General features: G+C 34.6%; 12 protein-coding genes and 1 long non-coding RNA gene across 27 annotated transcripts; 8 read left to right on the top strand and 5 right to left on the bottom strand.

Moving 5' to 3' along the window:
* The first annotated feature begins 8,142 nt into the window (after nt 1-8,142).
* LOC110824648 (DUF1677 family protein (DUF1677)) lies at nt 8,143-9,545 on the top strand. Its single transcript, XM_022055183.2, has 2 exons — nt 8,143-8,410; nt 8,849-9,545. The coding sequence occupies exon 2, from the start codon at nt 8,860-8,862 to the stop codon at nt 9,337-9,339; it is 480 nt and encodes a 159-aa protein (XP_021910875.2). The 5' UTR covers nt 8,143-8,410; nt 8,849-8,859; the 3' UTR covers nt 9,340-9,545.
* Nucleotides 9,546-10,862: 1,317 nt separating this feature from the next.
* LOC148266473 (uncharacterized) lies at nt 10,863-20,423 on the bottom strand. Its single transcript, XR_015818573.1, has 2 exons — nt 16,783-20,423; nt 10,863-11,082 (listed from the first exon to the last, which is right to left on the bottom strand). It is a non-coding gene; the product is annotated as an uncharacterized LOC148266473 (long non-coding RNA).
* Nucleotides 20,424-21,179: 756 nt separating this feature from the next.
* ALDH7B4 (aldehyde dehydrogenase 7B4) lies at nt 21,180-33,659 on the bottom strand. Its single transcript, XM_088218289.1, has 15 exons — nt 33,448-33,659; nt 33,099-33,235; nt 32,569-32,655; nt 32,331-32,462; nt 31,728-31,800; nt 31,496-31,518; nt 31,343-31,406; nt 30,640-30,685; nt 29,009-29,189; nt 28,746-28,922; nt 28,491-28,655; nt 22,556-22,696; nt 22,319-22,416; nt 21,548-21,697; nt 21,180-21,459 (listed from the first exon to the last, which is right to left on the bottom strand). Exons 2-15 carry the CDS (start codon nt 33,231-33,233, stop codon nt 21,405-21,407), a joined length of 1,527 nt encoding a protein of 508 aa, XP_088074415.1. The 5' UTR covers nt 33,234-33,235; nt 33,448-33,659; the 3' UTR covers nt 21,180-21,404.
* LOC148266472 (uncharacterized) lies at nt 23,515-24,738 on the top strand. The gene is made up of 3 exons (XM_088218010.1): nt 23,515-23,971; nt 24,071-24,568; nt 24,623-24,738. The coding sequence occupies exons 1-3, from the start codon at nt 23,515-23,517 to the stop codon at nt 24,736-24,738; spliced, it is 1,071 nt and encodes a 356-aa protein (XP_088074136.1).
* Nucleotides 33,660-37,140: 3,481 nt separating the features above from the next.
* On the top strand, nt 37,141-43,107 carry LOC110818408 (cation/calcium exchanger 4-like). Of its 2 annotated transcripts, XM_088218288.1 has the most exons (6): nt 37,142-37,341; nt 38,122-41,359; nt 41,790-41,842; nt 41,925-41,969; nt 42,065-42,109; nt 42,758-43,107. In XM_088218288.1, exons 1-2 carry the CDS (start codon nt 37,326-37,328, stop codon nt 39,525-39,527), a joined length of 1,422 nt encoding a protein of 473 aa, XP_088074414.1. In that variant the 5' UTR covers nt 37,142-37,325; the 3' UTR covers nt 39,528-41,359; nt 41,790-41,842; nt 41,925-41,969; nt 42,065-42,109; nt 42,758-43,107. The 2 variants fall into 2 exon arrangements, with proteins under 2 accessions (XP_021902984.2, XP_088074414.1); XM_022047292.2 differs by having other exon boundaries at nt 37,141-41,359.
* Nucleotides 43,108-43,778: 671 nt separating this feature from the next.
* Nucleotides 43,779-46,567, top strand: LOC110818368 (Subtilase family protein). The gene has a single exon (XM_022047231.2). It carries the CDS (start codon nt 43,832-43,834, stop codon nt 46,139-46,141), a length of 2,310 nt encoding a protein of 769 aa, XP_021902923.1. The 5' UTR covers nt 43,779-43,831; the 3' UTR covers nt 46,142-46,567.
* Nucleotides 46,568-49,166: 2,599 nt separating this feature from the next.
* On the bottom strand, nt 49,167-62,618 carry EMB1579 (ATP/GTP-binding protein family). The gene is made up of 22 exons (XM_088218287.1): nt 62,320-62,618; nt 61,588-61,688; nt 60,859-61,062; nt 60,437-60,724; nt 60,193-60,266; nt 59,251-59,976; nt 59,101-59,146; nt 58,307-58,399; nt 58,160-58,215; nt 57,708-57,825; nt 56,496-56,707; nt 56,355-56,418; nt 55,353-55,526; nt 53,096-53,123; nt 51,784-53,006; nt 51,612-51,686; nt 50,620-50,694; nt 50,199-50,522; nt 49,803-50,009; nt 49,674-49,715; nt 49,540-49,602; nt 49,167-49,435 (listed from the first exon to the last, which is right to left on the bottom strand). Exons 2-22 carry the CDS (start codon nt 61,651-61,653, stop codon nt 49,340-49,342), a joined length of 4,254 nt encoding a protein of 1,417 aa, XP_088074413.1. The 5' UTR covers nt 61,654-61,688; nt 62,320-62,618; the 3' UTR covers nt 49,167-49,339.
* Nucleotides 62,619-78,283: 15,665 nt separating this feature from the next.
* On the top strand, nt 78,284-78,936 carry LOC110824775 (uncharacterized). The gene has a single exon (XM_022055291.2). It carries the CDS (start codon nt 78,426-78,428, stop codon nt 78,780-78,782), a length of 357 nt encoding a protein of 118 aa, XP_021910983.1. The 5' UTR covers nt 78,284-78,425; the 3' UTR covers nt 78,783-78,936.
* Nucleotides 78,937-95,493: 16,557 nt separating this feature from the next.
* Nucleotides 95,494-100,690, top strand: LOC110818329 (linoleate 13S-lipoxygenase 3-1, chloroplastic). Its single transcript, XM_022047159.2, has 8 exons — nt 95,494-96,045; nt 96,239-96,519; nt 97,046-97,280; nt 97,360-97,692; nt 98,075-98,268; nt 98,593-98,894; nt 98,983-99,249; nt 99,727-100,690. The coding sequence occupies exons 1-8, from the start codon at nt 95,637-95,639 to the stop codon at nt 100,481-100,483; spliced, it is 2,778 nt and encodes a 925-aa protein (XP_021902851.1). The 5' UTR covers nt 95,494-95,636; the 3' UTR covers nt 100,484-100,690.
* Nucleotides 100,691-103,582: 2,892 nt separating this feature from the next.
* LOC110818331 (trimethyltridecatetraene synthase-like) lies at nt 103,583-106,278 on the top strand. The gene is made up of 2 exons (XM_022047162.2): nt 103,583-104,592; nt 105,467-106,278. Exons 1-2 carry the CDS (start codon nt 103,693-103,695, stop codon nt 106,094-106,096), a joined length of 1,530 nt encoding a protein of 509 aa, XP_021902854.1. The 5' UTR covers nt 103,583-103,692; the 3' UTR covers nt 106,097-106,278.
* A 146-nt stretch (nt 106,279-106,424) lies between these two features.
* On the top strand, nt 106,425-110,237 carry LOC110818332 (plastid developmental protein DAG). Of its 13 annotated transcripts, none has more exons than XM_088218283.1 (8): nt 106,425-106,910; nt 108,101-108,619; nt 108,854-108,951; nt 109,066-109,131; nt 109,405-109,527; nt 109,730-109,782; nt 109,813-109,823; nt 110,003-110,237. In XM_088218283.1, exons 2-8 carry the CDS (start codon nt 108,288-108,290, stop codon nt 110,028-110,030), a joined length of 711 nt encoding a protein of 236 aa, XP_088074409.1. In that variant the 5' UTR covers nt 106,425-106,910; nt 108,101-108,287; the 3' UTR covers nt 110,031-110,237. The 13 variants fall into 13 exon arrangements, 11 of the variants coding, with proteins under 11 accessions (XP_088074409.1, XP_088074407.1, XP_021902858.1 ...); XM_088218281.1 differs by having other exon boundaries at nt 109,813-109,903; XR_015818572.1 differs by lacking the exons at nt 109,730-109,782; nt 109,813-109,823 and adding an exon at nt 109,835-109,903 and having other exon boundaries at nt 109,405-109,543.
* Nucleotides 110,238-111,490: 1,253 nt separating this feature from the next.
* LOC110809425 (Protein kinase superfamily protein) lies at nt 111,491-113,535 on the bottom strand. The gene is made up of 5 exons (XM_022035256.2): nt 113,136-113,535; nt 112,885-113,020; nt 112,653-112,789; nt 112,456-112,579; nt 111,491-112,200 (listed from the first exon to the last, which is right to left on the bottom strand). The coding sequence occupies exons 1-5, from the start codon at nt 113,505-113,507 to the stop codon at nt 111,647-111,649; spliced, it is 1,323 nt and encodes a 440-aa protein (XP_021890948.2). The 5' UTR covers nt 113,508-113,535; the 3' UTR covers nt 111,491-111,646.
* Nucleotides 113,536-116,286: 2,751 nt separating this feature from the next.
* PSD (ARM repeat superfamily protein) lies at nt 116,287-127,163 on the bottom strand. Of its 2 annotated transcripts, XM_088218279.1 has the most exons (15): nt 125,055-127,162; nt 124,772-124,861; nt 124,575-124,664; nt 124,375-124,479; nt 124,158-124,217; nt 123,750-123,812; nt 123,566-123,661; nt 120,953-121,117; nt 120,462-120,635; nt 120,299-120,364; nt 120,119-120,217; nt 118,023-118,169; nt 116,848-116,973; nt 116,719-116,769; nt 116,287-116,597 (listed from the first exon to the last, which is right to left on the bottom strand). In XM_088218279.1, the coding sequence occupies exons 1-13, from the start codon at nt 126,777-126,779 to the stop codon at nt 116,884-116,886; spliced, it is 2,970 nt and encodes a 989-aa protein (XP_088074405.1). In that variant the 5' UTR covers nt 126,780-127,162; the 3' UTR covers nt 116,287-116,597; nt 116,719-116,769; nt 116,848-116,883. The 2 variants fall into 2 exon arrangements, with proteins under 2 accessions (XP_088074405.1, XP_088074406.1); XM_088218280.1 differs by lacking the exons at nt 116,287-116,597; nt 116,719-116,769; nt 116,848-116,973; nt 118,023-118,169 and having other exon boundaries at nt 120,452-120,635; nt 125,055-127,163.
* Nucleotides 127,164-144,179: the final 17,016 nt, after the last annotated feature.

Genomic DNA, 144,179 nt, shown 5'->3' with positions numbered 1-144,179 from the left:
CTCAGGATGAAGACCCCACCCTAACCTTCTAGCCTTCATGCCTTCATCTGTCATGCTCTTTGAGGAATACTAGTCCAACTCTAGAAACTTGCGAGTATATTCTGATACAGTCATGTCCCCCTGGACCAAGTGTACAAACTTCATCTTCTTCAAATGTCGGAGATATTCTAGAAGGTACTCTGCATGAAATGTCGTCAGGAACTGTTCCCAAGTGACTGGAAAATGTAGGGTGGCCTACTTGAGTTGCCACCAACGGCCAGTTTCTCCCACCAGCATGTAGGTAGGAAGGATGACTTTCTGTTTGGGAGTCACCCGAACCATCATGAAGGCCTTCTTTGTCTCAACTAACTAGTACTCGACCTCTTTAAAGGAGGATCCCTCTGCAAAAGTAGATGGATTTAATCTTTTATACCTTTCGATGTAGCTTGGGTCCATCATGGGAGGAGTTGGATCCTGTGGAAAAGGCACTAGACTGCGCTGAAGATGGACTGGGTGGCCCTGCGGTGGTACTGAATGATACAGTGGAGGCACCGGATTGTAATGTGGCGGTGCCAGGTGATGCAGTTGGGGCACCAGGACATACTGTGGTGGTGTCGGGTGGTACTATGGCTGAGGCACCGGATCATACTATGGTGATGCAGGGTGGTACTGTGGAGGAGCAGGGTCATACCGGAATGGCTTGGGATCCTCTCGCTATAGCGATGACTCAACCTGTGGCAGTGGGGGAGGGTCAGGTAGCTCACTCTTTTCCTTCCGGGCCTGTTGTGTAGCAATGAGTCTCTTCAGCATCTCAAATAATCGGTCGACATCCTCTCTAAGCGAACTCTCCCGGGCTGCTCGGTTTAGTGGGGGTTTTCTTCTTCTTATCTATCTGTATTTGCATTTCACAAGGAATGATTGAGTGATAATTCATTATTTTTGGTGTTTCCTAAGGATTTTGTGTAAGGAATGAGTCCGAGGAATGCAGCTCTGATACCAACTGTAAAGACCCCGAAATTCCAAAGGAAATAAATCATAAATTAAGTGCGGAAGCGAATTGATTAGTTAGGGTTTACATTCCTTACATAATAACTTAAAGTACCAAATAGTAATACGGAAATTACCATTTCTAAAGGAAATACAAAAATTAAGGAAATAAACGAAAAATAAATAAACGGATATCCTACTCGCAACCCTCTTGTGGATCAGACTCTGGATCATGGTCCTCTTGATCTGAAATGATTAAATAAGGAATGAGATACACTAGCCCAATAAGAATATCACGCTACTCACTGACACAAAAGTGAAGGTTAGTAGAAAAATAAAAAACAACTAATAGAGCTCTTAATTAAACAAATTCATTTATCATTTTTTACCATCTATTTACCGTAGTAAAATTTACAAAACAACTTATAGAGACAATAACATAACACATCATAATTTCATATGTAATCGATTTGAACAACAGTTTTTCATTTTCATCAGCCTGCTAGTATCCATAGGGGTTCATAGGGATGTCCCTACAACGCGTAAACCCTTTCCTTTAACATTTTAAATTAACGGGTTGTCCCCATACCCCGTCTAGTATGAGTGTCAAACTACCAAACCTCGATATCCCATTCGGTATGAGGCAATGTTCACGGTAGGGTTGCCTATGTACTCGATCCGTCCACCATCTCCCAGAATATCTAGTAAGTCTATCGTTTCATCCATTCACTTAATCATGCAATTTTCTATTTTCCTTTAATCTCCATTTTTTCTCAATTCAACTGTAAATACATAAAACAACCAATACATGCATTCAAAGCTATGAAATCGACCAATTAGATACTATCATGCATTCAAACCGTAAAAATAATCAACAGAAATAACAGTAGATAATTTTCGGTTCTTGCTCCATTAGCAACTCGTAATTAATTATGGATATTTTTTAAATTATACAAAATACCGTATTATTGTTAATTTGACTTCAATTCTATAACAGAGAATAGGGTGAGGGATTCTTACTCAATTCGATGCCCAAAAAATGCAACTTGTTGACTGCGACTACCGGCGGTCTTCGGATTTCCTAAATTTTTTTCGGGGATTAAAACACGCTATAAGTACCTACAAATATTTCAAAAAATTCAAAAACAATGTCAGAACCCCTTTTTAGCCAATTCCAGAATTCGAGCCGTCGTGCTCCGGCGGCGGTTCACCTCGGGTTGGTTATTTTCGACCGTTTTCAGCCGAATTTGGCCACTTTTACATCAACCCTTGTGAAAAAACACATTAAGGGGCCTCGGTTGGCCAAAAAAGATAAAAAAATTGAAACTCACCGACAGCGGGGCTCTCCGGTGCGACGGCTCTGCCGGCTCACTTTTGCGGTTGGGTGTTTTGCTTCACTCAACCTGTAGAGAAGGAAACGGTGATTACAAGGGTGGAAAATTTTCATAGAACAGGAATCGGGAAGGGCCTCATCGGAGGTAGTTTTTAAATTTTCTACGGCGGCGGCGCCGGGCTTTGCCCGCGGTTTTCGGCCAATCCGCTAGTCTTTTGGCTCCGATTTGACTATGAGAGTGTTTAAAATTGAATTCCGCATAAAGGGAAAATTTTTTAACTCTTTTGGCGGTTGGAAGTGGCTTTGGCACGGCAGCGGGTGGCAGCGGCTCTCCTTCCCGGCGGCTGGGTCGTCTTCTCCAGCGAGGGTGTCTGATAGCTAGGGTTAGGGTTTGGTGTGAAAAGAGTTATTTATACTCGTCTCTTTTTAAAATGGACCGTCCGATCGTGATTAAATAGGAAGTAGATCTGGACCGTTGATCGCATTTAAATCTGATCGTCCGATCGCGTCTGGGAAGTGCACGCATCTGGGCCGTCCATATGGGAGCGGATCTGGGTCGTCCAATCGCGGGCACGCGGATCGCTCGTATGGCCTCCCGTGTGGCACTGCATCAGTGTTCGTTGCCACACGACACGTTTTGATTTTTCAGAGCTGCTGACCGGATATCCTACGTAGTATAACTTTCTTAAATTATATTTTGACCATCAGTTTCTAATTTTTCTTTCAAAAATACCTCCATAACCCAAATTTTTACCCTTTTTTTCTAAAATTATTTTTAATTTCATCCTCCTTCAAATTTTCTTCATTTTTACATTAAATTAAAATTAAAAAATTTAAAAAATTATATTTACAAATTAATTTAAATTACATAAAAATTAATTTGGGTATTACAATGTGGACCATGACATCAATAGCGCAACTGATCATTGTGCGTCGCGTGGCAGACACGTGGACACATGTCCATGCGGGAAGCCACGTGGGTGATCCGTGTACCAACGGATCCAACGGCCCAGATCTCCTCACGCACACATGGACGGTCAAGATCGATTCCTGAATAGGCTAGATTGAACGGCCCACGTGCCACGGAACAGACAGTCTAGATTCATTTTTTCTTTAGGCACGATCGAACAATCTTCGACACTCCACGTGTCTCTGCACGGACGACCCAGATCGACACTAAGGAGGTATTTAAACCTTGCTTCCCAGAAACCTTAACCCTAGCTGCATTTGACCCTACCGAAGAAGAAAAAAAGGCGGTCGGAAGGAAAGCCGACCACCAGAGCCACTGTCAACACTGGAGAGGTGAGTTTTTTCCCCTTGTTGTCTCGAAATTCGATTCTAAGCCTCCCTACACCCATATTGGCACCGAAAAGCTAAGAGGGAAGCCGAAAATCAAGAGTGGAGCTTTGCTAAGCCGCCACACTCGCGACCCAAAAATTTTCTGGAAGACTGAAAACATCCCTGACCGCGAGAGAGGAACGGTAGAGCTACCGCACCGAAAAACCACCTCACCGATTAGCTACAATTTTTTTCCTTTTTTCGACCAACAGAGACCACTTAACCTCAAATCTTACAGGTTTTCGCACAGGACCAACTGAAAATGGCCAGATCGATAGGAGATGCCGCCATGGGCGGCGGAGTCGGCGCCGTGCCAGAACCCTAAACCAGCGAAAAAATTATAAAACTTTTATTTTTAGTCTTTTTTTAATATTTTAGGATATGTGACGCGTATTTTCGAATTTTACAAAAAAAAAACTCAAGAAATCTGGGAAGGGCAATGAAAAATGCAGTGTTTCAAATACGACCTGGTGGAAGAATCTCTCACCCTTTCTCTTGTTACGGTGAAGTAAAATTTAATAAATAATAAACAGTGTAATTTGTGAATATTGATAACCTCTAAATTAATTAAATACAGGTCACCAGTGGAGCCGATAACTGATCAATACGTAATTGCTTATTTTATCTATATTGTTCATTTATTACTAAGTTATTATTGTTTACTTACCGCATGCACTTTAATTCATAGATTTAATTGCATTCTTGTTTATTGATTTAATAACCGTTTTATTCTTATTTATTGATCAGTTTGGAATGAATGTCCTGATCACACTTTTCTTAGTTATTGGAGTATCAATTCATATTGCATGTTTAATTGTCGCTCTATTGTTCTGTAATTATGGAATGAGATAGTTGTGTGTAATTGGTTGCTGGTTGATAATGTGAATATGTATGTAAAAGGCTTACCAAGTATTATGGAAAGGAGTGTATGGACCCGGTACATAGGACAAACTCTACCGTGAACATTATCTCAGTCGAATGAGGCTAAGAAGTCCCATACCGGAAGAGATTGAAAAGTGTTTGTTCACCCTCATACCGAACATGATATTGAAGCGATAGTACGTTTGATGCTCATTACTGGAGGGGATATGGGGCCGATTGATTAATTAATAGATTGAATATTGGGTCCACGTGTAGGGGACTTTATAGACCCCTAGAAGTATCGGTAAGTAGATACAAAAGTAAAGTTAGAATGAATAATGAATTGCTATCTTAATTATTGATTTTACAAGTCGATTTTTGAGAATTAAAATAGTGAGTATGAAACTTACGTTTTTTAATTAAATGAATTTACCTATAAAGAAAAATGATTCCATTGTTTATTTTGTAATTTTTACCAACATTTGATTTTCTATATCAGTTGTTAAGTGTTGAGATTCTTACTGAGCTAGTATAACTCATTTTTTCTTATTTAACTATTTCATATCAGAAAAATCAAAATTCGAATATTGAATAATAAAAAAGTTAGTGATTAAATGTTGCTTCCCGCTTTCCATCAGAGTTGCCCTACGGAGTTCAACCATATAGGTTTCTAGTTACATTTCTATTTCTGTTATTTTAATTTCTTTTAAAGGACATTTTCGTAACCCTATTGCACATCCAAACTTACTGTGCAAAAAGTGTAAACTCTAAATTCTCAATTACTTCCGTTTATATTTCATTAATTCAATATTTTTATTTTATTAAATTTTGGACTTTTACACAACTTTATTCTTTTTACTAAAAATAAGTAAAATTTTGGTTGACTTAGTTCACTAATGTGCTATTAAGATTGTAACAATAAAGTTGGGTCAAAATTTCATAAATTTATTATATTTTAAAATAAAAAATTATTTTATAACGATTAAATTCTTCTAATTAAAATAATTACAATAAATTAAAATTTTTACAAAATATTTTTTTTTACTAAAAAGAAGTAAGGTTTTGGTTGACCGAAACAATAATGTACAACTTTTAATATATCAACTATTGATGTCTTTAAATATATCTATATCTATATATGTATGTGTATATATATATATAATTACCAGCCAATTAATGGTCAATATTACATGTCTATATAATTGGACCAAAAAAAAAATGGTACTTTATGAGCTACCACACCCACTCTCATTTAAAAGTAAGCTCCACATAGAAATTTTATGGGAACCATCCCAACTAATCATCATATTCGTTTATAATCACTATTAAAAAAATATGTTTTTCTTTATTTAATTACAAAAATATTAAGCTATTGATCAAGTGAATTATTTTTATTATATATAATCTTCAATACATATTTATATATTTTATTATTAAATTAATGCCTGTATTTTAATTAGATCAAAACAATTATAACAAAATTAATAATAGAATAAATCAATTATTAATACGAATTATAAAATGTATGATAAATAATATAAACATATTTTATTTTATTTTTTCTATGGATTAAGTCTTTGGATTCGACTCAATTATGGCATATTAAATAATTGTTATTGCTATTAATTTTTTAAAGTTTAGTTTAAAATTTAAAATTATAAAATAATTAATTATATTTTAATTTTTATCATTCATTCTTTTAATTTATAACACCTTGACTTTTGTTAAACTACTTAAGTTCATATTTATCTTATTATGTAAAGCTTGCAAAAGTGGTAACATGGGAAACATACTCTAGCTCTAAAACACTAATGACATTTTGTACTCGAATTTATTTAATTCAATCTATCCGAATTTGATCCAACATAATTCTATGACATATGCACAAGTTTGGGTCAGGTAAAAGATTAATGTTAGTAACAAAAGAGGATGATTCAATGTTGGTTTAAGTTTAGCTTTTCAAAATCTGTCCAAACCCAACTCCTACATATATATATATATATATACAAATATTTTTTAACGTTTTTTATAATTATAAAAAAAATTATATTTATATGATAAATAATATATTATATTCATAAATATATATTAATGAATATATTTTTAATTATGTATTTATATATCAAATAATCAGATAAAGTTCATGTTGAATATATTATCTGTATTCAATATTTGTTTTATAAAAAAAAAAAAAAAATCAAACCGGAATTTATTTTTTATTTTAAATTTCAATATCTAAAATAAGAGTTTTCTTTTATTAAAATTATTTTTTTAAAAAAATTGTGTGATAATAAAAAAATTGGTATTTGAAAGATAAATATGATGAATTTGAGTGGGTTATCATCTCCTTTTAGTTATTCTTCACAAGTGCAAGTCTCTTTCACAATTGATGCCAATTAATAATTTCGATATTTGTTTTGTTTATATATGTGAATTAAATAATATGTAATTAATAAACAAGACTCGTTGCTGTATGTGATTTGCATCCATGAGGAATCACCAACAAGATATTGCGTAAATTCCACTATTTCCAACCTCAATTATTACACTCATGATTGTGCCATCTCAATTCTCATATATTTTGTTTTATTTTATTTTATTTTTGTATATAATCAAAAAAAAATTAATCTACTTAGTTCTTTAATTTTTGTATAATTAATTATGATTTAATGAGTTAATAATGCTTCACGTGGATTGATTATATTTTATTTAATTCAATTCCTTTAAATTTAATTGGACCTGATTTTTTCTTCTTTTTTTTTTTTTTTTGAATTACATATTAAAGTTAAATTGAATCTAAATGCTTTGGGAGGGCTTCTAAAAAGTTTATCATAAACATTCTTAATATTGATATAATTTAAAACTTATTATAGTCCTGATTTAAGATTTCATAAATAATAATTTTTATCAAAATTACAATCCGAAATTATTTAACTCTCTAAAATTAAACAATTATAATCCATTGTTTTGCTCAAGATGCTTAATATTTTTAGTATAAATTCAAATTTTTCATTATATTTTGATATTATATATTTTTGCAAAAATTCAATCGTGTATGATAATTTACGTTTAATAATTATATCATTCCATTATTAGAACCCAAAAAATCTGTAAAAATCTTTTTTTTTTTAAAAAAAAAAATCAATTGACCAAGTTCAACTGCCTAAACTGAGAATTAAGTAGTGATTAATTCTGCTATTAATAATTAATTGCTTGCAAGAAACGACAAAAGTGAACATATATATATATATATTATACGGTCTTGAATAATTGAATTATATACTCAAAAAATCAAATTAAAAAATAAAAGGAAATTAATACTTGAAAAACACAAGAACCTTACACGTTTTGAGGTGGGCATGTGGTGGTCTCTGATTGGTTAAGAGAAGTCTACATTATAAAATTTCGCCGGACAATGGAGATGGAGTCGCCGAACACGATCATCATTAGCTGGCAATTAGAAAATCAACGGCCGTGATTTACTGCCAGCAAGGATTGCTTACGTGGACCATACTACGGTTTCACTCTCTCCTTTAAAGCCTCAATCATTGGCTTCTCTCTCCTTACTCTTCTCTCTCTCTCGCTCTCTCTCTCTCTCTCTCTCTCTCTCCATCCGCCGTTTCAGTACTGTTCTGCTTTTCAGTGGAGAATTTTGTCTGGTATTTTCAGTGGACAGTTGTTGGTTTCGTTCTGGGATTTTGGAGAAGAGGAAGAGGATTTTGTTTGTGTTTGAAATGGTTTTAATGTGTGAGATTTTCTTTGGTGAAGAAGGAAAACCAGAAGAAGGAGAGTGGGAGAAAGAAAGATAACATCTTCTATATACGTTGAAGAAGATTTTCTCTAAATCCAACATAGCAGAAGTAGTGAACGATACAGAGTTACAGAAGAAAGAATCATCATCTGCTTCTGCTGGTAATCTCTCTTCTTCGTCTTCTTCTTCTTCTTCTTCTTCTTCTTCTTTCTTTGTAGTTGTCGTTTTAAAGGGTGAATCTTTTTTGATTGAATTCAGCAAGTTTCATCTTTTTCTTCTTTTCCTTTACTTGAACCAAAAGTATCCTTTTCTCTCCCTCTCTTCTTCTCTGAGATTTGGGAGGGAGAGAGAAAGAGAGATTAATATGATTTTTTAGATGGGGGAAAGCAAAAATTAAACCATCTTTAGAAAATTTTTCCAACCACATGGGCTTTGGCTTTTTTTAGCAAAAGGAAAATGGAAAGAGAAAAGTCCATTTTGATCTAGAAAATAAAGTTGACAGCTTTATTTGCTGCTAAAACAAGAAAAACCAACTAACAACAAATATCAAGATTTGTGGTAAAACCATATTAATTTGGCCAGACGCGTATGATTTGCAGATTCACCGGCAATGTCTGCAACAATACTGAGTGACCCATTAATGGTGGTTTCAACAGCGGCGGCGGGAGAAAGTCAGGCGGCGGGGACAAAGCTGGTGGCGGCGCAGATAAACGAAGTGGAATTTGCCAAGTGCGAGAGCTGTGGATTGACAGAGGAATGTACACCAGGGTATATAGAAAGAGTTCGTGAAAGGTATCAGGGAAAATGGATATGTGGGTTATGTGCAGAAGCTGTTAAAGATGAAATTATAAGGGCGGAGAGGCTTATTAGCACAGAAGAAGCCATGGCTAGACACATGAGTTTCAGGAAGAAGTTCAAGTCATCGTCTCCTCCATCTGATCCAACTGTTCATTTGATATCCGCCATGAGACAGATTCTGAGACGAAGCTTGGATTCACCAAGATCAACACCAACTAGTCCGACTAATAATACTCAGAAGGGTTCTGTGCTTTCCAGGTCTGAAAGTTGCTTCCCATCTTTATCTGGTTGAGGAAGATGGGTGGGTGGATGGACGGATGGATGTCGGAGACGATTAAATTCTGGGAATAAGAAGAAGAGGCAAAAAAAACCAAAAGGGTTTTATGCTAGATTATTGTTAAGTTTTAATTTCTTAAATATTGATGGAAAAAAAAAAAAAAAAAAAACTCAATCTGTATTTTTCCGAAAAAATTTTGCTCTTTCTTTTCTTATTAGCTATACCCATTTCTCTTTTTGATTTTGTGTTTGCAGACAAGAGCATCACATTGGTTTAAAATGGGATAGAAATGAAAATACAATATAAGTATCGATAGAAATTAGAAAAAAAAATCCAGCAATCTAATTCTATTTTAATTGTACATTCAATTTAAATTGAATAATAAATTGGGTATCTATTATACTCATTTCTCTTTTCGATTTTGTGTTTGTAGACAAAAACATCAATGAAAATACAATACAAGTATTGATAGAAATCAGAGAAAATCCAGCAATCTAATTCTATTTTAATTGTACATTCAATTTAAATTGAATAATAAATTGGGTATCTATTATAAGTATTGATAGAAATTATAAATAAAATAAATAAATAAATAAAAACTCATCAATCTAATTCAATTTAAATTTTAGAAAAGTTATAAACTTTATAACTGTGAAATTAAAAAATAATAAATTGGGATCCACTGTCTGGAATCTGTATTTACAGTGAAATGATTTGTGTAGAACATGTCTTAGAGTGCAAATTTATTTTATCGCCAGATATGACAAAATTTATTGTGGTGTTGTTCCAGATGTATGTGATCTATGTCTTGCCAGTGAGTGCATAATTTTTTTAAAAGGTAAATTAAAATTTAACATTTATTATAATTAAGTTTTTAATATTTTTTTAATTATAATTTAATTCTTTCTATTTTATTTATTTATTTCAATTATTTAGTTTTTTTTAAAAGAATATATTAAAATAATATTTACATATTCTAAAAAATAATTTTACTAGTAAATTAATACAAATATTATATCTATTTTTTATTATTAATTTAATTAATTAGCGAAATGTATTTCCTTGAATTATTTTTTAAATTATCAAGAACTAAATAGTAATAAAAAATATTATTGACTAAGAATAATTTTTTAATTAACTAGCAATGCACCTTTTTTAATTATTAATTGAGCATGATAATTACATATTTTAACCGTTGCATAAATTGTTATTAGTCTGTTTATTATTTATTTTCTTCATTTTTAAATTCTAGAGATTTCATTTGTTATAATTTTCATTTTTCCTTTTGGGTTTTTTTAAAAAATAATTGGTGATTGGATTTATGATAAGTGATGTTAATGGTGGACATATAATTAATTATGTTTTAATTGCAGCAATCATATATACAAAAAGATAAAATCTTTTATAATTAAGAAATTAAAGTTTCTAATCAATGGCTTTTAGGTTGGCAGTTGTTTAATTTCTAGTTTAAAATCAAAAATCAAAAATTTCACTTTTAGTTAAGAGTAAAATTATTATATATGTAACGGCTCCAGAAATTTAAATGAAATGTATGTATTAAAAATCTCAAATGCAGAAACGTAATAAAAATTTGATTAACATTCATTACACAATAACCAAAATGTACTCAAAACATAAAAAAACAAACTAACTAAAAGAGATACTCGAAATAAGAACTATAAGTATAACTATGAAATCTTTAGGCGTCCCCTTCGCCGTCTTCTTGAGGAACAGGCTCAGGAACAACGTCTTCATGATCTGAAATGATTAAATAAGGAATAAACTACACCAGCCCAGTAAAGACATCACACTATCTCACTGCCACGGAAGTAAATGTGGGTAGAAAGCAAAAATGACTAATAGAGCATAATTTATAACAAACTCGTTTATCAACATAAAAACCTTTACTGTCCACTTACCTCGGTGAGATCCATGAAAACGACATATGAAAGCAATAACATTATCATCATCATGAAATCATATAAACTGTATAACATAACACTTACCACGCATTTGCATTTCAATCATTAAACAACATATTTTCCTCTTTTACCAGCCTACTAGTATCCATGGGGATTCATAGGGGGTCCCCGCTGCCCGTGAACCATTAACATTACAATCTGATTCCAGGGCCGTCCCCATATCCCGTCCGGTATGGGCACCAAAACCATGAACCTCAATACCCCATCCGGTATGAGGGTGAAACGGACCGTTTCCATACCCCGTCCGGTATGGGCGCAAAAACACATAAGGTCCCCATACCCCATCCGGTATGAGAGACCACGTTCCCGGTGGGGTTCCCTACGGACCCGGTCTGTCCACCATCTCCTAGGATATCTAGTCAAACTGTCCACATTTTCCACTTATCAATTCACATAACCTTTCTGCCTTTTTCCTTAATCTCAATCATTCAATCATACACAATATGTAAACCAGTAATTGACACCAAACAAGACAACACAGTATCGGGTTAATCATAATATCAACCATAATAAAGAAAACCATGATTCATGCATACCAGACCATAAAATAAATACATCAGACATCATGCTGCATTTAATACTGAAAAATAGATCAAACAATAACAGACCAACATTGTATCAGACTCGGGCTCCATTGGCAACCTCAATCAATTATACATCTATAAAGTCTCAAAATACTGTTTAATTATTTATTAAGCTTTAATACCGTGATAGGAAATAGGGTGAGGGGTCCTTACTTGTTTCGGGGTCTGAATTCTACTCTACAGTGCGCCTACAGGCTGTCCCTAATTTTCCTGAATTTTTTCTGAAAAACTGAAGCATACTACCGGTACCTGCACGTGTCCCAAAAAATCCCAAATCAGACCTAGGGCCCCTTTCGGCTAATATCAGAATTTCGGCACGGCGGCTCCGTCGTGCTCCGGCGACGGCACCGCCGTCTGCAGCGGCTCCGTCGTGCTCCGGCGACGGCACCGCCGTCTGCAGCGGCGATCCGCCTCGGGTTGGCCATTTTCGACCGAATTCGGCCAAACTTGCATCGGTCCTTGCGATAAAACAACCCTAGGACCCTCGGTGGGCCAAAAAATCACGAAAAATTGAAACTTACCGGCGGCGGTGCTCTCAGGTGTGGCGGCTCCTCCGACGTGAGTCGCGTTTTGATGTTTGGCTCCGATCAACCTGTAGAGAAAATAACGGTGATCACAGTGGTATAAAATTTGCATCGAACGTAGGCCGGGAAGGGCCTCATCGAAGGCAAAAACAGAGGGGGGTCGCGGTGGCGCTGCTTGACTTCGGCAGGCGTTTTCGACCGTTTGGCCGATGGTTTGGCTCTGGTTTGGCCATAAGCGGACTCAGCATCAAAAAACGAGCTAGTGGGAGAAAATTTACCTCGATCGGCGGTTGGAAACTTCCCCAGTGCGGCGGAAGGTGGCGGCGGCCGGCTCCTCCAGCGTCTGGTTCTTCTTCTCCGGCGAGGCACTGGCGGTTAGGGTTTTGTGGTCAGGTGTAGGTGGGGTTATTTATACCCTTTGCCTTTTAATCTCAACCGTCCATCAAGATTAAATCTGGACCGTCCGATCGCGATTTAATTGGGATTAAATCTGGGTCGTCCGTACCTGATTGAATTTGGGGCGTCCATACGCGTGAATCTGGGCCGTCCGTGCGCACGTTTGATCTGGGCCATCCGTGCGCGCGGGAACAGATCTGGGCCGTCCGATCGCGCGCACGCAGATCACCCACGTGGCCCGTCTCGTGTCAGCGTTTTCTTGCCACACGGCGTGTCCTGGTTGGCCGGGGCTGCTGATTGGGCCGCTGACGTGGCACAACTTTTTTAAATTGCGTTTTGACCTCCGGTTTCTGATTTTCTTTTCAAAAACACCCCCAGAATCCAAATTTTCACTCATTTTTCCCAAAATCAATTTTAATTAAATCCAAATAATATTTTTACCCAATTTTATCATTATTTTTATTTTTATTTTCATTAAATTAAATTAAATAAAAATCTAAAAAATTTAAATAAATAAAAATAAAAAATAATAAGATAAAATAAGAAAAAGAAACACTTGGTTGTTACAACACTCCCCCCCTTAAAGAAATTTGGTCCTCCAAATTTGCTTCTTACTCTTGGACGAACAAATGGGGATACTGGGCTCTAAATTCTGATTCTAGCTCCCAAGTAGCCTCCCTGAGCGTGTGGTTCTGCCACACGACCTTTACAAAGATATTTTCCGGTTGCGGAGTATTCTGCTCTTTCGGTCCGTGATACCGACTGGTACTTCTTCATAAGACAAGTTCTCTTGGAGTGGAAGCAGTTCATGAGCCAAGACATGAGAAGGGTCCGGGTTGTACTTACGTAGCATGGATACGTGGAACACGTTGTGGACTCTGGAGAGATCTAGAGGCAGTACTAGTCTGTAGGCAGCAGTATCAATCCTGTCTAAGATTTCAAAGGGTCCAATATATCGGGGGTTTAATTTTTTTCTCCTGCCGAACCTACTAATTCCCTTGAAAGGAGTGACCTTAAAAAACACCCGGTCGTCTTTCTCAAACGTTAGGTCTCTCCTCCGGGTATATGCATAACTCTTCTGCCTACTCTGAGCTGTCTGAATATTCTTCCTGATTTTAACTATTTTGGACGTGGTCTCCTCTACCAACTCTGGGCCGAACAATCTTCTATCGCCCACTTCCTCCCAACAAATCGGTGATCTGCACGGGCGCCCATATAACACCTCATATGGAGCCATGCCGATGCTAGCTTGGTAGGTTTTGTTGTAGGCAAACTCTATCAGGGGTAGATGGTCTTTCCAATGGCCCCCAGAGTCCAGGACACAAGCTCGGAGCATATCCTCAAGCGTACGAATTGTCCTCTCTGATTGTCCATCAGTCTGGGGATGGAAGGCAGTACTAAGAGACAGCTTTGTTCCCATAGCTTGCTAGAAACTACTTCAAAACTGAGAAGTGAACTTGGGATCCCTGTTGGATACTACTGTCACTGGAACCCCATGCAATCTGACTATCTCCCGGATATACATCCTTGCCAACTTGTCCAATGAATCGGTCATCCTAATAGCTAGGAAGTGGAAAGACTTGGTAAGTCGGTCAACGATTACCCATATGGCATCATGTCCTGAACGTGCCTTGGGTAACCCCGATACGAAGTCCATGGTGATATGTTCCCACTTCCACTCCGGGATCGGTAAAGGCTGAAGTAACCCACCTGGGCGCTGATGCTCTGCCTTAACCTGCTGAATACCAAGCATTTAGATACAAAGTCGGCTATGTCTCTCTTCATCCCATGCCACCAAAACTGGGGTCGCATGCTTTGGTACATTTTGGTGCTTCCTATATGCATGGCAAACTTCGAGCTATGGGACTCCGTCATGATGTCTCTTTTTAACTCACTGTCATCTGGGACACACATCCTGTCTTGAAAACGAAGTAATCCATCGGCAGAGATTCAGAATTCTGAGCTCCCTCCCTGTTCTGCATCCTTCTTGCGGGCTACCAAGGCGGGGTCAACTGTCTGGGCTTCCCTTATTCTCTGGATTAACTCGGGCTGGAGTGTCAGGCGACCCAAATATGTGACTCTCTTCAGATCATGAAGTTGAACCTGTTGTGTGGCCCCAATTGGTCTGCATTCTGAAACCATCAAATGGGCTAAGATACCTGCACTTTTCCTGCTGAGAGCATCTGCTACTACGTTGCCTTTATCCGAATGGTATAAGATATCACAATTATAGTCCTTAAGGAGTTCCATCCACCTTCTTTGATGTATGTTGAGATCCTTCTGAGTGAATATGTATTTCAAACTCTTATGATCGGTATAGATCTGAAAGGTCTCTCCGTACAAATAATGGCGCTAGGTTTTCAAGGCATGAATGATTGCGGCAAGCTCCAAGTCATGGGTGGGATAGTTCTTCTCATGATTCTTTAACTGTCTGGACCCGTATGCTATAGCCTTTCCATGCTGCATTAGGACACAACCCATGCCCAGATAGGAGACATCACTATAAACTGTATATCCTTCCGATCCACTCGGTAAAGCCAGCACGGGTGCAGTGGTCAGCCGCTTCTTTAATTCTGAAAAACTTCTTTCGCAGTCCTCATTCCAGTCAAACTTGTCATTCTTCTTTGTGAGTCGGGTTAGAGGAGCTGCTAGACTGGAGAATCCTTCAACAAACCTGCATTAATAACCTGCCATTCCCAGGAAGCTACGAATTTCCTTAACTGATGTCAGCTTTTCCCAACCAAGTACCGCTTCAATCTTTTCGGGATTCACTGATACCCCTTCCTTCGATATGATGTGTCCTTGGAAGGCGGTCTGCTCAAGCCAGAATCCACACTTACTCAACTTCGCATATAACCTCTTGTTTCTAAGGACCTGCAAAACTTGGGCAAGATATTGAGTATGTTCTTCTCTGCTTTTTGAGTAAACTAAGATATCATCGATGAACACGATGAAAAATTGATCCAAGAACTCTCTGAAGACCCTATTCATCATATCCATAAAGATTGTCAGGGCATTGGTTAACCCAAATAGTATGACCAAGAACTCATAGTGTCCGTACCTGGTTCGGAAGGCCGTCTTGGGGATGTCTTCTGTTCTTATCTTCACCTGATGGTAACTTGATTGTAGATCTATTTTAGAGAAGACCTGTGCACCCTGCAGTTGATCAAAAAAATCATCAATCCGGGGAAGGGGATACTTGTTTTTTATTGTAACCTTGTTCAATCCTTTGTAATCAATGCACAGTCTCAATGTTCCATCTCCCTTCCTTGCAAAAGTGACTCCGGCACCCCAAGGGGACACACTGTGTCTAATAAAACCATTGTCTTGTAATTCAGTGATCTGTTTCCTCAGCTCTTCTATCTCAATGTGGCTCATGCGGTAAGGAGCAATCGAAATGGGCTGGGTACCTGGCTATAGGTTTATAGTGAACTCGACTTCTCTGTCCACTGGCAGACCGGGTAGTTCGTTCGGAAACACATCTGGGAAGTCTCGGACTACCGGAATCTCTTGAATACAAATTTTCTTCTTAGGCTTACATAGTCAGAGAAAACAGCAAGATTAAGGCACTAGAAGTTAAGAAAACTTGCCATCAAGGAATAAGTACTGAATAATTTTATTAATGTGTAAATGGCTCCTTGTTAGGAGGATTAAATACAACTTTCTTGTTAAAGCAATTTATGGTGGCGTGATACGCTGCTAGCCAATCCATTCTTAAGATTACATCAAAATCCCCCGTGTCTAACCCTATCAGGTCTACACTCAGTTTCCTATTTGCTATCTCCACGGTACAAGCCCTATAGATAACTTTTCCTAGTAGTGTTTCACCCCCGACAGTAGACACAAACAACAATGAATCAAGTTTATCAGGTGATACATTAATTTTGGAAGCAAAAGTATGTGAAACAAAAGAGTGCGATGCCCCAATGTCAAATAAAACATGAGCTATATGGTCACAGATAGTATACATACCCTGTACTACATCCGAGTCGGCGTCAGCATCCTGCTGGGTAAGGTTGTAAGCTCTGCCCTAGATAGGAGGCCTTCCTTGATTCTGGTTCCTCAGGCATTTTCTTGCATAATGCTGGGCATTGCCACAAATGCGACAAGTGTTGTTGAGGCGGTAGCATGGTCGGTCCCCGTGATCTCTGTCGCAGTGCTGACAGATCTTCCCACGTGTTGCCCCTGGAGCCTGAGGAGGGGCCTGGATGGCTAGTCTGGGCCTCTTATTTGGTTGGGTAGGTGCTGGCCTGCAGAACGGAGCTGAGGGTCGGGAACTCCCTCCTGGCTGAGGACGGGTGCTGAAGCTTCTTTCCACGATCTGTGTCTTTACTAGGACTGTTGAATATGTCTTGAGCTCCAGTACTAACAAGTGTTGCCTGATCTCCAGGCGGAGACCCCACTGGAATCTCCTGGCCTTTCGACCCTCATCCATCAATGTCTCCGGGGAGTATCTGCCCAACTCTAGGAACTTACGAGCATATTCTGATACTGTCATGTTTCCCTGAACCAGTTGAACAAACTTCGTTTCTTTTAGGTGTCGGATGTGTTCAGGGAGATACTCCGCATGGAAGGCCGCTAAGAACTGCTCCCAAGTGACTGGTGTAGGCAAGGTGGTCTGCTTGAGCTCCCACCAACGTCCTGCTTCCCCTACTAGCATGTAGGAAGCAAGGGCAGCTCTCTGCTCAGGAACTACTCCCAAGGTCCTGAAAGCTCTCTCAGTCTCCGCCAGCCAGTACTGGGCCTCTTCAAAAGAGGATCCCCCTGCAAAGGTGGAGGGGTTCAGTCTCCTGTACCTCTCTATGTAGCCCGGGTCGATCAAGGAAGGAGCGGGGTCCCGTGGAGGAGGGACTGGACCCAGCTGGGGATAGACTGGGGGGTCCTGTGGTGGCACCTGCTGATATGATGGGGGCACTGGGTTGTGCTGTGGCGGTGCCGGGTAGTACCGTGGCTGGGGCACCGGGTTGTACTGCGGCAGTGGTACCGGGTGGTACTATGGAGGAGCATGCTCGTGCCAGGGTGGCTCGGGATCAGCCTGCTGTAGCGGAGGCTCAACCTGCGATAGTGGAGGAGGGTCGGGTAACTCCCTTCTCTCCTCTCGCCCTTGCTGGGCAGCTATGAACCCTTCCATCATCTCAAATAACCTGTCTACATCCTCCCGAAGTGAATTATCCCGGGCCGTTCGATTTAGTGGGGGTCTTCCTCTCCTCATCTCTCTACACCTGCATTTCATAAGGAATGGTTGAGTAACGATTTATCAGTGAATATTTCTCTAAGCATTATTGTGTAAGGGATGGGTTCGAGGAACGCGGCTCTGATACCAACTGTAACGGCCCCAGAAATTTAAATGAAATGTATGTATTAAAAATCTCAAATGCGGAAGTGTAATAAAAATTTGATTAATATCCCTTACACAATAACCAAAACGTACTCAAAACATAAAAGAACAAACTAACTAAAAGAGATACTCGAAATAAGAACTATAAGTATAACTATGAAGTCTTTAGGCGTCCCCTTCGCCGTCTTCCTGCGGAACGGGCTCGGGAACAACGTCTTCCTGATCTGAAATGATTAAATAAGGAATGAGCTACATCAGCCCAGTAAAGACATCACATTATCTCACCGCCACGGAAGTAAAGGTGGATAGAAAGCAAAAATGACCAATAGAGCATAATTTATAACAAACTCGTTTATCAACATAAAAACCTTTACTGTCCACTTACCTCGGTGAGATCCATGAAAACGACCTATGAAAGCAATAACATTATCATCATCATGAAATCATATAAACTGTATAACATAACACTTACCACGCATTTGCATTTCAATCATTAAACAACATATTTTCATCTTTTACCAGCCTACTAGTATCCATGGGGATCCATAGGGGGTCCCTGCTGCCCGTGAACCATTAACATTACAACATAATTCCAGGGCCGTCCCCATACCCCGTTCGGTATGAGGGTGAAGCGGGTCGTCCCCATACCCAGTCCGGTATGGGCGCCAAAATACATAAGGTCCCCATACCCCGTCCGGTATGAGAGACCACGTTTCCGGTAGGGTTTCCTACGGACCCGGTCCGTCCACCATCTCCCAGGATATCTAGTCAGGCTGTCCACATTTTCCACTTATCAATTCACATAACTTTTCTGCCTTTTTCCTTAATCTCAATCATCCAATCATACACAACATATAAACCAGTAATTGACATCAAACAAGACAACACAGTATCGGATTAATCATAATATCAACCATAATAAAGAAAACCATGATTCATGCATACCAGACCATAAAATAAATACATCAGACATCATGCTGCATTTAATACTGAAAAATAGATCAAACAATAACAGACCAACACTGTATCAGACTCGGGCTCTATTGGCAACCTCAATCAATTATACATCTATAAAGTCTCAAAATATCGTTTAATTATTTATTAAGCTTTAATACCGTGATAAGAAATAGGGTGAGGGGTCCTTACTTATTTCGGGGTCTGAATTCGACTCTACAGTGCGCCTACAGCCTGTCCCTAATTTCCTTGAATTTTTCCTGAAAAACTGAAACGTACTACCGGTACTTGCACATGTCCCAAAAAATCCCAAATCAGACCTAGGGTCCCTTTCGGCCAATGTCGACATTCCGGCACGGCGGCTCCGCCGTGCTCCGGCGACGACGCCGCCGTCTACGGCGGCGATCCGCCTCGGGTTGGCCGTTTTCGGCCATTTTCGGCAAAACTTGCATCGGTCCCTGCGATAAAACAACCCTAAGACCCTCGGTGGGCCAAAAAATCACAAAAAATCGAAACTTACCGGCAGCGGTGCTCTCGGGTGTGGCAGCTCCTCCGGCGTGAGTCGCGTTTTGATGTTTGGCTCCGATCAACCTGTAAAGAAAAGAACGGTGATCACAGTGGTATAAAATTTGCATCGAGCGAAGGCTGGGAAGGGCCTCATCGGAGGCAAAAACAGAGGGGGGTCCCGGCGGCCCTGCTGGACTTCGGCTGGGTTTTTCGGCCGTTTGGCCAGTGGTTTGGCTCCGGTTTGGCCATAGGCGGACTCAGCATCGAAAAACGAGCCAGTGGGAGAAAATTTACCTCAATTGGCGGTCGAAAACTTCCCCGGTGCAGCAGCGGGTGGCGGCGGCCGGCTCCTCCGACGTCTGGTTCTTTTTCTCCGACGAGGCACTGGCGGCTAGGGTTTTGTGGTCAGGTGTGGGTGGGGTTATTTATACCCTTTGCCTTTTAATCTCAACCGTCCATCAAGATTAAATTTGGACCGTCCATCGTGATGCAATCTGGGCCGTCCGTGCCTGATTGAATCTGGGCCGTCAGTACGCGTGAATCTGGGTCGTCCGTGCGCGCAGGAACTGATCTGGGCCGTCCGATCGCGCGCGCGCGTATCGCCCACGTGGCCCGTCCCGTGTCAGCGTTTCCTTGCCACGCGGCGTGTCCTGATTGGCCGGGGTTGCTGACCGGGCCGCTAACGTGGCACAACTTTTCTAAATTACGTTTTGACCCCCGGTTTCCGATTTTCTTTTCAAAAACATCCCCAGAATCCAAATTTTCACCCTTTTTTTCCAAAATCAATTTCAATTAAATCCAAATAATATTTTTATCCAATTTTATCATTATTATTATTTTTATTTTCATTAAATTAAATTAAATAAAAATCTAAAAAAAATCAAATAAATAAAAAAAATAATAAGATAAAATAAGAAAAAAAAAACACTTGGGTGTTACAATATTGATTTTGAAAAAGAAATTATTCGTTGTTTCAAATATATTTTATGTGTAAATTTTAATTATCTTAATATGTGTAACTAATCATTATATTTTATTTACTTGATGTATAATACATGAAAACCAATGGAATTGTATATTATTAAGAGATTAATTATATTGTTTACTTGTTAGGAACTTAATTATGTTATTATTAATATGCAAATATCATTTAATTATCCTAATAACTACATTATTTACTTATCAGAAAGTTATTTGTGTTAATACGCAAATGTCATTTAATTACAAAAAATATTTAAATTTCTATGCAATATATGTGTATGAGTGTGTGTATATATAACAAGCAGACAGTCCTATTTTCTAAGTCTTTGAACGGCTCGTGGTATACTTTTAAACATAACATGTTTCTCAGCCCTATCCATTATTGAACAATGGTATACACACACACACACACACACAGGTATGTGTATAAAGTCACAAGAGGAAAAATATAATATTTGTCGGAAACATTTTGTGTTAAATTAAAAGGAATCTTAAACCACTCCAACACCCACAACTCAAGCATCATTACTCTGTACACACATACATATATATATATATATATATGTAAAGTATGTATGTTAAAAAGACATGGAAGAAATGTATTATTATTCAAATTGTTCTGCTGTGGGGGGAACCATGGCTGAGCCAAGTCCAACAAAAAGCAATCTACTCAGCTTAAGCCAGAGGGCTGATACAGGTTGTAAAATAGCTCTGTATTGATACTCTCTATTCAACTCAATTAAAACCATTACTGGTTCTAAGTACAATATACTGATACAAAGGAAATTTATTTGCATACTAACTATACCCACTCTTACCCGAAATTAATTCCTTGTGCCAACGGTAGTTCGCTCCCATAATTGATTGTACTGTAAAAACATGATACCCGCTAGACTAAGAAGTACTGATAAAAAATATTACACAGTAAATAATAATAGAGTGAAGAATTAAGATTACCAAGTCGAGCGTCTCATGTATTGTTTCCAAGAGTCACTTCCTGCTTCACGGCCACCACCTGTAGCCTTCTCTCCGCCAAAAGCACCGCCAATTTCAGCACCATTGGTTGGTATATTCACATTCACAATGCCACAGTCGCTTCCTTGAGGCCTATTATATGACACGCAACTGGTTAATAGGTCCTCGGTGCTGACATTAAACTCGAAAGAAACTTTTCTATTATCACACAAAAAGAGGAAAAAAAAAAAACCCTCAAGTCCGCCTCAGTTAATTACATAAACAAGTTAAGTGTACTCTTCACTGAAACATATCAATTGCAATTGCATAGAACTTCCCCCACTTGCTAAAAAAATTTAGTATTTATTCTATATTAAAATTATCTAGAAAGTTAATACATGAGAAACCTCGTTTATATGGATTTTACCTATTATATAGGACGATAATAAGTGATAAACATCATTTATAGATATTGTTCATATCATTTAAGATAACAACAAGTGTTGAACCTCATTTATAAAGTATTGGTGCCCATTTTTTTACTCTAATTTGTCTATTTAAAAACTGACTAGTTGGCTGAAACATTCAAATGAAAAAATTCAGATCACTATCTAATTTTCTTCTCATCTCCTCTCTTATTTTACTCTTGATTGAGTCCCAACAGCAATCACATAAATATCCAAAGAAAATGAAAAAGACTTAAACAAAATTCATAAATAGTGCAAGAAGAAAATCATAAACTTCAATGTCAAGGCATTGGATTGAAACACTAACCCGATCCACTTGAAGATAACTTCAGGTCTCCGTGTGAAAATAGAACTGCTTAATCCCTGGGGTACTGAGTTGTTTATTTCAATTGCTTCTTGTAAAGTCTGTGTGAAAAGAATTTGGTTATTGAAGTTGAGGCGCATGCATTACAAAGCAATACAAAGATGGTAGAAATCTTTTTTGTAGCTCTGCTACTTGTGCAAAATGTTCAAACTAGAACATCTTCTAAATCAAAAAAATTACCTTAAATTTCATAACATAGAGAACAGGTGCAAACAACTCTTCTTTGACAACACCTGCATTCGGAGAAATCTCAACTATTGTAGGCTGGACAAAGTTCCCTTCAGACTCTATTACACTCCCACCTGCGAGGATTGTTCCGCCCTACAAAACATCAAAGTAAGTAATAATAAACTTTCCCAACTAAACCAAATCCAATCAAAATAACCTCTTTTGTGGTCTTTTGTGAAATGATCCTAATTAAAATACTTGACTACAAGTTTCACACACAAAACCAATAAATAAAGTTTTGAGATACAACCCAATGAACTTCTAGATTATCTAAACATAATATCAATAATTCCATCACATTTGATGCATCATTTTAGAGGGAACAGCAGAGAAAAATTCAGCCATAAGTGGGCCATAAAAATTCAGCCATAAAGCGGCCCCAACCTGGAACTTCTTATGAATCATCACAATATATTCTAAGAAATTTCAATCCAAAGAGGCTATGAAACTGCTTTAAATACGTTTTGCTTTAGTGTCCAGCAGTTTATAAGTTGTGGACTATGGTTCATGAGCTGTTTGACATTAGTTGGGTGATGGCAGGTTTGGTGAGAGACAATTTGGGCATAGAAGGGCATTAGCGGCCCAAGAAAACAAGTGGATCTGTAGAAAATAAATAATTAGAAGAATAAATTAGGATTAAATATATTTATTTACAGCTGTTATTTTTGTTTATGAACTGTACATTCTATGTAAATGGAAGATGTCACCAACAAATTTCCTCCTTAATCAGAATTTTATTAGAATTTCTCCAGAATTTATTAGGTTGTTAGAAACAGCAAATTTGTATATATATGTGTGAATCACTCATCAAGAAAATGAGAAATATAATATTTTTCCTCTCAATTTTCTTCATGGTATCAGAGCATACCTGATCCAAGAAGAAATCAAACCCTGTTGAGCCTTAATCAGAAATGGCCTCAGGTGACCTTCCACCCTCTCCACCAGAAGTTTTCTCTGGTTCTTATCACCACACAGCAACAACCAGAGTTGTGAGTGAGCTACCATCGTCCTGTATCACAGGACACAAACTCGACGGCAGTAACTTCCTTCAATGGTCGTCGTCTGTCCGTCTCTTCATCCGCGGAAAAGGGCGTTATGGGCACCTCACTGGCGAGCTCGTGCCTCCTCCAGCCTCCGATGCAAATGCACAAACATGGGAAATCGAAGACAGCATGGTCATGTCCTCGCTTATCACCTCAATAACTCCTGAAATCGGAGAGAATTTCCTTCTCTACGAAACTGCTCACGAAATCTGGAAGGTAGTACAGGAGCTCTACTCCAGCAAGCAAAATACCTCTGCAATATTTGAAATCGAGTCAACTCTCCATGACCTTCGGCAAGGAGAACTCAGTGTCACCCAGTATTACAGTATCCTTAATCGAAGTTGGCAGCAGATGGACGCCTTTGAGAAATGTCGCTGAAACTGTCCCGAGGACGCGAAAAACTTTAGAGCCTTCGTGGAAGAATAACTGGTCTTCAAATTCCTGTTAGGGCTGAACAAAAATCTCGACGCGATTCGGGGACATGTTCTGAGCACCAAGCCTTTGCCGAGTCTTCAGGAAGCATTTTCTAAGGTTCGACGCGAGGAGAGTCATCGGAAGATCATGATGGGAGAGATTGATCAACCTCACCCGACTGAAAATTCTTCAACTCTCACAACCCGAGTGATTGACAGTCGAACGGAGAAGACAAGGCCCTGGTGCGATCACTGTCGAAAGCTAGGGCACACTCTGGATCGTTGCTGTAAGCTTCACGGCAAGCCAAGTGACTGGAAACCACCTTCAGGTGAGTGGAAAACGTCGAAAGCAGAGACCTCCAGCAAACATCAAGGAAATCATGTGATGGCTGAGGAAGTAATTTCTGATGAGATAGGAAAAGACCCATTTACTCCTGAGCAGTTGGAAGCCCTCCAATGTATTTTGTTCAAGAAATCTCACCCGGTCAATGCCTCTGTGGCACATAAAGGTAATATTATTGGCTTATATGTTTTTTCAGAAAAATGACAGGTGTAAGTGGTAGACTCTGGAGCATCTGATCATATGAGTGTAAATTTTTCAATATTCCAAAATTACAGAAGATATGAAGAAAATTTTTCAATCAGAATTGCAGATGGTTCTCTCTCAACAGTGGCATGAATGGGTTCTGTAAATTTGTCTCCAAATTTGACTCTCTGTTCAGTTATCCATGTTCCAAATTTGGATTGTAATTTGTTGTCTGTCAGCAAGCTATGTGAAGATTTGAAATGTGCTACGAAATTTGTTTCTAATATGTGTAATTTTCAAGATTTGGACTCGAAGAGAACGATTGGCAGTGTTAGGATGAGCTCAGGATTATATTTGCTTCAAATCAACACTTCTAAAAGACAAGCTCACAATGTAATATGTGAAAACTCTGTTTCTATTTCCGAAAATAATGACCATGATATTACGTTGTGGCACTATAGATTAGGACATCCAAACTTCATGTACTTGAAAAAGATGTTCCCACTACTATTTAAAGGAAAAGATCCAGTTTCATTATAGTGTGAAGTTTTCCAATTTTCTAAACATACTCGAAGTTCATTCCCTAACCTACCATATAAACCATCTAAACCATTTGCATTAATGCACAGTGATGATTGGGGCCCTTCCAGGGTTTCCAACATTTCCGGAACTAGGTGGTTTGTATCTTTTATTGATGACCATACAAGAATCACTTTGGTATTTCTCATGAAAGAAAAATCTGAAGTGGGATCCCTGTTTAAAAAATTCCATACAATGATTCGAACCAAATTTCATACTACTATTCAAGTATTGAAATCCGACAATGCTTATGAATATTTTGAAAATACTCTTGAAAAATACTTTATTGAACATGCCATTATTCATCAAAACTCCTGTATTCATACTCCACAGCAAAACGGCATAACCAAAAGGAAAAACAGACATATACTTGAGGTTGTCAGATCACTCATGTTCACCACTCATGTACCAAAATATTTTTGGGGAGAGTCTGTTCTTTCAGCTACTTATTTGATTAATCGGATGCCCTCCCATATCCTACAGTTTCAATCACTGTACACTATCCTCTTAAAAATCTTTTCCGATTCACACATCTTAAATACTTTACCACCTAAAGTCTTTGGTTGTTTAGCATCTGTCCATGTTCATAAACATCTTCGTGGGAAATTAGACTCAAGAGCAATAAAGTATATTTTTGTTGGGTACTCAGCAAATAAAAAAAGATACAAATGTCTAATTCTGAAAACCCGTCGGTTTTATAATACAATGGACGTCACATTTTTTGAGAACCAACCGTTTTATCCCACTAATGATATTTAGGGGGAAACATTCACTCAGAAATATCAGTTGTGGGATGTGAATGTACCTCCTCTTTACCCACTAAATCCACCACCAGACAAACCTTCTCTGGAGACTGAACCCGAAACCTCACAAAAGAAATCAGAACTAAAATTAGTTACAGAAAGCACGTTACCTACAACGAGTGAGCTACGTATCTATACGAGAAGAAACAAAGGAAAAGCACCTGAATCATCCAAGCACTGCCATGAATCCACCGTTGATCCAGGTAATGTAATCTCTGTACCAACTCTTGATTCCGTTGATTCTAATCTTCTTATTGCTTTGAGGAAGGGTACTCGAACATGCACCAAATATCCTATACAGAACTATGTTTCATTGGACAAATTATTCTCGAAACATCATGCTTTTGTGTGCAAGATAGACAGTAGCTCACCTGAACCCAGAACAATATATAAGGCCTTGGAAATTCCAGAATGGAAGTTAGCTGTCCTAAATGAGATCAAGGCACTTGAAAAGAATAAAACATGGGAACTAACTGATCTTCCTCCAAGAAAGCGTTAAGTGGGATGCAAATGGGTCTTTACAACTAAATATAATCCAGATGAGAGTATGAATCGGTTTAAGGCTAGCCTGGTAGTCAAAAGCTATACACAATCATATGGTATAGACTATCAGGAGATGTTTGCACCAGTTGCCAAACACAATACTATTCGGGTACTCCTCTCACTTGCATTTAACCTTGACTGGCCATTGTGTCAACTAGATGTAAAGAACGTATTCCTTAAGGGTGATTTGGAAGAAGAGATGTATATGAATATACGACTAGGGTTCGAATTAACTGACAATCCTCAGAAAGTGTATAAATTGAAGAAATTACTTTATGACCTAAAACAATCTCTAAAGGCATGGTTTGACATATTCATAAGAGCTGTAAAACATAAAGGATATGAACAATGTCAATCAGATCATACATTGTTTGTCAAACACTGCATCTCAGGTAAGAAAACTATTTTAATTGTACATGTTGATGATATCATTCTTACAGGAGATCACCTTGAGGAGATTCAAAAACTTAAAGAATTCCTTGTCAAAGAATTTGAAATAAAAAATCTTAGAGTACTGAAGTACTTCCTCGGTATGGAAGTGGCTAGATCAAAAAGGGAGATTTCAGTTTCTCAACGAAAGTACATTCTGGATCTCCTAAAAGAGAGTGAGATACTAGGAAGCAAGCCCGCTGACACCCCGATAGATTCAGTCATCAAACTTGGATCCAGAATCAGTGATAAAATGGTTGACAAAAGGAGATACCAAAGACTTGTTAGGAAACTTATTTACTTAACTCATACAAAACCAGACATCAGTTTTGCAGTAAATACAGTAAGTCAGTTCATGCATCAACCAACTGAAGATCACATGAGAGCTGTGTATCGGATTCTGAGGTATCTCAAGAAGACTCCAAGACAAGATTTATTCTTTTAGAAGACAGATAAAAGAAGTGTTGAAATCTACACGGATGCGAATTGGGCAGGTTCTACAGATGATGGGAGATCTACATCAGGATATTGTACCTATATTTGGGGTAACCTGGTTCCATGGAGAAACAATAAACAATTAGTTGTGTCTCGCAGCAGTGCATAATCTGAATTTAGACTCATGGTATTTGTGAAGGTATATGGTTAAAGAGAATACTTGAAGAATTAAAGGTTCTCAATAATATGCTTATGAAAGTATGGTGCGACAACAAATCAACAATCAATATGGCCAAAAATCCAGTACATCATGATAGAACCAAACATGTGGAAATCGAATGTCATTTCATTAAAGAGAAATTGGAAGATAGGAGTATAACTCTGATGCACATTCCAACGAATCAACAGATCGTAGATATTCTAATGAAACCTCTTCTCAAGAGAACCTTTGATGACATAATATTCAATCTAAATTTACTCAACATATACGTAAACTAAATTGAGAGGGAGTGTAGAAAATAAATAATTAAAAAAATAAATTAAGATTAAATTACATTTATTTACAGCTGTTATTTTTGTTTATGAACTGTACATTCTGTGTAAATGGAGGGTGTCACCAATAAATTTCCTCCTCAACCAGAATTTTGTTAGGATTCTCCAGAATTTGTTAGGTTGTTAGAAGCAGCAGATTTGTATATATATGTGTGAATCATTCATCAAGAAAATGAGAATTAGAATATTTTTCCTCTCAATTTTCTTCAGGATCTAATTCCGCTCTCTATCTTTTGGGTAATGTAGAAGGAGATGAATAGAAGGGTTTTCGATGGGGTTGAGAATTTAAATGGTTTTGATATTCTTAAGAATAGATGATTTCAGACTCTTATTTTTTTGTTACAGGGTCATCCTTTTTGTTCTATAGAAGATTTGATGGACCTTATTGATACATGATTGACTTGTAAATTTTGTACATGGGTAAACACGCCTTTAGTGCCTATACTAATACAAAATTCACAGTTCATATTTCAAAAAAACAAAACGAAACTGCTTTAAATGGTGGAGGTGTTGATCAAATGAGATACATGAGTGAAAAAGGACAACATGCTGTAAGGAACCTACCTGAGATTTGATGACTTCAATTCCTTTCTTGAAATTGTTTCTTGATTCCGAAGTATGTAATGGCCCAAGCAAGACGCCTTTTTCTAATGGATTCCCTACTTTAACTTGCTTGTATACCTCAAGCAGTCGATCAAGTACTCTCTGATAGACACTTTCATGAAGAAGCTTTAAGACAAGCAAACAAAATATTTAGCAATTGAAAGTAACACTACTATCAACGTATAAAAGCCAACATAAAATGGCATATATAACTACCAGCCTACGACAAGTTGTGCAACGCTGACCAGCTGTACCAACAGCAGCAAAAAGAACAGATCGGACAGCTAGCTGGATGTCAGCATCATCCATGACAACGATAGCATTGTTTCCACTTAATTCAAGCAAACATTTGCCATATCTTGCATTCACCGTTTGTTGCACCATTAAGCCCACCTATACTTACCATATCAAAGATAAATAGAAGTCCATGTAGGATATATACATTAACCAAAATTTCCAAAATTTTAAATAAAGTCCACCTTTGAACTTCCAGTAAAGGAAACCAGAGGAATACGTGTATCTCTTGAAATTGCTTGACCAATTTCAGCACCACCACAGAAAGATGTAAAAATGGCACCCGGCAAGTTGTTCTTCTCTAAAACTCCAGCAACTAACTTTGTCATAGCAACAGTTATCAGTGGAGTGGTTGGAGCACCTTTCCTGTTGTTTATGAAGTAGATTTGTTTATCAATTTTCTAATCCAAGTAAATTTTTTAACCTTATTTGTGCCAATGGTTTCACAAAAGGCAGATTATACAATTGGAATGAAGTAGATTTAGTATGTAGAGACTTCAATTGTAAACTTTGAAACTGAGTACAGAGAAATAGCATAGAAATAAAGAACCAAAGCACCTTTAAATTGTTATTAAAGAAAGAACTTTTAACTTGATTATTCTTTTTCTTCTTTTCCTAGTCATGCCAATACTTTAAGAACTAGTTGTTTCACTTGATTGATGGCTTTCTAAAAAGAAACTTCGACTTTCATGTCAAGTGTAGTATTCCCTTTTAACATGCCGAGGGATCTGCTTCAAATTCACTAAAACATTAACTTGCAATTCTTCTTCCTGCTTCTATCTATTCACTATTCTTCATAGCATCAACTTACTGCATCATCAATTCACTTAAACAATTCAAAATGAACAACTCAAATCCAAAGTCACTATCCTAACCTTTTATCCAGGCACAAGAAAAGACCGATGAATTGCAAAGAATGAAATCAAAATGCATTTGCATATCAAACTATAGGATCAGTAATTCCAGAAAGGTCATATCCATCAAATCATTGCAGAAGGGCGTGGAATGTGCCCGTTAAGTGTAATTTGCAGAATTGGGAAGTGGAAGAGTATGTGGAGTTGCCGCTGTGTTTATCTAATATTAAAATATCCAAGAACAATGATAAAAGAGTATGGTAGTCAGACAAAAAGAGGGGCTTCTCTGTAAAATCATACTAAGAATTTGTTACTATGAGAGAGAACAACAACAACCAAACAGTCCCTTTCAAGCAAATATGAAAAATCTAAAGCACCACCTAGAACCATTTTTTTTTTTTCGCTTGGGAAGCGACTAAAGAGAGGATTTTAACAATTGACATGCTTAGAAGAAGAGGAAATGTGCTGATAAACAGGTTATTTCTGCAAATCTGATGAGGACACTTGTTACCATTTGCTGCTGGGTTGTGCTGTTACACACGGCATATGGTCTTCTGTTTTGAGGCTTATTGGGGTGGATTGAGTTACGGCAGGTAGTGTAAGTAATGAACTTTTGGCTTGGGAGGGTTTGTGTATAAAAAAGGGGGAGACATTTATTTCTTGCACCACTTACTATTTTTTAGATGATTTCGAAAGAAATAAATGGTAGACCTTTTGAGGGGGTAGAGATTAATCTTGGTAACATTAGAGATAAATGGATTCACACTTTTGGATTTATTTTACTGGGTCATGATATTAAAAACCTAGATGATATAGGTGTGATCATTGACCAATTGATAGATTTGTAACTATTTTGCATATGGGTCGTACCTTCTTCGTACCTTGTGCATAATAATAATTCACTTTTATTTAAAAAAAAATATATCAAAATGCTTTTTTCCCAGTGTAGTACTGTGACTTACCAAACAACACAGTTGCCACAAACCAGTGCAATACAAGCATTCCATCCTACAGAAACACGTGAAAATGCATGAATTTACTTATATTATGAAAGCTGAAAAAAAAGCCAAATGCCACAGCATATTTCATCTGAGCAACAGTTGAAAACTGCATGAGATTAACTAATATTGTAATATTGGTGCAGATCCTTTGAACGAAAAACACTTAGAAATTATCCTTTCTGATTGGCACAAGTTACTGATAGTTCCAATGCCAATGTGTTTTAACGGATAACCAAAACATTTAGAAAACCTTTACCAGATGTAATAAACTGATCCCTTGGTCCTACAGCAAATAATGTGCTAAATGAATTCTTCATTGCAATTGAAACTAACAAGCTTTAATCATCATATGTTGATGGCCTCCAATATGCTAAGCAGTAAAAATAAAGTCATCCTTTTGATCCCAACAGAGTGACCAAAAAGTGAAGTTTGAACCTCCTGCTCATATCCAAACATAGCGACCAAATGGATGCTCAAACTTCACTTTTACCTTCTTTTCGGGTTGGGAAGGAATATGAAGATATCTTACAGAAACTGGGTAGCAGAATCATTTTAAAAGATCCCAGAAACTATGAGCCACAGAAAGTCCATATCATTACTTACAATCTCAAGAACCAATAAGATTGCAATTTCTTAATTTAACAAATCATGGTATAGAGCTTACCAAGGACAGCACATGGGAAGTTAAAGGCTGTAATTACACCAACTATCCCCAGGGGATTCCACATCTGTCCACAGAATATGGAAGCAAAATGTTAGTTCCAAAGATAGAAGATAAGTTGTGATCTTAGTACAAAAGTATAAACATGTAACACACCTCTAACATCATATGATTTGGACCTGTAGACAAAGAATTACAAACATAATTACTTCATAATTAACCTTAATAGGAATTTGGAGGGGGTAAGGAAATATATTTAATCCCAAAGTTGACAGTTTGATTGAATTGGAAAGCCTTGACCAAAGAACAACACAAACAGATTCTTTTCCCTGAAAAGCCCTTTTTTCAAAACAGCGCATAGAAATAGACTACAAGAACTAAAACTTACGTTCCGAAGGTATTACTGATCCATTCAGTTGCCGACTTAATCCCACAGAAAAGTCACACATGTCGATAATTTCCTGCAAGAGTTAGTGTTCGTTTGAGTTAGAAAGCCTAAACAATTGCAGTACCAGAGTGATTACTAACTGTTGAGATAATTCAGACCAAATACAATCACGGAAACTTTCCAAAGAGATAAAATGGCAGACTGAGGATTTGGGCTTCTGTGTTGGCACGGCAAGCCATATTTACATATCAAGGGTGTGTAAGACAATGACGCAATAGGTTATTTTTGTCAAGTATGTTATTTAAATAGCATAGATTCTCAAACAAAAGACAGACAAGTGACCAAAGATTGCTATATAGATTGTTGATGTGATAGACAAGCTCCTGGAGAGTGGATGACAAAACCCTTTCAATTACATCAATCCCAGCTAAAACTTTCCAGTAAGTAACACATAAGTAATCAGCCGAACTAAATCTACAAGAAAAAGTTAATTCTTCTTACAGACAGGTTTTCAAGAAATTGTTACAAGTAAGAGCACAAAAACTTGTGGCAGAGACATATGTATGCTTTGACCGAACTGACCTATTCTGAGATGAACAATACCTGAACTTCGCCAAGGCCTTCAGGAAGAATTTTTCCCATTTCAAGTGAAACAAGGCGACCAAGTTGGTGGAGTTTTTCTCTCAACGCGTCACCTATTTGTCTTACAATATCACCTCTCTTTGGGGCAGGAACCTATATGGTATGTGAAAAATAAAACAGATATTAAGCTAGCAAGTTATGCTTCAAGTATTATAATACCCATGAAATTCATGAAGTCAAGAAGCATATAAAATCATACCTGTATCCATAACTTTGCGGCTTCACTGCAAGCTTTCATGCCTTCCTCATAATCTTCAATAGAAGCCTCCACAACTTCAGCAATTTTCTGAATCAGGATGATAGACAAGAATCAACTTAACATCACTTATAGCAGGGTGGAACGGATAACAATTTCATAAAGCATCCATCAAATGCTATTATATCATAGTCGTTCACCGGTATTTAGGATATATCATAAACTGAAAACCAAAACATAATTGAGGGAAAAGCTTCATAGATGAAATCTATAAGATATAACAGGGGACATATTTGGTTCATTGCTTGGACCAAGGATTTAAGCTTCAAGATGATAATCAGAATACAATACAAACCCACATCAAAACTTGGAAAAAGGATCTAAAAAAACCCACCTCAGAATTCATTGAACAAAAGAGGAATCTCAGATGAATCCCAATAATCAATCATAGCCATGATAGTCACATAAGAAATAAACCCTGAAGGAACAAAACAAACACACACATGTACTGATTATGTATTAAGAATCAGAACCTGGTTATTTGCAGGATTCAAAGAGGAGACAACAGGGCCATTTCCTTTCCAGGTACCATTAACGTAACTTCCCAGAGTCCGAGAACTCAACCCGATCTCACACAAAAACTCGTACTCTTTGTTTGCGAAACTCATCTCTGCATTAAAAAACACGGGACAAACCAAATTACAAATCTTGACGAGCTATATTCAGTAAAGCAAGATACTTCATTCTTATACAAGTAACCCGGGGCTCTAATCTTCTCGTTTTTCATTTAAAAAAAATCCATTTTCTCCGAAGAAAAACACATGATTGGGAAACGGGTGCCAAATTTGGCATCAAAAGTAAGGATCGAAAGAAAGTTTCTACCTTGGTTTCCTGAAAATTTGCTTTGCAACCAAACAGCGTCAGTGAAACAAAGCAGCTAACTTTAGCAATGAAGAGGAAATGACAGGTGGGTGGGTTTTTTATAAGGAGAAAAATGAAATTGAAACAGAGGAGACGTGAAGGTGAAGATCATAGCGGGGAAAGGGAAGAAGAGAGACGTGTAATTTAGGAGGACTGCTTTGGGATTAGACCGAGGATGATTTGTCCATTTTATCCATCTGGATCATATATATATATATATATATATATAATATTTAGTATGTACTAATGTATGATCATCTTATAATTAAAATTTAGATTTTGATCTTAAATTATCATTAAATTAAAATAATTGCGGAGCCAAAATCCGTTCACGGATCCTCCATTTTTATATTCAAAAACATGAATTAAATTATAAAACACTAGTTTTTTTTGTGGGTTGAAATCATATTCTACATTCTGTGTATTTTCATGCAAAAACATATATTAATTATACTATTTTCTCATTTGAAAATTAATGATGTTATTATTATTTATATTTATATTATGGGGTTGAGTCTGAATTGTACATTTTATATATTTTTTGATACAAAAATTTATTGTATTATTTTTTTATTTGAATCCTTTTATTGTTGGTCAATAATTATTTTATTTTTATAAAAAATACAACTATATAACAAATAATCATGTTATTTATTTATTTATTTATTGAATTCCTTTTAGTAATTAAAAATTCATTAAATAAATATGTTTATTATTATCTTTTTATAAATTATTATTGAAGTAATATCTACTTATAACATATATCGCAAATCACTAATAAAACAGTTTATCCAAAGAAAACTGGTAGTTTAAAGTTATCACAATACATAAGAAGATTATACTAATATTTTAATTAAAAAATAAATTTAACATATAAAATAATTGAAATCAAACTTTTATTTTGTAATAACTGCAAAAAAAAGAGAAAATTTGTATGTATGTATAGATGTATATGTAAGGTGAGATTTTCAGAGGTAAACGGCGTCGTTTGGTGGAGAGGGGGAGAAAACGACGTCGTTTGGAGTGAAAGAGGAGGAAAACGACGTCGTTTGAGGGAAACGACGTCCTTTGGTAAAGAGGAGGAGGAAACGACGTCGTTTGAAGAAGGGAGAAGTGGACAGTTGGGATGAGGTGAGATGGACGGGCAGGATGAGAGGCTGGTGGGGTATAAATAGGAGAAGGAAAAAAAGAAAAAAGAAAAACAGAGAGAGGAAGGGAAGAAAAAAAAAGAAAACAGAGAGAGGAAGGGAAGAAAAAAAAAGAAAACAGAGAAGAAAGAGATCAAGGGCGGGAAGAGAATGTGAGAAAGAGAGAGAGAGAGAGAGAGAGAGAGGAGTCGGATTGAAGAGAAACGAAAAGAGAGAGAGGGCAGGAAGGAGGACCGTGACGGTGCGAGCCACGTGAGGAAGGAAGATGGAGATGGGAGATACGGTAAATTTTGAGTTCTTGTATAGGTTTGGTGTGAGTTCGGATTAGTGATTTTAGGTTGAGAAATATAGATTTTATTTGGTGTATAGAGCAACAGAACTACAATGTAGGGACAGGTGAATGTGGGTGGCAGGTGGACTTGTGGAGGTGTTCACGGAGGAGACCGCGGGAAGAATGAGAATGAAAACGTTAAAGCGTGGGAGAGATCTGTGAAGGAGTGAGAATGTTTTATGTAAACGAATGTGTGTACATGGTGAAGGTCGCGGGAGGAGAGATTTAACGAAGGCATCAGTGAGTGAGGGAGATCCACGAGAGCGAAGAAATTTTATGTGCATGCGAGCGGTGTGTGAGGTCGGTGAGAGGGAGGAGAGTGATTGTGTGAGTATGAGAGTTATGATACTTGGAATAAGACATGAGAGGTAGAAGAAGAAGAAAAGCGGTGTGTGACGTCTGTGAGAGAGATGAGAGTTCAGGGTTGTGCATGGGGTCTTTAGTGTAGGTTGCGGAAGGAGGGTGAATGAAGAGTTCAGTGTGCGAAGAAGTCCGGGTAAGAGGAAAGATACGGTATGGCTATAGGGGGAGGTAGATATAGAAGGGGAGGAGAGTGTATATGCTGGAAATTGGGAGAAGAAAAGGGAGGCCGGTAAGGCGTGGTTCAAGGGATCGAGATGGAGGTATGGGTTGTATATAGGTTTGTATAACTGCTGTAAATTTAGTGGCTGGCGAGGGAACATTACCGGCGTGCATGTGAAATGTTAGAGTGTGTCCGAGGGGGAGAGGTATGTAGGTTCATTATACCAGTTAAAGGTTTAGGAGAGCTGTAGGACAATATGGTAAAGCGAGTATGGGATGGTCTAGTTCTTGAGTTAATAGCATTGGGGGACTCCGATATTGGTGGTCGCTACTTAGAAAGTGTAGGTTGATCGCCGATAGTCGTGATAGTCAGAAGACCCCGACAAGCAACGGGTTGGGTCACCGATATTGGTGACGGGAGAGAATGGTATCTGTGTGTGTGAGTGGCCTATTAGGAGTCGAGAGATAGAAGGTTGAGACTTGGTCGCCGATATTGGTGACAAGTAAAAACATTTATACTCATGATGTAACCTCGGAAGGCGGTCATATTTGATAGGTAATGTAATTAATTTACTGGGGCATGTTAGTTCTGTGTGGTCCCAAAGTGGCATTAGAGTAGGACTTAGGTGGTATAGATGGGATACACATAGGAGTATTGGGTTTTCTGTTGTTACATGTGCTGGTTGTAACCATAACTAGATTTTCGGGATAAGATGATGCTGTATAGTTCCAGGATGGTACTAAGGTATGGCTTAGTTGTGTGGGTATAGTGCATATAGAGATACTGAATATTCTGTTATTGTATGTAATATTTGTAACTTGATTTTTACCGTATTGAGTTATGTGGACTCATTCTTTAACATTAACATATGAGATAGGGATGGAGCTGGGAACGGAGTTGCTGGTTTTCGAGCCTAGTATATAGCGCAACAGGCAAGGATTCTTATTATGGGCGGAATAGAGTCTGTAAAAATTTATAGTAGTATGAACGATGTATGCTGGAAGTGTATGAGATTGTATTACTTTGTGATGTATAAATAGAATTGCATGTTTATCTTGATTTTGAATAATGAATTGGAGAATGGTTTCTAGGTGTGTGATTGATTTGAAATGAGAATTTCGTGGTTGGTTATGGAATTGTCTTAGACCGTACCGTTTAAAAAAAAATGAGGCGTTACATACTTGAACTAATATTTTGAAGTTATATAATTAAAACTAATTACTAAACTATTAATTTAACTAGAATTTTAATAATTATTAATTTTTATTATAATTTATCAGAATTAAAATTATGATCAAGTGAAATTAATTAACTTTAATCTTTATTTTTATTATTTATTTAGCTTAAAAATTATATTATTCATCTAATTTAAAATTTTAGTAAAATTAAAAGTTCATTTTAATTAAAAATTATTATTAAATTTAAAATTAATTGAAATTTGTAGTAACTGTCTAATAAATAATTATATCAAATAAAAATATTAAATTAAAACGAAAATTGCATAATTAATTAAAAAATTTATTTATTTCATACACTTTAAAAAAAAATAATAATTTATCTAATGTTCGGGTTAATCTGAAAGACGCAAACGGCTTGCCAGCTGGCAAGTAACTTCTCAAGCCGAACATTTGGCGACAACTTCGCAACTCGGACCCGCGCGTGAGCTACTGGGTCTTTCCTCTTCTCTTTCTCGCGTGCTTTCCCGGTTTGTCTTCAACCCGAATAAACTGTCAACGAAATTCTACCTTTCGCAAGGAGAAGGCAAATTCCAAAAGCCCTTCCTGGTTATCGCCTTTGTAAGCTGCAAGCTTCTATCAAACCCCAACCTTGCTTTTTTATGCCCTTAATTGCTGGTAAGGCCCTGAATTTTTGCTTAATTTGATTTCTTCTACTTCAATTTCTGATCAAACTTTCCTTACAATCTCCTCCCCGTTACCCTCGAATTCAGGAGGCCAGGGTTTCACTTTCGCATCACTGAAACCCTGGGTTGAGACTTTGTTTCTATCTTCTGTTTCTTTTCACGCCAATTTCTTTATTCTTCGAAGTATTTTGGGGAAAGTAAGATTTGGCAATGAATCTCAATTGTTCGTATAGTGCTAAAAATCCCAAATTTCGTGGGATTTTCAATGGATTATGTGCTGTTGTTCTTGTCTTTTTATTCTACCACCAGGAAGATGTAATTAGGAACCCTCTTTTAAGGCAATCGGCCGCATTTACTAGTGAGAGTTTTTATAGGAGATCTGCTTTCTCGCATGAGTCGAGTCACATTACTTCAATTCATCGACGGATGAGTGAATTTGATACTAATTCATCGATTTTAGTTAATGGGCCTCCTCAAAATAATGTAAGTGACGAGAGTGGTCCTGCTCTTTGCACTGGACTGCTTCATCATAAGGGTTACGCTAATCAATGTGAATACTTGAAAGCGCACCCACAATGTTCCTCTGGTGGATTCTTTGATTATCTCAGGTTCTTCTATTGTGCTTGTGGTGATTTCAGTCTGTTGGCCTATCTAGTGTTGGGTATTTGGCTTGTTGCTCTGTTCTATTTATTGGGCAATACTGCAGCAGATTACTTTTGTTGTTCACTGGAGAAGCTGTCAAGTCTTTTGAGGTTACCTCCTACTGTTGCAGGGGTTACCCTTCTCCCTCTAGGGAATGGAGCACCGGATGTGTTTGCAAGTATAGCTGCTTTTGTGGGAACAAACACGGGTGAAGTGGGTCTTAACAGCGTGTTGGGTGGTGCAGTGTTTGTTACTAGCGTTGTTGTTGGGATTGTTTCACTGTCTATTGCAGAGAAAAGGGTTCAAGTTGATAAGAAATGCTTCATAAGAGATGTGAGTTTCTTCCTCTTTACACTTCTTTCTCTGCTAATGATTTTGATCATTGGTAAGGTAACCGTGGGGATGGCAATTGCCTTTGTCTCGATATATGTGGTTTATGCGTTTTGCGTGGCTGCAAATGAAATTCTGAGGAAACAAATGCGGAGGTTGAAAATGGATGTGGTTACGCCATTGCTTCCTGTGCGAGGAAGTATATTTTCACAAACTAGTGAAGATGATATTCCTATGTACAGTTCTCTACTTGAAATTGACACTGAAGATGATCCACCACGTCTCCACAGTTCTCTGCCCCAGTGGATGTGGGCTTCAAATGTGGCAATATATTCAAACCATTTTCTGAAACCCAATCTAGATGATGAAAGGCCTCCATGGGGCTGGAGTGATGAGAATGCAGAAAGCAAGAGATCATCGCTCTTCTGTTCAAACATAATTTCATTGTTAGAAATTCCACTGACAGTGCCAAGAAGGTTGACAATACCATTAGTTGAGGAGGAAATATGGTCAAAGGCTTATGCTGTTTCCAGTGCTTCATTGGCTCCCATCCTCCTGGCATTTCTCTGGAATAGCCAAGAAAACATGGGTTCTCAAACTATAGCGGTTGCATATTTTATTGGTGTTGCTGCTGGTTGCACACTTGGTCTTCTTGCATATTGGCACACTGTATCTGAGCACCCACCTCGGAAATTTTTACTTCCCTGGGTCTTAGGTGGATTTTTTATGAGTATTATATGGTTTTACATGATTGCTAATGAGCTCGTTGCTTTGTTGGTGACATTTGGTGAGATATACGGAATCAACCCATCCATCCTTGGGTTGACTGTGTTAGCGTGGGGCAACTCAATGGGTGATTTGGTGTCAAATGTTGCCCTGGCAATGAATGGTGGTGATGGTGTGCAGATAGCCTTGTCTGGATGTTATGCAGGTCCCATGTTCAACACGCTTGTTGGGTTGGGAATTTCAATGTTGCTCGGCGCCTGGTCAAAGAGACCAGGTCCATACATAGTTCCAAATGACGGCAGCTTGTTTTACACTCTGGGATTTCTTGTTTCAGGACTAGGATGGGCACTTATTGTTTTGCCCCAAAATGACATGCGACCTAACAAGGTGTTGGGCATAGGCCTTGTAACACTCTACTTAATGTTTCTTTCGTCAAGGCTCATGAGTGCTATGGGATTTATCTCTTTGGGTACAGGTTGAAGTTTGTTGTGTTGTAATTAGTGGGCCAGGAACGCTGTAACCAGTGGGGGTAATGATCTCTGTATTCTGTATTATTGGTTAAATACTTTGCTGTAAGTATACGATAGTAACACGTATTGATGGAGAGCAACTGCTGTATTCGAACATCATTTCCTCGGTCATAATCTTGCCAGGTGTCTGTCTAGCTGGGTCTTACATCTTTTGGAGAAATATTTTGGATGACTGTTATTTTTAGAACATGACTCCTTTCTTTTATATTGATTAAGGAATTTGAAAACTTTATGTCTAGTTTTTGTAAATATGAAAAAAAGGAAATGATATTTCTCATATCTGGAAACAGTTAGGCTCTTAATTTTAGCAATAAGTTGGGTAGAATTTTATTGTTCATGTCTTTTAGACAGGTTGGATCTTTTTAGCCCTTGGGCCACGAGAATCAGTTCTTGGTATGCTCCGGTCTCCTTCACAAGCTTGTTCCTGTATAACCTGATAAGATTTAAAGTCAGAGGTGTATGGAGGCTCACAATGAAGCCACTTGATTATCATACATACTACCATTTGATGTTTCAACATACTTTCTTCACTTCAATCTCTTTTCTAGCTTGCATTTAGTTGATTTTAAACTTATTTGCCATGCTATGGGTATGGCATTCACATTTATTTCTGCTGTTTTCTGTGGCCTAGTTTTTCAAAGGGTCCCCCTCTTCTTCTTCTTCTTCTTCTTCTTTTTCGCTACCTTCACCAAATTCTTCTTTTGCCTCATTTTCAGGGAAATAATTTATTTGTCTATAACTTTATCTGTTACTGCAGCCTTCAAAGCGCAACTCTACTTTGTGTCTTGCTCGATTAAGAGTGGCATACCTCATTTCATGCATCATACTTGAGGTGAATAGTAAAAATTTTTAAATGTTATCGGATTTTATAAATGAGATTTATTTCGCCTTATTTATTTTAATTATCTATATAATTTATTTTTTTATTCGTTAACTCTGCATGCATCGGACATAACATTAAAATATATTTAATAATAAATATAAAAATAAAACATTATATGTTCAAACTAATTAAAAACTTACTGTAATAAATTATTCAATTTAAATCTAAATAATTTTAAGTATAAAAGGTTTGAATTATTTACCAACTTTCTTAAATAATAATTTACAACTGCGAGTTAACACGAATCGTATAAATAAAATTATAAATCTAGGGCAGGGGTTTTGATAGAGATGACTATATTACTAAAATGCCCCAGCGGATCTCGACACGTCCGCCTACTCCATGTGATGTCATTTTGTCTAGGCCAAATCCGAGAAACGAACGCGAGCGATACTGAATTACCATTTTTACCCCTACTTGAACACACTCCATACATTGGATTTCTTGTAGATAAAATGAAACTAGAGGGCAATTAGTAAATTGAATATTAGAACAGTCTTCCTTTCCTTATGTGACAGTCACGTGTGCTCTGCAACTCATCAGCTTCGTAGTCTTCGCCTCTCCCCCCGCAACTGGAAAAAAAAAAAAAAAAAAAAAAAAAAAAACCCCACCATCACCAAACCAGCAGCGTACTAGCTCTCATTTTTCTTTTATCATAGACCTAAAGTCAGCTACTCTGCATTCACCCATTCCTCTGCTTCAATGGAGGATGTTAAAATCAAAAGCAAAACGCTGCATATCTGAGTTTCCGAGTTTTGTTTGGTATGGCGTCAATGGAGGTTAGGGTGGTGGTGCAGCCAATGAGCCCAAAGTCCCCACCTGGGAGCTTGGATTTGTATGGGAAAAGACGACAATGGGTGAAGCTTCAGGTTCTCGAGAGAGAAATTGCGTTGCTTCAGGTCTCTCTTCTCTCTACTTGTTTGCTTTTTACGGATTCATCTTCTTCCTAATTTAGTTTAACCAATAGTAATTTATACATTTTTGAAATCAAAGAAATGTTTGTCAGAATAAATACCCTCTTCCTCTTCTTTTTACATGCATCGGCTTAAACTATGAATTGGGTATTGAAATATGAAGGGATTCATCAGACATTATATATATATATATATATATGTATGTATGTATCTGGATTGACCAATGTGGATGTTCATCGCTGTGTTTGTGCTAAATGTAAATACCCTTTTCACCCAAGTTCTATTTCAACTTTCAGGTAGGATTTTTTCATGTTGAATGCTCTTTAATTTCACTTTTAAAACCCATGTTCTGTACTTCAATTTTTAAGGTATCGGTATACATTATGAGCTCACATGAGATTTAATTTGCAAGCAGGAAGAGTTAAAGTCAATTGAAGGGCTTCAACCGGCTTCCAGATCCTGCAAAGAGTTTGTTTAACTCCCATATCTTGCTCATTTTTTAATTAGGCATTTTAATGAGCTTCTTACACCCTTGATTTTGTGTTAACAGACTTGACAACTTCATTGGAGCGAAACCAGATCCTTTTATTCTCATGTATGAATCTTCAATGGTTTTTTTTTTTTTTTTTTTTTCTCTTAATTTCAATTTTTATTTTATTAAAATTTTGTCAAATACTTGTTTTGAAGCAGAACACAAGAGATTCCGAAATCGAAACCTATCTGCAAAACTCTCTGGTAAATTTCTTGGGTACTTAAACGTAAATTAAATGTTATATCTCCTCTTTTGTTCTGCATATGTTGCTTAGTTTTCCATTTGGGTAAAGTCACAGCTGGCTTCAAATCTCAATTCTTTATGATACGAATCATAATGCAGCAGAAATTAGACCTAAGATTTGAATGATTTTGAGGTTTAACGTAAAAGACAAGTTTGATTTCAATAGTGAATCAAATATGTAAATCATGACTAAATTTTATCATGATGAGTAATTGAGATTTAGGAAGAGCGGAACACAATAGGGTCTCACCAAAGCGTGTCAAGGCTATTTCGAATATGATTCTTAGTCAATCTAGATGATCCTTTACGAAAATTGATGTGCCTTAGTGATAATCGTTTGGATTTCTACAGATTCTACATGTGAAATATTGTAGATAAGATGAATTTGTTGCAAACATCTGTCATGTTCCCAATTGAGAATAATCGTAAAATGTAAAACATTTCTCTTGCAAACCCGAGTTAGAAGCTACATTGTCATTAGTGTTGCAATTAGGACAAGATTAAAATGCTATTATCACATACCTGGGTTATTAGCACCTTCATCACCATCATAAATTGAGATTAAGGCAAGATTAAAGCATTAATCTTTTGGTATTACTGCTGAGCAGGGCGAGAATTTGTTTGAAATTCGGAAGGATCTGCTGCTTTAGCTGTTCCCAGTGTAAAGTAGAAATGTGCAACTGGTGTTTACCATTGAACTCGAAATGCTGGTGCTGCTGCAAATGGACAAGTGTGTCTTGCCCCCATTGTGGCTGCTGCTGTTTGAAATCAGTGTTTAGAAAATGTACAGAGGTGAATTGTGGGAAAAACTGTTGTAAACCATGTTGTCTATAATCTTAGCTTCATTAGTTACAGTATTTTCTTAATTATCGGCTTGGTTGTTACAGTTTAATGTTGTTTTGCAAAAATATTTTGATAAGTTCCATGAAAGGTTAAAGATATGCAAGTTTCTGATTGATACTGGTGTTTGTGATTTATTTTTATTTATTATAATTTTTTATTTGTTTTAAATGTTCATTTTAATTAAAAAAAAAATACTAGTATTTGAAACAAACTAAATTAATATTTTTTTTATATATCTAATTTGATAACTGAATTTTAGCTTTTATTTATTAATATTAACGTATACGTCTAACATAATACATAGCTTTGTAATTTTAAAAAAATTATTAATATCATTATAATAATTTAAATTTAATAACTACAATGAAATGTACAATTTTGTTTTGCTTGTTTTTTTTTAAAAAAGAAAAAAATTATTTATATGATACCTCGTTATAACCATTATAATTTAAAAAAAAAATTATGTAGAACAAAAAATATTTATTTTATGATAATAGTAATAATTTATTGAAATAAAATTTTATTTTCCATCAACAATAATTAAATTTTAAATTTTTATTTAGATTTAAACTCTGATTTATAAATTACGCAGACAACGTATGGAAATTTTCTGATGTATCACAACATTTTTTTGGTCTTACCAAATTGGGTTTTGTCGTTTTGTTCATAAAAGCGTGATGGCTCTTGGCGCACACTCATTGGTTCAATAATATTATATCAAATTAATTATAAGCAGCTGACGTGGACAACCCGCTCTTCTTCTGTTTTTATCTTCTAATTCTCATCTCATCCAACTGATTTTTTCCTCCAATTTCTGAGGAACCAAACACAGATCACCAATGGCTATTTCCTCTGTCTTCTTCCTCTTCTTCCTCTCCATTTTCCTCCTTCCTTCAACTCTCTTATCATCTGACCTTCCACACACTTTCGTCGTCCACGTCTCCGCATCACGCAAGCCCTCACTATTCTCCTCCCACCACCACTGGTACTCTTCCATCATCCAATCTCTTCCTCCCTCTTCTCCTCCCGCTTCCATCCTTTACACTTACCACCGGGCCACCAATGGCTTCTCAGCTCGTCTTACTCCTCTTCAAGCTGCCAAACTACGGGACATTCCTGGAATCCTCTCCGTCCTCCCCGACCAGGCGCGTCAGATTCACACCACACGTACTCCTCACTTTTTAGGCCTCGCCGATGGTGTCGGACTCTGGGAGAATTCTTATTATGGAGATGGCGTCATCGTTGGTGTCCTCGACACCGGAATATGGCCCGAACGTCCGAGTTTCTCCGATTCCGGACTGTCTCCTGTTCCGGCGAACTGGAAAGGGGAGTGCGAGACAGGGCCTGATTTTCCTGCTTCGGCTTGCAATCGGAAGATCATCGGTGCTAGGCCTTTTTACAAAGGCTACGAGGCGCATTTGGACGGATCCATTGACGAAACCAAAGAATCGAAGTCGCCGCGGGATACTGAAGGTCACGGGACACATACAGCGTCGACTGCGGCCGGATCTGTGGTGTCCAACGCAAGCTTCTTCCAGTATGCATATGGAGAAGCTCGCGGTATGGCGACGAAAGCTAGGATTGCTGCTTATAAAATCTGTTGGAGTTCGGGCTGTTACGATTCTGACATACTGGCTGCAATGGACCAAGCAATTGCAGACGGTGTTCATGTCATTTCTCTGTCAGTAGGTGCCACTGGTTATGCTCCTCAGTACTATCATGACTCTATTGCCATTGGAGCATTTGGTGCGGTCCAACATGGGATTCTCGTTTCCTGCTCCGCCGGCAACTCTGGTCCTGGTCCCTACACGGCCGTCAATATTGCTCCATGGATTATAACAGTCGGTGCTTCGACGATTGACAGAGAGTTTCCAGCTGATGCAGTTCTTGGTGATGGAAGAATCTTTAATGGCGTGTCGTTGTACTCTGGGGAGGGATTGGTTGATTATAAGCTCCCATTGGTGTATGCAGGTGATTGTGGAAATAGATATTGCTATATGGGGAGCTTAAGCCCATCAAAAGTTCAAGGGAAGATTGTTGTCTGTGATAGAGGAGGGAATGCTAGAGTGGAGAAAGGAAGTGCAGTGAAGCTTGCTGGTGGGTTAGGGTTGATACTTGCAAATACTGCAGAGAGTGGTGAAGAACTGATAGCTGATTCCCATCTTATACCAGCAACAATGGTGGGTGAGATTGCAGGGAATAAGATTAAAGAGTATATCAAGATAAATCAGTTTCCTACTGCAACAATTGTGTTCCATGGCACGGAGATTGGATCTTCACCACCGTCTCCCAAGGTTGCAGCCTTCTCCAGCCGTGGTCCGAACCATTTGACACCGGAGATTCTGAAACCCGATGTTATTGCTCCCGGAGTTAACATCTTGGCTGGGTGGACTGGATCCACTGGACCAACAGACTTGGACATTGATCCTAGGAGGGTTGAGTTCAACATAATCTCAGGTACTTCCATGTCTTGTCCCCATGTTAGTGGATTAGCTGCTCTTCTTATAAAAGCATATCCCAATTGGTCCCCTGCTGCTATCAAGTCTGCTTTGATGACTACAGCTTATACTTTAGATAACTCAGGAAAGAACATAAAAGATCTTGCTACTGGTAAAGAATCAACATCTTATATTCATGGTGCTGGTCATGTAGATCCCAATAGAGCTCTTAATCCAGGACTAGTTTATGATCTTGATGTGAATGACTATGTTGCTTTTCTCTGTTCCATTGGTTATAGCTCTTCCCAAATCTCCATATTTCTTAGAAAGCCTATAAATTCGAGTATATGCGAAACTAAAAGCTTAGATACTCCTGGAAACCTGAACTACCCCTCATTCTCTGTGGTTTTCAAATCAAGTGATAATGTTGTAACATACAAGAGGGTGGTGAAGAATGTGGGGAGTTCAGCTGATGCAGTTTATGAGGTTAAAGTGAATGCTCCTGTGAATGTTGAAATTGATGTGAAGCCGACTAAGCTTGTGTTCAGTACTGAGAAACAAAGTTTGTCATATGAGATTACGTTCAAGAGTATTCTGTTGGATGGTAGCTCAGACAATTCTTTTGGGTCGATCGAGTGGAGCGATGGGGTTAATTTAGTAAAGAGCCCCATTGCCATTAGATGGCATCAGGGTTCCAGGGATTCCATTTAGAATTGCGATAGAGATTTTCTGGGACACTCAAATCAAAATCAGTGGAAGATGGATAGACATTTAGTTGGACATGGCTGTGTGCAGATCAAGAAGAAAGGTTGGTGGGTTTTCATTCTACCAAATTATTGAATCAGGAAATGATTGTAGGTAAGCTGTCTTAGGATAATAAAGAAACCAATGGGTTTAATGTAAACTTATTTGATCAAATTTATCATAAATATAAAAGTTGTGGAATGGAAGGGTGAAGATAAGAAGCAAAGAAATTGCCATTTCGTATGGGTATGCTGCAAATTCAACTTGTGGGAATGGAACTATCTGAATACAAATACCGGCTTTGCTAGGCACTTTTAATTTTATTTTATTTTGCTTTTACAAAATCATTGTTGTATTTTACTCTAACAATTTAATATAAACTGTGTTTCTATATTATCAGGTGTTCGGTATGCAGAATAACATATATTTTATTATAAGTTTATCGTTACAATAAAATAAATTAATAAACATTATATGGAGTAATGAACAGATTATACATCTTAAATAATTAGCTTCATAATTTCATCTAGTTAGAATTTTACATTTCACTATTGGAATCTTATAGTTTCATTTGATTCAGCGATACTCATATTTTATATAAGTAAATTACATATATTATGAGTCATGACTAAATCTTAAAACCTGTTAATAAATTGTAATTCACTTGGATATAATTAAAATAAATCTAGTCAAATACTCAAGCAACTTATTTTTATTTAATTACAAAATACATTTAATTTTTGTAGTTATATTAGTGATTATAAACTATCTCATGATATGTATTAAGTAGGTTATATTAGGGTTAGTGAAGATGAGATATAGAAGACTATATAATCAGTAACAATGTATGGTTTGATTCTTGATTAATTTAAGGCTAAGACAAATGCTCGTAAGCATAAAATATATTATGACGAAAACTGTATAGAAAAAATTGTGATTTGAAATTCTGTATATCTCTATAAATATGATATATTTTATACCTACAGATTGACATAAATACAAAACAAAAAAAATTGGAACACTTTTTAGAAAAATATTTTTGTTTATTATCACAAAACTGAGTAGCAGGTTGAACCGCAACCTGAGAAGTCGACTACTCAGGCGTTTAGATTTCATCAGTCTCTTGAGTTTTTTTATGGTTGAAAAATTATTTCAAAATTTCAACACTAAAAAAATCTAAAAGTGAGATTAAAAATATAATTTTACACAATAACTTATATTTTAACTAATATAAGTAAATAAGGAATAAACAAAAATCAGGGCAATATTGAGCAATTTTTAATTATATAATATATAATTATATGTTTAACTGTAACTTATATGTCTATTACATCACTAAAATAATCTTACTAATTTTATAATCCATGCATTTTTATTTTTATTCGTTACATGATGAATTAGAAAAACTCTTATTTCAAATCAAACATGGAATTAACTATTTTTACTTACATTTCTATCCTATTAAATTAAATGAAACTAAATTAAAAGCAAAGTTAATTATCTGTCATAATAAAGTTTCGATTATTTGAAAAAAAAAAAAAAAAAAGGAATCTAAATTAAGCAAATAGTACTATTTTATTTGACTGAAGACCAATGCATTAAACAATTAAACGAAAAACAATAACGATGATATACTAAAAACCTAAATTTGTGTGATTGTGTTGTCCTCCATCGACCATAAGACATGAGAAAATGTGTTTCTCTTATTAAGTAGAAAGACAAACACACCCACAATAAGACCCACAACAACAACAAGGACAAGAACCAAGCCAAGTCTTTTCGGTTCCACGGAAGAGGGTGCTGGAACCAGGAGCAGGGGCAGAGGCAGGGGCTATAGCAGAGACAGAGGCAGGGGCAACAAGGACAGCGTCAAGGATACGAGCAGGGGCAGAGACAGGGGTGGAGGAGGTTGCTGCAGCAGACGCAGGGGCAGCAGCAGCAGCAGCAGAGACAGGTACAGAGGAAGTTCCGGCAGCAGAGGCAGGAGCAGCAACAGCAGAGACAGGCACGGAGGAGGTTGCGGCAGCAGGGGCAGGGGCAGCAGCAGCAGAAACAGGCACGGAGGAAGTTGTGGCAGCATCAGGGGCAGCAAAGGCAATGTGAGATTCGTGTTCTGTAGGTTGAGTGGGTTGTGGGATGTAATAATAGTGCATGGGAATTGTAGGGGTGTCGTACGCAAACAACATGTAGGGTAATTGCTCAAGTTGATCAAAGAAACTCCCTTCACCTCCTCTCTCCCAATCGTACTCCATTGATTGATACAACAAAATTTGCACACTCAAAAAAACAAATTTGGTTTGGCCCTCGGAAGCTTGTCAACAACCACACCAATATATTCAAGTATACTATTCGGGTTCTTTTTCTAAATAAAATCCCATTCCTTTTTTACTAGCCAAAGAGACTTGATTCACTATAATTTTCTCCATGATCAGTTTCCCAAGTAGTGACATTTCTTAAATATTTTCCTATAAAATCTCACTGATTTACCTTCTTCCTAAATAGACATAAGTCTTTTTGTTTTTTTTTTACTTCATTTATTTAAAAAAGTAAATAACCTACAAATAGAAAATAAAGTACTTACGAAATGTTAACTCTCAAAAGAGAAAACTGTAACAGAGAAACAGCTCCAAACAAAACATAAATCGGGTTCTTGTCCTTTATTCCCAACTTCTTGATCTTAACATTGCATCTTCTTAATTTTCAAAATAAGATATTAAAGATAATTATAGTTTAAAAGTGAAAAATAGCTGTTCATCAATCAGTAAAATCAGTTACTAATCGATATTAACAATAGCATTTGACCGGAGATAGAATAGAATAGCAAAAGATAACTATAGTTTGAGTCCGCAGTTTTTACTTTTGTTTTGTTTTTTTTTTTTGGGTGGATAGTACAGTGCCCTGTTCTATAAGATCTAAAAATCAGAATACTAGCATAATTGCATATTTACCATTGCATGCAAACTCAATATTTTCCATTTAATAGATCAACCAATAAGAAAGAGAAATTTTTATTTATCGAAATGAACAAATCCAGTGAGATTTTCTATTAAAGATACCAAATTCCAATCCACTACTAGAAACCTTATTTATCCCGTTAAAATTCCATAATTATAAATCTTAAAACCACACTTCCAACTACAAGCTTTCGTCCAAGACCTTTAACCTTTAACCTTCAACCTCAGGCATCCTCACCAACTTGTTGTAAAGAATGCGATCATCCCTTCCAGTATTGCTCTCTAACAGCGCACTTTGCACAAGTTCCTGGTGCAACAAAAATATAAGTAACCACAGCTGGAGTTCTAATAGAAGGGCGGAGGTTACAAAAAGAAAATATTAATGAGAAATGGTTTTACTAAAAGTCTCACCTTGACTTCCCGGTGAGAGAGAAACTTCCCCAAGTTGTGGATAATTAATCTCATATCTTCAACCTAAAAACCCAGTACACTTGTAGTTACTCAATACAAGATAAAATTAAGCAAACTGAGGATATTCATCTTACCCTAATGTAACCAACATGGTTCCGGTCGAAAAATCTAAAAGCCTGTATAGTAAAGAAACGTTTGCATCAGTAAGCAAGGGAAATAATGCCGTATTGAGGAGAGAATGCATGAAGTTTCTGGAAACATACTTGTAATAGTTCCTTATCTACAGAAGCCTCTTTTTTCTCTATGTCAGAACTTCCTTTCATTTTCTCACTGGTGCTTACATCAGGTGTGAGGTTTTCTTTCGCAACTTCAGTGTTAGTTGTCTCCTTGACAGATTCCCCTGCTTCATCCTTTTCTTCCACGGCCTTTGCAGGCTCAACACTGACATCCATCTTTTCCCCTTCATTGCTCTACAATAAGAGATTAGCAATATGCATAAATTGTCATACCATAGAACTGCAATGAATAAATAAACTTAATCATAAACAACCAAATTAAGGTGCAAATAAGTAAAGAAAATTATGTGTTGATATGGCTGGCAAATGCCCATGAAAAATAACATACATTTGACAAGTACATACTGAACCAGTACATCCTACCTCCTTAGAAGAGTCATGCCGCATACTGGCATCCTCCATTTCTTCATATTCTTCAGGATCTTCCTCTGGATCTTCTTCATCCTCTGTATCATTTTTTGACTTCACCTCATCAACATGATCAACAGGAGCATTATCTTCTGGCATGTTTTCTTCATCAGCCGGTTGAGCTGCAGCCGGAGTTTCAGATTTTACAGCATTATCCTTGGAAGGAAGTTCATCAGTCTTTAGACGCTTTGGTGTTGATTTCTCGGTATTGTCCTTATGAATTTCTTCATGATGCCTCTTATTTTTGTTTCTTTTTCTCCTGAATCTTATTCGCAGTTTCTACATCCCCCGGATAAAAAAGAAGTATCAACAAAATTCCTCAGAAAATTTATACATATAGTTTCTACATCACCCGGATCAAAAATTGCAAACTAACCTGGAGCAAATCCAAAAGGCGACAACCCATTTGATATTGAAGCATCTCATATAGTGTCTCTGCAAACAACGAAAGCTGCAAAGTAGTAGGTTTATAGTCACTAAAAGAGTCAAAGCTAATTTGCTTCAAAATGTGATGAGGAATTTGAGAATGTATTTATAAAAGAGAATCAGTTTATAAAAAAAAAGGATTTTAGATAATCAAAAAGATATCTTTTACAAGCCATGGCATTAAACCATTTGAGATGGTATTTCAAAGGAGGGAGAAGAATTAAATTCTAGGGTTTTGAACATACTGATCAGAAGGATATAAACCAGTTTAGGTTTAATGCTATATTCAGACTGTTGTCTGATTAGTAGGATCCATATTCTGACAAGTATCCATTAGTTACGGACAGGTTTAGAATGCCTTTGCAGGCATTTCGCCTCCAAGGCATGTATTTGAGAAAAAATGAAAAATAAATAATAAATTATTTTTCAAAAGGTTGTGATCTTTTTTAATTTGATTAAAGGGTAAAGATAGATGTAGGCATTTGATGGCGGGCATCATAGAACGGCCCTAAATTTCGTTATGTAGTTATCTGGGTTTCGTAGATCTGCAGTTGGACAAGTGTATGTTAAGTTATGGATAGGTATGGAATACCTATTCTGTTACATCGTTATCAGGGTTTGTGTAGAATCCATATTCTGACAAGTGTGCATAAGTTATGGAAGGTAGTTTTGGTTGAATTTATAAGTTACTAGTATATAGGCGGTTCCTAGTCTTGAGGAAACTGTTTCTATCGAAAAGGTTGCAATAAATGTAGCTGGAAATAATGAAGGAATGGGCAGAAGGAGATTGTTCAATACTTTCCTAAAGAAGGAAAGGAAGAAAATAAGAAACTATTATCTGCATTTCAGATTTCATGATCAATTGACCCATAAGAAGACCCTGAAGCAGGGAATATACAAGTTCCCTATAGGGAGTGCAGAAAGGCAGAAAGATAAACAAACCTCAAATGTTGATTCTTCAGTATCCTTATCAGTATAATCCAAGAGCGAGTCAAGTGAAAGTGACAAGGACCGCAACTGCAAAAACCAACTTCCAATTTAGACAATTGCATAAGCAGAATAGTATATTTCCTGCAACTTTTTAGGATATAATAACAGGAGTTCAAGCTCTTACTTTAGAATCTTTGCTCCATTTTGTTTGTAAAACAAATCCAGGGTGACGAGGAGGCTCTTCAATCTTTTTCTTCTCAATCACCTCTTTATTCCCTAACTCATCTTTTCCATCCTTGTCTTTCTTCCGTTTATCATTGTCTTTTGCCTTTCCCTTCTTTCCATTATTATCCTTCTGATTAACCTTCTTGCTGTCAGCCTTGGTCTCAGTACCATTTCTCTCTCGATCCTTGTCCACTAGGCTGGCCTCGATTTCAGTTTTACTTGAATCAGCTATATTCTCTTTTTTATCCTCAGTTGGAGTGTTCAACTTAATTTTATCTGCATCAGCCACTTCCTTTCCACTATTGTCTGCTCCAGTATCTGTTCTCACTAACTTTTTGTCATCCTCATCCCCCTCCTTCTTACAGTCAGCAACCCCATCATTGCCCACAGCAGCAGCATTCTTCCTTTTAGGTACCCTCTTAATGATTTTCCTTTTTATGGTTGCTTTTACAGGATCTTTCCCAATTGCAGCACCTCCATTATCTGATTTATTGTTTGTCTTATCTTCAGAGGTATCTGCTTCCTTCTCAGATTTCACCTCAAGCTGTGTGTCCTTTTCTTCATTCTGGGCAGTGTTTGCCACTGGAACCTTTTTTATGACCTTTTTTCTTGAAAATGTTTTAACCCCAGATGAATCGGATACTGGTTCTTCCTGTTGGCCTGGGACGCCAGACTCTGGATTCTGCTCACCAACATCCTTCTCTTCTAAATTGTCATTTTGCTTGCCGGAATTAGTCTCTGCACTAGCTGGCTTTTTGATAATCCTTTTTATAATCCTCTTCTTCACAGTTCTTGTACGAGGTGTCTGACCACCGGCCGCTTCTCCTGGCTCCTTTTGAGAATCCTTTCCTTCCTCAACAGTTCCATCACCATCTTTCTTCTCAATCTTCGTTCCATTTCCATTACCATCTCCCTTCTCATACTTCTTTTCATTTTCATCACTACCTTTCTTCTCAAGCTTCTTTCCATTTCCATCACAATTTATCTTCTCAACCTTCTTCTCATTTCCATCACAATCTTTCTTATCACACTTTTTTTCATTCTCATCAACCTTTCCATCAGCTGCATTTCCTTTTGGATCATTACTTGCTTTTCCTTTGTCCGCATGCGAGGACACAGTCTCTTTCTTCCTTCCTATTTTAGATACCTTTTCCACATCCTTTGAGGAACCTGCTCCCTTCTCTACAAAAGAAAAAAATAGTATTTAAAAAAAAATATGCAAGAACCCTCATTTTGGTGAATGGCAACTAGTACAGAAGAACTCCATTTACCTTTTAGTCCTTCCTTTTCTTTAGATCTCTGAAAGAATATGTTAAATATATTAGTGAAAGCACCACAAATTAATCAAAGCACCTTATCCCTTCAATAATGTAGCAAAAAGATAGAAGAAATTAGCAGAAACCTGTGTCACCAGGGTCCCACCTTAAATTTATTATTGTTAACCTATCATTTGAAAGAAGCTGAAAAAGAAGCAACAGAGAAAAAGTGCAGCAACCAGACAAATAAAAATTTGAAATTTGGAACAGCTACCCTAGCTTCTATGTTCTATTCCTAAAATTCCCCCCCATGTATTTATATCATAGTTTTTCATTATTTACCAAGTTAGGTACGAGAATTTGCAAATTGTTCCAATTAAGTTCTCTCCCAACCCAGTTAGAAAATGTAACACCAGCCATATCAAAGCTGTGTTGAAACTGCTAATTTTCCCTTTCATAGATCCACTCAAATTCAATGTCTGACATTTTGCTGCTTTTTAAAACCAGATTTGCAGAGCACATAATAAAAAAAAAATTAGTAAATTATGATATTTCACTTGAACTCAAATGCTAGGAAGGGCAATGATGAAAAGGTCCAAAGTAAGGGATGCAAATGAGATTTGCTTTTAATGTAAGTATCATAGTAAAGATTATAGTTGAAAACTAATGCCATTTGAAGCAGGCAATGCTGTTCCTGAGCCAAATAGAGCTAAGTAGCATTCTTCCAATCCCACCATTATCTCTAGTCAGTCAACCATCACTTGATTTCATGCTTGTGATTGCACTTATATCCAGTTATTCAGTCTCTCAAAATTATAAGCTGACCCGTCTAAGCATACCACACCACATTTTAATTAGCATCATTTAATAACATTATTACAACCTTATTAATCATTTTTTTTCTTTTTTGAAAATGCTTACTAATCATTATTACATTCAGCAATCATGGACGACTTGAAAGAAATATTATCCACTGCTCATTTCACTTAGGAAGGAGACTAATATAAAAGGTTCTCAAATAACCCACAATTCCATACAAAAACTTTTTTACCAAGAAGTTCAAAGAAGTTTTGCTTTGTCATGTAAAGCATTAATTTGCTGATTCAGGGATTTGAGAGAAACCTAGACCTCATACTTAAGAGGCTCTTACACATCATGTTAAAATTTGATTGCATCATGCACACTGAGGTATAGAGAAAATCTTACAGATAAATTTGTTGACTTGTGGATTGATCTCAAAAGTGAAATGACAAAAAATTTTCACAAATTAAATACAAAATCCAAATATAACTATAATAATTGAAGAATTATAATAGGAAAACTTGTAGCTTAAAAGAATATAAACAATAAACAAATCCCAATACTACAAAAGATTTAGTATTATCCCACACTATTACAATAAACTCTAGATTACATGGAAATACAATCCTTTCTATTTCTATCTATAATCCTTTCATGTAATCATATTCTTCTTTGATGCACGATGGCTTATGAACTAAGATGATCTACAGGCTGTAGAAATAAACTGGGTTATTGCGGGTTCAGTGAGGGAACAGATTTGGGCTTGGTAAGGTATGTGAGAAAAGACAATTTATAACGCTTATACCACTTACTATTGTCTGGGTGATTCGCAAAGAAATGAACAATACGGCTTTTGTGGGTAATGAGAGTGAGATATCTAAGATCAAGGAAAGGTGATTTCATTATTTTCGTCCTTGATTTTGAGGCATGACATATATAGGGTGGAGGATTTTTGGAATATTAAAGACATACTAACTAATTTGTAAATTTTTGTAAATGGATGGTACCGCCTTGGTATCTTTGTGAATATTACTCTTCATACTTTTTATTTTAAAAAAATTAGGAATTCTGTGCCTAATCCATTCTGCATCAGTTTGCATGTGAGCATGCATGTATGTATTAACACACACACTCAAGCACTTTCTTAAAAAATAAGTGTGAAGTAGATGTTAACAAGGTACCAAGGGAGTACCACCCATTTTTAACAAGGTACCAAGGGAGTACCACCCATTTACAAAAGATTTAAATTGTGCTAATAAATCAATGACATTCACAAAATCTTCATCCCCATTAAGGTCATGACACACTCATAAGCACATAGATATATATGTTACTAGTTTGCATTAGTAAAAGCAATGCACATTTCCATGTGGAAGCTTGTCTGGAGATAATCATAGTAATTGAACCAAGAAACATCTGGCAAACACGAACACGATAAAAAACCTCTATTATAACAAGAGAAACAACATACCTCCTTTTTCATAGAAAGCTGATGCTCTCTCTCAGCAACAGCCTTTTTGTGAGCCAGCCATTGTGCTCGCCATGCATCTAACGAAGGAAGACATTCAGATAAATCAGGAACAAACAGTACTGTTACTTCCTTATGGCTAAAGAGTCCATCCTTGCCAACTCTATCATAGTGGATCTGTTGAAACCAATAATTTGATTGTTAACTTCTTAAAGAAGCACGAAATATAACATAGAACTCCAAGAAATCAAAGATCACACCCATGGACTAATTTTAGAAATTAAAGAAAAAATGGAATTTCCAACCTGAATACACAAATTAGAATTACTTTACAAGAAAATCTACTTTTTGTCAGTCAAACCTTGTCTATGACCACCCTCCCCCCCAACCTCCCAGACATATGAAATAACTAAAGAATTATCAATGTGATCCAACGTAACTGTTAATTTTATACTTCTATAATATTCAAGATGATGCTAGAAAACTTACACCCAGATGAAAGCAAACAAGAAATCCCTTACAGCAACTATAGCAATTAACTTCAACCAATATTGTGTTTGATTCAATGCCCAGACCATGTCTATTTCTTTAATGAGGTGGAAGCCCTAGCACAAATTGCCTTAAAGCAAACTCATGGATACTAATTCCTAAAGGGAAAAAGCAAATCATGATTTCCACAAATTCATTTTAGATACATCCCTATAAAAAAAAAACCAATTAAGAACAGGATGAAACCAACTAAGAGGCATAGCACAATGACACAATAAAACCCAATCATAAAATATGTATGACCGAAGTCATGAGTCTCCTCATAAATTGTCAAAAAAATTATCAAAGCTAAAAGGGAAGCAAAAAAATCAGAACTAAAAAATGCAAAAAGGAAAAAACCATAAATACAGAAGGCCCAATAAAAGATAGGACGAGTTGCTCAAATTATGCGGTAAATTTTTTTGACAATCATCAATAAGAAGCAGATTATGCAACATAGACAAGCAAAAACATTACCTCAAGAAACCTATTCCATTGCCGACAATTTTGCAGATCAAGTTGAGTTACATCCTTCGTGTATCTACAAAGTAGTAGCATGTCAGTCTAGTTGAAAAAGAATTTTATCCTGAGGTAACATTCAAGCAAAGCAATGCAGACCTAACAAGTGTTTGAATTAGAGAAGAATCATCAACTAATGGGTCAGGGCCATCTGCAGAATTCCAGGGTCCACCAATTGCTGTGAAAGAGTGGTCCTTCCTAAGAACAGCAAACCTCAGGATATTGCAAATATGAGGTATCCGGTCTCCATAGCTTTTTTCTGAAGAAAGTTCTTCCAGAGCATTCTTGCTAAGTCCACTCATTAATATCATCTGAACCAGAGATACAAGTCAAAGGTTCACAAAACTAGATCTATACCCCAAAGTTTATATTAAAAAGAAAAAATCAAAGAAATTTATACCATATGGGCATCACTTTATTACTCAAGTAAATGTATTTATTGCATATAATCATAAACTTCATGCCTTTGCAAGAACACAACAACAGAGTGATGTGTATAGAAGGTCAAAAACCAAGTATACGAAGAACCAAAATTGCATAGTATAAAGCTTATTTCAGATCATGAACAATAGTATGGATTATGTACTACATTTTCATTGCTAGAATAGAAGTAAATAGGATAATTGCATGTCCGAATCATTTAACATAACATGAAATATTAGTTCTGAAGAAATAAACAGCATTCTGAATAATTTAAGAAACAGTAATCATAAATACACTTGTGTCTTTACTTTTCGCTCACCAAAACTTTGTCAGGAGAAAGTGGGAAATAACATTGAAAAGTGCCAAAAGGGCGCCATCCATGTCAAGAGCAGAAATCTAAAGAGAGAAGATCGAGAAGATCAACAATATCTACAGCAGCCACCATAGAATGCCCCTATACAGAACACAAAGGGTTCTAATCCAATAATCGCTAATGAGGGTAAAAGAGGAGGAGGGATTATCAAGAGTATATTACTTCCTCTTTTTCAAAGTGACCTAAAAGATAGGAATGAGAGAGAAAATTCACTCAGACATATTTTACCTTAAGAAAAGGATAAATAAGTCAATACTGGGGAGGAGAGGAAAAGCAAATATGGTAATCATTATCATGATTTACATTCCCCTTTCCACAGTGCCAACAATGGATATAGAAAAGAAATAAAACATTAAACAAGGTCCAATTGCCAAAGGTAATTATTTCAAAAAAATAAGTTAAGAATAACAGAAGCAACAAATTTATTATTTATTCAGTTGATGCTTGTCTAACATTTATATTATATGCTCTTCAATACATATGAACTTCAAACAGAAAAATCTCCAATGACCTACCTTAGCATTCCACACTGTGCCTCCACATTCTGATTTTACAGGTTCTTCTGTCAAACTCTTGGTGGATTGCTCCATTGGATCACCAATGCTATCTTCGTCAACAAAATCATGCTCAAAACTGTTTCACAGTCAGCAAGATATTCAGGTATTATGTTTCTATTCTTCTATTAATATAACAGTGTACAAGTGTCTACAGTAAGCTAGGGAGTAGAAGCAGGAAAAGTTGGATCCTACAACTGAATTCAGAACCATGACCATGAGATTCCAAAACTGTTTCCAGTCTCTCTTTTCCAAACAATCAAACTGCAATTATAGATTGATTTAACTAATAGATAGTTTCAACATAATAATTATTCAGCCCCTTCTTGAAGATAAGTGGCGAAGACACAATAAAGAAGCCAATGTCCATCTCTCGAGATAAACTTACAATACATCTATCAAGTATAACATACCTGATGGGAGTATGGATTGAAAGTTTAAGGTTCTCCTTGGGCCAGTTAACAACAACCTAAAACAATTGACACAACTTAATATCTCTATTATTGAGTGAATGAATGTGAGAGAGAGAAACAGAGAGAGAGCGTGCAAGGACAAGAGACCTTGGAAAACTCTGGAGATACAAAAAGTCTTGGATATCGCTTATCTATAGATAGATAATCCCTCTCCACATCAACTAACCGAGATGAAGAAACCTGCAATAAGCAGAAATGCTTATTAAAATGAATAAAACCCTGTAGTTTTGCCAACATTTTAGCAGCTCAACCATTTAATTTTATTACAAGGTAAATCACCATAAAAGTAAAATCAGTAATTGTACACAAGTAGTATGAATATGTAACACCACTTAAATCAAGCTTAAGGTTTCCAGCATGAATTTAGGAGCTCAAGAATTTAGAAGCAGTGGCAATAGAGATGTGTAAGCAATCAAATTTATGAAAAGAGTTATAAAAGAAAATTCTCCAAGGGAAGCAAGAAGGAAACCGAAACAGATAAAAAGGATTAGATTGAAAAGAAAATACCGATGACAATCATACCCGACAGAGAAATACCAACACGAAGGACAAAAGAGAGATCGGACATGCAGTTGCATACTCTGAACAGACCCCAGGGACCAAGGACACCAAGAGTATGCGATATAAAAAGCAGAAAGTAATTAAGAAACAGTAGCAGGAATCATGAGAGAACCCAAATGCAGAGGAGAAAAAGAGCAGTCCTTGAAGTAGTCCCCATGATGGAATGAGGAAGCAACCAAGAAACAAGAGTAGGCGATATAAGAAGCAGAGAGTAACAAGGAACAATAGGAACAATCATGAAAGAACCCAGATGCAGAAAGAGCAGCCCCTGAAGTAGTCACCACAATGGAATGAGGAAGCTTTTTTATTTCTCTTTTTACCTTGCAGACATATTCTCTCCTTTTTTCCTTAATAGGTGAACGGCGCCTTCAGCATGACAGAACAGAAAGTTAGTTGCTAAGCTGAAACACAAACAAGTAGCTACATGTTCAAAACTAGAACAGGACTGAACATAAGACATCAAGATCCACCTATGCGAAGCTTCACGATGTGGAGAGTCCCGTCGCACAGATCTCCCCTTGGTCAAAGACGAACCACGTGGCTCTCTTGACACTCTAAGTGGAGTTCGTTCCCTCTTGATTTCAAGGATAAGTTTGCGTTGTCGCTCCCTTTCTTTCTCCCGCCTCTCTATTATCCGCTCCCTTTCACGTTCTCTTTCTCGTTCTCGTTGCCGCTCCCGCTCCCGCTCTCGTTCACGTTCACGTTCACGTTCACGTTCACGTTCACGTTCATGTTCACGTTCACGCTCACGCTCCCGCTCACGTTCCTTATCTCTTTCTCTTTCTTTTTCCCTTGCACGCATATGCTCCCGTCGACGCTCCTCTTCCCTTAGCTCAAACTCCCTAAGATAACTAGCTCTATCATCTTTTTGTTCCTCAATGCGCGACCGTGACAGCAAACCACCTTGATAATCCACCTCAACAGATGTACTATGAAGCCCTTTTCCAGTGCCATAGTCCCTGCCCGGGGGTAGGCTCACTCCATAACCAGGATTTGAAGAAATTTGTTGATATGTGAGATCATCCACATTTCTACGTGGTGCTGCCCCTAATATTGATGGGGTACTCTGTCCACCATATGAAGAAGCACCAAGCATTGTTAAGCTTCGAGATTCAGCATCTGCTCTTCCTCCATAATGTATAACATCTTGAGAGGAACGACCAGCGGCACTCCTTGCTGCAAGATAATCAGCTTGTCTGCCAGAAATTTGTTGCTACTTAGTTGTAAGAAACATAACACCATCTAGCATAGCTGTCAGGGGACTATACCATATATATTTGTCTATTGAGGCAGAAATCAATAGGGATGATTAGAGGTACTAAGAAAAAAACAGAAACAGAAGCAGAATTGCCAAACACAAAATACATTTCATGCAAACACATACAGAAGTGGACATACTTAAAGAAGAATACCTGGAACCGCCATCAAGTGACGCAGATTGCAGCGATTGAGTTTTCAATAATTGTTCTTGTCGAAGAAGCGATACCTGCTCAACATGATCATATGTCTTAAGACTGTTGCAAAATATAATAGAAAGGGATAAATCCCATTAATATGGTAATCATGAATATGAACAAGCAAATGCAAATTTGCTTATTTATATTAACAGGCACCAGGATTAGCAAATTTGCCAAAAAGATCATGAGAATAAGACACCTGGTGTTGATGACCAAAACCAACAGAATCAGCATATCGCCCAGCGGGTTCACTTTGCAAATCCCTTCCTGTATAGCCACCTTGCCGTTCACTGTACTGCCTTCTGTCCGCTGAAAGATAATCAGAAATCTTCTCGTATATCTGATCACTTTTTTGACCAAATCCATGGCCTGATGAAGAAATATAGTCGCCAGATGTAAACTTAGGTGAATCTGATATAGCAGAGGCATAACCACTACGACCTTCCAGAGCTGAGGATCCAGCTCCTTTAGCATTTATAGTAGGGACCTACACCAAAAAAAATCATAAAACTACATGTGCCAGTTTCAATCCAAAAATCTAGCTGTTAAAATCGAGACTGCAAAGGTCTCTTGCATAATTAACAAATAAAAAGCATTAAGAAGCTGAATCAGTCCATCTACCTGCTGAGTACCACTTAAAGCAGCTGATCCATACAAAGACCCATACTGTCCCCCATAATGAACCGCAGCGGACGGATGAGCTCTATAACCACCAATTTCTGCTTCCTGAGAAGCACTTAGCATTGACGCATGCCGAGACGACAAGGAAATTTGAGAGCTCCCATCAGTCCCACCAACTGAAGTCCCAGAATATGCAGTTCCCAACTACATAATATACAAATAGGAAAGAAGTACCTCAAGAATCACATGTATGATTGGCAAGTCAAATAAAAAACCCTCACAAGCATGAAGAAAACATCCTCTAACTTTTTTGCATTAACTTAAAAGTTTCTTAATGTTCAGTTTGATTTTCTTAATATATTCAGTCCGGGTTATCTCCTCTATTTATTTTATCTTTACAAAAAAGCAAGAAATATTTATTCATTGCAAAACCTTTTACCCAAAACATAATTGCTTAATTTTTTATTTTCTTTATCAGCATCTAGTGCTCAAGAAACTTAAAGCAGCTAACTCTTAATAAAATTTCTTTTTTCAGCCTCAAAATAGCTCTGTTACAAACAAACCCAAAAATCAATAAAACAGGTCTACCCATGCAATTAAAACCACATGCATCTTCCCACATGAAAAGAAAAGAAAAGAACATTTAGCAAAAACCCATTTAATAAGCAAGACAGTTAATGTCACGAACAAAACAAAAACAAAATACAATCTTTCAGCAAATAGACTTACATTCTGACCATATTGCCCACTATATGATTGTTGCCCATAAGCATTACTCCCTCTACCGGAATACATAATCTAAAAACATAAAACTAATACTCCAAGAAAGTCTGCATCGAATAACATAAATTAGTGTCAGTTAAACAGCGTTAGCAAATAAATAATGATTTATGCATGGTATAATTTCATGACAACCCAAGCCAAGATAAAGAAAAGTAATTCGCCGACTGCAAATTTCTGTTGCTTTCTTTTGCTAGTTGACAATTGGAGAGGGAAAACTAGATTACAAAGGTTAAACTGAATATTTTCTTTGGCTTGAAGTTCTAATATTAAAAAAGAAGGTGACCATAGAGGACTACAAGGGGAGATAAGTTACGGCCTAAAACCTAATAAACAGAAATGGCGACCGCTTGTCTAGTAAGGTTGTAGATTTCTCGCTGTTATTATGTGAAATTGAAACTTTCGTTTCACTGATATAGCTCGGTCCAGAGTGGGTTCACTTGAGAGATTGCAGGAAAGCACCTCCATACCAAATATATATATACATATATATATATATATATATCTCGCTGAACAACAGAATCCAGCTGAGTGAGAAATAACAACTGCCGCTACTTTAAAAAACCATGTCATAGTGAGGGAGCACAAAACGGAAACAGATCGACACTGGCTATAGAAAGAACATATGATGACGAACAGATATGTGGAAAATCAAAAGATTGAGCAGAGCATGCGTTTTACCAAATTATGAGCAGAAATGCACAAGCGGCGCAGCGCGCGAGTAAGAACGGCGGTGGGTCGACGCTGCTCCTGCACGACCGGGTGGCACTGAGTCGGCAGATGACCGCACCTGGCTCCGTGACTCTCCGGAATGAAAGAACTGGTAAAGTTGCAGAAATGAAATTAAAAAAAAAGGGCGGCGTCCGAAGGAGATCGAGATGAAGAAGTTTCACGATAAGAGGCAAAGGAGGGAAGGAGATTAGGGTTCGATAGGGTAAATGGGATAATGTAGTTAGATTTTCTGGTTTTTTTTTTTTTAAATTTGTTCCAAACCCTGATTATATCATTTTGAGAATTAAGATCTTGTGTAATACCCATAATACCCATCGGACCTTTTAGTCCTTTTCTTCTTTTCTATGGGCCTCATTCCTCCAAATTCAACAACAATATGAATAAAAAAAAGCTGTGGCCCAATGGGCTTGAATGAATCTATCTCGAACTTTTTGAGTCTCATTAGGTTGTATCGGATTAAATTTTAATTGAATTGAGACATTTCTATTTCATAAAAAAGATTAAAATATATTTTTATGTGGTATCTATATATAATATATCTATATATAACATGGTTCTAGTCAAGTTTTAGTGAACTTATCTATAGTAAATTTGAATTTTATGTATTTAAAATTAGATTAGATTCACATGCTCTCGTCAAATTATAATTTATTTTTTTATATTTTTAACTTTTTTTATCAATCGTCGTACTCAGCATCGATTAATTTCTCTCTTTTGTTGTTAACAAAACAATTGATTTTTTACTCTCTCTCTCTCACATTTTATGTTTTATTCTTCTCTTTTAAATCACAATTCTTTGTCCTTTTTTATTCATCTTAAAATTGTTGTTGGTTGTTGACTTTCTTCTCGTGCCTTAATTTTATAACAACCATCTATTTCTCATACAATGTTGAAATGCACATATCAAAATAGTGGGAGTATATTTTTTTCCTCTCGTACTATTTAATTTATTTACAATTCACATGCACGTGAAATCATAAATATATTTTGATTATCATTATGTCGATAATCATTTATTGGAATCAAACATTTTTTTTTTGGTACTAATGTATATGTATGAGAAGGCAATTATTCGATGAGGATGATAATGATGATGACGATGCATTTTCACTCCTTACTTGTTCTTTAGACGATAGTGAGTATAATGAAAAGCTTTACAGTTTGTTACATGTTATATGTCATCTAAAATATATTTTTTTCACACAAAGATTAAGACTCTGTATCAATCACAACGTAAACTTCTCAACCAATTTGGAGCTTTATTTCATTATGTTCTTATTTTCTCTTGTATTTTTTCATGATTATTCTTTGTCTCAATTTAATTAAAGGTCATTTCATAATAAATAAATAAAAAGAAAATTTTGACTAAGGTTAATTATTTTTTTAATATATTTTATAACATAATTACAATGAGATAATATAGTTTTGGTTATACTTCTAACAATGTTGTCATAACCATTTTGAAATAAAACATATTGTTCTCTTAATTATTTATTCATTCTTAAAGTTTTATCGGCTTAAATAAGCATAGCTCCAACCAATTAATTAAGCTTTTGATTTGTTGCCTTATAATAGACTATAAAATTACATCCACTACTCTTTTGGAGCTTAATGCAAAACTCATCATTTCTTAGGCACTAATCTCACAACTCTACTATTGCTCAACAACTAATTTGATGATCGAATTATTTGACTAAAGTTTTATTATTTTTTAGTAAAACTATAGTTATAGAAGTTTATTATTCTTTAGTAAAGAGTATTGAATGAACAAAACAAAATATAACATAAACAAAAAGAAAACATAAGACTTATAAGATTGATCATTTGCCACTTTCTCATATACAAAGGGAACAAAATTAGGGTATTATTCCATGAATCTATTGCTCTACTATCTTTGTAAATCAACAAGGAGGATCAAGATTGAGTTTGAAATTGAGAGCATATAGATCATTTCTTTTTTCTTTTGTATGTCATGTTTTCAAAGGTCTAGGTTAAATTTTGTTTCATAATAACAATATTAAAAATTTTATTTTAAACTCTTTATTTTAAAATATGAGAAATTATAACAATCATGTTATGTGAATTTTATACTATATAGAATAACATAACAATTTTAAATAATATTAAAAATAATTTTATTAAAAATAAATTTCTATTTAAATGCAAATCAATACATTAAACACTCAATTGTAATAGCCTGAACCCCAATGTCAGTGGGTACAGACGTTTGCACAATATTTCTAACTAATGGAATCGATAAATATTAAATATGCAGTAGAATTACACTTTAATACATATTACTTGTGACAGGATAATTATTTATTTATAAATAATTAAGATATCTAAATTTATTTATAAATCTAAAATAGAAACTAACAAGGTTTTCTTCACCACCTTCTATTGATCTTGGACTTGTTTCTCATCTCCTCTGACCAAGATGGAGGGTGAATTGAGGTGAACTTCACAAGCTCAGTAAGAAAAAAATTATATAATAGACTTACGTACATATATTTACACAATATATAAAATATAATAATATTTATAATAAAAAAATTGTCAAATAAAACATCACAATCAAAATACACAACAAACATTAACGAAAATTTATCTTCATCTTTTTTATTATGTTCTACAATTATTCCTATATATTATTATAAAATTTTATACTTAATTCAAATCATTCGTTTTTTATTATTTACATTCTTTATTCATAATATTTCTCTACTCAACTATCACACTTGAATATCACATTTACACTCAAAATATCATAATACACTTGGAATATCACATATAAGATTTCATCACGCAATGTCACAATCAAAGAGAGGCAAAAAGAATCTTGTCATCGCATAGATAGGACACGAAATCTCACATTGGCCACAATGGGTACATTTGCAAGGTGACCCACACGCTTATAAATATTTATCCACGTATGAACTAAGTGTCAAACATTATCCACGTGCAGGTTCACCATATCCACTAAATTTCAACCACACACGTACCCTCCCCTCCTCGATTCAAATAAACGAGTAGGTATCTAGGACCCTTAGACTCAACACTTTTTCTAAATCTCTCTCAATTTCAATTTACTTATTTTATATTTAAGATTTTAATTTTTATGCATAATTAAACACAAACACACAAAATACACAATATTATCACGCACATCAAAGTTATACATTTCAAACTACTTTTTGAATAATCTTGTATCAGATCACATAATAAGTACAAGATACTCAAATTTCTCATGCAACTGTACTAGATTACACAGCAAGTACAATGTGTCGTACATCTGTACCAGATCACACAATAAGTGTAGTGTACCCAAATTCCACATGTACACACACTGGTTATGTATTTTACAAGTATAACGTGTGTAATCCACACATATATATTCTAATACACATATATACCATTACTACATATCTCACACAAACTATATATTAATTCACATACAAACAATCTCTATCAATACATACGCACACATTCATACTTAAACACGCATACATAATTACATATAACACATCATATATAACCCATCATATATAATTATTCATGTATTTGTTCTTATCATATCTACTCTTATCAAGTCATATCTCATTCATCGTGTGTTTTTTTGTATATACGCACACATGCATAACAATTTGTATATATATACACTATACAAACACACATAAATACAAATTAGACATATTAATTATATTTATATTATATTACACATATATTTAAACATTCACACATCATACATTATATATACACACATTTATATAAACATATAATTTATGTCTCCGTATGGAATACATATAATTCTTAACTACAGTTTAATCGAACGAGCTTCAGGAATCATTTCTAACTCGGTCTACAATCCTCTCAAAAATTCGGATACCATTTGAATAATTTTTCTCGTTTATAATAGAAAATACATATATTAAATTACGAATAATTTCAAAAACTATATACACACGAAATGAGAAATGAATTTTACTTGGGACACGTGGTCCCGATCGATAGCATCACTACGTGTTTCCAAATGCGTGTCATAAAAAATGTCACGCTTCATGTCGGGATCTCTGTGTGTCGTCGTATACAGTGTACCAACAGCAGATCTGGTCAACGCACTTCTTTTTTTTTCTTCCCGTTTTTCTTTATTTTTTTCTTTATTTTTTCTTTCTTTATTTCTTTTTTTTTCTCTTTTTTCATCACTGCAATTGTTTTCTCTTTCCTCTGTTGTGAACCATGGCCACCACGTGCTTCCTCTCTAGTTATACGTAAATCTTTCCTCTGCTACGCACATGAACTTCCTCTCTAGCAAGTCCGCTGTGCTCTCTTCTCTTTCTTCTTCCCTTCCTCTTCTTCTTCTTTCTTCATTTTTTCTTCTTTTTCTTTTCTCTTTTTTTATTTTTTTCTTCTTATTCTTCATTCTTTTTCCTTTCTCCTTCTTCTTCTTCTTCTTCTTCTCTTTCTTTTTCTCTTTCTCTCTCTTTCTCTCTCTCTCTCTCTCTTTACATGACCATGATTCTTCTTTCTCTTTTACTTTTTCTTCTAGTCACGCATCAATGCGTTGCAGACCCCGTCCAACTCTCCTCCTCTTTCTTTCTCTTTGGGTTGCGGCGTCGCACAACACAACGAGACCCTTTTCTCTCGATTGTCGATGTCACTCGACCTTTTTTCTCTTATCACAATCGCGTCTCTCTCTCCTACTCTCTCATTTTTTTTTTTATATTTTGTCATTTAATTACATGTATATACGTATATATATTTCATGTTTAAGCTCTGCTTCTTGGATTTTTTCTGACATGTGGGCTTAATATGAGTCTTGGTATGTGTATCAAGCTATCAATTTAACGGACTCGTTTGAAAGTGATCAAATATAGTTAAAAGTATTGGATCTTAATGCATCAAGTTTAAGTAAACTTATAATATGCAAATACCATTTTTGTAATATTTTTATTTTATAATAGACGAAATAAAAATTACAAAAGTTTATTGATATAAAAAGCAATTATGGTCCCAGAATCACAAAGTTGCCATTTTATTTTTCTGAAATCCCATCATCAGAAAAAATTAGTTTTTAAGCATCGTGTTGATTGAGAAGATTCTATTGCCGAATGCAAACAATTCTTCCGCGACGGATCCAAGTATGTTTTCACTTATATATCTCATTAATTCAGTACGATATTGTGTGTTTAATTTCTACAGATCTATGGATTTGAAAAAAAAAATTATTCTAATAATTGGTATCAGAGTATTTCTCGTATTAGATTTTTTAGATTCAAATTTTTTTTTTTGTTTTGTGATTTTGAATTTTGGATTCAAAATTTTGCCTTTTAAATTTTATTTTTTTTTATTGAATACATATATATATATAGATCCATAAGTATATATGGAAAAGAAATATATGTATATATATAAGGATTACAAATATATATATCAATATTACATATATATACAAAAATTAAGAAAAATATATGTATTTATATATATGAGTTTAGTATGTATATATATACATATAAATATAAAGCAAAAAATAAAAAAAAAAAATGTAGCGGCCACCCGCCACAGCATGAGGAATAAAGCCCAGTGTTACACAACCGTTGTTTTGGCTGCCGAATTTTGTGCATAATGGTTGAAAATTTTCAGCCGTTACTGTAGCAATTAGAAAATTAGTTGTTACAGGCTGCATGAGGAAGAAGAAAAAACAAAGGGTTTTGGGGCTTGTAGGGTTTTAATTTTGTATTTTACTTTAAGTTATGTGGGCTTGGTCTACAATAAGAAAAGAAAATGAAGAAAAGGAAGAAAAATAAGAAAAGAAAGAAAAAGGGAGAGGCCAATTCGGCTGGGCCAACCCAACCTGGTCTAGGATCTGACGGGTGTTGACTCGACTCAGTCAACGATTAACCGATCAACTGTAAGCTTTTGACAAAAAAATAATAATTTTTTAAAGGATATTTTTGGTCATTTTGTGGTTAATTTTCTTCTTAATTCAATTTAAATTTGGTTTCAATTTTGAATTTTAATATTGTTATGTGAATATACATATTGAAATAAATAATTTATATAACATGTAACCGAAGTGATATGTCTTGTAAATAATTTATTTATTTCATAATGTAAACAACTGTATAAGTATAAATTATGTGAATGTTAATCAGTTTAAAGAAAAGTTAATATTTAATATTTTTGCATTCCACTTTTGTGGTAATAAATACTTGACAGTTATTCAATATAATATTTGAACTTTAAATCGGCCCAAAAGAAAGTTTATTGTTTGATGTGTTTCTACTGTCTGTATTTAGTTACTGTTATAAGGTACCACTTATAAGTTAGTATTATGTCAAAAGATAGAGTGTTAATGGAGTGATCGGTATTTTGATATGGGAATACATCTTTATTTAAAATTTATTATTAAATTTTATGATTTACAGTTTTATGTCAATATTAATTAATTAATTTTTTTTTGTATGTTCTCTATTCAGTTTTCTTTTATATTGGAAGTATCACCGCGAATGTTAATTTCATCCCAATGTTGAACGACACAAACTTCAAACAATAAAAGAATAGTGTTCGATTTGTGTTTAGAGTTATGAATTTGGATTGGGCCTTACAGGTTGATAAACCCAATCCAATTACTCTGATAGTACCCCTGAGAAAAAGAATGAGTTTGAAAGATGGGATCAGTTAAACCGTATGAGAATGTTAGTTATGGAACAAAAAAATTCAGAGGTTTTTGAGACATTATGTCTGATGATATCACAACAGTTAGAGATTTTATTCATTATCTAAAACAACGTTTCGCTAGAAGTGATAAGTCCGAGGGGTGTACACTTTTATCGACTATTGTTTCCATGAGGTATAAGGGAAATGGAAACATCAGAGAGCACATAATAGAGATGTCACGTGTGCATGGAAAACTTAAGACACTTAGAGTGGAATTGTCAGAAAAAGTACTTGTGTACTTTATTTTGATTTCTTTTCTACCATAGTTTAATCATTTTAAGGTGACATACAACTATCAAGAAAAATTTTGAAATCTGAATGAGTTCATTTCACATTATACTCAGGAAGAGGAAACACTCAAGTTTTAGAGGACAGAGAGTGTTTATTTCACAGTGATCTCAAAGGATAAAAAGAATTAAAAAAGAAAACAAGTAAATTTGTTACAGTTCCAGTACAACAGAAGAAGCAACAAAAGGTTCAGACCAAATTTTTTGTTTTTTCTGCAAAGCTTCAGGAAACCAAAAGATGTAGTACACTAACTATCATGCGTGACGCACAAAAAAAAGTATATTTTTTAATTTTGTTTGATCAAGGTTAATTTAACTTCTGTACCTACACACACCTAATGGATAAATTCTAGCACCACAACTCATATCAGTGTGTTTATGCAGGGTTGCCTCCATTGTCGTAAACTAAGTGATGGTGCCAGATTTATTTATGTAGGCGATGGCAAACCAGTTGAGGTGGAAGCAATTGGCAAATTTAGATTGTTGTTAAGGACTGAATTTTATTTGAATTTAGAAAATACTTTTATTGTACCGTCATTTAGACAAAATATGATTTTTGTTTATGTATTGGACAAATTTGGTTATTCTTGATCATTTGAAAATGAGAAATTTAGTCTTTTTCTTAATTTAAATCTGGTTAGTTCTGATTTTTTATCAGTGCATGATAATCTTTATTTGCTTGGTACAATTGCTTCTTATAATGAATCATTTTATAGTGCCAACAAGGCTGTAAACATATTATAACTCATTCATACAAATATTTAAGGATCATTCCCTACGGCTTCTTGAAATGGTTAACAATATTTCATAATGTTCATAGATGATTATTTCATATATGACTACCTATATCTCATTCATGAGAAGTTCCAGTCCCTGGATGTGTTCAAGAATTTTAAAGCATAAATTAAGAACCAACTCACAAAAGGATTGAGGTTGTTAAATCTGACCGTGGTGGTGAATACTATTGTAGATTTGACAAATTAGCTGAACAGCATCCAAGACCATTTGCTCGATTCCTAAAGGAATGCAGTATCGTCCCACAGTACACCATCTCAAGTTTTTCTAACATAAATGTTGTTGCTGAAAGGCGAAATAGAACATTTAAGAATATGATGAGGAGTATGATTAATCATTCTACCTTACATGAATCACTTTGGGGAGAAGCATTAAAGACTGCAACATATTTACTCTATAAAGTTCCAACTAAAACGACTACAAAGACCCCTTATGAGCTTTGGACAGGTAAGAAATCTAGTTTAAGACATTTACACATATAGAGATGTATAGCTGAGACCATACCTTATATGTCATAGGAAAAGAAATAGGACTCCAGAACTATTAGTTGCTATTTTATTGGCTATTCTAAATGATATAGGGGTTATAAGTTTTATGATCCTATTGTTAAGGTAATTTTTGAGACAAGAAATGCCCAATTCTTTAAGTACGTTGAGTTTATGGGGGGAGTAAGAGTTCGAGACCATGTCTTCGAAGAGGAATGGACCGATATTCATATTCCATCAGTTGCTTTTAATAATGATTAGGATCATATTTTTATACCTAGCACTGTTCAAGAAACAACTCTATATCAAGATAATGTCGTAGTATCTCTAATTTCTATTTAGAAAATTGTTATTAAAGCATAAATTTCACACCCTCAAGAACTTATGCCATTAAGAAGATCCATTAGAGAGAGCATAAATGCAATTTTCAGATGATTATATTGTATATCTCGAAGAATTTGACATTAATATGGTGGAAGATGATCCTATCAACTTCTGTCAAGGCATGGAAAGTTCTAACTCTCAAAAGTGGATTGATATCATGAATGAAGAGATAAAGTCCTTAAAGAACAATGACTTTTGAGATATTGTTGTATTCCTTAAGGATGCGAAACTCATTGGTTGCAAATGGATACTTAAGATCAAGAAGGATTCAAAAGATAATGTGGAGAGGTACAAGACCCCTCTTGTTGTTAAGGGCTTTACATAGAAAAAATGTATTGATTATAAAGAGATTTTCTCTCCAATTTTGTCGAAAAACTCTTTCAGGACTATAATGGCTTTAGTATCATATTTTGATCTTGAATTACATTATATGAATGTTAAGATAGCGTTTCTCAATGGTGATATTGAAGAGAAGATTTATATGGTGCAACTAAAAAATTTTTTATCCGGAGATGCTTAGCAAATAGTTTATAAACTAAAAAAATCCATCTATGAACTTAAGCAAACTTCTCGCCAATAGTATCATAAATTTCATCAAGTCGTCATCTCATTTGGTTCTGAGATGAATTTAGTAAAAAATTGTGTATACAACAAGTTTAGTAGGAGTAAGTACATTTTTCTGATTTTATATATCAATGACATACTGTTTGTCAGTAGTGATATAGGTTTATCGCACGAAACCAAGAGATTTCTTATAAATAAATTTGAGATGAAAGATCTTGGGAACGCCTATTTTGTATTAGGAATCCACACATATCAGGATAACTCTCGGGGTATTATTGGATTATCATAAGAGAGTTATATCGAAAAAGTTTTTAAAAGGTTTGACATGTAGGATTGTAAACCAAGTGACTCTTCTGTGTTTAAAATAGACAAGTTTATTATAAGTCAATACTCTAAGAATGATTTAGAGACCACGAAAATGCAAAAATTTCTTATGCTTCAGTTGTAGGGAGTATTATGTATGTATAGGTTTGTACATATTCGGATATTGCATATATTGTTGGGATATTAGATAGATATTTAAGCAGCTTAGGTGTGGATCATTAGAAATCAGCCAAACGTGTCATGCGATATCTACAGAGAATAAAAGGTTATATGCTCACATATAGGAGTTCAGATCAATTGGAGATCATTGGTTATTCTGATTTTGATTTCGTCAAATGTCAAGACAGCATAAAATCTACATCAGACTCTATTTACTTGCTTGCTAGGGGGGTTATTTCCTAGAAAAGTGTTAAACAAACACTTGTAGCCTCTTAGATTATGACAACAGAGTTTATACCTTGTTATGAGGCATGCTATCATAGATTATGACTGCAAAATTTTATCATTGGACTACGTATTATTGATAGCATAAAAAGACCATTAAAGATATTTTATGATAATATGACTACAGTTATGTATTCCAATAATAATAGGAGTTCGACGAAGTCTAAACATATAGATATCAAGTTTTTTATTACTAAGAAAGAGTTCAGAGTAAGCAGATATTGATATAGAACATTGGAACAAACTCCATGATTGCGTATCCGCTCACTAAGGGATTACCACCTAAGGTCTTTCATAAGTACACTACTCATATGGGTGTTATATTTCTAGATGATGTGTAGTTTCAGTGGGAGTCTTGTACCACAGTTGCATTTATTTTATCAGACACGTCATAAACTTTATACTTTGATTTTTTTATATGTACATAGATGGTTTCATTCCAGTTTTTGTGTTTCAATTTTATTTATATATGTTATCACTAAATTTTCTTACAGTTAATCTTACTAACATTAAGGCAGAACCAGTTAGAAATAGGCATGTTTAGATCACATAGCATATAATTTTCATATTACCCATCCATACTTGTTTCATGTCGTTCAGTTATACTGATATACGTGACCATTGATAGGTTTAGCTACGTTAGCTATAACAAAGGCTGCTTTGATCCTATATCTTTATGATCGATGGACGAAATTATTTGGTGATGCATTCAGGTATTGATAGCACAGTTCTAAGTACTACTACAATTATTTAACACATAGTTAAAGTATCACATAAAGCCCAAGTGAGATATTGTTGGATTTTTTTGTGATATGTGGGCTTAATGTAGGCCTTAGTATGCGTATCAAACTATCAATTTAATAGGTTAGTTTAAAAATGATCAAATATAGTTAAACAGTACTGGGTCTTAATGCATCGAGTTTAAGTATGAGCATATAATGTACAGATATAATTTTTATAATATTCTCATTTTATAATTGATGAATTAGAAATGCAAAAATTTGTCGGTATAAAAAATAGTTATGGTTCCCGAATCACAAGGTTGTTATTTTTTTTCTCTAAAATTTCGTCACCAGAAAAAACTTATTTTTAGGTATCGTGTTGATTTAGAAGATTCCACTGTCAGACGCGAACAATTCTTCTACGTTGGATACAGGTACGCTTCCGCGTATATATCTCATTAATTAAGTACGAGATTGTGCTTTTAGTTTTTACAAATTTATGGATTTAAAAAAAAAATTTATTCTTACAATGCTTTTTGCATCCTTCTTTTGTTTTCTTTCTTTATTTCTCTTTTATTTCTTAAATTTAATTATATATATACATATATATATATACATGCCACATGTCTTCTTTTTCTACTTCTAGAGTACACACTCTCGATTTTTTTTTATTCTCTTTTATTTTATTTTATCTAATTATATACACACACACATATATGTATATGTATATATGTTGGACCCCTTTTTTTGCTTCCAGCTATCTCTATTTTGTTTTGTTTTCTTTTTCTCCTTCACTTTTTTCATTTTTAATTAATTATATATAGATTTTTTTAATTATTTTTTCTTTTCTTTTCTACTAGTTGGGCACCAGTTGAGTATTATAAATCTCTCCTGCTTAAAATAATTTGGTTCTCCGAATCGCACGACAAGGAATTAAAATCACTCATCTCCCTACTTGAGGAAATTTTTTGTTAGGAGAGGTTTTTCTCTCACTAGGAATATGTCTATCTCTATTGGGGGATTTTTGTCACTTGAAAAACTTTATCTTGTGTGAGAATCTCCTCTCTTCCTAGAATTTTGGTCCTAAATTTTCATTTGTGAGAACCTTGAAACAACCATCCATGTATTCTATTGACATTTTCGTCAACAGATTAGAGTGATTATGAAATCGTTTTAGGTTGTGATATCATCTTTTCTAATTCTTATATATAAATGAATGTTTGTTTAAGGAATGGAGAATTGTAATATCTAGTCCTCAATAGAAAGTTTATGTAAATAAATAAATAAATTTCAATTTTGTGATTAAACAAATTAAATTAGAACTTAAGGGTCTAAATAAAAGAATTTTTAGAAACTATGAGTTTTTTTAAATTCTAAATGACTTAAGTGAAAACATGTGAAAAAAATGGGTCAAATGCATAATTAAATAGGAGCAGAAGGGGGCAATTGATAAATTAGGAAGTGGACGGTCAAGATCGCACCGTCCGAGGGATCCGACGGCTCTTAATCACGGTCGATTGAACAACCTAGATTAGATTCGGGCAAGATCCAACGGCTGGAAAAATTTATATTTAGGGAACCCATCTAGAGTTCCTCTTCTATTCAAACTAGAAAGCCGAAAATGAGATAGGGAGAGCCAGAATCTGGAGAGAGAGAGAGAGAGATAGAGAGAGAGAGAGAGGTGAACGACAGGCTAGAGAGAGAAGAAGAGAAGGAAATGAAGAGTGCAGCCAGAAAAACGAAAAAGAGAGAAAGGAAATGCCACCAAGGCGAAGATCAAAGGGAGAATAAGGAAGAAAGAAGTAGAAAGGGTCGAACCCGAGGATATTTCAAATTTTTTGGGCACTGAAGCTAAACCAGGTGAGTTCTATTTTCCTCTTTCGACATGGGTTCTTGATGGAAATGGGTATTAATGTGTGTTTATAGGTTTCATGAGCAAGAGTGCTCATGTCACTACAATAAGCGTGAGGTTCTTCTTGGGAAAATAAAAAAATATCTCTAGTGGTGAAAATTTAAAAACTTGAGGTTGTTCGGGCCTTCATAGCACCTAAACCAAATATGGTGACCTTCTTTTTCCTTTTTTGTTGTGGAGTTTTGATAAATATAGGTGGTGATATGTATGTATGCGTGTATATAAAGATTTTAGAAAACAAATCACCCACATCTGCACAGGGAGTTGAAGTGGTGGTTCCCTGAATACCGAAGAACGAACTTGCTATTGGTAATTACCCAAAATCGCCACTATTAGTTGTTTTCTTTTAGGTTTATTTCATTTTTATCAATTAGATATGATTATGTTTATGTATGATGATTCTAGCCAGTTGATCAAGTTGAAGATAATCTGTTTGGGGGACTTTGGTAAGTATTTCCTCATTCCAAACCTGGATTAAGATTTTAAAAGTTATTGCATGTGTATTCTTAATTTTTGTGTGTGTTTGAGTCCAGTACATATGCTTCACTAGTATATTAAGAAGAACAGAGAGTCGAACACCATTCTAGCAACGTGAGCCTGCTAGGAGGAGTTCAGGACATTTGATCATTGATGGTTGCATGCTTATTTCATTGTTTTTGACAATTGTAGACCTGCATGACTATTATGTGACTCGGCATAAAATGACAAAATTTTGAGATTTACAATAAGATAAAATAAGATTACAATTTAAAAATAACTAAAATTAATTAGAATAATAATTAATAAATTAAATAAAGGAGTAATCAGTAAACAAATAGTGGACATGAGTGAGTAGTGTATGGACCCTGAATACATACTCGTTTAGGCTGAATCAAGGAGTGGAGAGTGCATGTGGCAGAAGTTCAGCGAGTATGTTGAACCTGCACATAAATAGTATTTAAAACCTAGTCCATATATGGATAAATATTTGTGAGCGTGTGAGTCACATAACAAACATAACCGTTATGGCTAATGTGAGATTGTGTGTCTTATCCATGCGATTGGTGGATCATTTTTGTCTCTCCTCGATGACAACATAAATGGCATCGTGTAATGAAATTTTAAAGATGACCTCCCGAGTGTATATATAATCTTTCGAGTATATGTGGTGATATTTTGAGATTATAAATAATATTCAAGTGTACTTGAGAAATCCGATTAAAAATATGTAAAAGTTATATGTCAGAAATAATTGTGATTAATAAGTAAATTTTGGGTCTAAAAAATTGTGAAAATTAGAAATAAATTTTGAATTTAAAACATTGTTATTGCATCTGTTACATATTGCGTGTTTTTGTATGATGTCTGATTTGAGTTTTAGAATAACATGAATACTTATTAAGTTGGTGAAACTGATTAAATTGAACTCTAATATTTTTCATAGGAAGAAAAAGAACAAAACAGTTATTAGAAAAGTAAAACTTGTGAAAGTGTTCCAGTTACTATATATTTTATTCATATTCTAGAGATTACCATATTATTTACTTAAAACTCTATCTTTTGACCTTAAGTTCTGTATATATAAATAATGTATATATCACATGGGATATTAGGTTTTATATTAAATTTTTGAACTGTACATATGCATATTTTGTGGGTCCATTTGATGAAATATGATATGAGTGGATTTGCGCCTCGTGATCGGGGTTCGAGGCATTACATCAATTGCATTAAATTAAATATATACTCATACATTTAGATAAATATTAACACGTAATAATATATCATATACGATTTTATTTAAAATGCCATTATTTGATTAGATAACTCTTATTTGGGAATGAATTAACAACACATTAGTTTAATAGTTAAATTTTTTTTGTCTTATTAAAAATTATGAATTCGAACCTCACTTAAAACTTATAGGTTATGACATTTTTATTGGTATATTATAAACTAATAGTAGTTGATTTAAAATATTTGATTCATTTAAAATTATAATTTAATTTATTATTGTAGTGGTGGTATTACTATAACCAAATTGAGTTAAACCACAACGAAACTATGACGTTTATGAATTAAAAAATATTTTATGATATTTAGATTCTCTTAGTTAATGTCGCTATAACGGACTAAAATCTCGAGATTGTCTTTATATATATATATATAAGAAACTCCTAATTTGGGTGGCAAACAAATTGATTGGAGTAAATATTTGAGTATTTGAGTTTAATATTTTTTAAGTATTTTCAAGCTCAACTTGAGGGAAGAATTTAATTTGAACTTTATTTAGATTTAAGTCAACTCATTTAAAGATAATAACTTGAGTTGAATGCTCAAGAAAATTTCAATTAAAACCCAAATGTGGATGAACTCCAATTTTGAACTAAAGCTTGATAAACTTTTGGTTAGTATATATAAATATGTGTTTTATAATAATAAGAAAAAATTAATTTATTCATGAGCTCTTAATCCAAATATCTCAAATCCTGATTTAATAAAAAATTTACCATTCTTTATTTAAAAATCTTAACTCATGTAGTTCGTGTGTGTGCGTTCACCAAATACACCATAAATATTTCAATGCAAATTGGATGATGCCCATTAAAAATGAATCAAAATAACTAACGTACGAGGAGAAGAAGAACTATATAAAATACATATTTACTAGATAATTATAAGTATATACATGTTTTTTTTTTAAAAAAAAAAATTATATTAAAAATTTAATATGTTGTAATTATTTTAATTAAAATAATTTAACTATTATATAATATTTATTTTATTAAAAATATAATAAATTCCCTAAATGTTTTTTTTTTCATTGTTAAATGCATTACAATATGTCATTAGATATACATTTGCATGACAACAGACAAATAGAAGTCAAGCATTAAAGTTCTCCTAATTAATAATTTCCTTATGTACGTGTATATTATATATATATTTAAATATATATTGTAGTTAATTAATTTCTAATACAAATTAAAATAATAAAATAATTTATATAATAACAAACTATCTCATAACAAAATGATGACACTTGAGCTTTTTTTTTTTTTTTTTTTTTTTTATGAGTGTGTGGGTTGAAATTTAATTACATATTTTGCGAGTGTCATTACTACAAAGTCGTGATATTGTAAGTTGATTTATTTTTAGCTTGCAAGTGTTAATTATTTATTTATATTAATATTTAATAAAGATTAATTAATATAATAAGTCGCATCTATTTATTTTGTTAGATCATATGCTCTACTTTCTGTATATTAATCTTTTTTTTTTTCTGAAATGTATAATATGGATAGATCGAGCCCGCATCCCGAAGATGCTTTTGTCATGAAGTGGTAGATAAACTCTCATGCTTATATATATATATATATATATATATATAATATGAACTTGCCTGACATATACGTGTAGATCCAGCAAAAAAACGCTCAACATGACTCTACTGCTAAATCACAAGAACCACCCTCAACATCTCTCTCCAAACCATTCAGCCACCATGTTTGGGCGGCCGGCTAGCCGGAGAGTCGTCCCTTTACGCCGGCGTAAGCTGCCGGCGATTCGCCTGGGTGGGAAACAGGGATTTTTCTTGAAGAAGATGGTGAAGAAGATGAGAGTTAGATGGGTGAAATTGCAGTATATGCGTGTGTTAAAGAAGCTGAAAGAATATTATGAGAAGATGGTTAAGGATATCATCAAAGCAGGAGAAAGTTTAGAAGGTGATTTCCAGAAGAGGATTTTTGCAGAGGCAACCTTTGCTCTTCCAGTTATGGGGGTTTCTTTTCACCTCTAGATTTCCTTTAATGGCTGGATCAGATCATCATCGTACTGTAAACTTCTTCCTTGTTAACTTTTTTTTCCCCAGTTTCATAATTATTATATACATATATTATATCTTTATGTTGCCTTCTCTTTCTGATCTTATATATGATTTTCTTTTTGCGTTATATTTAGTGAGGGAGTATGTATAATTCATATTAATTTAGGAGAAAATTTATAGAATATTTCTTTCAAGTATTGTTAAAATGAATTAATATCATTTTCTTCGGGATTACGGAATGGATTGTTACTGCCATCATGTCTACATATATACCGTGTATGTACATGTAGATTAAAAATTATATAGGTTGTATATCTAATAATCTACCTTGAAACATCTCACATATATAGAAAGAGTATATATGACTTTATAACAAACGAGGAAGAAGATCAAAGTTGGTGAATGGTCACAAGGTGGTGAATATACAGAGTAATCTATACAATACTAACGAGTTACGTTTGTGTGTGTGTGTGTGTGTGTGTATATATATAAGTACAAATTGGTTTAATTTAGTTGAGTAATATGTGATTGTCTAGTTGTTTGGTCATATTTAATTAGGAGGAGGCTAGTCAAATTTTTTTTAATAAAAAAAAAAATTATTTTTTGATACAATCTAATATATATATATATATATATAACACAATATAATGTATATTATTCTTGAATTATGTAAGAGTATGATGCTGAATTTTAAATCAAAACAAAAACCTGAGTGACCATTGAGTCAAAATTTTTTGCTAAAAAAATAATATTATATGTTGATTAATAAATACAAATTACGTGGGTGCTTACGTATTCAAATTTAATTAAATTGATTTTCTTTATAATTAATTTAATGAAAGAAGATGCTGACCTGTTAAATTATTGCAAGATTCTAATCAATATATTTATTTAGTTTGTCATCTCTTGCAGTCCGAGCCATGTGACCTTATATGATACCATGTTTATTTTATACATCAATTATCTGCATATTATAGTATTAAAAATTCAAAGTATAAATAAATATTGGAATTATACATTTTTTTATTCTATATATAAGTTTTTTTTTTTTTTTTTTTTTTGTAAAATTGGTAAATAAATAAAGTAAATACGTTTTCTTTATTTTGTTAAATATTAAGGAAAAATAGTAAATAGATAAAGTATTTGGAAATAGAAATAGAAATATATTTTAAATTCAAGGGGCATAATCTTCTATTAAAAATGAATAGTAAAAATTTTCTGGGTCTGGAGATCAAATATTATTATTATTAAATTTAATTATAATATAATTAATTAAATATTTAAGATAAGCAGTATTTTTAATAATAAATTAATTATCAAATTATTTTAATTCAAAAAATATTTTCACAAATTTTTACACCGTACAAGTACCGCTGACCTTTAGTTGATTGGGCGCAGTCATCTCAGCGGACGGTGTCTGTTTGATAGTTTGACCGTTTTGGTCAAACAGGTGAGGTCTGTACGTCTAAATCAAAACAGATCTGAAATGTTTGTTGCTCTCGTCAACATTGTATACTTCAAACTGTCCAATCATGTCCATTATTCGCAATATACATATTTTATATAATTCATTCAAATTTTTATAAGTTGATTTACAAAAAAAAAAAATGAAATGATGAGTGACATATTTAATTAATTATGATTATTCTAACTGAAAAATTTATTATGACATAAAATGTTAATTTTATTTAAAAATATAATAAATTCATTAAAATTTAATACAATTTAATTACTAAAATATCACTAATAATTAGTGAATTAAATTATTAGCTTAATTGAATTAAGTATTATAAATTAATTATTGTCCGTTCATAATATTTATAAAATTATAATTTTTATGTTAAAAATAATATTTAAATTTATTATTTTCAAATATAACCCTAATATGCAAATGTTAAAATAATAAAGTAATGAAATCTATATATACAAATGTTAATAAATTCATATTAAAATATTAAATATTAAATATTAAGTTTGTTTTAATTATTATTAAAATAAATTATAATGAATTTTTCAAATATTTTTTTTAAGAATCAAAATTAATATCATATACCACGTCGCATTGAATCACATTTATATCCATTTGTTTCATCCAACATGAGAATAGGTTTGCACATTGAGAACCAACGAGTGTTGTGGCATGAAATCATTATCTTTATCCATCTTTTTTTTTTATATATGAATTGGATGATTATGGATGTTAATATAAAATAAATAAATAAAATGTAAACAATAAGAGAGATATTATATGAAAAATAGAGATGAGAGTGAAGTGAGATTGTTATTATTAAGGAAGAACATAAGCGACGACGGAGGACTCAATCATGTGATTGGTTGAGGGAGATAATGTACGAGATAAGAATAATAATTCACACTTCATCACACATCAAGGACACAACAATTAAGGGTTGAGTAGGCATAAGCAAAGGAAATTGCATATGATAGAGTTTAGGGGAATATAATATAAAATCTAATTTACAAGTTCTCTAGTTTATTGTATCACCAATTTAGGATAAAAATCTCATTTAGGTTGAGATTATACGGAGAATAACTAATTTTATCCCTTCCACACATATCATACATTTAACCATAAAGATAGAATCCGATAAAATATTTTCCTTCCATTTTTATTTGTTATAACCTACTCGTCTTTATGTATTCATATTTAAATTTTATTTATTCATTTTGATAAAATAACTTGAAGTAAAAATCACTCTACTAAACTATTAAGTTCAACGTGTGATCGGAATAAAATTATCTAAATTCTATTGATTTAGTGAACTTTAGAATATGAATCATATATATGAATCAAATTTTCTATTATCAATTAGTTAAAACAACCATGAATTTATAAATGGATTTTATATAATTTTTTTATTTTTTATAAACATAACTTAAATTTGTTGCTATAATAACTTTAATATTATACTGCAATTAAAAATTTATAATAGCATATGTCCACAATAAAAATACTATGTTACAAGAACTCCATTATTTTAGTAGATTAGATATTAATTGTACAAGTGGCTTGCCATCTAAAGTACATTTTCTTGGCAAATCAAATATTAATTATGAAAATATAAGATAGCATAATATATATGTTAAGAAAATGTAATGAACCAACTTACAAAATTGTGGTCCAAGTACAACATGTTCAACTAATATACCGTCGGAATTGCATAAAGATATGCGGTTTGAATTGGGGAAATATATATGTCGGAATTTCAAAATAATAATATAATTTACTATTTGCACAATAACCAGGAATTTATTCATTTTTTAAACGTTACTTACATCAACATTTAAATCATATTTTATGGCATGGTGGTTAGACTTAATATATTTTATTTAAAATAATGAATTTGAATTTCACTAAAAAAATATATTATGAGATGATTGTAACAGACGATAATTCTTAATTTAATAATGTAATACCCGGACATTAGATAAACAAATTATATTAATAAATAATTTTAAAATATTTAATTTTTAATTTTTCATAGAAATTTTGAAGAAATATATATTTTGAGCGTATTTGAAAACAATTTGAAAAGAAGTCTGAAAAACTGGGATAAAAGTGAAAAAATAGAAAAGTGGCCACGTGGACCACCATGTCAATAGCACGGCAAGTCGCCGTGCGCCACGTGGCAAACACACGGACACGCATCCACATGGAAAGCCACGAGGGCGATCTGCGTGCCAACGGATTCGACGGCTCAGATCTACTCCCACACGCATGGACGACCAAAATTCATTTTCTTTTCAGGTGTGATCGAACGGTCTTGATTGCATTCGATCGTGCGGTCTAGATTCATTATCCAGATAAAATTGATCCAGCGGCTGAAAATGGATCACGTCTTCTCGAACGAACGACCCAAATTTAATGAAGATGAGTATTTAAAATCCTCTTCCACAAAAACCCTAACCCTAACTGCAACAATCTAGCAAGAGAAGAAAAAGAAGGGTGACTAGAAGAAAAGCCGGCCACCGTCGCTGCTGCACCGGAGTTGTCATCAACACTGGAAGGTGAGTTCTTTTTCCCCTTTTGATTCGCAATTCAATTCTAAGCCTCCCAAACCCATATTGGCGTTGAAAAATCAAAGTTGAAGCCAAAAATTGAGGGCGGAGCTCCGCTGAGCCACCGCATTCGTTACCCAAAATCGACTGCGAGGGGAGCCTGAATCCCCTTCCTGTCTCCTTTTATTTTCTGACCATTGGATTCTTGACCGTTTTCTGGTGCAGAACGATCGAAGAAAACCACTAGCCGCAAGGGAGGAACAGCGAAGTCGCCACACTAGAAAACCACTCCCCTAGTAATGCTTTGGTTTTTTACTTTTTTCGGCCAATAGAGGCCACCTAACCTTAAATTTTATAGGTTTTCACATAGGACCATCCAAAATCGGCCAAATCGAGCGGAGACGCTGCCGTAGGCAGCGGAGCTGGTGCTGCAACACAGTAGCGGCACTATGCTGGAACCCTAAACTAGTCCAGAAAATTTTAAAATTCTTTCTTTTGGTCATTTTTGAGAATTTCGAGATATGTGACGCGTGTTTTAAATTTTTGTAGAAAAACTAAAGAAATCCGAGAACCGTCGAAAAATTCAGTGAAAAAGACAGTGTTTTGAATACCGACCAAGTGTACGAATCGCTCATCCTTTTCTTTCGTTACGATTATTTAAAGTTTAAATAATGATAAATGGTAAAATTTGTGAATATTGACAACCTTTAATTAATTAAATACAAGTTACTGATGGAGCCGGTAACTATCAGTATATAGTTTATCTATGTTGCCTATTTATTTCTATATTACTTTAATTGTTTATTGTTACGTCATGTACTTTAATTTTATTAATTTTAATTGTCTTCACGTCTATCGGTTTACTTAACCATTTTATTCCTATTTATTGATTGATTTGAAACAAATATCCTGACGACGTTTTCATTAATTATCAAAGTATCAAATTATATTATCTATTTAATTATCGTTTTATTGTTTTGTGATTATGAAATAAGATTGTTGTACATAATTGTTGGCAGGTTGATGATGAGAATATGTATGAAAAAGGCTTACCTAATATCATGAGAAATGGTGTATGAACCCGGTACAAAAGACAAATCTTATCATGGACGTTACCTCAGTCAAACGGGACTGAGAAGTCTCATATCAGAAGGGATTGGGATGTATTTGTTCACCTTTATACCAGATGGGGTAGGGGAAGACCGGTTGACTAATAGATTGGATATTGGGTCCCTGTGTAGCGAGAACCCCTATGGACCCCTAACAATACAGGTAAGTAAGTAAAAAGGTAAGGTTTGATTATTATTAGTTTCTTAGTATCTCTAACGGATTACTATCTTGATTCTTCAATTCACAAATCGTATTTGGGAACCTAAAATGTGAGCATAAAACTAACGTTTTTAAAACTAAATGAATTTACTTAAGAAGAAAAATAACTACATTGGTTGTTTTGTGATTTTTACCAAACTATGATATTTTGTATCGGTTGTAAAGTATTAATATTTTTACTAGATTAGTGTAGCTCATCCCCCTTATTTAACAATTTCATAATAGGACAACCAGTACCCAGATCAAGAACAATAAGAAAGTTAATGATTAAACGTTGCCTTCCGTTTCCTACCAGTTGCGCTACAGATGTCGACCCTATAGGTCGTTAGTTGTATTTTTCTTTCTCTTACTTTAATTTCCTTCAAGGGACATTATCGTAACCTTATTAGGTATTCTGACTAAACTGTGCAAAGAATATAAGTCCTAAATTCTTAATTGCTTCTACTAATCTCTTATTAATTCAATATAATCCTTTAATTAAATTTCTGAGCTGTTATAGTTGGTATCAAAGTCATAATCCTTTGTTGTGACGTGTAGGTATAAGAACATGAGGAGAGGAAGAACCTCATTAAATAGAGCAGCCTAGGAGGGTTCACTTCGAGAAGATGTTGATCGGCTCTTCGAGATGCTGGAGAGACTCATCGCTGCCCAGTAGGTCAGGGAAGAGAGGAGGGAGTTGTCTGATCATTCTCTACCACTGCCACAGTATGAGTCACCTCCACAACGAGAGGATCCAGTGCCACTACGGTACAACTCTGCTTCTTAACTATATCATCCAGCTCCACCACAATACAATTTGGTGCCCCCGCCATATAACCAGGTGCCGCCATAAGGCCACCCAGTCCCTCCCCAGTATAATCTAGTTCCTCTTAAAAAGGACTTAGCTCCACCCGTGGTGGACATAGGCTACATTGAGAGGTACAAAAGACTCAACTCATCTACTTTTATAGGAGCATCCATTTTTGAAGTAGTTGAGTACTAGTTAGTAGAGACATAAATGACCTTCGTAACTCTTAGAGTGGTTTCTGAACAGAAGGTCATCATTGCCACTTACATGCTCGTGGGTAAGGCAGGGTGTTGGTGGCAACTGAAAGAGGCCACCCTACCTATCTCAGTCACCTGGGAATAGTTTCTGGCAGCTTTCAATGCATAGTACCCCATAGAACACCTTCACAGTTTAAAGGAGATAGAGTTTGTATACTTCATTTAGGGGGATATGATTGTGTCTGAGTATGCCCGAATATTCCTGGAGTTGGGTCGTTACTCATTTGAGAGCATAATGGACGAATGAAGAAAGAGAACAAATTATGAGTGGGATCTCCGTCCTAAGATTAGACAACAACAGTATGTGTTCGAGCTCAACACCTTCTCAACAGTTTTAGCTAAGGCACAACTGATAGAAAGGAAACTCCGCATCTTTCCTCCAGCAGTAGACAATCCCAAGCTCCCGGTTCCACATCGCAGACCAGCACCTACTACACCAAACCAGTAGAACAAGAGACCTACGCCCATGACTCAAGCTCCTACTCAGACCCTGATAATAAGAGGCAATAAAATTTGTCAACACTGTGGCAATGACTATGAGGACTGACTCTGTTATCACCTAAACAACACATGTCGTATATGTGGAAGTGCTCAATACTACACGAGAAAGTGCCCGCATAATCAAAATTAGGCCTGACCTCCAATCCGTGACAAAGTGTATACCCTCACCCAACAGGATGCTGAAGCTATGACATCCCAAGTATTAATTAAGACAAATGTGTATCAGATACAGATTCAAAATAATGAGTGCATGATAAAATTTATGCAGCAAAAAAAATCATCACAATTTTTTTACAAATATATATGAGTTCCAATACATACATATACTAAGGACAGAAGTGGCTGCAAAATATAAAACAAAACATAAGAGCCACTTTTTTCCCTATGCTACTGGACTCATTAGAGTGCAGGAACAATCATGCACTCAAACTTGTAGATCCTCGAGATCCTCAAAGACTTCCAAGGGTAGGTTAGCCAGCGGTTCCTCACTTTCTTCATCATCTGGAGGGGTATGGAAAGAGTGAGTTCTATATGCTCAGAAAGAAAAATAGTATTAAATTAATATCGTAAGATTTTAAAAGTTAATTATTTTAGTTTATCATTTAACTTTCACGTTTACTTATCTCACATTGTGAAAAATCATTTATTTGTTAAGAAAACGATACGTTAACATAAAAAATCAAACATACATCATGCTAGATAATAGAGAAAATTAAATAAATCATGAGATGCTCAAATTTTTGTGTCATGCTTCGCGAAATCATTACAACTTCCATCTTTGAGAGCATATACAGATTTTCAACTATTCAAGTTGAATGACTATATCAGATACTGATACGACAATTTGCTAAGTCCCATTTTCAGCTGGCCAAACCATGGTATGATATATGACCATAGTCGTACTAGCCATAGTGGCCCTAACAGATATCTACAGTTACGACATTACTTAGCCACGAGTGACCCCTACAGATAGTGTGACACCACTCTCGTCAGAGGGTACGTCGTCATCCACTGGGAACGGTCCTCTTACGTCTTTCCATACTAGAAAAGAGAGGAAAAAATAGATACCCCAAAAGGTAAGAAGAACAGCTACAACTCAGAGATAAAAAGTCTAATGAGATACTTGATGTAATATGCAAGTCAATACAGATACACTTCAGACCATACATACTTCTTTTCACTTTTCTCTTTTTCTTTTCTTTTATACTTTTACTGTTACTAATTACATATTATATTTATTAAACGCAAATTCATCAAGTCTCTGCAATTCACATAGCATGCTCAAAAAATAAAATAGTTTGACTCATCTAAACATAGAGGCATACAAAACAGAAAAAATATCAATTATATTAAATTTACTTATCTAAAGATACTCCTTAAGATGTCGAATGAAATACTATATTTCTTACTGAAACCTTGATATTTTCTTCTTCACTGTTCTCTTTTCTTTCTCTTCTTCTCTCACTAGACTACTATATATATATCTAAACTTTTTAAAAATGAAAGAATATAAGTGTGGAGAAGAAGGGAAGGGAGATGGCAATTTATAGAGTTTTGAAACCATTGGATTTGCAGAGAGTGGTGAAATTAGGTGAAGATAGAGGAAAGAAAAATGCTCGGCAAGAAAAATGAAGGAGGAGGGCTTCCTCCACCGGTGGTGGCAGTGCATCGCCCGAGGTGGCAGTGCCCCAACCGACGCGCACAGGGCTCAAGCATGCTGGGCACCGCACACGTAGGCCTACTGCACGGACGGCGTGTGCACAGTGCTTCGCACTCGCACGGGCAACCGGACTCCCATGGGATTTTCTTCCCGATTCACTATTTTCCAACTTTTTTCTCAATTTTTATTTTTAATTTAAATGAGTTATAACAAAATTATTTAAAATAAAATTAAATAAATAAAAATGAACCAAAATTATAAATTAAGATAAATATTAAGCAGCGTAAATTATTTAAGTTTAATGTGGCCAAAGACTCAAATAAATAGGGTTTTTAAATTATTTTAGCGCAGTGATAGATGAGGTGTTACAGAAACTATATGCAAAACTCAGTAAGTATGAGTTTTGCCTTGAGCAGACTTCCTTCTTAGACCACATAATATCAAAGGATGAGGTGTCAGTAAATTCTGAGAAGATTGATACAGTGATAGGTCGGAAGCAATTGACTTCGATTGAGGGAGTTCGAAGCTTTTTGGGCATAACAGGTTATTACTGTATGTTTGTAGAAAGGTTGTCAAACATAACCGCCCCCTGACCCGATTTACGAAGAAAACATCAAGTTTGAGTAGAATGATGAATGTGAAAGGAGTTTTACAGAACTCAAAATTTGATTAACTACCGCACCAGTTTTGGCTATGCCGAGTGGGACATGTGGATATATAATATATAGTGATACGTCCTACCAAAGACTGGGTTGCACTCTGATGCAATATGGAAATGTCATAACTTATGGCTTTAAGTAGTTGAAAACTCATGAAAAGAATTATCCTACACAGTACTTGAAACTTGTCGCCATTATCCATGCCTTGAAGACCGAACGCCACTACTTATGTGGGGAGAAATTTAAAATTTATACAGCCCATAAGAGTTTAAAGCATATATTTACCCAAAAAGATCTCAACATGCATCAGAAGTGTTGGATAGAGCTCCTCAAGGATTAAGATTCTAAGATCTTATATCACTCAAGTAAGGATAATGTAACAGCTGACGCTCTCGGCAGGAAGAATGCAGGTATGTTGGTCACATAATAGTTTCTAGATGCAAGGTAATTAAGGCTACAAAGTATATACAACTCTAGGATTTAAAAAATGCTACATGTCTAGCACATCTAGAAATCCAACTCGAATTGATTCAGAGAATAAAGGAAGCTCAACTGACTAATCTCACTCTAGCAGCTCTCAAAAATGATACAGAACATAGTTTAAATTCAGAATTTCAAGTATCTGCCGATGAGTTGTTAAGATTCTATGACAAGGAATGTGTTCCAAATGACAGTGAACTGAAAAAGGATATCATGACAGAGGCTCACAATACAAGCTTCACCATGCATCCCCTAAGTATTAAGATGTATCAAAACATACAACCTCGATTCTGTTAGAATGGGATGAAAAGAAAAAATGTCGATTTCATCTCTAGGTGTCTTGTATGTCAATAGGTCAAGGAAAAACATCAACACCCAAGCGGGCTACTTCAGCCATTACCAATCTCGAAGTGAAAATGGGAACATATTACCATGAATTTTTTAACAGAGTTACCTAGGGCACACTCAGAGCATGACGCAATGTGGGTAATTATTGACCGACTCACTAAGTCCTCTAATTTTTTAGCCATCAGAATGACTGACCCCTTAAACAAGCTAGCTAGAATCTATATTCGGGAGATAGTCAGACTACATGGAGTTCTAGTGACAATGGTATCAGATAAGGACCCCAGATTTATCTCTCGATTTTGGACAAGTTTTTAGCCAGCAATATGGATGAAACTGTCTCTTAGCACAACATTCTACCATCAAACAGATGGACAATCAGAACGAACTATTTGCACATTAGATGATATGCTTAGGGCTTTTGTTCTAGATTTCAAAGGACATTGTAATGATCATCTACCCATGATAGGGTTCGCCTACAATAACAGTTATCAAGCAAGTATTGACATGACTCTGTGTGAGGCATTGTATGGTCGATCGTGTAGGTCGTCGGTCTATTGGGAATAGGTGGGTGATAGAAAATTGATTGACATAGATCATGTAGATGATACCATAATAAAGATAGTTAAAATCAGGAGGAATATCCAGACAACCCAGAGTAGAAAAAAAAAGTTATGCGGACACTCAAAGTAAAGATTTAGAGTTTAAGAAGGACGATCAAGTGTTTCTTAAGATCATCCCCTTTAAGGGTATCACAAGGTTTGTAAAGAGTGAGAAATTGAATCTCTAGAAGATTTGTTTATACCTGCATATATCTTGTTTTATGAGCCACTTCCATTCCACGAGGATTTATTTTTCGATGAGGTACTAGTTGATATTTTGGACCAAAAGATCCAAGTGTAGCGCAATAGAAAAATTTTCTTCACCGAGGTCCTATGGTAGAATCATTCGCAAGACGAGGCCACTTGGGTGTTGGAATCAGCTTCAAGACCCAGTACCCTAAATTGCTTGATTACTAAGAGATCGACAAATTTAGGAAACGAAATTTTCTTAACGGGGGAGAGTTGTAACACTTGGGTTCGAGTTTTAGGTCTGGGATAGATAAATTAATATTAATAAATAATTTTAAGAAATTTAATTTTTAATTTTTCATAAAATTTTTGAAGAAATATATGTTTTTGGTGTATTTAAAAATAATTTTCTAAACTTAAGACCAAACTAGAAATAAGAAATGATCTATTTGAAAAGAAATCTGAAAAATTAGGGCAAAAGTAAAAAAATATAAAAGTGGCCATGTGGACTGCTACGTCAGTAATGCGACCAGCTGTCATGTACTGCATGGCAGACATGCAAGAATCTACAGGGACGAGTCGTGTGCCAATAGATCCAATGATTCAGATTTACTCCCGCGTGCACGGATGATCAAGATTCATTTTCCCTTCAGGTGCGATCGAACGGTACTGATTGTATCCAATCGTGCGATCCAGATTCATTCTCTAAATAAGATTGATCCAACGACTGAGAATGGTCATGTCTCCTCAAACGGATGGCTCGGATTTAATGAATAATAGTGTTTAAACTCCTATTCCACAGAAACCCTAACCCTAACAGCAATCATCCCACCAGAAAAGAAGAAAAAGGGTGGCCGAAATGAAAGGCAGCCACCATTGTCGCCGCATCGGAGTCGTCACTGATGCTAGAAAATGAGTTTTTTTTCCCTTTCAATTCGTAATTCGATTCTAAACCTCCCCAAACCTATATCAGCATTGAAAAACCAAAGGGGAAGCAAAAAATCGAAGGCGGAGCTCGGCCGAGTTGCCGCACCCGCGACCCAAAACCCCTTCAGTGAGCCTGAATCCCCTTCCTGTCTCCTTCTATTTTTCGACCATTGGATTCCTGAATTTTTTCTGGTGCAAGATGACTAAAGAAAACCCCCAGCCGCGAGGGGGGAATAGTAGAGCCGTTGCACCGGAAAATCACCCTGCTAGTAATGCTTCGATTTTTTTCTTTTTTAGGCCAACAAAGGCCACCTAACCTCGAATTTTGCAGGTTTTCACTTAGGACCGGCTAAAACTGGCCAGACAGAGAGGAGATGTCATCGTGCCGAAACCCTAAACTAGCCCAAAAAATTTTAAAACCCTTTCTTTTGGTCGTTTTTAATAATTTCGAGATATGTGACGCGTGCTTTCGATTTTCGGAGAAAAATCAAAGAAATTTGAAAGCTGCTGAGAAGTATAGTGAAAAAGGCAGTATTTTGAACACTGATCCGGTGTAAGAATCCTTCATCTTTTCTCTCATTACGATTAATTAAAGTTTAAATAATGATAAACGGTAAAATTTGTGAATATTGGCAACCTTTAATTAATTAACACATGTCACCGATGGAGCCAATAACTGGTTAGTATATAGTTTATCTATGTTGCCTATTTATTTTTATATTGCTTTAATTGCTTACTGTTACATCATGTACTTTAATTTTATTAATTTGAATTGTCTTCTTGTTTATCAGTTTACTTAACCTTTTATCCTTATCTGTTGATTGATTTGAAGTAAATGTCCTGACTACACTTTTCTTAGTTATCAAAGTATCAAATTTTATTGTTTGTTTAATTATCGTTCTATTGTCTTGTGATTATGAAATAAAATTATTATACGTAATTGTTGGCTGGTTGATTATGATGATATTTATGAAAAAGGCTTACTTGGTGTCATAGAAAAGGGTGTACGGACCCGATACATATGACAAACTTTATCATGGACGTAACGACAGTCGAACGGGACTGAGAAGTCCTATACTGAAAAGGGTTGAGAAACATTTGTTCACCCTCATACAAGACAAACTATTGAGGCGATGGTACATTTGGCACACATTACTGGACGGGGTATGAGGATGACCGATTAATTAATAATTATATATTAGGTTCCCGTGTAGTAGCAACCTCTATGGACCCCTAAAGACACCGACAAGTAAATAAAAATGTAAGGTTTGATTATTGTTGGTTTCTTTGTATGTCTAATAGATTGTTATCTTGATTTTTTCATTCACGAGTTATATTTGGGAACCTAAAAGGTGAGCATGAAACTAACTCTTTTAAAACTAAATGAATATACTTAAAAATGAGAATAGCTTCATTAGTTGTTTTGTAATTTCTACCAACTTCTAATTTTTCCTATCGGTTGTAAAGTGTTGATATTCTTATTAGGCTAATATAACTAATTCTTCTTATTTAACAATTTTAGATCATGGTGATCGAGACTTGGATCTAGAACATTAAGAAAGTTAGTGATTAAAGGTTTCCTCTTGTTTCCTACCAGTTTTGCTGCGTAGGTCGATCCTATAACTTTCTAGTTACATTTTTTTTTTGTTACTTTAATTTCGTTCAAAAGACATTCACGTAGCTCTGTTAAACATTCTGATTGAATTGTGCGATAAATATAAATTTTAAATTCTTAATTGCTTATAGTAATATTTGATTAATTTAATATTATTTTTTAATTAAATTTTTGAACCATTACAAATAATATTAAAAATTAAATTTATTAATATATTGATAGCATTTATAAAAATTTTGAGGAAACTTATTATATTTTTTAAGTGAAATAAATATTTTGTAATAATTTAATTCATTTAATTAATTACTTACGAGTTAAAAATAAGAGTCAACCTTTTAAAAAAAAAATATATTTCAATAACGTTCCACGCTGCCAAGGTTTGCATGTCAAGTAAAATATTTGAATTGCCAAGGATGATTTTTAGTTGGAAAATATTCTGGGTCAATAGCAGCCTAAGACACTCAACCTGCACACAAAATAAGTAATCGAATAAATAAAGTTGGTCAATTTTGAAATTCAAAATTTCTTGGTTTTCTGCAACAATTCCCGGCTTCCAACTTCCAAGAAAGCCACTGTTTCTTTATAAGCATCTTTTTACTTAATTAATTAATTAAGAGAATATAATTATTAAGTGTAGTTATTAAAATTATTATATTATATTTAAAAATCACGCAGCTCACGTATATTATAAAATAATAGTGATATTTATAGTAAGATAAAAAAATTTACTTAAATCTATTATATTTACGTATAAAATGAAAAGTTTGAAATAATTATAATTATTTAAAATTTTAATTTAATTTTTTTAAAATTTAATTTATTACTGTATTAACGAAATTGTAGTAATCAAATTAAATTAATCATCAACTGAGTCTATTATATTTATAAGTGAACAAAAATATTTATAAAGATTAATTTATTTAAATTGGGTAAGTATAGCGGATTAAGAATTCAATTTAATTTATTTAAAATAAAAAATTAAATGAAAGCATGGGTCTTTAAATTATACAAATTGTCTGTGAAAAAAATAATAAAATATTTTTTTTATGTTCTCTTTAAGATATTATATTGTGATTAATACGTACTATTATATAATTTGTTCATAATTATGAATATATTTATTTTAATTTTTTTAAATTCAATTTTTGTTTTTGATATGCGATTCCTTCTCTATTACTTTCCACAATGGATGCTAAAATTTTATGAGCTGAAATAAATCTACCAAACTACGGTGAAATTTTCATCTAGATCCTAATTAACTATTGGGAATTATAAAAATTAATGTTTTGGTTTTTGACTTAATTATATTTAAACATGTCAAATAAATTAAGAACACAAACGAGATTTTAAAATCTTAAAACGATGGCTATAGCATTTTCCATCAAAGTGGATTTTCCATGCATCCCACCAACACGTTAAAAATAAAAGAAAAAAAAATCATTTTACGTGTGGAATGCCTATATACACACACACATGTATGTATAACATTAACATGTGAACAAATCCAAGACTGGGAAAACAAGATTGACCAACTTTCTTCCCTTCTTTATCTTATATTTTTCTTCTCTCCATGAATTCCTGTTAATTGACCGAATTAATGAAACCCATTTTTAATCGCAAAAATTTATATATTTACTGATTATAATAAAATACCATATATATATATATATAAGTAATAATTGGTGAAATATGCGGAAAATTAAACACGTGTTGGGTCTGCTAAACTGGTGGCACGTGAGAAATATATATACACACGTGTGATGTAATGTAATTTGAGGAGGGTAGTTTTGTTGTGGTGTCTGTGGGCTGGTTAGGCAGCGGGCATAGAAAAGACGCGCGAAAGAATTTACGCACGCCATAAATTTTGCTAATTTAAGAATTATTTTTTCACATTTCCACTACATTTTTTCAAATTTACAAAATTACCCCCCACTTTACTTATATATTGGCAATAACGTCTCCCTCTCTTCTCTCTCTCTCTCAACGTGGCAATTGTTTTACTTTTTTAACTTTTTTTTAACAAGGAAAAAATAATTTTCTGAGTTTTATCTTTTATTTTTTGTCTTTTAATAATTAATTCTAATTTATATTTATAGCTTAAAAATTATTAAAACTATTTAAAAAAGAAGCAAATGAAAATAAAATAAAACTTAACTATAAGTTTTGATAAAGAAAGAAAAGCAACGATTTTGAAGAAATTTTAATTGGATTTTTCTCTTGATTATTCACACATACAAATATATACACACACTCACATGTGTATATACATCTTTTAGGGATTTTCCCACTCATATTATTTTTATTCAGAATTTACGAGATTAAATAATTTGATATAAATCGATAAAAGTAATAAAAATTGGTGTGTCCAAATTAAAATCACTAATACTACACATTAACTTTTGGGACACTACGCTTTAAAATAAACTTTTCAAAACCGTAAAGATTTATTTTTTAGAAAAAATTATAAAATTTGTGGATATGGGTAATAATCAATTTTAATTAATAATGGTCGCATTAAATAAGTCAAATTGGCACATCTTAATTGCAACACCCAGGTACTTGGTTGATTCTTTGATTTCTATTTATCTAGTAAAATAAATGGGGCGCATGCAGCTCCGTCGACTTCCATTAAACACGTTGTTGCTTTCCGTGGTCCATCCCTCACCTCACTTACTTAAACATGCCTTACACAAAAAGAAGGAAAGTAAATTACAGTTTTACCTAAGACATCGTCTGAAAATGTATTTTAAAATTAAATTGGAAGATATTTGGGTGCATGTGTACTCTTATAAAAAAAAAAAAACAAAATATTATATTATAGAGACAAGTTTTTTGATAAGACAGGGACAAGCATGTAATTTGAACAGAGGAAGTCCGGCTTTCCGTATAGCTTCCCGCCGACCGCGTCCGTGGACCCTCGTTTTCCCCTTGACTAACCGGCCATATTTTATTATTATTTTTCTCTCTTTTGGATTTTGATTTTTCAAAATTTATTTATTTATTTTAAAAATTTAAAACTTATATTATTTTATTTCGAAATTTGAAATTTCGTTTATTTATAAAAAGGATAAATTTATTCCGTGTAATGAACTATGGAATACCCCTTAACAATAATCAGAAAAAATCCCACGAAAAAATAAAGCGGCTGCAAAAACAAAAGTGACTCCACAAAGTAAAATTAGAAAAACGTGTGGACGGTGAACTCATCTGCTTCTACACGTGTGTATGTGTGTGTGGGTAGGTACATAATACTACACACACACACATACGTATCTATGTATATATATACACCCCCAACACACCTCATTCCTCATTCATCAAAATTAATTACATCTCCTCCTGACCCCCCCTCCTCCATCTTCTCCTAATACTACTACTCTGCAGAGGAGTTCTTGATTTTGCTATCAACACAGCAGAAACAGAGAGAAGAAGAGGAAGAGTAAGAGGAAGAAGACGAAGATGGCGCTGGCTAAAGAAATGATGGGTTATTCTATGATAGAGAGATCACCATGGTTGGCATCATCGAAGAAACTCAGGTTGAAGTACAGAGATAATAGTTTGCCACAGAGGAAAACCCAGCTCCGGATTAACCCGGGTTCAGTTTTTTTGGAACACAGGAGGACGAATCCTGTCGTGGTGGCAGCTTTAAGTGAAGATTTGATCAAGTCGATTGGTAGTAGTAACAGCAGTAGCGGCAGGGAGAATGAAAATAAGGCAGTGAAGTTCAAGGTGAGAGCTGTTATGACTGTTAGGAACAAAAGTAAACAGGATCTTAAAGACACCATTGTCAAACATTTGGATGCTTTCTCTGAAAAAATTGGGAGAAATGTGGTGTTGGAACTTATCAGCAGCACTGAAATTGACCCAAGTAAGTTCATAATTTCATTATATCCTTTTCATTTTCATCTGGGTTTTTTGTTTTCTTTTGTGGGTAAAATTTATTTTTGGTGAGTGAACAAAATAACTTTATAATTTCACTCTAAACCTTTTCATTTTCATCCGGGTTTTTTGTTTTCTTTTGTGGGTAAAACTTATTTTTTTGGTTAATTTGGTGAATTAAGGAACCAAAGAGGCAAAGAAGAGCAATCAGGCTGTAATCAAGGATTGGTACAAGAAATCAAATGTGAAAGCTGAGAGAGTTCATTACACAACTGAGTTATTAGTGGATTCTAACTTTGGGGAAGCAGGAGCAATTACAGTCATCAACAAGCATCAGAATGAGTTCTTTCTGGAAAGTATCACCATTGAAGGATTTGCTTCTGGTCCACTCCATTTCCCCTGCAACTCTTGGGTTCAACCAGTCAAGCACCATTCATCCCCTAGAATTTTCTTCTCTAACAAGGTAAATCATTAACTAGCATTTATTTTTAGCCGTTTGTTTTTTCCTTTGACATTTTGATGGAGGATAAGGTAAAACCCATTTTGGGTTAACTATAAAAAAAAAAATGGTCAAAATTGTTGGATAACTTTGAATTTAATAACTTTGAATTCTTGTCATTGAATTGTTCAAACCCTGTTGGTTATTCTTAGAAAATCCAGAAGAATCTCACATAAGGATTATTTATCATATAAAATTATCATAATGATGATATTAATACAGGAGAAACAAAGAATGAGATCCAAACTTTGGAATTTAAAATTATTGGAGACAGGATTCCCATTTGTATAAGTGGATGGGGCCAGCTTTCTTGAAATCCCTCAGAAATATCTTTTGTTTTTCTCTACATTATAAATAAAGTCCATCAACCACTATCTGAACAACTGCCCAATAAATAACCCCCCCACCTATGCATACACATATATAAACAGGACAGTCCATTTTCTTGATTGAATATGGAATTTGATATTATCAACATTATTGATTGCAGCCATATTTGCCAAGTGACACACCTGTTGGACTGAAAGCATTAAGAGAGAAAGAACTAAAGGATCTGAGAGGTGATGGGAAAGGAGTTAGAAATTTATCAGACCGGGTTTACGACTTTGATGTGTATAATGATCTGGGAAATCCAGACAAGGGTTCTGATTTTGCTCGCCCTGTTCTTGGCCGCCAAATTCCCTACCCAAGACGGTGTCGTACTGGCCGTCCCCCTACTGATACAGGTAATTATACATATAGCTCTTTTAATTTCTTATCAACTTTTTTTTTATTCGTTAAATAATTGTGTTATGATCGGTGTAGATATGCATGTGGAGAGCCGGGTGGAGAAGCCATTGCCGGTGTACGTGCCAAGAGATGAACAATTTGAGGAGAGTAAACAAGATACTTTCTCTGCTGGGAGGTTGAAGGCGGTACTACACAACTTGATACCATCGTTGAAGGCCACCATTTCTGCTGATAATCATGATTTTAATGCCTTCTCCGACATTGATAATCTTTACAGAGAAGGTCTTCTTCTCAAGATAGGTTTACAGGATGAACTCATCAAGAAACTACCATTGCCTACTGTTGTTAACACTATTCAAGAATCCAGCCAGAGATTACTCAAATATAATACACCCAAGATTGTTTCAAGTAAGTACATATACATATACATATACATATATAAATATATAAATGCATCTTAATTTACCATGTGACTGATTCAATCATAAGTGGAAGGTGGAGGGTCCAACTCAAAAGAACTATGCTTCCTTCACTACTTTTTGTTAACGCTTTCTTTAAGAAAATTATAATATATGCAACAACCAGTGTGTATATAAATATATATAAATATTAACTTTTAGCAAAGTGCATCAACTGTGTTAAATCAGCACTTCAGATAGAAAAAAGAATGAACAGCATTTAACATGTGGGTTTATGTCCATATTATATACTATTAGTTCATGTGGGCTTGTGTCCATATATATATATATATATATGTACTATTAGCTAATTGCACGTGATTGGTCTGCAGAGGACAAGTTTGCTTGGTTGCGGGATGATGAATTTGCACGGCAGACTATGGCAGGGATAAATCCAGTCAGCATTGAGAGGCTTAGGGTTTTCCCCCCAGTTAGCAATCTTGACCCTCAAATCTACGGTTCACAACCATCCGCCCTTCAAGAACATCACATCGCTCCTCATCTCCATTGCATGACCGTACAACAGGTATACATACATACTTACATATATACATATATAGATATAGAGTGTTTAAGTTAAATTATTTGAAAAATAATGTTGATGTGAGTTTATTATGTCATATTTTATATAAAAAAAAATTTACCACTTTGTTTATATTAATATTTACAATTTTATTAACGATGTAGTATCAATTTTCACAATAAATTTTTTTTTTTCAATTTTAGTTATGGATGTAGATATATTTAAATTTTTTGTATTTTTTTATTTTTCTCTTTAATTTATGTGATTGTGTAAATTGAGAATTCATTTTCTTGACAAATAATATATATATGGTTTTTGTAAATGCAGGCTTTGGAGGAGAAAAAGCTATACATAATGGATTACCATGACGTATACTTACCATTTCTAGATCGGATTAATGCCTTGGACGGCCGGAAAGCCTATGCCACTCGGACCATTTTCTTCTTGACTCCTCAAGGCTGTCTCAAGCCTATAGCCATTGAGCTTAGCCTCCCGCACACCGGACCAACTTCTCGGCAGAAGCGCGTTGTCACGCCGCCCGTAGACGCCACTAGCAATTGGGTTTGGCAACTCGCCAAAGCTCATGTCTGTGCCAACGACGCTGGTGTCCACCAGTTGGTCAACCATTGGTATATACATCTCATATACATAAGTTTTATATATGTATTTGCTATTTATAATTGATTAATATTGGAATTGTTTGGTGAACGTATGCAGGCTACGTACACATGCTAGCATGGAGCCATTTATCTTGGCGGCTCATAGGCAAATGAGTGCCATGCACCCAATTTTTAAGCTTCTTGATCCACATATGAGGTATACATTAGAGATCAATGCGCTGGCTAGACAAAACCTAATCAACGCAGATGGTGTCATTGAGTCCTGCTTTACCCCCGGCCGCTACTGCATGGAAATGAGCGCCGCCGCCTATAGAAACCATTGGCGTTTTGACATGGAAGGCCTCCCCGCCGATCTCATCCGCAGGTACATATCATAGGTTAATAGATTAAAATGACATGTAGACACATCAATTGGTTAAAAACAAAATAGCTAACTATAATAAAAGAGAGAGATTTTGAAAAAAATTTAAGTATGTATTCCTTTATTTATACAAAAAAATTAATTTTATACTTTTAATACGTAATATTTATTCTGTTACAAATGAAAAAGTTTAAAAATATTAGTTAAAATTTGTGAAGGCTTTATTCAATTATTATCTACTGTTTTTTTTTTTAAAAAAGATCTTTATTGCTGAAACTAATTTTTGAAAATATTTTATTTGCTAAAACTAATTTTGAAAGAATCTACATTAATAGAACTAATTTTTGAAAAGATGTTATCCGATAGAACTAATTTCGGAAAGATCAGCTGTTCAACATAAACTCACATGATAAAATGTCTGTCTTTTTGTTAAATGGGTTTTCTGGGAATTTAACAAATCAATGTTGGTGTAATGCACAGAGGCATGGCTGAACCTGACCCAACACAACCACATGGGTTAAAGCTCTTGATTGAAGATTACCCATATGCGGCTGATGGGTTATTGATTTGGTCAGCAATTGAGAACTGGGTCGGAACCTACGTGAACCATTACTACCCAAACTCCACATTAATCTGCAACGACAGAGAGCTCCAAGCCTGGTACTCAGAGTCCATCAACGTCGGCCACGCCGACCTCCGTGAGGCAAACTGGTGGCCCAAATTAGACAACGCCGATGACTTAATCTCCATCCTCACCACCATCATCTGGCTCGCTTCCGCCCAACATGCCGCCCTTAATTTCGGACAATATCCTTATGGTGGGTACGTCCCAAATCGCCCACCCCTAATGAGAAGACTCATCCCAGAAGAAAATGACCCAGAGTATGCTAATTTTCTTGCTGACCCACAAAAGTATTTCCTCTCCGCATTGCCAAGTTTGCTTCAAGCTACAAAATTTATGGCTGTGGTGGACACCTTGTCGACCCACTCGCCGGACGAGGAGTACTTGGGGGAACGACAGCAGCCGTCGATTTGGTCCGGTGATGCAGAGATTATAGAAGCGTTTTATGGGTTTTCAGCCGAGATTATAAGGATAGAAAAGGAGATTGAGAAGAGGAACCAGGATCCTAGCCTTAAGAATCGTTGTGGAGCTGGAGTTTTGCCATATGAGCTTCTAGCGCCTAGTTCAGAACCTGGAGTAACTTGCAGAGGAGTCCCAAACAGTGTGTCGATATGAGGTGTAGTTCTTTAGTTTTGTTTTGGTAATTATAAGAATTTGTACGTATGTATATGCCGCTTGGGTCCTCTGGGTTTAACTTAGGCTGTATATGAAATAGATAAAATATTTAATAATTGTAGAACTTTGAGCTTATTGGTCTTGATTTGCAGATCAGACAAAATTCAATGATCTATTTGTGTAATCAAATAAAAAATCTTACATGTATGTGCATCATATTTATTTTACATAAATTCAAAATTTATATCAAACATTACTCACAACGACCATTAAATTTTATGAGGGGAAAAAAATTCTGAAATATGTGGCCGTACCACAAGAGGGAAGTGAAAGAGAAACGGCGCCGTTTATGTATTCTTTTGGGCCTTTTAGATCTGAGCTGGGGTAGATTTGGGTCTTGGGTTTAATAGAATGAAGATTAGGTCTAAAATGTTTATTCATTACTATAATATATTTAAGATGGGCCAACATTTTTTCTAGGGTTCTTTATTGTCGGACTATATGTTCATAATAATGTTTAAAAAAAAAATAAATAAATCTTGATCAAACTCATATTTGTGGAATAGATACTAAAACTTCATATCGATTTAATATTTAAGGAATGACCCAATATTCAATGCAAGTTGAGACATACAATTGTTTGACTGATTGAATACTACTAATAACAACAGTAACTTTTTATTTTTAACATTAGGTGTTGAGACTTACTGAGTGCTATAGGTTTCTATGCAATTGTATTGATATTTGTAATGTTATAAATTAAATATATACTATGTAATGATTTCGGAATGTTTAAAAAAAATAAATTATAATTTAAGTGCAGAATCGAAATAAATAGTTAAGATTTATATTCTTTATACATAAACTTAAGGTCCCAAATAGTGATATGAGAATTAACATTTTGAAAGAAATACAAAAAAAAAAAAACATCAAGGGGCTTCAGTTGTCCGAAAAAAATATAAAAAATCGAAATTCACCGGTAGCGGGACTCTCCGGTACGACGGCTCATTCGACTCACGTTGCGGTTGAGTGTTTTGTTTCGGTCAACCTACAGAGAAGGAAATGGTGATCACAATTGTGAAAAAATTACGCCGAATGGAAATCGGGAAGGACCTCATTTGAGGCATTTTGTGAAATTCTCTGCGGCGACGTCGCGAGCTTTGCCCGCAGTTTTCGGTCAATCAACTGATTCTTTTGCTTCGATTTAGCCTTAAGGGTGTTTAAAATTGAATTTTGAGTAAAGGAAGAAATTTTTAACTCTTTTGGCGGTCGAAAAGGGCTCCGTGCGGCGGCAGGTGGCGACGACTCTCCTTCCTAGCGGCTAGGTCTTATTCTCCGGCGAGGGTGTCCGGCTGCTAGGGTTAGGTTTTGGTGTGAAGAGAGTTATTTATATCCGTTCCCATTTAATCTGGACAGTCCATTGCGTTTGATCTAAACCGTCATATCGCGATTAAATATGGAGTGAATTTGGACCGTTCATCACGATCTAATTTTGATTGTTCATTGCGATCTAATTTGAACTCTCTGATTACTTTTAAATCTTTTTTAAAAAATTATTTTCAATTTCATCATCCATCACATTTCTTTTATTTTTATATTAAATTAAAAATAAAAAATAAAAAATTATATTTATAATTAATTTAATTTACTAAACTTTGCATACTACTAATTAGAACAAGTAATACTTTAAATTAAAAATAATAAATGAAATAAATACATATATGTACAGGATGTTTATCACTCTAAGAAGTAATTAGTTTTTGCACGCCTGGTGTTATTTTATACAAAATTCCGTCACGAAAAACACAAAGGAAGATTGGCGTTTTCTTGATTTCCACGTCCACACTTAATTTTCCCTGTCAATTCAACTTATTTAAAAATGAAAAAAGACAAGAAAGTCAGTAAAATTATTATTAATTTAAAAAATTAAAATAAATAAAATTAAAATTATCTGTGTAACACATGAAGATTCTCCAATCGCAAGTATCACGTTTGGTTCTTGATCCCATCAATACGACATTAAAAAAAAATAAAAAATAAAATAAAGTTAGCAATTTGGATGGTGCATGTTGCAACTATTTTTTTTTTATTAATAAATAAATAATTTCATTACATTTTATAAATTAAATTATAACAAAATGAAAAAAAATAATAATAATAATTAGGAATTTCTCAGAAGGACCATCCATTGACTTAGAGTCAACTTTTAATAAATTTTCCAACTGAGAAAACTTCGACAAGTAGTTTACCCGGTGAAAATTTCATTAGTCTCCACTCCCAATTTAGTAAGAAAATTCGTGGTAAAATAATAAACATACGAATATTTTGTTGGTTTATTATAATTAATTAATTAAAAGAAGATAAAATAATTTAATATTTTAAATTATATTTAATGTTCAAGAATCTTTTAGGTACCAGTAATGAATTTTATAAAATAAATTATAGTTAGATTTGTATAATATTTGCAGACTGTCAAATTAAATTATTCAGTTTATTTAAAGAGTTTGGTGGATTCCATAAATTTTTGTGAACAAAGTTTTAATTCGATTTTCTAAATCAAATTTATAAAGAAAGCAATTATATTTATGAATTAGTGTTAATGGAAACGGAGATATAAATTAATTAATGTCGTTTTACACATTTTTTTTTTTTTTAATGTATATAAATTCATTGAAAGAGCCAAGTAGTTGCCTTCCTGATCTTATTAGAAAGACTTTTTATTTTTGAAATCTTCCCTACCGGAAGTCTTGGGTCTTCCACTACATAATATTATGTATTAAGATTTGACCAAAATATTTAAAGCTTGGTCCCAGACGCCTTGTGATATCAAAAATTTGAATGAATTAAGTGATATATACATAACGCATAACATAATAAAAATATTTTTTTATTTTATAAATAACGTCTCGATTATTGTTATTAATCGTATTATTTAGATTAACATAATTATTGAATTCTTAATTTTTAATAATTAATTAACAATTTACTAATTATAGAAAAAAAACCTCTTATAATAAAATAAGATAATATAATATATTTACAATTACGTTGAAATTGGTTATCCTCACTGGGGCAGATATTGAAAAGCACACTAAATAATTTGCACTTATAAATGCAGTGTGGTGCTCCATACCCTTTCACAAAAACTCCATTGCCATCACTTTCCCTCTCGTGAGTTTCATTACCAGGTACATATATATCAACTACCAATGGAGAATCTTCTTCCCTACATAGCCGTCTGGGTTGCCACCCTAGCCATCATCCTCCTCTCCCGCCGTCTCCTCCGCCACAAACCCAACTTACCTCCCGGTCCAAAACCATGGCCGATCATTGGAAACCTCAACCTTATCGGTTCACTTCCCCACCGTTCCATCCACTTTCTCTCCCAAAAATACGGACCCATCATGCAAATTCAATTCGGATCATTCCCAGTCGTTGTGGCTTCTTCAGTAGAAATAGCTAAAGCCGTACTCAAAACCCACGATGCCACCTTTGCCGGCCGGCCAAAAACCGCCGCCGGAAAATACACCACGTACAACTACTCCGATATAACCTGGTCCCCTTACGGCCCTTACTGGCGTCAAGCTCGAAAGATGTGTTTAATGGAGCTTTTCAGCGCCAGACGACTAGAATCATTAGAGTACATAAGAAAAGAAGAGATGAAATTACTCTTAAGAGGGTTGTATGATTCAGCCGGGAGTTGTATAACCCTAAAAGATCATCTTTCGAACATAAGCTTGAACGTGATTAGCCGCATGGTGTTAGGGAAGAAATACACAGAGGAGAGTGAGGAGGGTGAGGAGATCGTGTCGCCGAAGGAGTTTAAGGAGATGCTGGACGAGCTGTTTTTTCTGAATGGGGTTTTGGATATTGGAGACTCGATTCCATGGCTGAGTTTCTTGGATTTGCAGGGCTATATCAAGAGAATGAAAGCTTTGAGTAAGAAGTTTGATAGGTTTTTAGAGCATGTGTTGGATGAACATAATGAGAGGAGGAAAAGGGTGGAGAATTATGTAGCGAAAGACATGGTTGATGTGCTACTGCAGCTTGCAGAGGATTCTGCGCTTGACGTCAAGCTGGAGAGACATGGAGTTAAGGCTTTTACTCAAGTACGTAATTTAATTATTATTATTTTGCTAAAAGTTAATATATTGTATATTTATAAATTAGACAAAATATAATAATTAACTATAATATAACCTTAAAAAAAAAAATACACACTGAAACACAACTTGATTTGAAACTAAAGTAAAATTCGATTCAAAATAGAAATTTAACCCTGATTTAAAAATAAAATATCTGATTGAAGAGATATAATTTGATTATTTTATTGTATTTTCTAATAAAATCAAGCATGATTAATACATGTATCTAATATTGTATTGATTGTGTTACCTATAACCTACTAAAGCAAGTTTTTATTTTTAAATCACCCTTTATTAAGGCACAAATTAATTATAACAAAATAAAAATATAATTTGATTTAAATTTATAATATATTTTTTAAAAATAAAATAAAATAAAATATATTATATTTTTAAATTAAAAAATATTTAGTACTAATTATATATTTTTAGTTAAAATAAGCACCACAAATTAAAAATTTTATTAACATTTTTCTTTTGTCAAAAACAGAATGAATTAATCAACTACTGACCAGGTTGATTTGATAGACCCAACAACCGTTAGCCTAATCACTAGAATTTTATATTATTATACCACGTGTAGTGTGCACGGATTGTAATTATCATAGTTTTCAGTTACATCATCTCTACTCAAGTTGGCTACAATGATTGAGACCGCCAACTCATACAACCTAAGCAATCTTTTCTTAATTTATGTCTAGTATACGTATAGCTTAGCTATATATGTATGTATCTGATTTTTCATTTTTTGGTTAAAAGAGAACTGGGTTGGACTCGTATCATTTCCTGATAATATCTACGAAAAATATATAAATATAGATTATATATACATGTGCAGGATCTAATAGCAGGAGGAACAGAGAGTTCAGCAGTGACAGTAGAATGGGCAATATCAGAATTACTAAAAAAGCCAGACATCTTCAAAAAGGCAACAGAAGAACTCGACAGAGTCATCGGAAAAGACAGATGGGTAGATGAGAAAGACATTGTCAACTTACCATTCATAGACGCCATAGCCAAAGAAACCATGCGGCTACACCCAGTGGCTCCAATGTTGGTCCCAAGAATGGCTCGCGAGGACTGCCAGGTTGCCGGCTACGACATCCTGAAGGGCACCCGAGCCTTGGTCAACGTCTGGACCATTGGCAGGGACCCGTCGTTGTGGGACAAGCCGGAGGAGTTTTGTCCTGAGAGATTCATAGGGAAGACGATAGATGTGAAAGGTCATGACTTTGAGTTGTTGCCTTTTGGTGCAGGGAGAAGGATGTGTCCTGGGTATAGTCTTGGATTGAAGGTGATACAGTCGAGCTTGGCTAATTTGTTGCACGGGTTTACGTGGAAATTGCCTGGGGAGATGAAGGTTGAGGAGTTGAGCATGGAGGAGATTTTTGGACTCTCAACTCCTAAAAAAATTCCACTTATTACTGTTGTTGAGCCGAGGCTTCCAACCCATCTCTACAATATATGAGTTGTTTCTAGTTTTATTTTCTTTATCGATTTTCCAGTAACCCGTGTCATATAATTTAAAGTTCGAACCTTTAATGTTAAGAAAAGAAGGGAACTCTTATCCGTATAATTTAAAGTTTGAACCTTTAGTCGTGTAAGCTCGTATCTTTAATGTGGAGAAGAGAAGAAACTTTTATGGTATAATTTAAAGTTCCAACCTTTAATGTCAAGAAAAGAAGGATATACCAAATATTAGATGAAAATCGTTTTGTGGTTTACGGATAATTAAAAAAACTTCTGATGCAGCCTAATTAAAGCTTGTACTATGTAATTATATGACACTTCGTATATCAATAGTTATACAGTTACTCTATTAAGAATGTCATAAAACGAGAGAATATCTAATTGGGTCGGAACCAGTAGCAAATATATATATATATATATATATATATTAGATGATCGGCTATTCAGGCTGAGATATAGATTCTTATTCAGTCTCAGTCCCGTCCGAGCACGGTCCAGTTCATTCTGTTTCTACAGCTTATTCAATCTTATTCTTATTAGTCACAGCAAGCTGTTAAATTGAGAAGGAGCTTTGGATGAAGAAAATCGAAGGGTCTTTCTAATTCGAGGAAGGGTTTCTAGAAAGAAGACAGATTCAGGTGAGTTTCTCGATTTTTTGAAGGAGAACGAAAGAGGGTTTCGTCTGCGAGGGATAAGCAGGGAAAGACCCGAGAAAGGGGAAGAACAGAGAGAAATTTTTAAGAAATTAAGGAGCTGGAGAGTGAGCCGAGTCAAAGGAGACAGCTTTATCCAAGTTAGGGTTCTGCATCTAGGTATTGCTTTTTGTAAAAACCTCAAATTTAGATGAGTCTAAACAAAGGGATGTAAATTAGTGCTGTGAATTTGTTTTAAATGAACTAGTTTGTGAAACCCTGGATCTTCTTCAAGATATGGCCGGCTGGGATATGAACATGCCTTCTTTATTCATTTTAACTAGACCCTAGAATGCATCTCTACCATGAATTTCTCAGTTGTGCCACATGTTAGTAGAAGTAACCCTGTGCAGCATACCTATTTCTCTGCTTAAGATTACTATAAAGCTTGATACTTATTTCTTGTTGGGGTCTGAATTTGGATTAGTACGCTTGTTGCCCTAATTAGTCATATTCTCTTCTGGAATCTGATCATGTTGCCTGAGAAAGTACCCATTTCCGGTCGTTTCTGTTTGGTGCGGTTTTTGGCTGTGTGGAAACTTCATTCAGGAGAAAGGAAGTTTTTATTTCTATTTTCATGCATGTGCTTGATAGCAAATTAGATTAGAAAGAAGTATTTGCTAGTGTAATAGGTTTTAGGTGTTTTGCAGACAAGCCCCCTCCATGATCCATCTGTTTTGTTGGATGATAACTGATCCTTGTCCATTTGATGAATGAATCGTGGACCAGAAGTCTGGGTTTTGCAAATCGTACGGACATATCTTGCAACACATGTATTGATGGCATTTGCTGCAATTGAAAGATATGGTTAAGAAAGTAAACAAGTGAAAAAGTGAAATAACAGTGGGAGGAGAAAATTCTTAACAGTCGGAGAGGAGCATTGGTGGTAGATTTATATGTTTCTTACATATATTAGTTGAATTTAACTTTTTCTGTGAATTCAAGATTTTATCCCCGATTGACTCTTGTTATATCTTGAATACGCAAGATTGCATTTTTTGTAACGCTGCAGAACAATAAACTTGTGTTTAGCATGTGCGTTGAGTCAGTAGGATAGAAAATGAGACAGAAATTAATTAATTTACTTATGTTACTTATCTGTTTTGGTTCAATAACCTTCCGATATTTGAGTATATATTTGAATAATGTCCATTATGGAACATACTGTAGACTGATATCCTGTTTATTTATAACAGTTCTTTTGGTGCTGTAACTTTTAAGATTCTACAGCTTGGATGCCATTTCATATGCATGTCTTCTTGCTTTTCTCTTCCTAATTTTCCCAAATTTATTCTGATCGTTCTCGACAGTTTTGAGGCCAGATAGACCAGTGGCACAACTTATATTTTAGTCGATCCAAGGTTATCGGGGATTCCAAGAACAAAACACAACTTCAATTGATTTCAAGGATCAAACCTATCAATGTAATCACTAACTATCATCTTCTCGTGCAAATGCATACCACCTAATCCTCTCCTTCTCTTCTCATGCCCATTAATGCAAAAATTTTCTCATTTATTATATAAAACAACAATGGGGAATATTTTAGTTAGAAGACCGTTAAACTTAACGCTAGCTCCATCTCAAAGTCGTACTCTATTGGCTCCATGTTCCGCTTCATCTTTCTCTTCAACTTCCTACTTCACAACCGACTCGGGATTCAGTAACATGGCAACAGTTTGGTCCTCTGAGTTACCTCAGGTGCCGAAATTGGTTGAGGGATGTGACTATCGGCACTGGCTTGTGGTAATGGATGCTCCCAAGGGGTACCCACTTCGTGATGAGATTGTTAATGGCTATATCAAGACCTTATCCATGGTTCTGGGAAGGTAAGCCTCTTTGTCTTTTGCTCTCAAATTTGATCACTTTCAGTGAGTCGACTCACTTGCACGACTTCACTTTCTTGCTCAGAAAGTTAGCTCTTTATCAAATTCTCAATAATCCATTTCCAATCCCCTTTCTTGACGTTAATATTATGTAAACAGCTTAAAGATGAGTGTATATTGATGTTTAACTAGTAGTAATCTATTTGGTTTTTTGGTTGGTTAATTTGATTTCTGCAGCGAAGAGGATGCAAAGAGGTCAATATACTCTGTCTCCACCAAATACTACTACGCATTTGGCTGCAGAGTCCCAGAAAATTTGACTTATAGGATCAAATGTAAACTTCCTGATTCTCATTTTTTTTTGGTTTTTTTTTTCTATTGAATTTTCCCATTTCTTTTCTCTTTACAAACATTTGTTAATTTTGATCATGCAACCATATCAATTGCAGCTCTACCTAATGTGAAATGGGTTTTGCCAGATTCCTACTTATTTGATGTGGAGGGTAGCTATGGAGGTACTATTTTCTGTGGATTATTTTCCATTATCAAATAAGGATGTATGGCATGCAATTCCTAGTGCTTGCATAGTGAATTCGGGATTCTGCCAAATGATTTATGCTTGGAATTAGATCATGTTCTAATAATATATATCAAGACTAATGTGATATATAGAACTTCAAATTAGATATTCATTATTGCAATATCAACAGTAAATGGTTTTTCTATAGTTAAATTCTTTTATGATCAGGTTACTGCAGCTTCATTTGCTGAATATACTCTTCTCACAGGAGAACCATTTGTTGATGGGAAGGTTGTCACATACGATGAGAAGTACCACGAAGACTGGTTTCGCGATAAGAAGGATGAAAGTGGTAGAGGTACAGAGCATGCAAGGAAAAGCAGGAGAAGAAGTAAGAAAAATTCAATGTAAGAAAAATTCAATGTAAGCTAACATGTGCTGCTGAATTTTAAAATCCCCTTTTGGAGGTTCACATATAGATATCAAGCTGACTACTAGAGTCCCATGGACGTTTTGGGGTTGTCATCTGAATGGATCTTGTTGGTCAAATTGTGAGCTATATTAACATACGATTGGATGAATATGCATTTCAGTGCAACACTTGCTTGATATCGATTTTGGAGCCTCGATGCTTATGGCGATTGCCTTGTACTGTGAGCAGAAGATTCAGGCTTACGTGCTACATGGGTATGATGCAGGAACTGGGCGTAGACATTTTCATTTTCAGCAATTGTTTTGAAGATAACACGAGGAATCATTCAATTCATGTTGGTTTATTATCAATGACCCTTGGCTTTATTAATTATTATTACTCTCTTTTGACACCTTATGTGATTTTCACTTTCTTACCGTGTTGACGATCGCAGTTGGGTTTTATTATTAAATATCCGTTGAGAGTATGGATGGCACGTGCATATGCGGACTTGTCAAATACTTGCAGTCAGAGAATGTAAGCAGCAGCTGGATTTTGCTGTATGGTTGTCTACGTAGTATTGCACAGACTTTTGACATCCCAGTATGCATATGCAATTTACCAGCCATTAGTTACCTGAATAATTAGTGTGTCCATTTCTCAACAACAGATCATGGTTTCGAATTCGGAGGGGGAGGGGGGGGGGGGGGGGGCTGTACTCCCGCATATGTTCCTATGTCAAATATATTTCTATCATTATGCAGAATATTTTCTTATTCTTGGTCTCTTTATTTCTTATTATTCAGCAAAAGAATTTTTCTTTTACAAAAAACAAAAAAAAAAACAAAACAAAAACAAAACAAAATTCTCAAATTTGAGATGATCATTGAAGTGACAGTTCTATCAAGGAGATGATGTTGAAGCGGGATTTATCTCATCTCTTCACATCTAATTGCCTGCATGCAAGTTTGGTTTCATAGGCTGGAATTCGGAAGAAGTGAACCATCCTTGTTATTCCATATCAAAAAGATGATTTAAGTTAGGTGGAAAAATTTCCTCCATTGGGAATTTTTCTCTCCCTGTTTAACTTCATTGTTTGAGACTTTTAACCCACTTAGTTGGCTAGTCTATGTTGAGGTTACGTCCAATGTTTGCTTCATCTTTTAGATTTATTTAGCACGTTTTTAAATCTTTCTATTTCTATTTACAACATCAAGTTTCAGTTATTCAAATAATACTAAAATTGTCGGTCACAAATAATTTCATTATCATTTCTCCAAGCCTATCAACATGATCTATAAAGCATACATTAGTCATGATATATAATTCAGATAGCATAATATTCTTATTGTAGATTTGATGATTTGACATTCGTCTCCCAGTTGGACTCCATCTTCTACGCGATTTTTTAAAAATAGTGAGCTTTAACAGGCTGGATTATCTGACTGGGGATTTTAAGTGGGTTGCTCGAATTTCTTGCTGGAAGTTTTTGAAAAATGCAGGTTAATCTTCAAAAGAAATACTCATAATCATTTGGGATCTGTTTGGTGTTTGAATAATCATGCCAGTTTATCACAAAAAAAATCTCATTGCAGCATATATATCCTCCGTAGATAATAAATTGTGGGTAGAGTCGCACTAAGCAATTAAAAGTTCCAAAATTGATTTTACAGTCAATACTCATGAAGAAATTTTTAGAAAAGTCAGAGACTTTTATCTTTTTAGAATCATCATTGTTTGGAAAAGAAGTTTCTTGAACAATGTCAAAAGGTATGAACTTGACTGCTTCACAGCCCATAGCAAATGTCTCCGGTTTCCGGGCAAGAAAATGAAATCCCATTTAATTTTCTCGGCACAGAAAAAAAAGGATCTTGAACTTGAAAGTGATATATTATGTGTGTTCAGATTCAAATTCAATCTCCGCGTGAATAGATTCAAGCCATTAAAAGAAATTGTATTTTATTGAACAGTTCTCTGTTTTTGAACAATTTGTTCTTTCTAACACTTATAGAGGTTCAAAATTAGATCATTACAAACCCAAAAAAAAAAAAAAAAAAATTAACCTGTAAATGTACAGTAATATGATCCTGAGCTAAGCTTAGTTCAAAGGAGAGTACAAGCTTGATCCTAGCTTTTCATACAAAGTGGTATCTGAATGAACAGCACGAGACCTTAATGACTTAACCCGTCGTCTCCGTCGGCGGCCACGGCCTCGCCCGACCTTATCTTTGTTCTGGTCATTGTCTTGTCGATGTGGGTTTTTGTTTTTCACGTCAGAAGACTGGTTTTGGGTGGTTTGTCCTTCGGTTGGGACAATATACACAAAGGGTCCCACAGGGATGTCCTTAAACTCCATGACAGACCCTAAGGTGCTGACCACGGTGCTCATGGTTGGTCTGGATTTAGGGTTGTGGCTGAGACAGTGATATGCCAATGCAGCTGCTTTTTTAGCCCCTTCATTTGAGTATTGCCCTTCAAGTGTAGGATCCATTAGGGTGTCAAGCTTATAAGGATCCTTTAATTGGGGTCTTGCCCACTCAACTAGGTTCCTTTCTCTGCAAGGACGTCTCTTGTCCACTGATCTCCGACCCGTTAGCAGCTCCAATAGTACTACTCCGAAGCTGAAGACATCGCTCATGGTTGTCAAGTGACCTATATATACATTTTATTAATTATATAAGATATCTATATTAATTGTAAAATAAATTATATTATTATACATGACGCTTACGATTTTATTCGAATTTACAAGATTTTACGTTAGTAACGATATACTAAACATTTATGAAAGATTTATTCGTGTTGTTTATTGACTTTGTATATTAATGAATCATGGAAAAAAAGCAAAAGGGTATCATTGATGACAAATATTAAAGATATATACATAGTTTACATATGTTATATTACCTGTCATGATGTATTCAGGAGCTGCGTAGCCTTCTGTGCCCATCACACAGGTGGTAACATGGGAGTCTTCCCCCTCCGGACCGTCAGTTGCTAATCCGAAATCGGAGAGCTTCGCAGTGAAGTCCTGAAATTTTTTTATTTGGTGAGTAAGATTCGATGAGAAAAGACAGCAAGGTGAACAAATGATTGAGATTTACCAGGTCTAACAAGATGTTAGAGGTCTTGAAATCTCTATAAATAACTGGTTTTACTTCTTGGTGAAGAAAATTCAAGCCCTTTGCTGCTCCAAGTGCAATCTTCATTCTTGTTAACCATGGCAGACTTCCTCCATATCCTGCATTAACCCACATAATTATTACTACGTATGCATATAATATATACGTATATATACATATATGTATATGTATGAAACAAGATAGTCATATTTACTTTTGAACAAATGATTCTCCAGGTTGCCTCGTTCAATGTACTCATAAACCAGAAGCCTATGTTCATCTTCACAGCAGTATCCAATCAAGTTCACAAGATGAGGATGCTTTAATTGTCCGAGGAAGATAACTTCAGCCTACAAAAACAAAAACCCAGTAAAAAATAAAAAATAAAACAAAACAGAGCTAGAAATAATCATAAATGGAAGAGAAAACAAGATACATGCATATATGTATTGGAATGATAGATACCAGCCATTCCCTATGACCTTGTGTACCATCCAAATTCAATGCCTTAACAGCAACAGATTGAGCCTTCAACCCACGCTTGAAATTATCATGAATGAACCCTTTGTAGACCTCTCCGAACCCGCCTTCGCCAATATAATTACTCCTGGAGAAGTTCTGGGTAATGATTTGAAGGTCCTTGAGAGTGAAAATATGAAGGTTGAGACCAAAGGAGTTTGATAAAACACTGAGAAAAATTGGAGAACCAGGAAAGCTAACATCTGATAAAGATAGCCTTTGCGGAGATATTTGCTTTTGATGAGATGAAGATGGTGTTTTTGTGGCCCTCCCACAGGCGGGAATCAAAGTTTTCCATAAAAACTTTTTGACAGACATTATTAAAGTTTTAATTTTGTTCCAGACTTGTTGAAGATGGGTTTATATAGGCTCTTAATTGGGTTTCAATTTTATTTGGATATAATGAGAAAAGAAACTACTAGTGGACACATGGTATTTGGATTTACAAGACTTTGACAAGATTTTTTTTAAAAAAAAAAAAAAAAATCTCCTTAATTTCTTCCTTCTTATACAATTTTCCTACGTTGCATTACCAAATATTTTAATTTATTCTTAGATATTGCAGAAATTTGAAATTTGCTTTAGCATTGACTTTAAAAATAAAAAATAAAATAATAGCAGCAAGTTTTTTGGGCAGTTCTCATATTATTAAAATGATATAACGTACCCACCAGTAGAATTTTCTGGTAATTAATATCTTAAATACTCAAAACTTGAAAGTTACAAATTTAAAATTTATTGAAAATATAAGACACCAATTTGTAATGCTTAATTAGATAATTCTAATTCTGACTCAAAAAATTATTTACATTTTCTTAATTTGGGTAATCATAATAGGTTAATAACTGAAATACATATATATATATATTTTTTTAATTATTATTATTAAAAAGATAATTTGTGCTACATTTTTCTTTGGCCAAATCTTTTCTGTTTTAGGAAAACCCAAACTCTGTGTAAGAAGATGATTGCAGTTGCAGGTCACGTACGTCCTGCCAAGTTTTTCAAAAAGCTTACTGCACATTATCTGATTGATTAGGTAGCTTTAAAACGACTGCTAATACAGATAATTGCTGATTAATTAACCATTAAAAATGAAATCACGAACATACCAAAGAATTTCTTTGACAGGAGAAATAAACCAAAATAGAGAAACAAGGAACAGGGAACTGATGAAGACTTTATAATATACTGAGGTGACCTAGTATGCAAGAAAAGAAAAGAAAAGAAAAAAAAAATAAAAGATGGTGAAGAGTGATATCTTTGGTATGTATATATTAAAATTTTCTGAATGAAAATATGAAATTTCATTACATGTTGACCAACCAGGAACGATAAATACGTACATACATATGTATAGATCCAGCTGGGTCAATAAACTAAAACACCCATTAGATTTGGTTTATCATTTAAGCTTAGAAGAAAATAATTTGTTAAAAAAAATACAAAAAACCCATTTGAGCAGAATAGTATATATATATATATATATATGTTTAGTGGACAATCCTTTTTTTTTTTTTTATAAAAAAAAATGAAGTCAAAAGCCAAAATTGCAAGGAAATTTTAAATTAGATATTTGGTTGACGGAGTCGTGTGAAAGTAATTGTAATCCAAGTCTTGCTTTTTGGGGATAAAAGATATATTCCAATAACTATGCCGCTACCGTCGGCATGTACACACAAACTACAGTAATACAACCATGTATACGTATTCTTTGGTAAAATACATATGTGCATGTATGTATATATATATATATATTTATGTAGTTGATGCAAAAATTACATTTTGCAAAATATTTTATAGTTTGTCTTTTTAAGTCATTTATTTTGTTAAAAAGAATTGCAAATGAAAACGTGTTGTCAGATGTGAAAATAGAGTCCACAGAAGATGGCGTCCGAGAAACACAAAAGTGGTTAACAGCATCTGAAAAGGGTTCCGCATGCGTAATGATGTATATAGTTACAAACGGTGTCGTTTATGTTTAGAGCTAGAAAAAAGATGAGTTTGTGCGTGCGCACCAGGTGAGAGGTGTTGGGTTCCGCAATAATAAGATGAAGATGAAAACATTTCTGTTTCTTGCTTGATTTTTCACATATTTTTAGTTTATTATTACGTATACAAAATAAACCAAAATCATAAAATAATTATTTTTTACAAAGTTAGTTAATTATCCAACATTTATTTAATTTATATATTCCCCTTTTTCAACAAATATGGAGGATCGTTGCTGGTAAGTTGGCACACACATATACAAAATGATTAGTTCGAGGAAAAATGAAATGTGAAGGAACAATCAGACTTCTGCTGCCTCTTTTTGAACCATATAATGTACACAAATTCTTATTACTTGAAAAATCAGTGTTACAAAAATAAATTTAATGATCATCCACGTGCCAATAATAAACACATTATAATATATGTACATATGCCTATATATATACATATATATATGTATCTATTACCAAATGATCCAAACGTCATTTTTATCGTCTCTGCGTGCATTCCCATATGGTCTTATTGATGTATTCAATTAATAGAATATATGAATTTATTTTTTTTAAAAATACTTCATCATTTCATCATATATAAGAGAATCCAGAGAACAATATATAACAAAATAATGATGAAATATTATAATATCACGGGTGATGACACGGAGATATATATATATAAAAACAAAATATTTTCCAAAACATACATATACATATACATATACATATATAAAGAGAAGTACAAAAATATTTTCATGCAAGAAACGGAGTCTAATACCCCTTGAATCAATCATACTTAAACAAACAATAAACAATTAGAGCTAAGACAAAAATGAAAAAAAAAAAAAAAAAAAAAAAAGTAGATGGACAAAATTGCATGACTCTGTTTAGAACCTTCATTTGTTCAGTATATTGGGGTAGATAGATATAGTGCTTATGTTTGAGCCACTTGCGGTCTTTTGATGGTACCAAGAAAAAGAAAAACTAAGATGACGATTTACCATTGAGGAAGTCAAGCAGAAGGTAGCTGCTACCTTCTTAATAAAAAAAATTAAAAAAAAACAGCAGCCAAATCATACCAATGACGGTAAAAGAGCTGAAATCTATAACAGAGCAATTCCTGGCCAATGAATTTATTCCAGTCAAATTTTGTATTTTTCCTCATAACCCATTATAGAGCCGAAGAAAAGTTCACTTTTCCTTTTTTTTTTTACTTCCCCACTTCATCAACTGCACAAAATTTTCAAATACAGCCATCCACCAGAATATACGGGAGACTTGAAATAATGGAACACAAGATCAAATCAATATGCCAAAAGCTATAAACAACTCTCTCAAAACCCCCTGAATCTACACGTTGCCATTTTCTTCTCGACAACCACCCTGAAAACTAAAAGCTGCTTCCCTAAATGTACAACTGCAGAATCATAAAAAAAAATATGTAAGGTATTAGCCGGATCATACAAGATGTTGTTTAATAAAGAAAGAATATGTTGGTTAATCAAGCCAGGGACAACTTAAACGAGGTTGAAACATACCTCATTGTCGATAAATAGCGGAACGGAAGAGATATTTACATCAAATAAAACCTGCAACAAGCACTAGGATAAGCGCTTAAAACACTAAAAGAAAATAATAATAAGGATCCGATAGCAAGATTTACTTACCTGAAGTTAACAAAACATTTTTGTATTTCGACAATGCTATCTGAAAACAAGGCTTCCATTCTGATGGTGTCTTAGCTTTTCAATAAGTGACTGATAGAATGACCTCAATGACTTAATATCACTACCCTGTTCGCATAGAGCACAAAAGAATATTGGAAAAGAAATCAATCATCGTCAGATAATCTAGGGGTGTACTAACACATATGTGACGGAGTTTGGCTCAATCACATTCCATTCTAAGCTATTTCGTAAATGGTAAATTTAAGTGTCTTGACATAAACAATTCCACCAAACTTAATCTTTTTGAGCCATCCTCATCCCCAAAGTATTGCATGGTGCAGGTGGGAGAATATCTCCAATGTCATAAACCACATACCGGTTATATATATCAAGGCCAATATAAAATCTAAAACTATGAATAAGCTAGGAATGGGGTGGGAATTCAACTAAACAGGCTGTCAACTCAACGTGAAAAAGAATAGCAGAACTAGCCAAGCTCAGTTCATTAGTCAGCATTAATCGGTGATATTTAAATTTAAGGCCAGAAACATGGCTGGGACAGCATTGCCAGAAATATGGAAAATCCAGGTTTACCAAAGAAATGTTCAATAATCTACCACTACGTCATAGATACCAGTTATCCCTCTAAAAACTATGTATATTTTGGTCAATGCTACTGGAAGGACAGGCTAATGCAATTGAGTTTGAAGTGCTTCTATATTTGTACTATACAAAAGTTCATATTGGGATCAACTCGGTGAAAGAACAAATTGAATTCAGTGCGCATATGGTAGGGGAATATTTGACAAGGAGACCCAGGATAAAGCTCCACAATCAAAGTTGAGTTTACCAACACTGTGCGTATGTTATCTTGACCATACTCATTTGAAAAATAACTGAGAAACACCAGAGCAGAATGAGGTAAAATTACTGACTCCAAATCTTTTAAAAAGAATATTATGTCTTGGTTTCAGTTATGACATGTCGATGAAGTAAATTTTAAAAGAATGTTATGTCTTGGTTTCAATTATGCATGTCAATGAAGTAAATTTTAAAAGAATGTTATGTCTTCATTTCAACAATTGACATGTCAGCGAATTAAATTTATTTTTAGCTCATTTTATTTTGGTAGATTTGTAAGTTCTGGTATATAAAGAAGAATGTTATTATATTACCTGCAACTGTCGACAGTATTGCTGTGCCAAATCTTGAGGGCAATGTGCAGATGTGAAGCCTTTCGATAAAAAATACACTAGAAATTCATCACCAAACTTTTCATACATCACCTTCTGAGCCAACACAATTTCTCCAAACAAAATAAGCTGCAAGGAGATCAAGAATTAAGATGTAAGAATAAAGCCTGACAAGAAAAGGAATTTCTTACCATCTTCTGAATACTTTAGTGTGCATGCCAACATTTCACAATACATTTCTTACAGAAAAATTACCAAAACATGAAAAATAATTTACTGCACTTAAAAGTAATACACTAGTGAATAATCTAGTCAGTTAAAGAAGGTCCCCTTCTTTTTTCCTTGTTTCTTCTTTTGTCTTCTTTCCTTTGGCAGGTTTGCTGGGTGTGGGAACATTAGGCACATCAGTGATTCAACCCATGAACTTGAGATATAATAATTAAGGCTGCAATTCACCAAGTATGACTAAAAACTCTTCAATAATAAGAGGAAAAATTTTGAAAAGACAGATGGTGCGGAGAGCAACAACTGACAATTCAGTTTCCTATCATCTACAGCCTTGCAAGAGGAAAAATCGCGAGTTGACTACTTTGAGGCTAATGGGAGGAATTTTACTTTATAAAATTGCCATTTTATCGCAGTCTAAACAATTGAAGGATAGATGCCATGATAACCTTGGTTACCTTCCTGGAGTCCTGTTTTGTCCAACCCCACCGAGGAGATGAACCATTTTGGAGGATATCCAAGAACAGTGACTTCTCTGTCAAATTTTTTTACTTTTTGCTGCTTATCAAAACTTGATCTTTGAGATTCCACATGGAAGACCATTTTGAGCCAAAAATCTTTCTATACCGAGTTTTTTGCTTGGAAGCTGCTTGGAGCATATATCCTTACCACAGATTATCTGAGAAAGAGAGGTTGTTTCATTACTAACTGCTGTCCTCTATGCCCTGACAACAATGAATCCAGCAACCACCTTTCTGGTTGCAAGGAGAGGGAAGGTCAAGGGATTAAGCAATCAGTTCATTGGGTATAGTGTGTGGTTAGTGGTGCCGCCTCTGCTGAATTAAAAGCCCACAACGGCATTTTGGCAGAGAGTAAGAAGACCATTACCACCCACGTTCTTCACTCCCTTTTTTCAAAAATTTGGAGAAAGAAATAGAATGCGCTTTGATGGTCTGACGCTAATTTTTCTGCTCTTAGGAGGCCTGGGGCAGCAGACCTTGTATTTTAGTTTAAAGGTTATCAACTCCTTGACTGAGAAAATTTAGGGAAGTTTATTACCATTCTAGACTACTGTATCTAGTAATTTTGTTTCTTCCTTTTGCACATGGATGACAGCCTCATAGTGTCTCTATTTGTAATCTATAATATTTCATTTCCTCGTTAAAAATAGCACTTTCATGCATATATTTACGGAGCTTAATTAATGAAGTCAATTCCAATGTTTCCTTTTTCATCTGTGAACCAGAATCAGCTTTCCAATGCATGGGCAGCCAAGACTTATAGAAGGCCTTGCTTAAAAAGTTGTCAATTATGATTTTCCTCCTGCTAAAAACCCGCAGCCTAATGCTTCTTATATCCTTTCATCAAGTTCAGTTTCATAAATCAGGTAATCTTGCACCTTCTTTCACAACCAAATATATGCCAATCCCAACACTTTAGACATACTTTCTACTTCAGAGTTTAGCTATCAAGCATTTATGACTCAAAATTCAGACAGGTGTCAAGACACTGGAAAGTTAAAAGTTTCACTTTTGATTTATTGTCTGCTGCAGTTCTTGTATCCAGCAACAAAATCTCCATCTCTCCTGGCATGATTCATACTTCTAAACAACTTAAGAGCATTTACATAATTAAATGCACCAAATCAAGTACTAGATAGGTCTTTCCTACTTAAGAATCCGTGAGGGGATTGGAGTACAGATAAGACAGAATAAAAGATAGTAACAGAAGCAACACAGGAGGAGAACATAATGATTCAGACTATGACAGCATAAAACATTCTGAGGGAGAAAAAAACAAGAGACAATTCTTCTCTGAGAAAAAATAAAAGATAAGAGATGTCTTATTCTTACAGTATTTGCATCACTAAATTCAAATGATTTATCAAGCACACTGTACAGACAACAGTTTGTTGCGAACGCCTCAATTACAAAATTCTGGAAACCAGGCACCTTCAATACATGAACAGAAAATCACGAGTAAGTCTCCACGTAAAGGACATAAGTAAAAACATAAATAGTCAGTGGAATAACCTTATCCTCGCCATTGGGCCTGTCACACCAATCTTTAATCAATCTAATAAATATCTGTACGCATGCCTAATTGCAGAAGAGACTCATGTAAGCTTCAGTTTATGACCATAGTTATACAATAAAGACCTTTAGAATTAAAAAAATGGAACTTACAACCACATACTTTTCTCACAAGAATGTCCTTATGATTACAAGAGGTGTTCAAGAGCAACTGCATCATGGGGTCCAAGTAGCCCCTGCTTTTAGGAGAAAGGAAAACTGAAGACAGATTGTGCGTAGTTATAACATGAAGAAACGTGTACAATGTCCTCTGAAGTTCTTGCAGTTCACGAATTTCCTATAAAAAATTGGAGTTAGTTCTCGTCTTGTTTAATGAACTTCGTTTATTTATTGCAAACACAGAAACAAAATAAAAGCTCCAATATCAACAATCCTGCCATGCATATTGTCTGGCATGTATGCTTGCAAGGAAATGCATGGAAGAGATACAGCCATGATAAAAATACATTTGAATCTCATGAAAAATTATTTTAATCTTTGTTTCTTACAAGACTAAGGTATGAAGGATTATGCTTGCCAAGTATGAAAAGAAAAACACAAGTATTCATGTAAAAGCATGCATCAGTATCCCATCCACAATTTTGTGTTCCATACCTCAGTATTAGTTCCAGGTCCAGTAGGTAATGCATCTCTTGGGATAATATTAAATATCCTACCAGCAATAGCAGGAAATACTTCCTCCAATATATCATGGACCGAGGTGTTGAACTTGCATATAAGCTGATTGAGCAATACAAGGAAACCAATCAATTCCTTTGGCTGCAACAAAATGGAATCAAAAGTCAGACATATAGACTATTAACCTTAGCTCTGAACTCATAATCATTCCAATGGAACCAAAAGAATTTTCATGATTATACAACACGATAAATTTTAAGACTTAAATATTTGGGAATTCTAGGTAATGAACAGTCTAACTTTTGAGGGAAAACTAAACAACTGACTGGATAAGTAAAGGGAATGATTAATATTTCCCTAATACTTTAACAAATTACAAATTGGATCAAAGGAAATAAAAAACTGATGATCTTTACAAACGAACAGATATTCGAGTGTATGCATGTGTATGCTTCCTGTACAGTATGCAGCTCAGAAATAAAGTTTCTCCTTCTAAAAGATACATGAAAATATATATTATAGTGCCCAGGATGCCCAATATATAACATAAAAGAACACCAAGGGGGTGTAACCATTTACAAAAGTAAGAGAAATGCAAGAAAATAAATTAAACAAGTGAGACAGTCGAAAATTATGATCTTCTCCAAATCTTCCCCAAGTCTGGAAGACAGTCACTTAAACAAAATATTTACAATAAAAATTAGGTACAATGCCCTCGAAGAGAGTACCAATATTTATCATCTGATGCTAGGTGAGATGAATGTGGTTTTGAAGCAAAATTAGATACAGCCGATATGCATAAATATGGATGCTGTATTCTTGCCGATTTAATCCCTATTACACTTACGCGGTCTGTGTGGAAAGTTAGGAATTGTAAAGCTTTTGAGAGTCTTAGTGACACTATTGGTTTTGACGTTTTGAAGAATAGATGGCTTAGTACCCTTGATTTTTTGCTAATGGGTCATCCTCCGGTTAATTTTCAGTCTTTCAGGAAGATTTTTGTTACGGAGGACTAAGCTGTAAATAACTTGTACATGTTTGTTTCTTTTTTCTCTGCACTTCTGGCGCTTATAGCAATACAATCTTACTACTTTTCATTCAAAAAAAATAATGTATAAATATGGACGCCCACAAGAGCTAGCAACAAACAAAAAAGATAAAGAGATAGAAGAACAACTTGAAAAGTAGGAAACCATCAATTTCAAATTTTGATTAGGCCTGTTGGATTGGGGGACAAGAGAAGGAACCATATGTTCCTCAAAACAAAGATTTTGACACTGCTCCCCTAAAGAGAGTGTTGAAAGAAATCAGTGCAGGACCATAAGCCAGCAATTGAGTCTAGACAGATTCAGCTCAAGGATCATGTTAACAGCAATTTCAGCATCTGTTGATTTCATTTTCCTATAGGATTTTGTGCTCCTAACCAGTTAAGTGTCCATGTTTTGCTTCTAGCAAGATGTACAGGGGTTTACTTTTTGTTTGAGGGGGGAAGATCCAAGATTGTGTTATTGATATTCTGACACTTTTTTTGATAAAGAGAGAAATATTATTCAAGGAAAGCGGAGAAAGAAATACAACAACAGAGGACAAGAAATCCTCCTGAAACAACAAAAGTTCAAAAGAATCAACACAACATCAATTCCTAGCTCCTTTGCAGTATATCTAAAGAGATATTCTAAGAAACTGTGGGCTTTCGCCCACAAAGAAACAAAGGAAAACCGTTTGGCACTTTAAAACTCACAGCTAAGTTTTCTCCAAATGGCGAAGACCTATAAGAAATGGATTTTATTTTGAATTTCTAAATATATTAGAAACTATATCCAATTAATGTACAAATTGCAGCAATAGTATGGATAAGACTAGATCTTTAGTAACTTTGGGATTTTATTTATGGTTTAAATTTTTTTAAGTTACAGGTTTCCTGTTGCAATTTCATAGTTATAGCTAGACTAGGCTTTCATATTTAAGCACCAAAACAACCTTGTTATTCTCTTCCGGATCAGCCTTGATTGAATAAGTATTTACGAGGATTCTCTCAATGTCTGGTTAAGTAGATAAAATCTAGTTATGATCCTTAAGAATCCCTTTTCTTTTTTTGGTACGCTAGTTCTTTGTACACACTGCCTCTTTTTATCTCAAAAAAATAAAATTGTCCTGCATCAGTTTTAGCTAGTGAAACCATATTGAACATGTTTTGGTAGACCAGTTAAAACATAGACATGTCAAGTTTTCTCTCTTGGTGGCAAGATCCTAAACATTGCTGTAAGCAAAAAGATTATCAACAGTAAGTGTTATGGTCGTCTATCATCCCGTGGCAAAATGGCCTGTGCAAGAACTGTAATATCTTAAGCCCAAGTACCACTACATCAAAAACTGCTGCCCAAATAGGGACAGGACATAGCATGCCACATGGTAATCTTATTCCAATAAAATCCCAAAGAACTATCATCATTATTAAAAGGAAAAAATCAGACATTATTTTGGTCAGCAATAATTATAACGTAGCAATACAAAGATAGCAAGTCATCTGCTTCAACAAAAACAAAAACCATAACCATAATAATCAGTTTGAAATGCAGTCTTCAATACCTCGCTTTCAGCAAGCAGTTGCTCCAATGCCTTTGGGAGGTAAGGAAATACAGACGCTCCTAAAGTATCCACCATACGGTGAATGAAAGATGTGATCTGCATGTCAACAAAGATCAGTTTTAGAAAAAATACAACTGACAATACCAAGCAAATGATCCCAACTGGTCCACCATCCCAATCATACCTTACTTCGCAAAAGCTCTACCTTTGGAAATTCAACAAGAATTCGTAGGAGCACATCTAGTGTCTGGATTCCAAAGACAGAAATTAGAAATTTATAAAGAGAAAACATTTTGAATCTAGCAATTCTAGAACAATACCTAATATCACATATTTGGGTAAGAGTAAAAAAGTGAAGAATAATTAATGAAAACTAAAGCTTGGAAGAAATATGTGACATTTGAAATATTATCCAAAAAGTGCCAATCAATAAGACCACAAATATTCGGATATTTTGTAACAAATAATATTAAACGTATTCCTAAAATGTGCACCTGTGGAATTTATGAGAAATTGAAACGTTCAGCAAAAGCATATTGAAACAGGAAAAGACAATATTATAAACATACATATATATATTCCAACCACAGACCTGCTTAAACATAAGACCAATTCCAGGACGGCTAGCAGTTACAAGTCTCTCACTGAAACCCTGGATCACAGATAAATAAAATGAGGAAAAAGTGCATATATATAAAGCCAAAAATCTAGACATTGACTTTTTTAAGATTTAGTGATGAAATATTTATCTTCAATTAAAATACTGACTTTTTAAGCAAAAACATATAAAAGGAAAAACAAAGGAAAACCTTGCTGAGGGCATTAATTGCCATAATTATTTGCTGAATATTTGCAATTTTCACACTGGCCTCCTCAGGATTCATTATGTTAGCATTTCGAAGTAACGCCTCAACCTGGACAGTAACAAAACTCCAGATAGGATAAATTCATAATGCACTAAATTGACCACAATATGAAGCATGCAAGCAGAGGAAATTAATGAAGCAACCTGTTGACAAAGAGGAGAAAGCAATGAAGAGAGATAAGCTGATTGTTTTTCCATTGGCACATCTTCAAGCCCGATCAATAAACCAATTGCCTGCAGAACATCAGCATCTAAAAGTTAAATGGAAAATACACAGCATTAACCACAGAATAACACACACACACACACACTAAGAGACACAGGCAAGCTGGACCAAATACCTCGAAAATGTGAGTTCCATCTTCAGATCCTGAAGGTTCCTTTGATGCATAATTCATACTTGTAAATTCAGCAACTATATCTCGCAAGCTCTGATAATTAATTAAAAAAAAAAGCTATTCAGGAAGTATATAAAGCGATGCATGCTTAATTAACAGAGAGCTATATAATACTGGCTACACCTTTTCTTTACTTCTTTTGCTATAAAAATTCACCCTTCCATATTTAAAATTAGAAACTCAATGAATATGTTTTTGTTATTTCCTTTTATGTGCATTTAATTACCTGCAAAATTGTCTCGACAAAAGGCACTAGCTTTGCTTTCAGCAATTTCACGACCCTCATGAACAGATAACTAGCTCTACGGCTCACACGGACGTTAGGATGGTGTATACCTCTTTCATCAAGAAAGGCAGCCAGAACCATTGGGATATATTGGGTATTTTCCTGAACAAACTTCATATACCTTGTTATTGTCTCCAAGTAGACAAGTGCAACTAGCCTATTAGAATGACAAGGAAATTGTGATGACAAAAGCATTGGGATCAATTCACCCAACAGTCCAGCTCCGGTCCTCATTGCCTCTTCACTCATTGACTCACCTATAGCATACAAAAGAGAAAGTGCAGCTTCCACTTCTTCAACATTTCTATCTAACGAACATGTAACAGCGCTTGCTAGCGAATTTCTGATAAATAATTGAGTAACTTCAGGTGCCACACGACTCACACTACGCAGCAACACAAGTAAATCTTTTCTAAACTCTGACATCCTATCTTCTTCTTCCATCCCAATCTTATCCAACACATCAAGATTATTGCGGTACGTAGGATCATAACATATCTGAGCACGTATCACTTCCAGAATCTGACCCACATGAACCAGTTGATTCTCTCTCAATGGAGAAAGGCTCTTCATGGTGGAAACATACCCTGAAAGGAATTGAACAATACTAAATGTTGCATCCACCTCAGTGTTCTGCATTACATGAAAAACTGAAGGCAAAACTCCATTCAATAGTTTAATTGAGACTCCTTTAATATCTTCAGAGTTCAATCGTTTATGGCACTCCAGAGCCTCAACAGCATACCCTGTAAGCAATGCAGCTATCTTTGAAACCAGTTCTGAGTCCCTATCCTCAGATATCAATCCAAAAACACGACTAAATTGCAGGCTCTGCAAAAGTGATAGCTTTGACTGTGGATCCATGCGCTTAGACACCACCGCCAAAACACATCCAGCTGCAGCACCACGAAGTTGGTCAGACAACCCATCAGCCAAAATCAACTCAAACAACAATGGGATAAAGACATCATTAACAATCAACCCAATATCAATCCATGAAATATATCTCCTTGTACAATCCAACACACTAGCACAAAGCTCAGGATCTGAATTCCTATACACTGACACAATGTCATACCAAGCTCTAACAATCTGAGGAACACACTGTTCTCTCATGGCATCCTTAACCCGGCCTGCTATCGACACCTCTTCCGTTGTTCTGGGATAATCCAAGCTAATTAACTCATCATCCAATGCATTCAAAATTCGAGAGAACATATCAATCACAACTGCCCCTTTTCTCAAATGAGGAAGAAAGTCAATAAAAACGGATGACCAAATTAATGGGTACTCAAAATAAATCAAAGTAACCAAAAGTTGAGCAAGCTTGTTCTTGACAAATGCAGGACTCTCCAGAACCCTAACAACGTTCCTATCATCTAATGCCTCGAAACAAGCCATGGAAAACACAGATTTTCGAATAAAACTCTTCTCCTCCACACTCATAGACCCGCACTTGACCCGAATTACCTCATGTAGAGTCTGCAAACACCAAAACTGAACTTGAACAAGTTTGCAAAACCACAACTTCTCAATACATATGCTACACGAAGATGGGGTTTCTTTAACTTGCTGACAATAGGCCACTGCCTGTGATTTTAGAACCGAGTCCACAGCACCGGATTCGTCAAAACTAATAAGTATCGCCTTTTCAAGGTCGTCCATATCTACTTATTTCGAAAACTCTTGAAAAAAAATTTAAAACTCAATAAACTTATCTTCCGGTTTGCCGCTTAATCAATAAATCTCTCACCAAACGAATATATACACTAGCTTAAATTTGATCCTTGTTTATCATTCGAGGGTTCTTCTTCATGAAGTATTCCACGCGATTTAAGATAGGGACTTGTTGGAGAGATTAAGAAAGGGATATTTGAGAGAGCTTACCGCTTATGATCAGATCAAAATAGAGAGAAGCCTCTACACAATGTGCATTTAGGCGGAGGGTTACTCGGAGAGAGAGAGGAGGGTTGATGGCAGCAAACCCTAGTGCTAGCAGGTTGGGGTTTTATTTATAGTTTAGTTTTCTCAGAGTCTGTGACAACGAGAAAGATGAGAGAGGAATCCATTTATAGAGAGCATGTGAAATTACTAAAATACCTATCGGTTTGTAACTTAATGGCGGTTTTGATGATTAGGTGCATGCGAGTTCTTGTTGTTGTCACACGTGGCATTGCTTATTGGGAGATGATTATTATTACAATTATTTTGAGCCGTGGGATGGAAGCATCAATGCAGCTTACAATGCGCCATGATCTTTTCCGGAGGGATGATGCAGCTTAAATGTTTAATTAAATTTGGAGGGTAATTACAGACAATAATCTTGGGAATTATGTTAGAAATTCTATAGGGATTTAATGTTGGACCAACTATTTATATTTCTAAAATGCATAGACTATATATTTTATCATAATGTTGCAATTTTTCCGATATCATTTTATGTTTTTTATTTTGGTTACTTGTGTTCTAAGTTATGCTTTTGTTAGTTTTTATGTTTTTTATATTTAATTTAATTTCATATTTATTCAAATTTCTCATAAATTAATTTACTAATTTACGATCACTTAGTATAGGATGTTGGGTGTTCTTAGATGACTTTGTATTGAAGGCATGGGCGTCTAGCATCGCCAAACTGGTTTTGATGAATTAGTTTCTATTTTTCTTATATTTTACTTACGATAATAATTATTACTTATTATGTTCGATTTTAATTTTTTACTGATAATATTTTTAAAAGATTTATCAAATTTATAAATAATTTTGAGTTACTAGATATTTTTATACTTTTTAATAGGGTTACTATTAAAGTAACGTGATTGGAACGTTGCATGTTATTTTTTTCAAGAATATTAATTATTATTTTTTAATATTTGGTCAAAATTTGTTGCCTAATAAAGTTTTTCTTGACCAAATTTGTGCTTCTTTTATTATATGTTTATAATGCCTATTAGAATATTTTAGTTAAAATGGAAGAATTAAAAGATTGGTTTGATTGAAGGGTCATTTTTATTTTTAATATTTTTCTAAAGCTAGTTGAAATTTATATATTCTAAGACATTTAGTTAAAAATTAGATTTTAATGTTTTAAAAGATATTATACTATGTTAAGTAAATACAACTAAGGTTATTAAAAACGTAAATTATCTCATTAGGTTATTAAAAATAATTAAGGTTATTACGGATTATTAGCACTAGTTGTAGTTTATAATTTATGCTTAAGTTTTATGAGATTAATCCATAATTGACTGATATATATACCGACCTTCTATTGTTATTTTCTCTAAATCAACTTCAATTTGTTACTAATTTTGATTAGTTAATTTTAAAATTGAAAATGACATCATTATTTACTTTATTCATAACTTTCTAATATATTATCAAAAATTGGTCCTAACTTTGAATTATTGTTTTTAATGTTTAAATTCTTATACAAAGGTTATATAAAATTTATAAGCGTTATTCACTTTTAGAAAAGAGGTCTAGATGATTTCCTTTTTATTAAGTGAGTTATATATATATATTTTTTGAAAACAATAGATTGCATCTAAAATAACAAACATATTGTTTTAAAACATCATTCACATGGGAAAAGAAAAATTATTCTATTTTGTTTTTTTTTTCCCTCATGTTCATTTTTGTGTAAAGAGTTATTGTTTTCTCAGGTTAAATACAGTCTGTTTATGGTCATGAAACTTTTTTTTTAAGGATTCATTTACAATAATGTAAGAAAAAAATTATATATCATCATCTACATCAAGAACACTTTAATATTTTCTAACGACTATGTAAGTTTAGTTAAACTAGTCATATAAAATTTTATCTAATATTATTTATTAAAAAAAATACTTACTTTAAATATTTTATCATTAAAAGATACTAAAATTTTGGATATATTCTTTTTAAAAAAATATAAGTTAAAATAGCAATTTATTTTTCTATTGCTCTGAGTTTAATGCTAAAATATTTTAATTCTCTTGAATGATAAAGTTATTTTTTAAGATGTTTCATTTCATTGTAACTATTGAAATATATTATTTTTTTATAACTTTTCATTTTTTTCTTCTTATCCACATGTTTCATATCTACACATAAGACCAAAAAAAAATATTTCAACATGATATAATAGATTTCATGTTATTACATTTTATTCATGCAACTTTTTTGCAATGTTATTGTAAAATATCTCTTGACAATTTTAATTTTCATGGTAAAAGATTTTGTATGTAACGGCCCCGGAAAATATTAAAATGAAATGAGTATTTAAATATATCGAATGCGGAAGCGAGATCAAAATTTCAGTTAACATCCCTTACACGAAAAACCAAACAAACGTACTTAAAATATAAAAGGTTAAACTAACTAAGAAAGAAAACTCGAAAATAAACTATGCGTATGACTACAGAGTCTCTAGGCATCCCCTTCGTCGTCCTCCTGCGGAACGGGCTCGGGAACCATGTCTTCCTGATCTGAAATGGTTGATTAAGGAGTGAGCTACACTAGCCCAGTAAGAACATCACGATATCTCACCGTCACGGAGATAAAGGTGGGTAGAAAACCACAAAAAGGCCAATGGAGCATAATTTACAACAAAACCTTTTATCAATAATAAAACTTTTACCATCCACTTACCTTGGTGGAATTTATGAAAACAATATGAGAAAAACAATAACATTATCATAATCATTGAATAATCTAAGCTGTAAAACATAACACTTATCACGCCTCTTGTAATTCAATCATTGTACAACATATCTTTTTTTCTCATTTACCAGCCTACTAGTATCCGTGGGGGTCCATAGGGGTTCCGCTACCCGTTAACCTTTAACATTCATAATCAGTTTCCAGGGCCGTCCCCATACCCCGTCCGGTATGGGCGCCAAAACCATGAACCTCAATACCCCGTCCGGTATGAGGGTGAAACGGGCCGTCCCCATACCCCGTCCGGTATGGGCGCCAAAACCATAAACCTCAATACCCCGTCCGGTATGAGGGTGAAACGGGCCGTCCCCATACCCCGTCCGGTATGGGCGCCAAAACCATAAGATCTCCATACCCCGTCCGGTATGTGAGACCACAATCCAGGTAGGGTTCCCTACGGACCCGGTCCGTCCACCATCTCCCAGGATATCTAGTCAGGCTGACCCCCATAATACAATTATCAGTCTACACAATCTTTCATTTTCCTTTTCCTCAATCAGCATCATCAATTCACATTTAAACAAGCAAATCGTAATTCATACCAAACAAACAACATACAGTATCAGTTTTTCAGTCATTCAACCCATAATTAATAAAACAGTAATATATGCATTCGAAACTATAAAATGAACACATCAAACCCCATAATGCATTTAAAGCTGTAAACAGGCCAAATAACAGTAAATCATCAATCACACTAGACTCGGGCTCCATTAGCAACCTTAAGCAATTTCACACATGCGTTAATTCAAGAAATACCGTTTTATCATTTTGAACTTTAATACCGTGATAGGAAATAGGGTGAGGGGTCCTTACTTGTTTTCGGGATCCGAATACGATTCACAGTGCGCCTGCAGGCTGTCCCTAATTTTCCCTGAATTTTTTCCGGGGAACTGAAACACACTAACAGTACCTGCACGTGTTCCAAAAAAATCCAAATTAGGCCCAGGGCCTCTTTCGGCCCAAATCGCAACTCCGGCACGGCGGCTCCGCCGTGCTCCGGCGACGGCGCCGCCGCTGGCGGCGGCGAGTCGCCTCGGGTTGACTGTTTTCGGCCGTTTTTTGGCCGAATTCGGCCACACTCGCATTGGTCCTTGTCAGAAAACAACCCTAGGGCCCTCGGGGGGCCAAAAAATCACGGAAAAGCGGAGCTTACCGGCGGCGGCGCTCTCGGGTACGGCGACCCTCCGGCGAGGTTCGTGTTTTGGTGATTTGGCTTCGGTCAACCTGTAGAGAAAAGAATGGTGATCACGGTGATATAAAAATTGCATCGAACGGAGGCCGGGAAGGGCCTCGTCGGAGGCAAAAACCGAGAGGGGGCGCGGCGGCGCCGCTGGGCTTCGGCCGCGTATTCCGGCCGTTTGGCCGGGATTTCGGCTTCGATTTGGCCATAGGAGGAATCAGTGGGGAAAAACGAGTCGGGGGTATGAAATTTACCTCGATCGGCGGTCGGAAATTTCCCCGGTGCGGCGGCGAGTGGCGGCGGGTGGCGGCGGTCGGCCTCTGGTTCGTCTTCTCCGGCGAGCGGCTGGCGGCTAGGGTTTTTGGTCTGGTGTGGAGGTTCTATTTATAACCCCTTGCCTTTTGATCACAGCCGTTCATTTCGTTTTAATCTGGGCCGTTCGTTTTTGATTGAATCTGGGCCGTCCGTGCGTTTGAATCTGGGCCGTCCGATCGCGTGATTGATCTGGGCCGTCGGATCGCACCCACGCGGATCGCCAACGTGGCTCCTTTCGGAGTGACGCGATCTTGCCACGTGGCAGGCCCCGGTTGGCTGGGACTGCTGATCGGGCCTGCTGACGTGGCTGCTGACGTGCCCCCCCCCCCCCCTTTTTTTTTTTTTTTTTTTTTTTTTTTTTTCCTCCTCCTTTCCGGTCGCTACATTGTATATCAAAGTTGAGGGATTATTGAAGTTAGAAGGCAATTTAAAGTGAAAAAAAATTATGGTCTCCTTTAATCTATTTTTATATTTTGAATATTTCCTTTCGAAGTTTTATATAACATTTATTTACTAAAATAAGAAAAAAAAAATCAAGTTTATTTCATATATTGTGCTTTGTCAAATTAATTTAATTATGTTCTAAATTAGAAAGCAAGATTTATCATGTAGGAAGTTAATTTAATTTGTGCTTACAATTATTTAACTCTTTATTTGTTTTCTGCGCCTTAAGTGAATTGTGTGCACTTTTCTCTTCTCATTGTTATCATTATCTTCATTGATTGTTATAACAATAGAATAGTTTATATGATTGAGGCAATGAGTAATATGGAAAACCTAAGGAAATGTCTAATTATAAAGCAAAGAAAATGCCCATATTCTAATTATGGATATATACCATAAATTGCCAAGTTAGATTTTAGAGGAAACGGTTTGTGAGCATGAATTTCATTAATGACCATGAAATCGTTATTATAAAGGCTATAAAAAATATAAAACTAATCACGGACTAGCATATAGATTAAAATATGTAATAGTTAAAATTATAAAATACTGAATTTTTATAAGATTCAAGTGACTATCTTAATTTGAGAACTATTTTTATAAATTCAAGCTGTTATAACCTACTCAATTCGAGGACTCATTTTTTACTCACGACTAAAGTCAATTGATTGACCTTTACTTAAAAACATTTGCCATATCCTAAGTATAAAAGCTTTGTGCAAACAAATAAAATGCTCATCATATAATAATATAACATGAAGTGCAAGAAAATAAAGCCCTAAATCATATGTTTATTACAACATTCATGCCTATAATTGCATATAAAAAGGAAAATTAAATCACATTTCAAGAAAAAATATCAATTAAAAGTAAAATAAAATAACTATTTCGCGATAAACTTTAATCTAACCATTACTTCAAATATTTTTTTCTCAAAGAAAGTATGTTGCAAATTAAAGGTCAACATATGTATATTTCGTGCACATATCTTCATTACAAAGTTTTTTTTTATTCAATAAACTTTAAGATATTGTTAGTAGCAATATAATATACTTTAGAGTCTATATTAATTACAAGTAGTAAGAGATGATTGCATTGTACATATGATCATTTTATATAAAACTAGAGAGTTTTATTTAAAATACTCTTTCTATAAGAAAAGAATTATTTTAAGCTAAAATAATTTTAAAAAAAAATTATCATAACATACTTGGTTGCTTAATGATGTTACCTAGTTCACAGTGATCCTTAAAATGTCTAAAGATATACGCGGTTACCATGCATAAATTCTTTCATTATTAAGATTTGATTTAGTTATTTCATTATTTTAGGTGAGATTTGCTACATAAATTTGTGGATGTTTTTTTCGTGAAAATACGGATCTATTAAGGTTTTGGGAGAGGGTGAAATTATTTAGGACATCTTGTACATTTTAAGAGAATTTTATATTATGTTATTATTGTTCCAAACTCTTTCAATAATTGTTTCTTCTTTTTTTTAAGGTCTTCACTTTCTCTTATTTATTGTTTAGGTACTTTTTTAAAGTATCTCATATTCTTGAATTGACATTTTGGGTGCCCTTTCTCAACTGAGTCTTTCTTCATTATTCCTTTTCTGTTTCTTTTATTATTATTATTATTATTATTTTTAAATGTTTCAACTCCAACAAAATTATGTGCTAGAAGCACACAACTACTACACACATAAAGGCAACATTGCCTCTTCTTTAACTGGCTCATTGTTCTTTTTAATTCTCTCTTGCCTTACATCTTCATAATCCGCTGATTGTTATTTACAGGCCTATTTTCAATCCCCATTATCAAGCGCATCTCCTAGTTTTCACTTTCAACACAACCTTTTGGCTTGAATTAATCATTATTAGATATATATTTTCTCATGAGTTCATATGATACTTACAAAAAAGGAAGTTTGATTAGGTTAAAGAGCTTGATAGTAGTTGCTTAGAGACAACACGACTGAGCAACTCATTAAGAGTTCATCTCTCTAATCAAATGTTAAACCTCTGTCCATATCTTATACGGTAGAATTAAATTATAAATGGAATATTTACGTAGGAGATCAAGATAATTAATGTAATGACAAAAAAAAAATGTAATAAATAAATAAGGGGAAGTTTTAAACCCAAAGGAGAGTCAGGCAACGGAGAAAGGAAAAGAAAAAAAGAAAAAAGTAAGAAGATGAATAAGAAAAAGAAGATCAAGAAAAAATGAAGAAGAAGAATAGGAAAAGAGATGTGGTCGACTGACTATAGAAGAAGATCGAAGCTGTGGCGAGCGACAAGACAGATCTGTGTGTGTGCCGACTGGATTTGAGCATAAGGAGCACAGTTGCCCACGATCGAAAACAAAAGGTTGGTGCATTAGCTTAGATCTGCCCGAAGGAAAACAAATCCGCTTCTAGTGCTTGGCACGAAGAATTTGCACACGATCCTTCCAAATATGTGCGCAACGCAGCCTCAACTTGCCTCTCCTGTTCACTTTGGCAAGTGCAGGAGGTTTCTATGGTGTTTACGGTCAAAGCGTGACGGTGCGTGCAGCAGAGCGTACTGAACCCGATGGTGGTGCGTGCAACGGCACATGGCAACTTCAATGACGTGCGTGGCTATGTGTGTGGTGACTCCGACGACCGAGTACCGCGTGTCCAAGGAGAAATTAGTTCTCCCTTTGTGTTCCGTTCATAAAAAAGAAAGAAAACAATAATAATAAAATGAATTATATATAATAATAAATAATAATTATTCGTGTACTTCTATTTTGAAAATGAAAAAATTATCCAAACTACAACTGAAATTAAGAGAATAGTAGTCTCGAATTTAGTAAGAATCGATACATTTTTCGATCAAATTTAAAGTAAGAATTTGGTCAGTATTCATTCTGGAACTCTATATTTTTATAAAAAAAATATTTTCTGATATTAAAATGATTATTTAAAATTTTATAGAATATTTTTAAATTATGGCTTGGTATATATATTTTATGAAAAATTTACATATGAATGTGAACTGTGTGTGTGAATGACTTTTGTAATTGTGTATGTATATTGATATGGGTGCAAATATGTTGTGTGATTTAGGCATATATATTGTAATTATGTATACTTGTATTTATGAATATGGAACGCGCATTGTATATTGTATATATCTGAGTATTTAGAATAATAATTTATATACACCTAGAAATTTAAGTGTGTTGTGTGATTTAGGCATATATATTGTAATTATGTATACTTGTATTTATGAATATGGAATGCGCATTGTATATTGTATATATCTAAGTATTTAGAATAATAATTTATATACACCTAGAAATTTAAGTGTGAGTAATGGTAAATAAATGTATATGACAATACATATATATGTGAGTTGATAGTAAATGTGATGATTATATATTATGAATCCTACTGTGGATACGATGAATATTTATAGCGCTCATTTGGATTGAGGGGTGAGAATGACCGATGTTTATAATGCCCATATAAGTTGATGTATGGGGACGACTGATATTTATGGTGCTCACTTATATTGAGGGGTGATAACAACTGATGTTTATGGAGCTCATATAGGTTGAGGTATGAGGATGACTAATGGCTTATTATGAAAATATTTTGAGTATCCATATGTAGAGGGGATCCTTATGAGCCATTGATGATACTAGTAAAAGGAGTATCGCACAATGAAAAAATATAAGTAACTGAATATTAATTGTTGTTCAAAAAGAAAAGTGATTGATTTGATATGTATGTTGTACTTGGATACATATCTAATATGATCGAATGATATTTGCTATTGAAAATAAATTTTTTTCTCAATATGATATTGGGATATATAAGGTCGGTATCAAAGGGAAACAAACATATATGTGGAATGACAAACAAGAAAGAATTGTTGTTATTGTTTTCTATGTTTGAGAATTTACTTTAAAATCTGCATTTGTTTTCTAAAATGTGTCTGATTAGTTGTTTACATGTCTATGTATGGGCGCTACTCTTTTTTTATCAAACCAGTGAAACTTACCCCAATCTACACCCCTCATTGTATATTTGTCCGAATCAGGAGCAGTTCATGATCAAAGTAAGATTCTGAAGAATATTTAGTAATTTTAGAAGTTTTATATCTAAATATATCATTGGAATGTAATTTAAGAATTTTGTAAGGCTAATAAATTATAACTTCGTATAGAAGATGATTAAATTATAATTTTAACATATTGCTACGAAAGTTTATTAGGTTTTATACATGTGATAATATTTCTTTCTCACCAGAGAAGACAAATTATTACAATTAAGATAATAAATCGTTATGACATGCCCCATTTTATAGTCTTTTCGTAAGGATAAATTTTTCACCAACTTATTTTGGTTGGAAATAGCCAAGTTAACACCAATATGCACCTTAATTCACCTCTTATACTTGAAATAATGGATAAGTTGAATGACTAAACCAGTGTCTAATGATTATTTGAGGTGCATGACATTTTAAAGACAACATCTATAAGTAAAGTGGCAGAGTCTAAATGAATGATGGTTTGATGGTACTTATCATTCTGGTATCAAATAACTCTTTTAAGCATTATATGGACACCCTCCACCTTATTTCTCTAGAGCCTTAAAGATCAAATAATTAATCAGTTTAGGTGACGACTTCCTATAAAAAAAAGAAGTAAAAGATGAGTAAGCTATTATATGAGCAATTATTGGAAGCTTAAAAGTATTGTAAATTGTTTGTTGATATGGAGCACAGAGCAACAAATTGAAGTAAAGATATGGTGATACTTAAGTAACAAACACGCATGCAAAATTATATAGTAGTAAGGAATAGTTTTAAGGCTTCTCCATAACTTATATAACATATTTAAAATCATCCTCAAGTTGAACCCTATTGCTTACAAACTCTAACTTTAGAAGATTCATTTGCAACTTGACATTTTCATATTCTTTCTATAAAAGTATATGGAAGATGTCAAAACAATAATTGATCCAATGCTCAAGTTGACAAACATGGACAAATGGAGATGAAATCCTTGGTTGTATTACAAAAATGGTCATTCTCATAAGACAACAAGAAGGAAGAGTAGGTGTTAGCAATGAGATTTTTTGTTACTATTTTGATATTAAATTTTATTATTAATCTAATTTAAATGTTAGAAGTTTTTCAAATTATTTTGTTTTATTTATCATCCACTAGTTAGTTAAATGATTAATACGTCATTTAACTTGTATAAGATGTTTGAGTTTGAGTCGAATTGTGCTCTGATGTGTCATTATTTGAAGTCTATTTTTTATTGTTTAACTACTAGTGTTTGTATGTAACTTATTATCGAATACATAAATATCAACTAAAAAGATCATTTGTTATAATTAATGTGTTGAACAGTAATTTGAGGTATTTAATGATTTTATATATCATAGTATTTAATAATTGTGTATAAGATGCTCTTTTCTTAATAGTTAGTGAAGAAAAAAGTTCATCATCAGAAAATATTGCATGATCAGGTAAATTGAATGACTTTATCTAATCATACTTCATTAGATACATCACAAGGGGAGACACAATAAAAGTTGCTTATAAAAGGACACTCTCTAGTGATGTTTCTCTATCGTTGCTTAATCATTGTGTTTCACCTTACTTGTTATACTTTAAAATAATATTACTTTTTTAAGCTAATTTTTTTTAAAAGAATAACAATATCTTTTAAATATATTTATATGTATTTTATTGACTAAATACATGTAAATAATTTGGAAAATAATAGTGGAACGAGGATTAAATTTTTATAAAATTATTTAATTGTTATGTTTTAGTTATTTTAAAAAATATTCAAGATTTACATATTTTATAAATTTGGAATAAAATAAAAATTAGAAATAAGATAATATCAAGCAGAATCCACTTTTCACGGCACCGACATGTACATGGAATCTGAACAGTGTATAGACTATTTACTCCAACTTGTATCCGTCTTTGACCACAACTGTTGCAGGAGAAGTCAATGGCATCAACGGCTTAAAACGAATCTCTGATTGACCCCTCGACATAATGAACTACCTCCAGCCGGCACACACTAAAAAGTAAAAACACGTGCGCGGAATGAGACAGTCACGGGCTACGAAACAAAACATTCAGCCGTCGGTTTTGACACGTGTCCACCAAGCTCGCTGACCATGTGGAACGGGTCAGCTGCTATCCTTCCGCCACGTGCCCCTCAACCTCCCGTTAAATTACCAGACGTTGGATTTTTTTTTTTTTTTTTTTTTCCCCGAATTATTGAAGTTAAAAATGGAAGAGAAAATTATTGAGAGTCCTTATCAAGTGGCCTGCAAACCTTCCAGATAAAGACGGAAGGAGAAGAAGCGTTACTCAACCTTCTGGGAGCAAAATGACATTAATGCCCTTTATTATTTAAAAAATTAATATTTTTATTTAGAAAATTATTTAGTGGAAGTGTAGAAGTAAGACCAATATGAAATAATGTGTCGATTTTGCGTGTTGCATTGTATTTTATGAAATTGATTTAGGGACAAAATTTTCTCATCATTATACGTTGCTTCCAGGAAATTCTCATTGTGGGTTTAATTTTTAGATACGTATTAAATTGTATCCTACATTAATTATTGGATTTTGATTTGGTTTAAACTTATCAATATAAATTTATATATTTATTAATCAGATAATATACGTATATTAATTATACCATAATATAAAGATTCTTTAAAAAATGATACTCACATCGGTCTCAAATTTATTATTTTATATTAAAAAATAATAGTAATAAATTAATTTAATAATCAATCGGAAGAATATTATGTCTAATTAAATACTATCTAGTTAGTAAAGTTTATTTTATTTTCTTTAAAAAACAAGGTTGGATTTAGTTGGCCGACTTCTCACAAAAAAAAATTATTCTCAACTTAATTTTATATCTAAATTAGTTTTACTGGAATTTTCTATTTTTTTTATATATACAATTGAAGCTAAATATTATTATTGTAACACCTCAAAATAAAATTTTAATATAATTTAAAATTAATGAATATAATTTTTTAATTTTTTTAATTTAATTTAGAGTAAAAATGAAGTAAAGATTGAATGAGGATGAAATTGAAAATATTTTTGGGAAAAATGAGTAAAAATTTGAGTTTTAAGGATATTTTTGAAAGAAAAATCGGAAAACCGGAGGTCAAACTGTAATTTAAAAAAATTTGACCACGTCAAATGCCCGATCAGCAGACCGATGAATCAGGACGCACCACGTGACAATGGACACTGACGCGGTGCCACGAGGGCGATCCGCGTGCCCGCGATCAAACGACCCAAATACGTTCCCGTGCGCACAGACGGCACAGATGCATTCCTTCCCCAAACGTGATCGAATAGTCAGATTTGAACGCTATCGGACGGTTCAGATTAGATCGCGATGAACAGTTCAGATTGGATCGCGATGAACAGTCTAGATTCATTCCCTATTTAATCGCGATCAAACGGTTAAGATCAAACGCGATGGATGACCCTAATAAAAAACGAAAGGATATAAATAATCCCCATCCACGCCAAACCCTAACCCTAGCCGCTAGACCCCCTTGCTAGAGAAGAAGATCCGGTTGCCGGGAAGGAGACGTCGCCGCACCGTAGCCCTTTTCGATCGCCAAAAAAATGTAAAAATTTCTTCTTTTGCTCAGAATTCAATTATAAACACACTCATTGCCAAATCATAGCAAAAAAACTGGCCAATTGGCCAAAAAACACAGGCGAAGCTCGATGGTGCCGTCGCAAAAAATTTCACAAAACACCTCAATGAGACCCTTACCGATTCTCATTATGTATAATTTTTCCACCGTTGCGATCACCGTATCCTTCTCTACAAGTTGATCGGAGCAAAACATCCAATCGCAGCGTAAGCCGGAGGAGCCGCTGCACCGGAGCGCCCCGTCGCTGGTAAGTTTCAGTTTGTAGGTTTTTTCAGCCAACCGATGCCTCTTAATGTATTTTTCTCGCAGGGATTAATATAAAGTCGGCCAAAAACAGCCAACTCGAGGCGGACTGCCGACGGGGGCGGTGGCGTCGTCGCCAAAGCACAACGGAGTCGCTGTGCCAGAATTTTCGAAATTGGCCAAGTAGGCCCTGGGATTGATTTTGGGTTTGTTTGGGTCATTTGTAAGTACTATTAGCGCATTTTAATTCCCGAAGTAAAATTTAAAAAATCCGGGAACCACTCATAGGCTTAGTCAAACAATGTAGCTGTTTAGTCATCGAATTGAGTGAGGATCTCTCACCTTATTCCCTATCATAGAACTGAAGTTTAAATAAATTATAATAGGATATTTTATGTGAATTTAGAAAATATGCATAATTGATTACAGATTGCTAATTGAGCCAGAACTGGAAATTCTTTATTGTTGTTTTGTTGATTGTTTTACAGTTTAAATGTATGATAGTACCTTATTAATTGATTTTATGGCTTTGAATACATATATGATTTATTCTATGTGTTTACTGCTGAATCGAAAAAAAAATATATTAAACGGTAAAAATTGTGTGATGAAATGAATAGATGAAACGACAGCCTTACTGGATATCTTGAGAGATGGTGGACGGACCGGGTACATAGAGAACCTTACCGTGAATGTTGTCTCATACCGGACGGAGTATGAGGACGGCCTGCTTCACCCTCATACTAGACGGAGTGTTGATGTTTGGTAAATTGACGCTCATATCGGACGGGGTATGAGGACGGCCCGTAATTGAGAATGTTAAATAAAAAGGTCCACGTGTAGTGGAGACATCCTTATGAACTCCCATGGATACCAGCAGACTGGTAAAAAGAGTGATACATGGAATCATAATCTGTATAATATTATTGTGTAACGGCCCCGAAAATTTAAAAGAAAATGCATATAATAATTTGAGTGCGGAAGCGAAATAAAGGTTAAGGTTAACATTCTTTACACGGTAACTTAAAAATACTAAACAAACATCACGGAATAAATTCTATGAAAGAAATACGAGAAATGAAAAAAATAAAAGAAACTATAAAGTATTTAGCATCTACTCGCAGCCTTCTTGCGGATCGGGCTCGGGAATCAGGTCCTCCTAATCTGAAATGGTTAAATAAGGGATGAGCTACACTAGCCCAATAAGGACATCATATTATATCGCCGGTACAGAAGTAAATGTTGGTAGAAAACCCAAAACAACTAATGGAGCACTAAATTTAAACCAATACATTCATTAAAAGTAAAACTATTTACCCTTTTATTTACCATTGGGAAATCTGTGAAAATAACTTATAAAGACAATAACATCATACAGACTATAATTTCATGCACAATCAGTAACATAGAACGTATCATAAATGCATATTCATCAACAATAACTAATTATCACCGTTTCTCGTTTCACCAGCCTATTAGTATCCATGGGGATCCGTAGGGGTGTCATCGCTACACATGAACCATTTTCCTTAACAATCTTAATTCCAGGGCCGTTTCCATACCCCGTTCGGTATGAGTGCCAAGAGATTAAACCTCAATACTCCGTCCGGTATAAGGGTGAAGCGGGCCCCCCAGACCCCATCCAGTATGAGACAACATTCATGGTAGGGTTCCCTATGATCCCGATCCGTCCACCATCTCCTAGGATATCTAGTGAGGCTGTCACCTTATTTGTTTAATTAGATCACATCCCTTTCCTATTTCTCCTTAATTTCCGTTACCAAATTAAACACAATCACATAAATAATGAACATACACCCGGTAATACAATCATATCCTAGATTCTAAAATCACACAGTGTTCAAGTAAGACAGTAATACATGCATTTAAAATTCTAAATCAGATACCATCATTTCTTTAAATTGTAAAATAAATCAACATGAATCAACAGAGAACAATGTACAATTTTGGGCTCCATTAGCAATCCATAATTAATTATGCATATTTATCTAATTCGTACAAAAGACTGTATTATTATTTATTACAAACTTCACATCTATGATAGAAAATAGGGTGAGAGATCCTTACCTGATTCGACACCGAAAATTAAATGGTTACTGCGTCTACGGGCAGTCCCTAAGTTCCCTGAATTTTCCTTCAGGAATTGAAACCCGCTTACAATGCTTATAAATGTCCCAAATAAACCCAAAAATCAGTCTCAGGGCCTACTCGGCCAATTTCGAAAATCTGGCATGACGGCAGGTGGCGGCGGTCGGCTCCCCGGCGACTGGGTTGTTTTCTCCAGTGAGGGGCTCTGGTAGTTAGGGTTAGGGTTTGAGTGTGGATGGGGTTATTTATACCTATTCGCTTTTGATCTGGGCGGTCCATCACTTTTAATCTGAACCGTTCATTGCGATTCAATCTGAGTCATCCGTGCGTGATTCAATCTGGACCGTCTGTGCGCGATGCAATTTGAACTGTCTGTGCATGTTTTCAATATGGGTTGTCCGTACGCGCGGGAACAAATCTTAGCCGTTCGATCGCGCGTACACGGATTTCCCACGTGGCTCCCCCGTGTGGCCTCCCACGTCAGCACCTCTGCCACCTAACACGTCCTGGTTGGTCGGGGTTGCTGACCGGGCATCTGACGTGGTGTAACTTTTCTAAATTGTGTTTTGACATCTGATTTCTGATTTTTCTTTCAAAAATACCTCTAGAACCCAAATTTTCACTCATTTTTTTCAAAATTATTTTCAATTAAATCATTAACTAATTTTTTACCCTTATTATTATTATTATTATTATTTTATTAAAATAAAATAAAATAAAATCAATTCAATTAATAAATAATTATATTTATAAAAAAATAAACTAAAAAAAATAAATGTTGGGTGTTACATATTGTCTGTATAGATTGTTTTTATGAATCCTACTACGGTAAGTGAACGGTAAATAATTTTTATTATCATTTAAATGAATTTGTCAAATTTAGTGCTCAATTAGTGTTTTTTAATTTTATATCAACTTTTACTTATATGTTGGTGATATAATATGATATTTTTATTGGGCTAGCTCTCCTTATTTAATAATTTCATATCAAGAGAATTAGGTTCCAGAGCCCGATCTGCAAGAGGAATGCGAGTAGATTCTAGTTTTCTTTATTTTTCGTTCATTTCCTTATTTCTTGTATTTATTTTGAAATAATGAATTCTGTAATACTGTTTAATACTTTAAATTATTGTGCAAGAAATGTAAGCTTTTAACTTTTATTAGCTTTCGCACTTAATTTATAACTTATTTCATTTGATATTTTCGGAGTCTCTACAATTATATTGAGTTAGGCCTAAATATTAAATGTAATTTTTATATAAATTTTTTATTTTTTTGATATTTTATTTTTAAAAAATATTTATATTAATTCATGTCTATTAAATGCTATTAATAATATTGTTATAGAATTTGTCACATAATTGCAAGTAAAAAAGTGAGTGTTTTTCCAATTTTCATGTTAAATGTTTAATTTATAGTATAAAAATAACTTATTTTTAATAAAGAATTAAATAAAAAATGTTTTTCCTCTCTGTAAAATAAGAATAATTTATTTTTTTAAATTTATTTTATATTAAAAAACTAATATTTTAAATTATTTTTTCTATGTCAAATGTCATATTGTGTGTGATGTTTCCTAATCAAAGGGGTCACGTGCTCAACTTGTTACCATATATCAAATTCATTGACAATGTTAATTGTATTTAACATGTAACGATTAACATGTGTATTTTTTTTTTCAATATACGGTCCAAAAAAGCAAAAAATTATTACAATAATAATAAGTTTTAATAATTAAAACTAGTATAATTAATAATTTAATATTTAGACAATGTATGTTTACTTTTATTAAATTCACTATCCGTTTTAATTTTTTATTAAATTAGTTTTTATATTTTTCTAAAAAATTTGAATTAATCGAATTTAAACATTACATCTTATTGTTTACATTTTAACGTTAGATACTACATGATTTATTATGTGATATATTTTTAAATGTAACATTCAAAATCAATTTAAATCATATTAAATTTTATAAATTTATTTTATTAAATATAATGTGAAACAATATATAATATTTAATATAAAATTTATTTAATTAAAAGGTATCATTTGTCAAATTTAGTGATATATGTTAAAGAATATTAACATTGTTCGATGTTATTAATAGAAGTAGATTAATTTAAATAATTTTTAAAATGAAAAGATTAATTTAAGATATAATTGAGATGGACTAAAAATAAAAAGACCAAGGTAAAAAAGATGAATACATATGTATATATATATATATATTGCAGTCGTTTTATTAATATATATATATATATATGGTTAAGAAAATGAATAAATCTGAAAATAATTATTAAAAAAAGAAAAAAATATCAAGATGGTGGAGCCCACTGCAAGTGGGTGATTAGATAATGTCCATGTGT

The sequence above is a fragment of the Carica papaya genome, chromosome 4 (genome assembly GCF_054855325.1).
Source record: "Carica papaya isolate Zhongbai chromosome 4, ASM5485532v1, whole genome shotgun sequence".
NCBI classification, from domain to species: domain Eukaryota; kingdom Viridiplantae; phylum Streptophyta; class Magnoliopsida; order Brassicales; family Caricaceae; genus Carica; species Carica papaya.
The sequence above is the reverse complement of the archived record's forward strand: the minus strand, read 5'-3'. Positions and strand labels throughout refer to the sequence as shown.

Coding starts and splice junctions, on each gene's coding strand:
- LOC110818329 (XM_022047159.2), top strand. CDS start 95,637: ATGGCGCTGGCTAAAGAAATGATGGGTTATTCTATGATAGAGAGATCA. Junction 96,520..97,045: donor GAATTTTCTTCTCTAACAAG/GTAAATCATTAA, acceptor TATTGATTGCAG/CCATATTTGCCAAGTGACAC. Junction 97,281..97,359: donor CCGTCCCCCTACTGATACAG/GTAATTATACAT, acceptor TGATCGGTGTAG/ATATGCATGTGGAGAGCCGG.
- LOC110818331 (XM_022047162.2), top strand. CDS start 103,693: ATGGAGAATCTTCTTCCCTACATAGCCGTCTGGGTTGCCACCCTAGCC. Junction 104,593..105,466: donor GAGTTAAGGCTTTTACTCAA/GTACGTAATTTA, acceptor ATACATGTGCAG/GATCTAATAGCAGGAGGAAC.
- PSD (XM_088218279.1), bottom strand. CDS start 126,779: ATGGACGACCTTGAAAAGGCGATACTTATTAGTTTTGACGAATCCGGT. Junction 123,662..123,749: donor TAGAGCTTTTGCGAAGTAAG/GTATGATTGGGA, acceptor GTTGACATGCAG/ATCACATCTTTCATTCACCG. Junction 120,365..120,461: donor AGGACATTCTTGTGAGAAAA/GTATGTGGTTGT, acceptor TTCTGCAATTAG/GCATGCGTACAGATATTTAT.
- LOC110824648 (XM_022055183.2), top strand. CDS start 8,860: ATGTCTGCAACAATACTGAGTGACCCATTAATGGTGGTTTCAACAGCG.
- ALDH7B4 (XM_088218289.1), bottom strand. CDS start 33,233: ATGAGTTTCGCAAACAAAGAGTACGAGTTTTTGTGTGAGATCGGGTTG. Junction 31,519..31,727: donor ATCAGTAATACCTTCGGAAC/GTAAGTTTTAGT, acceptor CTTTGTCTACAG/GTCCAAATCATATGATGTTA. Junction 30,686..31,342: donor CTTCCCATGTGCTGTCCTTG/GTAAGCTCTATA, acceptor GTGTTTCTGTAG/GATGGAATGCTTGTATTGCA.
- LOC110818368 (XM_022047231.2), top strand. CDS start 43,832: ATGGCTATTTCCTCTGTCTTCTTCCTCTTCTTCCTCTCCATTTTCCTC.
- EMB1579 (XM_088218287.1), bottom strand. CDS start 61,653: ATGTATTCCGGTAGAGGGAGTAATGCTTATGGGCAACAATCATATAGT. Junction 60,267..60,436: donor GTTTTGGTCATCAACACCAG/GTGTCTTATTCT, acceptor CATGTTGAGCAG/GTATCGCTTCTTCGACAAGA. Junction 49,716..49,802: donor TAGATAAGGAACTATTACAA/GTATGTTTCCAG, acceptor TTTACTATACAG/GCTTTTAGATTTTTCGACCG.
- LOC110824775 (XM_022055291.2), top strand. CDS start 78,426: ATGACTCTACTGCTAAATCACAAGAACCACCCTCAACATCTCTCTCCA.
- LOC110809425 (XM_022035256.2), bottom strand. CDS start 113,507: ATGTCTGTCAAAAAGTTTTTATGGAAAACTTTGATTCCCGCCTGTGGG. Junction 113,021..113,135: donor AAGGTCATAGGGAATGGCTG/GTATCTATCATT, acceptor TTGTTTTTGTAG/GCTGAAGTTATCTTCCTCGG. Junction 112,201..112,455: donor TCCTGAATACATCATGACAG/GTAATATAACAT, acceptor ATGTATATATAG/GTCACTTGACAACCATGAGC.
- LOC110818332 (XM_022047163.2), top strand. CDS start 108,288: ATGCAAAAATTTTCTCATTTATTATATAAAACAACAATGGGGAATATT. Junction 108,952..109,065: donor TTTGACTTATAGGATCAAAT/GTAAACTTCCTG, acceptor TATCAATTGCAG/CTCTACCTAATGTGAAATGG. Junction 109,132..109,404: donor TGTGGAGGGTAGCTATGGAG/GTACTATTTTCT, acceptor CTCTTCTCACAG/GAGAACCATTTGTTGATGGG.
- LOC148266472 (XM_088218010.1), top strand. CDS start 23,515: ATGGCCTCAGGTGACCTTCCACCCTCTCCACCAGAAGTTTTCTCTGGT. Junction 23,972..24,070: donor CAGTGTCACCCAGTATTACA/GTATCCTTAATC, acceptor TCGTGGAAGAAT/AACTGGTCTTCAAATTCCTG. Junction 24,569..24,622: donor TGCCTCTGTGGCACATAAAG/GTAATATTATTG, acceptor TGTAAGTGGTAG/ACTCTGGAGCATCTGATCAT.
- LOC110818408 (XM_022047292.2), top strand. CDS start 37,560: ATGAATCTCAATTGTTCGTATAGTGCTAAAAATCCCAAATTTCGTGGG.